At 44.2% G+C, this 131,086-nt stretch overlaps 1 protein-coding gene across 1 annotated transcript; it reads right to left on the bottom strand.

Annotated features, from left to right (window-relative positions):
* Positions 1-14,469: 14,469 nt before the first annotated feature.
* MRPL20 (mitochondrial ribosomal protein L20) lies at positions 14,470-92,195 on the bottom strand. The gene is made up of 4 exons (XM_069241057.1): positions 91,985-92,195; positions 30,205-30,315; positions 26,997-27,074; positions 14,470-15,359 (listed from the first exon to the last, which is right to left on the bottom strand). The coding sequence occupies exons 1-4, from the start codon at positions 92,069-92,071 to the stop codon at positions 15,186-15,188; spliced, it is 450 nt and encodes a 149-aa protein (XP_069097158.1). The 5' UTR covers positions 92,072-92,195; the 3' UTR covers positions 14,470-15,185.
* Positions 92,196-131,086: the final 38,891 nt, after the last annotated feature.

Genomic DNA, 131,086 nt, shown 5'->3' with positions numbered 1-131,086 from the left:
GCCCCTAAATCAAGGATTTAAGGGCCTCCCTGAACCCAGCTCAATAGATTCCTGGTGACCTACAAGAAGATGGACTGCTACGCTGAAAACCGCAGCAGATAAGGAAGACAACAACTGCTTTTGCCCCAGCACTTCCGACCCGTCTCCCGCTTCAAAGAACCTGCAGAAAGACCAGTGACGTATCCAGCGGGCCCAGCGACCTCTGCCAACTCCAGAGGACTGCCCTGGCCCAAAAGTATCAAGAACTCAAGAGGACAGCGGTTCTGCCTAAAAGAAACTTATAGCTAAGGACTCCCACCTCACTCCAGATCCGTGAGTCCTGACCCCTGTGCACCCAACGCCCACGGGCCATGTCCAGGGGGTCCACCAAGCAAGAAAGGGTCCCAGGCGATTGAGAGCAAGAGCCCACCCGGGCTTGACCCCACCAAACCTCCACAGCTACACCTGCAGAGGGAATCCAGAGGACCTGCCTGACTGCGAGATCCGGCCGAAGAAATCCAATACCTAAAGGACATACACTGCACCCACAGCCCCCAGGCCTTGGAGAACCTGACCCCCAGTGCAGCATCGACCAGCAGGCGGCCCTCTTTCCTGCCCAGCTGGTAGTTTGCCCGAGAAGCCCCCGTGGACCTCGTCTGCAGCCTCAGAGTGACCCCCCCGGGTCCCCTCATAGAGTTGCAGTGAAAACCTGATGTCTTGGTTGCACTCTTCACCCAGTTGCCTTGGTGCCGCTGAGGGTGTGTTTTTGGAACCCCCTCGTCTGCTCTCCGAGTTGTGGGTGCTAACCTGCTGGCTGACTGGATTCCAAGTACCCCCCCACCCCCCTTCCCCATTCCTCCCCTGTCTCCATAGGAACTCACGTTTATTTGCTGCCTCTTTGGCCTCTGCACCCAACCGGCCCTGTGTTGCTGGTGGTGGGTGTTTGGGGTTAACTTGAACCCCCCCCAATAACAGACCTAAAACCCGGAGATAAGAACTGTAAGTTGAATACTTACCTGTACTATCTTTTTCTTCCCCAGGAACTATTGGAAATTGCACTGTGTCCACTTTTAAAATAGCTTTTTGACATTTTAAAGACAACTGTATATATTGCTGATTCCATTCAAAGTCCTGATTATATCTATGCAAAGTACCTTTCATGTTATGTACTTACCTGCAAACTGAATCTTGTGGTTCTAGAAACAAATCAACAAAACATATTTTTCTGTATAAAATCCTATAGGTATGGAGTTAAGTCAGTGAGTGAGTGTGTCTTCTATTTGCTTGTGTGTGTACAACAAATGCTTAACAATACCCTCCGATAAGCCTAAATGCTCAACCACAAATAGAGCATTCGTATTATCTATTTTTGCCTCTGTCAAGCCTCTGGGGAATCCCTGGACTCAGTGCACACTAGATCTCATTTTGATATAGTATATACAGAGACAGCTTCCTACATCTACTTTGACAAGAGTCCCATTTATAACTGGACACATTATCATGTACACTTTTACATAGTATAATGGACATAGTCACCTTTAACAAAATGTCACGCAAGCATTCTCCAATAAGACTGCATTTATTGGATTTCAAAATAAAAGGCATGTCCTAGCATCAGTTATATGATATGATACAATTGTGGGCATCGTCCTTACATGTATAATTAACTTTATTGCCTTTGCTTTTTATGGTTTGTGCTTAAATTCACACTTTCACATCTAAGCACTTTAAATAACAGTTGCTATTGTCCACTTTTGATGGTACTCAAAGTTACCAGCTTTTCATCTTGAGCCTAATAAATGCTTTCATCTTAAACCTGCCCCAAAATCAAGGATTTACCTCAATGAAAGCACTGTGGGGGACAAAGGGGAAGGGGCTTCTTTCCAGCCTGGCAATGATCTTATAAATCGTGAAAAAATATGAAAAGCGGCTAAAATAATATTTAATTCAACAGAACAAATCTCCTACTCGAAATTTGTGTAATGACAAGCAGTATCTGAGTTTATGTGTCCTTCCAATGCTGTCATGTATAAGGTATCGATGATTAAAGCATCCTCCATTTCACTTGTCGGTACTGCCTGGTGGATATTTATTCCACAGAGGGGGATCAGTCATTTCTAAGTATTCGTCTTCCTTCTGGTCGTCCGTTAGTTAAGCACCATCAAATGTAAATAGAAGTTATGACATCTGTTTTATTGTATTTATATATTAAGGATTATAAAACCTTTTTTTGAGTGATTTAACCATGCAACATGACTAAATGACACTCCCTTCCGCGACAAGTCTGCAGCGCAGTGAAAGGCTGTGGAGTGGGTGGAGCTGCAACGAGGAAGGATCCTCTCCATCGGCCAGTAGAAGTACAAAGGTCTAGAAACCACCAGAGTGAAATAACAGCAATGCGTGTGACATGTGCAGTCTGTGCCACTGTCATGCAATCTAGCCTGGGTCACTCTGGTGCCGTCATACAAACATATCACAGAACTGTGGTCAGGTAAACAGATTTTATTCTGGTCAGTGGAACATGGGAAAGAAAATGAAGACAAGGATACACTGGGCTATACAGATGGGGGGGGGGGTTAAGGGTAAGTTATACATCACAACAAAAGCAGTATCCTGCTGAGTTAATATGAATTCATCACCTGCCCAAGTGGGTCAATCAATCAATCATAGCATTTGTAAAGCACACTACTCACCTGTGAGGGTCTCGAGAGCGGGAGGGGATGCTGCTACTGCTCGAACAGCCATGTCTTGAGGTGTTTCCTGAAGGTTAGCAGGTCCTGTGTCTATCGCAGGTGGATAGGAATAGTGTTCCACGTCTTAGCGGCGAGGTGGGAGAACGATCTGCCACCACCGGCGGTCGTTCTGTGCATGTGTGGAACGGTGGCGAGGGCAACGTCAGCGAAGCAAAGCTGTCGGGGTGTAGGACAGCCGTCTGTTGAGGTATTCGGGTCCTGTGTTGTGCAGTGCTTTGTGAGCGTGGATGAGGAGCTTTAACATGATACTCTTGTTGATGGGGAGCCAGTGCAGGTCTCTCAGGTGGGCTGTGCTGTGGTGGGGGATGTCCAGGATGAGTGCGGAGGCATTTTGTATGCACTGCAGTGTTTTCTGGAACTTAGCTGTGGTTCCTGCGTAGAAGGCGTTGCCGGAGTCCAGTCTGCTGCTTACGAGGGCTTGGTGACCGTCCTTCTGGTTCTGGAGGGAATCCATTTGTAGATCTTCCTTAGCACGCGAAGGATGAAGGATGCAGGAAGAAGAGACGGCGTTGACTTGCCGGGTCATTGATAGTGATGAGTCCAGGATGAACGCCAGGTTGCGTGCGTGGTCAGTGGGTGTCTGTGTGGTCCCCAGTGTGGCAGGCGTCAAGGAGTCATCCCAGTCAGAGAGGGTGGAGCCAAGGATGAGGACCTCAGTTTTGTCAGAATTCAGTTTCTTGCACCTGTTCTTCATTCATTCGGCAATGGCCTTCATTCCTTCGTGGAGGTTGGTTTTGGTGGTGGCGGGATCCTTGGTGAGGGAGAGGATCAGCTGGGTGTCATCTGTGTATAAAACTATGTTGAGGTTGTTGGATCAGACAATGTTTGCGAGCAGAGCCATGTAAACGTTAACTAAGGTTGGGCTGAGGGACGACCCCTGGGTTACGCTGCAGATGATCTTGGTGGCTTCAGAGGGGAATGGAGGGAGGCAGACTCTCTGGGTCCTGCCAGTGAGGAAGGAGGTGATCCAGCCCAGGGCTCTGTTGCGGATCCCTGCTTCATTGAGGCGTGTGGTGGCAAACAGCGTTGAAGGCAGCCAAGTGGTCCAGAAGGCTGAGGGCCGCGGTTTTGCCGTTGTCAAATAGGGTCCTGATGTTGTCAGTGGCGGCGATGAGAGCGGTTTCGGTGCTGTGGTCCTGCGGAATCTGGATTGGGACGAGTCCAAAGTGTTGTTCTCCTCGAGGAAGCGGATCAGTTGTTTGTTGACAATTTTCTGTATGACTTTTGCCGGGAAGGGGAGCAGGGACATGGGCCGGAAGTTCTTGAGGTCCTTTGGGTCTGCCTTGGGTATCTTGAGGAGGGCATTGATCTTGGTGTGTTTCCAGCTCTACAAGAAGGTGGCGGTCTCGAAAGAGTTGTTGATAACCTTCTGGAGTTGGGATGCGATGATGGAGCTCGCTTTGTTGAAGATGTGGTGAGGGCAGGGGGTCGGATGGTGAGCCGGAGTGAATGGTGTTCATGATTTTTATGGTGTTGTTGACGTGGGTCAAGGAGAGCAGGAGGTTGGTGTGGCTGGGGGATGGTGAGTCTGTGGTTGACAGGGGGGTCTAGGTATTGAAGCGGTCATGGATGTCTGCGATCTTGCGGTAGAAGAAGGTGGCTAGGGAGTCACCGAGGTCTTGCGATGGCAGGATGTCGTTGATGTTGGTACCAGGGTTGGAGAGTTCCTTCACTATGTTGAAGAGCTCCTTATAGCTGTGTGCGTTGTTGTCTATGCGTTCTTTGAAGGCGGCTCTTTTCGCGGTTCGGATGAGTTTTTGGTGTCTGCAGAAGGCGTTCTTTGAGGCTGTGTTGTTGTCCGGTGTCTGTTCTTGGAGCCACTTTTTCTCGAGTCTTCGGCATGTTTGCTTGGATTCTGGAAGGTCGGTGGTGAACCAGAAGGCCTTTCTGTCTGTGCGTCTGTTTTGAAGGTTTCTTGATCGGGGCAAGAGTGTTGGCACAGTTGTCAATCCGTTGCCTGAGGTTGCGGGTGGCTGTTTCGGTGGTGTCGATTGGTGGGTTCGGGGAGAAAGTGGTGATCAGCTGGTCTTCAGTGAACTTGTTCCATCTGCGGTGGGGAATCCACTGTGGGTGGTGATGCGTTGTGGGTTTCTCGAAGGTGAAGTGGATGCAGCGAAGGTTGGTCCTGTGGAGTTCGGTGGTGTGGCTGAAGGAGACATGGTTCCTGGCGGAGAAGATGGGGTCGAGTGTGTGTCCTGTGGAGTGGGTGGGTGTCCTGACGAGTTGCTTGAGGCAGAGGTTGTCCAGCAGGGTGGTGGAATTGTTGTCTATGTTCTCAAGGTGGAAGTTCAGGTCCCCGAGGAGTATGTAGTCTGTGGATGCGAGGGCGTGCATGCTGATGATGTCAGAGATGGAGTTGCTGAACTGCTGTCATGGAGGGGGGTGGCGAAGGGGGGTGTTTGGATCAGTGTGGATCTGGAAGTGCAGGTGTTAGGGTGTCTTCGGTGCTGGATGCGATTCTGAGGGTATTATTGTGGACAATGGTGATGCCTCTTTCTGGTCTGTTGGTGCGGTCCCTATGGGTGATCTTGTAGCCGTCGTGGATGGCTATGGCGATGTCGGGCGCTGAGGTGGGGTTCATCCCTGTCTCGGTCAGGAAGGCTACGTCTGGGGAGGCTGAGTCGAGTAGGTTCCAGAGTTCAATGGCATGTTTGTGGATGGAGCGGGTGTTGAGTAGGATGCATCTGAGAGGGTTGCGTCCTGTCTTGGAGGGTGGGTTGCTGGCGTGGAGGCTGGTGAAGGTGCAGTTCCGGCAGCATAAGGGTCCGCGGGTGAGCTGTGGGGTGGCCTGATGCAGGTGGATGAGCAGCCGGTGTTGAGCACGTGGAGGGTGATGGCGTCGTAGCAGAGTTGTGTGTCACAGCAGTGTGGGGGGGGGGGGGGGGCGAAAAAACAGGAGTTTAGGCGCAGATGGGCACAGATGGGCTTGCCTTAGGTGCGCCCACCATTAAGTGAGAGGGTGGGGGGAGGGGACAGCAGCACAAAAAAATGGGTTGGGCAGCAGTGGCAGGAATGCAGCGTGAGAGAAGAAAGAAACGAGGAAAGAGTGAAACGCAGAAGTGAAAGGCAAAAGGACCACAAAAGGGAAAGAACACGGAAGAAAAAGCACACAGAGCAAAGCAGGAAAAATGAGAAGAGAGGCAGAGGGCAGCCCCGTAGAAGAGCAGAGCTCTCCCACTAGACACACGGGATGAGGCGCAGGCAGAAGACTGAGTGGAGGAGGGCCTCGACCTCCTGACAGAGGTCAAGAGTTCAGAGGAACAAGGGCTCTACTTGCCGGTGGAGCTACGGGAGGCACAGCAGTTCACTGACTAGGTCAGTGATATTGCTCCTGCATTGATCAAACTAAATGTAATCAAAACCATTCAACAATAAATATTAGGTAGAAAATGGCAGAAGGGTGGCGTGGAGGATGTGTTGATATACCTCTTTTTCCCACTGTGGCAAGAGTATATAAAAACAAGCCAGTACGAATCGCCTTGGGGGACCTAATGGCTTTGCCAACGGTTGTAGCCATCATGTACAGTATCTTCAACTCTGTGCAGCATGGCCTTAGAAAGTGGATTCCCCACCGCAGATGGAACAAGGTCCACTCACCAAGCATGTACATGCCTCCAAGATTACGCCAGCTTTTTTTTCCTTTTTATCAATCTGATTTGGACAGTAAACGATAAAAAGCACAAGTGCTTCAACAACAAGAAAAAAGCAAGTAGAGGAAGTACGCAAGTTAGGCTTCCATACTTCTGGAGCGGGACAAACACAAAACAAATAAGAAGTAATCACATAAGAGTCCCAATAAAGCCAACCAACGGTAAGCAATACGTAGGTGTTAAGCCCACTGTAAGCCGACAGTACGTCTCACAACAGACAGTGCATGCTTTGTCTAGTGGACAACCCCTACGGTCCAACAAGTGGACACAAATGAGTAGGGATTCTGACAGTTTATAGTTTGGCCAGGCAATTTGCTTGTGGGGATATACCTGTTTGAGTGCAATACGGTCCCCTAAGTCTCCCTTGAGTCAGTAACTAAAATATATTGTCCAAGGAGTTTGGAATACAAATTAACTCCAACCTTGAATCACCGGAAAAGCAGTCTCTTTACTTGCAGATACAGCCGGTGGAATTACTGCAATCGCTAGCATTTTAGTAGCTGCAGCTGATTTAAAGTTAGGGCGGCTGAATAATTTGGTGCAATAGGCAAGAGGAGAGACCAATACAACAAATAACTGTTCTTGTTCTGCCATTCTGCACTACTGGCATTGCTCCCCAAGCTTGGTTAAAGACATAAAACGGGGTTGGTGCTTATTCAGTTCAACTCCACGCTAAATATCCACCAGAGACTAACTTTGCTTTCGGCTGGAAAAAAAACACAGCAGCAAAAGGTGCTAATTAAAGTAAAGAGTGATAAGGAAACAGCATCTTTTCTCAAAATAAGGGATGCCCAAGATATTAGCATGACACTTGGCATTATTCAGTTCCTGTAACAATTGATCTGCAATTTCACTCTGGTAACTTGTCACTTAATATAGAATTACAAGACGCTCCCACCATATCTGAGAATCCGTCAAAAAAGAACAGGAAAATGCTAAATAAATATAATTAACTCCTTCGCTGCCAGGCCTTTTCCCCCTCCTGTGCCAGGCCTTTCTTTGCCTATTTGGAATAGATCTCGCTTAGGCCCTCATAACTTTTTGTCCACATAAGCTACCCATGCCAAATTTGCTTCCTTTTTACCCCAACATCCTAGGGATTCTAGAGGTACCCACACTTTGTGGGTTCGCCTGAAGGAGGCCAATAAATTAGCCAAAATACAGTGAAAATTTCGTTTTTAAAAAATACATGGGAAAAAAGGGCTGCAGAAGAAGGCTTGTGGTTTTTCCCCTGAAAATGGCATCAACAAAGGGTTTGCGGTGCTAAAATCACCAGCTTCCCAGTTTCAGGAACAGGCAGACTTGAATCAGAAAACACAATTTTCCAACACAATTTTGGCATTTTACTGGGACATACCCCATTTTTATGATTTTTTGTGCTTTCAGCCTCCTTCCAGTCAGTGACAGAAATGGGTGTGAAACCAATGCTGGATCCCAGAAACCTAAACATTTCTGAAAAGTAGACAAAATTCTGAATTCAGCAATGGGTAATTTGTGTAGATCCTACAAGGGTTTCCTGCAGAAAATAACTGAAATAAAAAAAAAATGAAATTGAGGGAACAAAACAGCAATTTTTCTCTATGTTTTACTCTAACTTTTTCCTGCAATGTCAGATTTTTGAAAGCAATATACTGTTAAGTCCGCTGGACTCTTCTGGTTGCGGGGCTATATAGGGCTTGTAGGTTCATCAAGAACCCTAGGCACCCAGAGAAAATAAATGAGCTGCACCTTGCAGTGGGTTTTCATTCTATACCAGGTATACAGCAATTCATTTGCTGAAATATAAAGACTCAAAAATAGTTATCAAGAAAACCTTTGTGTTTCCAAAATGGGCACAAGATAAGGTGTTGAGGAGCAGTGGTTATTTGCACATCTCTGAATTCTGGGGTGCCCATACTAGCATGTGAATTACAGGGCATTTCTCAAATAGACGTCTTTTTTACACACTGTCTTATATTTGGAAGGAAACAATGTAGAGAAAGACAAGGGGCAATAACACTTGTTTTGCTATTTTATGTTCCCCCAAGTCTCCCGATAAAAATGGTACCTCACTTGTGTGGGTAGGCCTAGTGCCCGCGAAAGGAAATGCCCCAAAACACAATGTGGACACATCACATTTTTCCACAGAAAAGAGGTGTTTTTTGTAAAGTGCCTACCTGTGGATTTTGGCCTCTAGCCCAGCCGGCACCTAGGGAAGCCTACCAAACCTGTGCATTTTTGAAAACTAGAGACCTGGGGGAATCCAGGACGGGGTGACTTGTGGGGCTCACACCAGTTTCTGTTACCCAGAATCCTTTGCAAACCTCAAAATATGGCCCAAAAAAAAAAAGAAAATTCCTCACATTTCGTGACAGAGTTCTGGAATCTGAGAGGAGCCACAAATTTCCTTCCACCCAGCCTTCCCCCAAGTCTCCCGATAAAAATGGTACCTCACTTGTGTGGATAGGCCTTGTGCTCGCAACAGGAAGTGCCCCAAAACACTATGTGGACACATCGAAATTAGCAAATAGAAAACTACCTGTTTTTGCAGGGGCACCTGCGTTTTTGGTCCAGGGCTTAGCAGCCATCTAGGGAAACCTACCAAACCCAGACATTTCTGAAAACTAGACACCTGAGGGAGTCAAGGGAGGTGTGACTTGCGTGGATCCCCCAATATTTTCTTACCCAGAATCCTCAGCAAACTGCAAATCTAGCTTAAAAGAAATCGGATTTTTCCCACATTTCTGTCTGGGATCACTGCACAGAGAAATTTCCTACCACCCAACATTCCCCTCAGTCTCCCGGTAAAAACGATACCTCACTTGTGTAGGTGGGCCAAGTGTTTGTGACAGGGAAGAGCCAAAAACACTTTGAAATTGAGGGGGAGCAAAAGTGGGACCAAAAGGGCAGTTTGAAAAAAATCATTTTTAGGCTGACAAGTGCAGCAGAAATTTTATCGGTAAAGATGAGACAATGCTGGGTGGTAGGAATTTTGTGGATTACTGCAGATTCCGGAAGGTTCCATCACAAAAATGTGGAAAAAATGTGTGCTTTCCAGCAAAGTTGCAGGTTTGCAGGGCATTGTGGGTAAGGAAATGGTGCAGGTGCATGTGAAGCACACCACCCTGAAATCAACTAGATGTTTAGTTAACAGATGTGTCTAGGTATTGTGGATTTTTGTACATGGCAGCGTCCCATAGTAAAAAAAAATGGCCTAATAATAATTTGACCCCCCCTTAATCCCTGGGGAACTGGCGCCTTGGAAAAGATCACCTTGTCCGGGGCACACAAGGGGTTAAAAGATAGAACAGATCAGATCATTTGGCAGAGTAATAATCATTCCTCGGTATCAAAGGTTTTCCACTGTTACCCTACAGATGACTCATTGGAACTCACCTAAATTCAACTTGTACATGAATTTATTAATCCTCTAACCTAGCGCTGCAGTGTCTGACACCGATGGCAGGGTCATGAATTGGTTATAACAGGGCCAATGAGAGGGGTTGACATTTTTTGTCTTTATCAGAACTAGATAGATCACTGGCTAACAAATCATATTTAAATGTTACGTCAGAGCCTCCCTAATGCTCATGTAGTGAGTGGGCCTTCAAAGGTTTTTAAGGAAATGGGAAGGTAGACTCAAAACAGATGTTACCCTTGGTATCTTCAGTGAGCCCCCAAACCACACCAAATTACATGGTCCTATTTGTAGGACAGCTACAGGTTTCACAACATTACAAGATGCCACCGTGCAGGGAAAAGGAGACATTAAGCAGAAATCCGACCTGCTCAAATAAATACTCAGGAACAGCAGGATATGATTGACTAATAATAAGTGCAACCGCAGAAACAAGGAAGTGAAAAAAAACAGATGCAGAATCTGCAAAAAGGATAGTCAGAAAGCGTATTGTAAACGTATTTTGATATCCTGGTTATATCTCAACGTCCTTTAGATCTGTTTTACGGAGGAATATTTTAAAACTGGTTAAGTCCTGTTGTACACTGTACTTAGACATCCAACATAAAGCTTCTATTGCGTTTTAATCACCGAATGGGGAAGATGTAAGAAAAAAATCAGGCAACTGCCACACTAATATTTGAGAACAAATCTAGTTGGTATATTGAGTGTCTAAAAAGCAAACAGAGCATTATCCATATAACACCCGAGTTGGAGCTCTAGTCTGAGACTCAAGGGTTGAGCTAGGGCAGGGCAAACCCTATCCTGCAATCAGAACACGCACGCGAGTATTGTTTCACTACATTTTATGTGTACAAGCCACGTGCATTAGAATGACAATGTAATTTGCTGAGCTGCAATTATGCATATTAGGGAAAAGGTTAAATGTGCCCCATCCCTTTCTATGTCTTACCCAAATCAGTTATAAGCAGTCTTTTCATGGCAGGGTTGGGTGGAGTTTTTGTCCTCTATTAACGTGCGAACTAGACCACTCTGAACGAAGAGTGTTTGCACCAGTATAGTAGATAGTGAGATAGGCAGTGTTGTTATGAACCCCTGACATGGAGTTTGGGATATTTGTATAGAAATAACGTTACCGAAATTTGAGAGTATTATGTATTCAGTAACTGTACGGTAATTATGTTTCTGATCCATGTTAAAGAGGAAAACTTAAAAAGATTTTTTTTAGGGAAAACAAATCTATCACTATGCCAAGAGAGGCAGTACCTCACTTCATACCTTATGGAACCTGCAGATTAAAAATTGGAGCTCCATAATCTAGCACCGCATACAGCAGTCCATATGTATCTCTGCCCACATACCAATATTTTATACATCTTTTCTAGGAATGGTATTCAATGGAGCGAGGGGGGTTTTGCTCATCCTCGGCTCCTTAATCATTATGAACCATAGTCAGCTATTGTTTTTTTTAGCTCAAGTGTATGCGGAAGCTAAGTCGGCAGGCAACCAGGCTTATATTGCATTCAGCAGTAAAACAACATAAAAGTCTTGAAACACACGTCACAGGCGTCTTGAGCGAGGATCACCACAGTTGATAATAAAAGGCATCCGTCCTGCATGTTCATATTACTAGTGAAACAATTGATATTATTGCCTTTAAAAAACGTAACACAAAGCCTAATATTCCCTTGCCATAGCTTTTATATGCAAGACCAATCTGGTTGTGTCTGATGCATGTAAAATAGATTCTAAGGTCTCAATAAATGCCCATGGATATGCTATTTGTAATGGCTGTGTGACCTCTATTGCACTACACGCTACTTGTAAAGGATTGAAGATTGAAGATTTATGTTTGCAACTCACAGCAAGCCTATAGGGTACCATTTTCTCAAAGATCTCAAGGTTTATGCAAACCTAACCAAATATGAATTCACTCTTCATCATAACACATTCTTCTTTATTCCCTGTTTTGCGGACACCATCACTGGTTATTTAAAATGGTTGTGGTGCATTCACCATGCAGTATAATTTGCTTACATATAAGAGAAGTTCCTAACAAGTTAACACAGTCTGTTATACTTAGGAATAAAGGTTGCTTTTCCAATAAGCAATGCATTGATTGTCAAAAATAATATGCAAGAACATTACCCCAATTCACTGAAATACCCCATGTCTTTCTTAATCAGACAACCCTTAAAACTGAATTTATCTGTACTGTAATGAACCCATGCATTTAGCATGCAATGTCTGGGTTTTCATAGGGGTGAAAGGAGATATCTCAAACTCTTATAATGAAACCAAACTGCAAGAGGATACCTCAATATTTTTCGTTGACCATTAATACCATAAGGTTCAGATGTTATGGGGTCATCAATAATATTCCATGGCACTCTAAGATTTCTGCACTAACACAGAAGATTGCAAAGCAAATGAGCTTTTTTATGTGTTTCTGTTCAAGTTTCCAACGTTATCTATCACAATCAAGAGCAGATTACATCAATTCTATAACTAATTAAAAGCTTTCAGCTTTCTAAGCTCTTCACATTTGATATTAAGTGTGCCTCTGATGTTCTGAGCATCTATCTCCCTAATTCTTCTAGCTGCTTCTTCTGCAGAACTGGATGGCTTTTGTTATGTACTATATTGTCTTTGTTCTTTAGCTGGCGCACACAAAAAAACAACTTACATTCACTGAATAAATTATTTGAGGTATTCTATTATTACAGCTATGGTATACTTGTCGGACTACAATTAACTAAGTTTACTAAAGACTACAGATGCTGACATAGTCCCACATCTCCTTTAGTAAAGATCTAATAAAATTAATTTAAGTGCAGGTTCCAAATATGTTCTCTCACACCGATGTATTACTTTCTTAGTACCATTACCAGTCAATAAATTCACGTCACCATTGTTTCAAGCTCCTCTCCATTCGGTCTAGGAACTAAAGGGATTAATAATTCCCTAGTGTCTGCAAAACAGTGTTTTGTTAAACAGCAAAAAGTAAAAAAATATAAAATTACTAGAACAGAAACATGCAAGGAAGAGTATCTGTTCCCTGAATTTGCCATCCTTCAGATCCCCACACTCCCTTTGGAGGAACGGTTTATTTCCAAAGTACAATCCCCTGTTCAGCTTAATGGCTCGAAATTGTTGGGGAGAAAATCATTGTGTGTCTAGAAAGAAACCGGTTTACGTTGGTTTGTAGAAATCAGTGTAATGGAGCCAAACTGATATTTTGATGGTGGTTTGAAATAATTAAATTTTGTGGAAAAATTCAGGTTTACAATCCCACATGGGTAAGTTTGCAGGTCAACAAATACGTTCTTTAGTGTTCCTATCCAATCACTGGCAATGATCATTTCTAATAATACCTCATCTAGGTTTAAACAAAACGTGTGTGGCACTTGTACAGGCTCTGTTGGCTCTAGGATCTGTTATCCCAGGTCCTTGCAAGAAACACCATCTTGCAGCGGGTTAGCTATTATCTTGACTGTAGACTCATTTAATGCACTCCTAGTGCCTGTGTACATTAGGTTGTAGATCATCCTAATTTATTAGGGTCACACAACATGCCATCCTAATTTATTGGGATCACATCAGATATATGCTCTAACCCTCAAGGCAATTACGGCCTTTTTGGAGAAAAGCATTGAGAGGTGTCTCACTGTCATTATCGAGTTTAATTTGGTTGAAAAGAGCCTTTAGAGTCAGACAAACTGGTCACGGAATCTCTACTTCAGAATATTTATAGAGCTCGGTCTCGTACAACTGAAATCAGTATGCATGCACAATAGTTGGTATTTCACTAGGGGACCTAATTATATACTATTTGTCTACAAATATGCTTCAGAATATTTGTAAATTTTATAAATAGCTCAGTGATAGGTATGCATATTAAGGCAAAGGTCAAATGCACCTAAATCATATTCCATCTCTCATTCCTATTGTATTAGTGTTGCCTAAATCGGTTGTACTCAACCTAACAACATTGCTAACTACGTTTTTATCAGTTATGAAGACGCCAGCTCATGCAATGCCTTCCCCCAACTCGATCATGCATGCTCCAAACACTGTCTTCTGTTTTTTTTTTTTTTTTTCCCTTAAATTTTCCTCTGGAGTGGGCGCACTTTGCAGACTGTGGTTTATTAATAAACATCTGATTGTTAGATTGCTTAAATTAACAAAAGCTATTGGTAATTACTCTGAGTCAGAATCCAATCCATTATTTTATGTCCACCATGCCACTTTAGAGATGAGCCAACCCTATAATTGTTCTTGGTGCTGAACAGTCCAGCTCAAACTGCCACCGCTTTATCCCCTCAGAGCGATAACACAAGCAACCCCAGATTATTTTAATCTTGTTTTGGCCTCCTCACTTGGGTGCAGCTAATGTGCCATGCCACACTGAGTATGGTATCCACATCTGGGCACACCTGCTGCACTAAAGGAAAGAAACAAAGTGATGGGTGTTTTGCCTGAAATACCCTAATACTAATAATTACTCTGGCCTGCAATCAAGGACATCATTTTGTTTGCCTACCACTCCATTTGAGATCTACTAAAGCAAACAAGAGGTTGCCAACAAAGGTCACGTTCTTTTACTCCCAAGTGAGTATGCATTAACTAAATGTTCACTTACTTCAAGTAAAGGAAAGATGCAATACATGAAGAAAACACACAAAAATGATAAATTGCCTGCTTTTTTTATTATATAAATCTGAGGAATTACACGAATATCTTTCAATAAATAAAATTGTCATTTTATGCCTGAACTGATCTCACTTTAGGTCTCAGGGTTCGATTTAGTTGACTCTCAAAAGACGATTTTTTTTTTTTTTTTTAAATAATCAATTGGACACAGACTGCTCTTTCACAGACAACGCTAAAGTAAAACTCTCCTGTTGAGGTTAATATTGAGATTGCCAGCGTGTTCAGTTACTTTCAAAACTTCATAAAGGTGGCTTCCGTGACACATGTTCCTGGTATGGTGTGAGGAGATGAAATATAGGAATGCTTATATGCCTCAGGGATGTCACGAAATTTCAGGACCGACCACTATAAACTTAAAATTTCATTTAGGTAACAAAGATGCTGGAAAATAATATTTTATTTTGCTCTAGGTTCTTCTCATACTAATCCAACCACTTAGTAAACAAAATGCTTCTGTGCAAGATTACACAAATGAGACTGTCTACTTAAAGAAAATTGCATTATTACAGCATAATAATGAATTAGTCCCTCACATTTTCGCCAACTAACATGTCCTTCAAAGGTCTCTGGTCACAAAAGGCAGAGCCCATTTTTTGAATTCCATAGTTCTTTTAAAGCTCCCAGTACAGGAAATATTCCCACACACAAGTATCTGAACCTGTAACACTGGTCGTTCAGGGTATCATAAGCTTCCTAGTGATGGCTCACAATCCGAGAAAATATTCCTTCTGGCTCCTTTCCATCTCCAAGAGCAGCCAGGAATCCTTCTTCTCGCCTCCTCTGTGCAAGGGCTGCCAGGGACTTGAATGTCTTTGGTTCGTAGATTGCAAAATCGGATATCACCTTTCGGTTCAAGGCTACTTGACACTGACAAAAAAAGTAAGAGGTGAAGAATAAAGAATGAGTAAATAATACACATTCCATTGTAAACATAATAATTAGTCGTTGTAATTTAATGAGATTTCTTCTCTAAAGAAAGATAAAACAAAACCTGAATCCCAAAATATTTTCCAGGTGTAAGATACAACTAAAGAGATAAAAAGTTGGATTTAGAGTCGGAAATCACAATTATCAGTATCAAGATTTCAGGCGTTGTCCCAATTTAATCCCACATCACCATAAAGACAAAGCCAATACTACAGTAGATTATCCAATGATGTAATCAGTACTGCGGTTGGGCTATAGGTGTCAGAAGAGAGGTGGGGGTGGTGTTAGACATAGGAATGCGGTAATATTCACAAATATATTTACAAATATTCCCAATTACCTTTTTAGTAGCCCGTTTGCACATTATGCTGGAGCCATGTAAAAATGTACATACCTGACAGCATATGACTACAACGGTGTAGAAATGACTGATGTTTACGATATAAATGCCACTAATTTAACTTTAATGCTAAATAAATGGTGGCATAAATTTAAAATGTAAATGCCAGAGACAGCGAACAAATCCTAGCCATAAAACACATTTTTAGGGGTGATAGATAAAACATGTCTCCACAAAGAAAATTACATTTTAGTTTGTGAAAAAAGGGTGAGCATTTAATCCTGTAGGTTAGGTGCATGATGAAGGCACGTGGATAATAATCTAAGCCTTGCACAGATGTGTTATGTGCGCACAAAGGAGTTTGGTTAAGTGTAACAAATGAGGGAATCAAGGCAAATCGTAAGAGTAAACCTACAATGCACAAATGTTTTAATTTTGTGTATTAATTGTACCCAGTGAAACTGACTTGGAGCACCACGTGGTGCTACAAAAATACATTCATTAAAAAATATCTGTTTCTGATAGATTTATAACCTCAGATTCCTCCCATTTTGAATATTCCCCAGGACTCAGACTAAATCCAGAAACTTGAGCATTACCTCTGCACACCTCTAGTTGGCACCGTGTGGGTCCGCACTGACTTCATTCTGCTCTAGAAACTGTGTGTGGGCCGTATATAGACACCTGTCCTGTGCGTTTACATTAGTTTTTCTCTTTCCGCACCACCAGATGTGGATCCTGAGCTACCTCTTGACTCTGAGGCAACTTTTCATCCAAAATACTTACAGTGTGCAAAGGAAATGTCGCCTCCCAGAATGAAACTTTAAACCCTGTACGGACTGTTGCAAACAAATGTCTGTGAGAGATCCTTTTCAGATTTGCCTGTGGTCACGCCCAGTTTCTAAGGTCTGCAGTCACTGGGCGTCAAAATATAACGAAAGCTACACAAGACCTTTTGGCGAAACTCACTGCCACCAATACCGAAAGACTTTGCAATGGGACCGGTCCAATTCGAAGGGTCAGCACCCGGTCCAGAAGTTGCAGGAGTCATTCTCAAGGTCGGTCGTCATTGGGCTACAAGCCTTCAGGTAAGCTGAAGAAGGAGAAAACAAATATATAGATATATATAAGCAAGATGTGGCCCCTTCCTGACACTCGCATACTCCTGAGAAGACGCAAGGGTCTGACCATGATGCTCGATCTCACTCTCGAAGTCAGTCAACGTTAAAAGCTATACCCCAACTTGTCCGAGCACACCTGGAGTTTTTGGGGCCATCTGTGATACAGAGGCAGATCAAAGAGTTCCGTGAGACTATGGCTTGGACTCTTCAGATCTTTACAACTTCCTCTGGTGTGCCTTTGGGACCCAAGGAGCTGAAAGCCCCCACCCCCTTGTAGGATACCAGAGGGGTGGGGGAGCGGCCAGGGGGTAGCCACCACTGGGTTTCCGCCAGCTCCCATTTTGACACAGCCACCACGCCAGATCCGAGAGCCTCGATGCTTTAGGAGGTGCCTATTTTGCTCTCCAACTCAAAGGCAGCACCACTACGACCGCGACAGATGCCACAATTGGCTTCCAATGAAGCCCCATTTAACTTGCCACCCCACAAGGAAGGACATATAAGTTGCTTTCCTTATTTAGCATGGACGAAGGTGCTCCATCAGGCAGAAACATCTAGTGAACCCCTTTTGCCTTTCAATGAGGCCTTACAGATACTCTTTTGGGGGCTTGGGACAAACGTTGCAAATGCCCCTGGTCAATCTCCAGATTTGCGGGATACAACCACCCTGCACTGGGAGACACTGCATTTTTGTCTCAGTATCCTTCCCCGAAAGCTTTATGTTGCGCGAGGAATACCTTTCTCACTACCATCCCCCAAAAGGGAGATCAAACAAGCGGAAGCCTTGGACAGAGGGCATTTTGTAGTGTGGTTAGTTTTACGTATCCTTTGCGCATTAGCTTCAGGCTTTAGGCCTTTGTGCACTTTGCCCTGGATGTATTTTATTCATTTGCTTGCAGCTTAGAGCCTCTGTGCACTTTGCTCTAAATGCTTTTTATTAGGCTTCGTACTGTTATTTTTCAAATAGCCAGTTCTACGGTCTTGTTTTATATTCATATCACACTGTTTAGCCTACTTCAGCACTGGAGTTCTCCATAACACATTCTTGTTCACTCTGTGCTTCAGTCAAGGATACAGTCTGGTACATTGCCGATAGACGTGGTAGGAGTTTAGTCTTTGGCATTCCTGCGTAGGGACATTTTGTGATCACGCTGACATGTTAGTTATAAAAACACTTCCTTGTCCCAATACACGCAAGAGGGAGATTCCGACCAGGGAACCACAACTAGACGCTGACTGCCTCGTTGCAGATGCTGAACCAAGCTCACAGGCCTTTGCTCAGCTATGAGGGCTGATGTCTCCCCAGTGATTCAGTAAGGCAAGTTAGAAGCTTAACATGCTGTGCTCGAAATAGAACAAGCAGAGGGAGAGTAGAAACTATTAGACACGATGATAGCTTTGTTCTTATGTTTTACTCTCCTAGTGACTATTTCAATCCTACTGTGTTGTTTGGTTCTGGTTATTGCGGCTCACGCCTTATTATCTAACATGCAGTCGTTTTATTAAAACATTATATAAAACTTATACTGCCTTTGTCATTTGTAGAGAGTTGGTTTGGATCTGAGTGACCACGACTTCCCTGAGAAGTTCCAAAGATGTCATGTGCTCGGCTGCCCAATCATCTCTTCCCCGTGGGAGAAATGAGGCACTGCTAGTTAGCCGGGCCAAAAACCGGATTTAGGGTGACAGAGTTCCTTACACGTGGGTTAGACTCAGTCCCCCACACCGTTATCGATCCTGCTGCCTAGAAATCCAGTAGTCTCATTTAGGATAATGAGAGCCCACGCGACAATTTTATTCCATCTTCTTAACCCTCAAATATGTGAATTCTAGTAGCCTCCTGTGACACTAGTTCCAGGATCTTTGGAATTCGGGTGCCAAGTCCTCTCAGATGTCATAGAAGACCTTCAACCTTTCATAACAAGCCTTAAAGGATGGTCATAATGCAGCCGCATTCATAATGGAGTGTGGCTTGCACACCATCAATTGCATTGGGCAAGCCCTTGGTGCCAGCATTGTCAGATGCCGCCACACCTGGCTGTGGTCACCTGTTTTTTCAGACAATGACTTATCGTCCCTTATGACATGCCCTTTGCTGGGATTTGCCTGTTTGGGGGAAAAACACCAGTTTCTCCTCTGGAGCGGTTCAAGGAGAGCAGGGCCACCGCATGCTATTGGTCCTTAGCTGCCTCATCAGCCCTGAGTTTTTGCAGCTTTGCAGACTTAAGCCATACTGTGAGCCAGTTTAGCCCACCAAGATGCACAGCCGTTTTGCAGCCACTGCCCCACTGTCAGGTTCAGCGAGCCACTGAGACTACTGCTCCCCCCACCCCACTCCAAAGCCCAACCAGCCTTTAGCATGCCCTTAGTGAAGCACAGTCACCTGGTTGGAGGAAAGATCAAAACGATTCTTACCGGGTTGGCAGACCGTAACATCAGACAGGTAGGTCTTGCAGATAGTCCAGAAGGGATACACCTTACTTTTATTGCCTTTCCGCTGCACCTTCCACCGTCTGCAAAGCGACTTATGGAGGACCATCTGTCCATCTTATGGCAGGACCTTTTGGACAAAAGTGGCTATTAAGAGGGTGCCTGTGCCAGGTCACAGTGGTTTTTCCCTCTATTTTCTGGTGCAAAAGAAGGAATGAGGACCTGCACTCTCTTAACACCTTCTCTGGAAGGGACAAAGCAAGATGCTCACAATGACCCAGGTTTTGGTTGCCCTTGATAATGGACACTGGATAGTAGCGTCAAACCCGCAGGGCGGGTTCTTCCATATGCCTGTCCTGCAGGCCCATCTGCGGTACCTGCACTTCCTAGTGGGACTGGAGCATTTTCAGTTCACTTCGGTCTCACCAGCTCACCTCGGGTGTTCACAAAAAAGTGATGGCAGTGGTAGCGGTGCACCTTCAGAAGTTCTAGTTTCCCCCTACCTGGACAACTGACTGCTGAAAGCAAGCCCACCCCAGGAAGTCATCAACCACCTCCAGACTACAACGGATCGCCTGTCATCTTTGGCATTCACTATCAGTGTGCTGAAGTCACACCTGACTCCTTCTCAGACACTCCCCTTCACTAGAACTATTCTGGACAGTTTGGTTTGTGACTTACCCTCAGAAGGGTTAATACAGGACATTCCAGTAATGATCCTGGTCTATTAGCCTCCATCCTGGACTCTGAAACTGCTGGGACTGATGACCTCCTGCATCCTGCTAGTCAAGCACACTGGGTGGTATATGCTCTCTCTGCAGTGGAATCTGAAGTCTCAGTGGACCCAATAGCAAGGGGACCTCAGACTACATCCAAATCTAGGAGGTGGTTTAAAAGATCGGCAGTGGTGGCTACTGAGCCGCGACTGGGCCACTGGCAGACCCTGCACCCTATCCCAGTGAGAATGGATAGTGGTGACCAATGCAGTCATAACAGAGAGGCAGAGTTCAGTGCTACTGGTCTCCGGCGAAGGCCTGGATCATTTTCAAGCTGCTGAAGTTGAGAGTCATCTGTATGGCGCTGAAACTCTTCCCTCTATGAAAGGGAAACTGGTGCAGGTGCTTACAGACAACACCACTGCCAAGTGGTATTGCAACAAGGAGGGCGGTGTGAGATTCTGGACCATGTGTCTGGAGGTAGTATTCGTCTGGAAATGGCTGGACCATCAAGGGATCTTCCTGGTGATATACCACCTGTTATGATCTTTGAATGCGGGACAGACAAGCTCAGCCAGTGACACATGGAGGATCACGAGTAGCCGTTACACCCAGAGATGGCACCATGTCTCATCTGCAAATGGGGAGAACCTTGGCTCGATATATTTGCCACCGCAGAGATCGAGCAATGTCAGCAGTTCGGTCACAACTGCAGGGCAGGGTTCTGCATGGGCCTTTGCAATCTCCATCTCCATCTTCATGCATGGAGATGGAGAGGCGCCGGCGAACACATTTGACCTTCCTTGGGAGGAGGTTGAAATCATCTTGGCAGCCAAGCATCCCTAAAAAAAAAAAATGTAAATGCCTGTCATTGGGACAAAATGGTGTGGCACACACCAGATTGACCCCTCCAGGCCAAGTTATCTAAAGTTGTGCTTTTTTTCACCTGGCATAGCTTTACTTTGCTTTAGACATAGTTAATGAGTACCTTTAGGCTTTTTTATTTTACGGTTGCTGGCCTCACCTCCTAATTACTCTGGTATCTATCAAAAGGTGAGGAATCTGTAGTTAGAAGTCTCTACCAGAAGAACTAGTTACTTATTATAGTAGAAACTACATTTAACCACAGATGCCTCACAACCCTTCCTTCCTCCCTGTTCTGTGAATTTGGCTCCATCCATTAATAAGATCCCAAGTCTAGGAATCTGTACACTGGTCAAAGCAATTTGCTCTTGGTTTTCTGCGCATGCGGACAGCCTAAAAAACAACTGACATCAGCATGTGGGAGTGGCGCCTATATAGGCGCAAATGTCACTACGAGTGAAGAACAGCATCAGTACATAGCTGCACGGCACCACCTAACAGTGCACAGCTGTACTCCTCAAAAGTTTCCAGAATCTGCAGTTAGATAAGAGTATTTACCAGAAAGAGCGTTACTGAAGGTAAGTAACTTGTTCCATAATTCTAATGAAGCAACCGCGAGTCAAACCAAGGAAGAAGCGATTCTAACTTGCATAAGCAAATTAAAAAATAATAATCCTAATAATACAATTTCAAATTCAGCAAGCTATTTGCACACCTAAGTGGCACTTGCCTTTATAAGAGCTTTCAAAAGGGCAAGCGCCAGTTTCTGATCAACAGAATCAAGAATGATAGCAATTTGTGCTCGTAAATGTAATTCGGCCACACGGGCATTCTTCTACATGACAAACACACATAGTTCAGTATGTGGGCGTTCCAAATGTGGATTCATCTGCTGATGGTGAAAACCCACAAATTTACAAGTTATGTCTATTCCTTAACTTTCTGCAGATATTTACCCCCATCAATCATTTTGGAGTTCACTCCTATACAGGGCAAGAGTAAATCTGTTTTCACATTGAGACCGAGGAGAGACAGTCCCACAAATTGAAGGGGATGTAGGATGTCTGTGGAATAATTTTCCTGTGAACTAAAAGTTACATGTTAAAATACCCTTTAGTTTAGTGTTCAGAAATGACAGACTATCTTTTTCAAGGAGTGTAAATGAATATGCATTTGAGTATTCTTGGGAGTCTATGACAGTTGCAGATTTCCAAGAGTATTTAGGACAATCTTTGTGAACTCCTTGAAAGTTGGAAATCTACACAACACTAAGGTGTTAGCCTAGTTTCTAAAAAGTCAGAGTCCAATAGAGAGTTAAAAAAAAGTATCCTCACAATAATGAATGACAGTTTAGCATATTTATTAATACCAAGTCATTTTATTAAAAACAAAAGAGTATTATTGAGAAAAGAAATCTAGTTGTTAGCCTACTGGGATTTGTGAATCAGGCCAAACAATTTAAGGGAAGCCGCTGTCAAACTGTTCATATAATCCACCATTCCCTGCTACTCCAAATTACTAAAAGAATACAGTCATTTCCCCTACTCTCTTCTCCTGCATAGAGGTCTGCTGCATAGGAATTGTGAAGATATAAAACAGAACCTTAACTCCATCTTCTTAAGAGACTACATTTTGTGTCATTCAACCAGTGAGCTTGAAAACAAACTCTATGTGTTAAGCCCCGAGTTTCAGTACATAGTTAGTCACACGGCATAGGCAGAGAAAGAACATAAACAGTTCCAAGAAACAGAATGGGTTATCTTATGTAGAAGAAGTAGAACACCCCCTTCCCACCGAGTGTAGGGTGTCACTCACAAAAAAGATAAGAGGCTGAGAAAGAACTCACTTGACTGATGTGCTTGCCAGATTGAGTCTAATATGTATACACTTAAACAGGATTGAATACAATTGTTGAAGCATACGTTACAGTCAGGTGATCTTTGATACCATCCCTTGTACGTGACTTTGCATGAAGCACTACAGTGCCACACACCAGACATGTTGCTGGCCACATGGGGAGAGTGCATTTGTCACTCTGTGGCTAGTAACAAAGCCTGTACTGGGTGGAGGTCCTTATCACCTCCCCCTGCAGGAACTGTAACACCTGGCGATGAGCCTCAAAGGCTCACCCCCTTTGTTACAGCGCCCCAGGGCACTCCAGCTAGGGGAGATGCCCGCCCCCTCCGGCCACGGCCCCACTTTTGGCGGCAAGGCCGGTGGAGATAATGAGAAAAACAAGGAGGAGTCACTGGCCAGTCAGTAAAGCCCCTAAGGTGTGCTGAGCTGAGGTGACTCTGACTTTTAGAAATCCTCCATCTTGCAGATGGAGGATTCCCGCAATAGGATTAGGGATGTGCCCCCCTCCCCTCAGGGAGGAGGCACAAAGAGGGTGTAGCCACCCTCAGGGCTAGTAGCCATTGGCTACTAACCCCCCAGACCTAAACACACCCCTAAATTGAGTATTTAGGGGCTTCCAGAACCTAGCAAGATAGATTTCTGCAACCTAAGACGAAGAAGGACTGCTGACCTGAAAGCCCTGCAGAGAAGATGGAGACACCAACTGCTTTGGCCCCAGCTCTACTGACCTGTCTCCCCACTTCAAGAAAAACTGCAACAGCGATGCGTTCCACAGGGTCCAGCGACCTCTGAAGCCTCAGAGGACTACCCTGCATCTAAAAGGACCAAGAACTCCCGAGGACAGCGGCTCTGCACCAAAGAAGAAACATCTTTGCAACAAAGAAGCAACTTTGAAAGACCACACGTTTCCCGCCGGAAGCGTGAGACTTTGCACTCTGCACCCGACGCCCCCGGCTCGACCTGCGGAGAAACAACACAACAGGGAGGACTCCCCGGCGACTGCAAGCCCGTGAGTAGCCAGAGTTGACCCCCCCCTGAGCCCCCCCCCCCCCCAGTGACGCCTGCAGAGGGAATCCAGAGGCTCCCCCCTGACGGCAACTGCCTGCTTCCAAGAACCCGACGCCTGGTAAAGACACTGCATCCGCAGCCTCCAGGACCTGAAGGATCCGACCTCCAGTGCAGAAGCGACCCCCAGGTGGCCCTCTCCCTTGCCCAGGTGGTGGCTACCCCGAGGAGCCCCCCGCTTGCCTGCCTGCTTCGCTGAAGAGACCCCTGGGTCTCCCATTGAGCTCCATTGCAAACCTAACACCTGTTTGCACTCTGCTCCCGGCCGCCCCCGTGCCACTGAGGGTGTACTTTTTGTGCTGACTTGTGTCTCCCCCAGTGCCCTACAAAACCCCCCTGGTCTGCCCTCCGAAGACGCGGGTACTTACCTGCTGGCAGACTGGAACCGGGGCACCCCCTTCTCCATTGAAGCCTACGCATTTTGGGCACCACTTTGACCTCTGCACCTGACCGGCCCTGAGCTGCTGGTGTGGTAACTTTGGGGTTGCTCTGAACCCCCAACGGTGGGCTACCTTGGACCCAACTTTGAACCCTGTAGGTGGTTTACTTACCGGCAAAACTAAGAAACACTTACCTCCCCCAGGAACTGTTGAAAATTGCACTGTCTAGTTTTAAAATAGCTTATTGCCATTTTTGTGAAAACTGTACATGCTATTTTGCTAATTCAAAGTTCCTAAAGTACCTAAGTGAAATACCTTTAATTTGAAGTATTACTTGTAAATCTTGAACCTGTGGTTCTTAAACTAAGAAAATATATTTTTCTATACAAAAACCTATTGGCCTGGAATTGTCTTTGAGTGTGTGTTCCTCATTTATTGCCTGCGAGTACAACAAATGCTTAACACTACCCTCTGATAAGCCTACTGCTCGACCACACTACCACAAAATAGAGCATTAGAATTATCTCTTCTTGCCACTATCTTACCTCTAAGGGGAACCCTTGGACTCTGCATGCTATTTCTTACTTTGAAATAGTACATCCAGAGCCAACTTCCTACAACCTGCATTTGTAAAGCACCAACCACCATTTCCAATATTAAACTTAATTCATATTACTAAAAGACAGAGGCCAGTCGGAGGTGAAAACCATTCATATAGCTGAAGTGCCTTTTTAATGATTGTCGAGTACATATTTTGCCATTAAGTGGAGAATAGCCTTGGCTGCTGATCAAGTAACTGTGGTGAGAAAAGGAAAGCTCTACGAGAGGCAGAGTTGTAATATGCTGCAGCCTGTCCACTGCTGGCGTTAAAAAAACCATATACATTTAATGTCTGTCACACACTGAAAAAGTATACTTAGGCAAGTTATCACCAACATTAGAAAATACCAATAAAGCAGCATTCACCAGCCTCCCATTTGAAAGTATCTTTTTTTTCATTTCTGCTCATTAACTTAGTCTATGTAAATAAGGGCCAGATGTAGGAAGGAAGCAATTTGCGAGTTGCAAATTGCGAGTCCTTCCGACTCGCAATTTGCAACTCGCAAATTGCTATGCAGTACGGTGTCTCAGACACCGACTGCAACTCGCTATGGGGTCGCAATGACCCACCTCATGAATATTCATGAGGTGGGTCGCAAATTGCGGCCCCATAGCGAGTATAGGCACTCGCTAACGTGGAGGCCTGCTGTAGTCAGCAGGCCTCCATGTTAGCGACCTGCTTTTCAATAAAGCATTTTTTTTTTTTTTTTTTTAAATGTAGCCCGTTTTCCCTAAGGGAAAACGAGCTGCATTTCAAAAAATCCGAAACCTTTTGTTTCGGTTTTTTCAGGGCAGGGAGTGGTCCCTTGGACCACTCCCTGCCCTGAAAAAATATTTTGGGGTCCATTCACAAAGGGGAAGGGGTCCCATGGGGACCCCTTCCCGTTTGCGAATGGGTTACCATCCACTTCAAGTGGATGGTAACTGCGACTCCATTTGCGACCGCATAAGCGGTCACAAATGGAATTGCATACCATTGCGAATCGCAAATAGGAAGGGAACACCCCTTCCTATTTGCGATTCGGAAATGCATTTTGCGAGTCGGTAACGACTCGCAAAATGCATTTCTGCATAGGAAACACGCATTTGCGAGTCGCAAACGGCAAATTTTGCCGTTTGCGACTCGCAAAGTGCTTCCTACATCTGGCCCTAAGTCTCTGTGAAAAAAGATTTATTTTTTAGTTATGGGATTTGAGAGAAGTTAAGCTGTCTCACTAGACTATTAATCTGGTTCAAAGTGTATTTTAGGTTATATTCGATTTAAATACCAGCTGGTGTGCATGCACCTTGGGTGCACAGTTACCTGATGATTTATTTTCTGTCTCCTTTTTAAAGTTGCTGTTACATTGTGTTTTGTCACACTAAAATATTGCAGATGACTACAGTGTGAGTGCTTGGTTTTATTCTAGTGTCCGTCACAAATAATATAAAGCATTGCATCACTGGAAACCTTTTAGTTAAATAAAAAAACTGGCTTAGCCACATCAGTAAATGTTTTTTTTTTTTATTTAAAAAAAAATGTCATTACAAGCAGACAGCAACTAGTGATTTCTAACAGTATATCACAGGCTCTGTGCTTCCAGTTATTTGTAAAAATGGAGGGAGTGTGAGCTGCATAATAAACAAACAAGGAACTCTATGCACTGTAAATACTAGGGAAATTATTAAATTGTATTTTTTATATAAATAAGTAACCCCCCCCCCCTCTCTTTTTACTATGAAATCTTTTTTTTTTTTTTTTTAAAGCTAGTTAGTGCTTTGATAACTGGAAGGGTATTTTTCTACCCAGACAGATAAAACCACATGCATCATAGTGTCATTGATCCCTTCCTTTAGCAAAAATGATGCACACCATTATCTGCTTCTTTTGGCACATCTTACAATGTTTCTATCAATTTAATTGCCCGCCAGACTATGCTTGTGTAGCTCCTAAACATTATGAGATTTGCAAGAAAGTACCGCACACATTAATTCCCCCTGCCCCACAAAAAATAAAATATTTTTTTAAAAGCATAACTGCCTCCTGTTTTTAACTAACATAGTAATCCATAGCCAGTTTGAAAATAATCCTCTCGTAGAGTTAGTAGGAGGGGTATCTCAAACCTTGAAATACTAAAATGTGTCTTAAGTGAAGCACACAATGGACATTTAATGGATTTTCAGGAGCACGTTTTAAAAAATAAAAAACTCAACTGCTTACTCACCTTAACCAAATTGCAAAAGAGAATAGGATATTTGAGTCCATGTTCTCGGACAGCTCCTGCAATTCGAGAGATCCAAAGCTAAAGAATAAACACATGATTAGAATTCGTAGCAAAAACAAAAGTAGTAAAATTTCACTTTGTTTTGCGAGTACACAGTGAACATCAGTACGATTTTAGGACGTTTGCTGTTACATCAAACACACCGACTGCATCTTAAATACTCGTTCGATTACAGCAGCACATAATTTCTAAAACTTCCATTATTCTTTTCACTCTCACAATGTTCGAGAGTTGGGCCACATAGAGATGCTTTCCTGTATACCACACTCTCAATTGGCTGGGCGAGGTGAATTGGTGGCTTGGTGGTTCTATCTGTTAAGAACTACAATGGCAAAGCAGAAATAAGCAGCAGTTTACAAACAACCCGGGGTACCTCTCTTAGAGGAATAATGGTCTCCTTACCAAACGTACTTTTAAAGTTTTATTAACACACAATCTTCGGCCATAAACCTTTGATGCATGAGAAAGTATACCTAAAAGTAAATCACTAAAATCACTGCAATATTAAAAGGGACCAAAGGCGGAAACCATGGCTTGGTATGTTAAAACCAAGCTCAAAGAAAAGTATTCTCAGCAGAAAATATTCAGTGTTCCTAGTAAAGGTTTTTGTCAGAGACATCAAAGAACTGTTTAATTGTGTAACATTTTGCTACGTCCAAGGATACACCAAAAGGATATGGAAGTAGAACGTCTAGCAGAAATTACAAAAATAATAGATGTAGCCTTCTGAAGGCATGGTTCTGGTCTCATTACTAATCAGACATTGCTCTGAGATGCACGTTTTTCCTTTACAGCCCTTTACTTGCACTTGGGTGCCTGGCACACTTCACATCATGTGAGACAACAATAATTTGGCACGCCCATCCCTGCAACATTACCAGTCTGGGCCACCTTATCGGGTAACCAGCTAGCATTTTATTTTACAGTACTTCACAGCCACGGCCCGTCCTTTAGGGTGGAGGGGCCACCTCCCCCACCTTTTGCCTCTCATGAAGAGTGCCTGTCAGGCTGAGCAAAGGTCAGCCTGACAGACTCTCTTCATGTTCAGATCAGGCAGCCAGGAGAGAGACATGCGCAATTGGCGCAGACTCCTGGCTGCCTGAGCTGAATTTTGCTGGCCTGAAGGGGTCACAGCTCCTATGGGCGTGACCTCCTCGGCTCAGCAAAGGTGCCTCGAGGCCCTGGGAAGCGTCACCGACTGACTTCGACCTGGGCGCCTCAGGTTTAAGCAGTCTCATTTACCCCTTCCCACTCTGTGACGAAGTTGGGACTGCAGCCTTTCCTCATTGGCTAACCTAAGGTCAACCAGTGAGGGAAGGCAGGATCCCAACCCTCCTGGGACCTCCAAGCTGAAGGTGAGAGAAAGAGAATTTTTTTTTTTTTAAATTAATGTTTGGTGTGTGCGTGTGTGTTTGAATATTTGATGAGTGTTGTGAATGGATGGATGTGTGTGCTTGTGTGAATGAATGAGTGGGAGTGTGCTTCCCCCTGCCCCCCCCCCCCCCCCCCCCCTTCCCTCCCTCCTAAAATGACCTGCCACCACTGGTACTTCCAAAAATGTGGGCCTCTTGAGTTCAAGGTTACTTGCGCATATAAAATATCAGCTATCCATTATAAGACACCTAGTTTACACTTCTTTAACAGTTTACGTTTGGTTAGGGATAATCATAAGCCTTTCTAGATAAGACTTTGAAGTCCAAAGATGACAACAAGGGGAAAAAGTGGGCAACTCTGGTTACTTTCCTGAGGATCAGTGGGGAGTTCTCTACAAGCCACTCTAGAGTGCTGATTGTGTCAGTCAAGGAGAGTTTACGGGCAAGCCCTGGTGGACATTTTAATTACAGGATGGGGCTGGGATTGGACCTGAATTTATGCCTCGATTTTCATGCTGGCCACCACAATTAAAATCAGAAACACTTGTGGCTGTTGATTGTCATCATCACAATAAGCACCTGTTTGCGCACATGTTTTGTTTTCCAAGTTGGAAATTAATAACCCAAGAACAACAACTTATTCGTCTCTTTCTGCAGTTCAAGGAAGCACAATTAAGGGAGAGGGCAAAAGGTGGGGGGTTGTTTAACACTCATTGGGATCATCTTCCCTTGAAATAATTGAAACAGGAGTATTACTAATCTAGAAGACAGCATCTGTAGCTATCTGTCATTCTGAAAGCAGCATGCTAGTTCACAGTCCCCCTTCCTTTATCAGTTTATGTGTGAGCATCTTAGCAGATCTAATTCCTCCACTAGTAATTCAATATAAAAAAAACACATTATTGGCATGGGTGGTGTGAAGGAAGAGACTAATCAGCCTTTTAATAATCTTCTCTTTAGTGGGGGTAGAAACAAAACCATTTGATTTACAACCAGCTTGCACATAACAAAAAACTATCACTGAAGTCTCTTATACAAAAACTCGCCTACATAAAGTTTCAACCATACTTGTGATCAAACAGTTTCTTTACTTGCTCATCAAATGTGTACTTTTCTCTTAGATGGGCTGTTAGTCTCTGTATGACTTTACAGTTACTAATGTAACCCCACGTTTAACTATGTTCATCCATTGCTGATCAGTGTCCTTTGAAAATTCTTTTGAAATCCCCCATGACATGAGGCAGCAGAATCACAAAAGCACAGATAAATAGTACTTCTCTTTCACATACTCTTCAATGTCTTGTGTGATCAACACTAAACCTTCCAATTCTCAATTAGTAAAAGCGGCACAATCTTTTGTATTTGTACTAACTGGTTAAAATGATTCCCCCGTATATTCCCATTTTAGAGGTTTTGGGGCCAATTCGAAAAGGCAATGAAAGGTATGTAAAGAAGCACTAAGTTAGGAACTGGAAAATCGCCTTGTTTTCAACCAGACAGTTTCCGGTACCATTTTCCGAGCACCAAGAACATAGTTTCTGTTTAATACAGTGTTTAATCAAATGAGCATAACCAAACACTGACCCTACCCTTCCCTGCAAATTAAAAGTAAAGGTGGTCTTTCTGACCCTTCAGCCACACACCCCCTGTGGGCAGGAATTTAGCGCCCCCTTCGTCTCATCTACCCACAATGTAACATTATTGCGCCCCCTGGACCGAGAAATTCTTGTTCAATACTAAATCATAAACATTGCACAGATGTTTAAAAATGTTACCGCTCTCATTCTTCGACCCTTAGCTTTGCGGGCCTGGGTTGATTTCACAAAAGCTCTTCGAACTGCTCGCACAGCCAGACTGTAGCACCGATTCTTCCTCCCACGAAAGTGCTAAATTGGAATATACAGGAGTATTCGCGTTAATATCAAAGTGACAATCAAATATGTACTTTCTTAATAGCACGTCACAGGAATACTAAACACATTCACCTGAGAAAATAAATAGTTAACCCATCCCGTAGTTGTCCTGCATTTGGTAGGATTCTTTATTCCCATATTTTCCTCTGTATATTTGTATGTCTAAAGATCAACAGAAGCTTGAAACGGGTAGTACATGGTTACATTTCAATTATTACTGGATCTGCCTAGTATGTAGCAGTCTGAAAGTTTAAACAGATATTTATTCTATTTTTGTAAAATCAATTTAAATACTAACAACATTAAATACATGCTTATAAAAATGCCTGCCTCCAGAGGGCACAATACTGCTACCATATTGTTTACCAAAGAAACGTGTGCCCTTTGATAGCAAAATGTGTATTTTCGCATGCAAATATCAGCATTCCAATGCGGCTGAGCAAACACTTAACATACACAAAATATAAATTGCAGGTAACTCACAGAGATGGTTTAAAAAAAAAAAGGGGCGGGCGGTCGAAGGCTGTGTTTTTTTCCAGTAACCATTTATTATATGTAAATAAATGGAATAACTGGACGAGAGCACAGTATGCCCCTCCCCCCCCACAAAGTTATGGTAACCCAATAATTAGAAGCATGCAAGCAGATGTCCAGTTTCAATGAACAACTGTGGATACCCCTGGTAGGTGTGACAAAAAGTGAACGTTTTTTCTCACAGCAAAATATAACATTTTAACAAATGTACAGGATTTTAGCAACATTGCGATCAAGAAATGAAACAGATGAAAATTCCAAAACGAGCTATGTAAAATCACAATAGATGTGGCCTTTGAAAGCAGTTACAATGGGTCCTCCCTAGACTTAGCACACCGATCAAAGCATGAAAACAAGGAAGCGAAGCGGCACCATTTAAGATTATTATTATTTTTGCTTGAGAGCACACAAATCTGAATAAAGTGAAAACATTTGACTTAATCAATAATGGGTTTTAACAAAATATAAGAAGATGCAGAGGGAACTTGGGGAGAAAGAAAAAAAAACAACAAACGGAAACCAGTATAACTTTTGACACCAGAACAAGGGCCGGCCCCAAAGTATGGGAATCTGAGAAAAAAAAAAAGTTTCCAGCTGCAGTTTCTCTTTCTATTACAAAGTAGGAAGAAGTCTGCAATCAACTGCGATCATACACCAGGACTGGAGGTTGGGATTATGCTATACCTTCTTCCTCTAGTTTAACTCCAGCAGACTTCAGCATTGTTCATATAAAACTACCTTTACCGGCAACCCTCGGGAAAGGGGCTACAAGAACTTTAAACCAATCAACAGCCCATTATCGGAGATCTTCTGTCAGTTTTGCCTTCCGATCGGAGCCTACGCTTTGTTCTATTCCCCACCCCGCAGGAGCCTTGAAGCTAGAATGGCCCGTGGGGTCAGTATCGTGTGGCAAGTGAAGAGCGGCACGACATCCTATTGTAATCTGGTACGTACTTTCTCCCCGACTACGGTCCTGTTATTGTAAACGCGTGAACCATATTTACAGCCCCAAATGGTGCTACCTAAAAATAAGAGCATTTGATAAATTCAGGCAAGAATAGAGGGCAAATATTTGGAAGGAGTCGTCAGTCTCGGTACTCCCTCTTGATGATGATGATTTTTGTGAGGCTGTCGATGCCTCAATTTATCACAAAGTAGCAGCAGCGATTGCGCCGGTAGAGAGACCTAATTCAAATAGCCTTTTCCTGTCCAGTTCCCATGATTATATCGCTAAATACACCTCGTCCCAGGGATTCTCTCATGGAGTCTACCCAGCCTGTGCAGCGGCCCCCCAAATGAAAGGCGCACGTGGGAGTTGATCTGAGCAACTCAAGAAGGCATTCCTCTCCAGGCCTCTCCCTACTGGTCTTGGTGAAAACCCAGGGGCCCGATCGCGCCCGTGCCGGACGACATGCCCTTTGCCTCTTCTTTCCCAGATGGAGATGAAGATACCTCCCAGGGGGATTCAAATAATGAGGCGAGCCCTTCAAGATTTTGGCGCCCATCTCCTAAAGGTATCTCCAGTGCCTCTCTAGTTGAACTTCAAGTTCCGTCCGATATGTTAGATCCTGATGATCTTGTGCACCCCCGCTCCACAGAGTGGTCCCATCCACCAAAGTAGCCAAATATGTGGCGGACCCCCTCCACAAACACCTTGAGAAGGAGATGCAAGCCCGTCTCTGGGCAGAATGTCCGTCCCCGTTCCTGGCAGATATAGACACCAGTATGGCCAGATATAGACACCAGTATGGCCACATTTTAGAGAAATATATTTGCGACCCCAAGAAGGGCATAGACAGGTCTTGGGAGATTCTGCCTAAGACAAGCTCCTGGGTGCCACTGGGGCCCCAGACAAAATTCTGGACATGGAGGGAAAATCAGGGAATCCGGTTTCACTGGAGGTCCTGCAAGGATGTGCACAACACGCAGTAATATTTCTAGGCAATGCAAATTGCACTTTGTCCACTGAAAGACAGAGCTCTCTCCTGAATAAAGTCAATCCCAAGCTGGGAGGACTTGGCTTCCATAGAAGCGGGGACATTAGTCCAAGGGGGATTATTTGGGGAACCTTTTATAAAAAAGGAGTCAGAAAAGTTTGTATCCACATTCTGTCCCAGGACAAAGTACAGGCACCCATAAAGAAAAAATTTCACCCCAAAATTTTTGCCGAGCTGGCAGTAGCATGAGGCACTAGGCCGGCCAATGCTCCTCACAAGACCCTCCTCGAGGCCAAGGCTATCATAGGAACCAATGGCAGGAGCAGTCCCATTCTGGGGAATTCTTCTTTTCTAGGGGAGGCCAGAGAGGGCGAGACACACAGGGCCCTTCCAGAGTACTATTCCACAGAGCCCAGTCAGATGAGTGTTCACCCTTCTTCCTGACAAAAAGTGGGAGGTCGGCTGGAAATGTTCTCACACAATTGAGAAAGGTTAACCTCAGACTCCTGTGTCCTACAGACTGTCCAAGGGTTTCACTTCCAGTTTGACAGCTCCCCCAGTGCAACTCTGCTGTCCATGTCTGCTAGTTTTTCCCAAGGACCAAACTATCCTGATAGACCAGGAAGTGATGGATTTGTTGCGCAAATATGCTATGGCTCTGTTCTCTCTCCAACCACAGGGGTTTGTAAGCAACATCTTTTCAGTGGAGAAGAGGGATGGTGGTCAGCAACCCATGATAAATCCCAGAGAAATCAATGGGTGGCTAGTTTCAAGATGGAAGGTATCATCTACTGGGAGATCTGTTACCGCCAAGATCTGTTATTACCACAAGATTGGATGGTCCGCTGGGATCTCAAAGACACATATCTGACTGTTCCCATCTTTTCAACCTAACACAGGTTCAGGGCAGGGGCAAGTATATGGAGTTCAAGAATTTGCCTTTCAGGCTATCTTCAGCACCGTGGTGTTTCACCAAAGTTCTCAAACTGGCAATGGAGTTCCTCCGTGCCCAGGGTGTCCATATCAGAGTTTTTCTGGATAATGATCTTCTGATGGATCCATGTCCAGCCAGATTGAAGGAACGGCTGCACACAACCATTCACCTGTTGGAATGCTTGGGTTCGGTCATAAAAAAAAAAAAAAAAAAATTCTCCTGATCCCTTCCAAGCAGATGACATTCCTTGGTTTCATCACAGACTCAACAGAAAAGACCTTTAGACTACCCTCTCTGAAGATCATTAAGATTCAGATGGAGTTGAGATATAATTTGTTCAAACGGATGACCTTGCTGTGTCAAGTAGCTTGGGTGGTAGGACTCCTCTTGTCATCAATCCATGCTATCTTCCGGGGCCCTCTACACTGCATGGCCCTCCAGAGGCTCAAGACCTTTCACCTCTGCAGGAGTCTCCAATATTCGGAGCAGATTCTTCTAACAGAGAGGTTCAAGGAAGAGATGCATCGTGGCTGGCCAACATGGAGTCACACAGCCACCTTGGATCCAACCCTGATGATATAAATAGAGTTCAACGCCAGTAAGTCTGGCTGGACGGGGGCATGATTTGGGGACTACTTCACAGGAGGAAAAAAGGTCCGTAGCAGAACAACAACTACACATCAATTGCCTGGAAATAATGCCAGGATCTTTTGCCATTCAATGTTGGACCAAGGAGAGAGCTAGTTACTGTGTCCTCCTCAAAATGGACAGCTTGGTGGTGGTTCGCTACAAATCACCTGGGAGGCCCAAGGTCAAAAGTCCGACCAGACTTAGTGAAAGAATATGGATGTTTTGCCTCTCCGGCAGTATATTGGTCACTGCAGAGTATCTCCCAGGTGTCTCCAACGAAGTGGCAGACTGGTGTAAGAGAATGTCCGGAAATGAGCCAGTGGAAACTGGCCCAAGTATTTTAAAGAAGATCGACAATCGGTGGGGTCCGTTCACTGTGGATCTCGTCGCATCACACCAGGATCACCAAATAGACTGATATTACAGTTGGAAGTCGGACCCTCAGGCGATGGACGTATTCCTGCAGGTCAGAGGAACAGGGGTGTGCATTTCCCCTTTTGCAATGATAATGCGGTTGTCAGCTCAAAGCAGCACCAGCAAGCGAGGGTAGTCCTCATCACACCCTTTTAGAGGTTGCAAGTGTATTTTACAGTTCTTCTGGAACTTCCTTGGGATTTTCAAATTCTCCTAACCCAGGCTCAAGACCTCCTTCGGGATACTCTAGGGAATCCTTACCTGTTAATCCTTCAAGGACGGTTGCCTCTCATGGCATAGAGGATTACAGGGAAAGATGAAGATTCCCAGGACTTTTACTGGAGGCTAAAAGGATGCTGCCACAGCATAGGTCCACAGTACCACCAAACGATCTAAGTCAGCATGGTCGAGATGGGTTAGTTGGTGTGTACAAAAAGATGAAAATCCCTTGGGGTCAAATGTTGTCCAGGTTATGAATTTCTTGGCTTCTTTGGCATTGCATGGCCTGGCCTATATGACAGTGAATATATTTCGGTCGGCCATTTTGGCAGGGCACGTCCCAAGAAAAGGTTATCAGGTAGGTGAACATCCGCTGGTATGCAAGTTGATGAGGAGTATTAGTCTTACGTTACCCCCAGAGCCCAGATACTCATTATTATGGGATGTCCGCAAACTCCTCAACCTCAAATCTTGGCAAAGAAACACATTTTTATCTTGTAAGGAGCTCTCTGGAAAACTAGTCCTGCTACTATGTTTGTTCTCTTGTTGCAGAGTCTCAGATGTTCTGGCTCTTGATGTTACAGCAGAGTTTTTACCCCGAAGGAGTGACTTTCCACATTTCCCGTAGAACAAAATCCAATACACAGATGGTACCTGCGATAAATCCCCAAAACTGTATGGAACGTTGCCTGAAGGCACACAAGCGTATGATGGAGGAGTTTCAGCCACCAGGAGACAGGTAATTGGTGATATCTTTCAAAAAAAGATCTCAAAGCGGTCTCTTCTCCAGTCTCTACTAAAAGGGTTTGTTGGAAGCCAGCATTGATGTGTCGCAGTTTGTCACTCACTTGATGAGGGGGGACCATGGCCCCAAAGGCTTTTACTTTGGGTCCTAAATTGGAGGATATTCTTAAAGCAGCAAATTGGTCTTTGGACTTGATGTTTAAGATGTTTTACTTCAAACCTGTCTTGGATATGGCATCTCTGGTGGTGGAGAAGCTTTGAACAGGCATAATCCTTGCCTCCGATCATGGCGTGGAATTACACATTTCCTAGCATTCATAACTGAAAGTTTAAATTCTATTACAGACACAAGGATTATTCCCACCCAAGGTTTCGGAGTACTTCTTCCTGCCCTTTCTTTTGGGAAGAATGTGATTCAAGAGTGTCTGACTAATAAGTGACTTTGTCGTAAGATGTAAGTATAAAAGTGATTGTTGTCTGTTGAAATGAAAGAATTGTTTTAGATTATATCAGTCCTTCCAATAAAGTAAGGTACTGTTTTTCCTCTGTGATATATTATAATTTTTCCTATTAACTGGAAGTCACACGTTTCAAATGCAAATCTCAGTATGTTTCTTTATAGTCCATGTTCTGACAGGACTAAAGGACACAAAAGAAAAAGTTTGGACTACTTCCTGTTGCGTGCAAGAAAGAGAAAGTCAGACATGGGGACTCCGTTATGAGGAATAAGAGAGACTATTGATTAGTTTAAATTTATTGTAGTTCCTTTCCTGTGGGAAAAAATAGTTTCATATGAACAATTTTGATGCCTGCTGGAGTAAACTCAAACACAGCCATTTGGCAGCACGAATGGTTCAGTTCAGCCAAAAATATGCAATACTCAACTGCAAGATGAGCTGTTGATTGCTAACACACAAGAAGGATCCTCAGAGCTGCTGCCTGCTACTATGACCAAACAAGCATTTGCAATGCAATAGGTCTTGCATTTGTCAAAGTTAGAGCTATTGCCGTTGTAAATGACAGGGTCTTTTACCTATGTTTTGGTTTGGAGTGTAGTGGATGTATGCCAGGTGCCACAGCAACCCTCCTAGGCCTGTTGCTGCAGGAGAGGACACACAACAAAGCTGCCATCTTGGGAGACAAAGAGAACAACGGAAGAGGCAGCTTAGTTGAACAGGAGGCTTCAAACGTGTGCAGATTGGTGAAACAAAGCTTCAGTGGTACATGGGTCGACAGGACAGGTTTCAGATATGCGACATTTGTGACCGTGGGTCAGTGTTTAAAATGGAAATACAGAAGGGCTGGTACTCTGTATAATAATTTAAAGCACTGTCTGGGGTTAATAGTCTCATGACAACCCTTGGCACAGGACTGGACTCTGTAGAACAGATATGTATATCTAAATGTCCTGGACCTTAACAGTGCCTTTTCGGTGCATACATTTGTGCACTGGCTGATGGTTTTGAAGTGAGAATTATCTCTGTTGGGGTGGCTACTCAAAATTTGAAGTCTTGTCCTTGCCATCAGGACCACTCAGAGTAGAGTTGGAAGCCTGGTTTTGGACGATACGAGTGTTTTTCCACCTAGAACAGTGTTTCCCAGTGAGACTCCTACAGAGCTGCTTCATTGGCATTTTTTGCGGGCTTTGAAAAGGATTCAAATGTATGTTTAGGTAGGTCCACAACCATGTCAGAGTTTCTTGATGCCCAAATAAGATAAATTATATCAAAAAACATATTTACACAGTGGTTACCCTGCAAGCCTGGCATGGATCCTGCTTTCCCAGTCCCTCAATGGACCTGTCTGTTATAATGACATGCAATAAAGTGTTCTAATAACCTCAACGTAGAACCCTAAGATGTATATAGCTCATAAGAATCTCAACATAAAAATGGAATAACAAGCATTTGCAATGTAATGGGTCTCGCTTTTTGTCGCGTTAGAGCTATTAGAGTTGTAAACTCATAACCGGACTTTTTCTTGCCACATTAAAATGAGAGAAAAAAGAAAAAAAAAAAAAAAAAAAAAGTTGCATATTCACACTGCGAAATAAAGAGAAAATGTAGTCCTGAAACCATACGGATAACACGGAGCCTTGTATGTTTCCAGTAGTTGGTCGGTGCACTAGAGGAGGGCTAAACACCAGAAAAGGCATGACTTATGCTTACCTTTCACTAACGAAAGCAAGTGGATTTGAAAAGGTAAGCCCACGAGCCAATGTAAGGGACTGACGTGACATGGGCGTGGTTAGAAGCCAAAACAGAGATTACATCAGGGGACAAAGCGCTTTGCGCTCGCCCCTAAAAGAATCTGCTTCCTGTGTTAACTTGTGTTCTATAAATAGGCCACTCACTCTATCAGCTTGTGAAGTCACCGACGTCTCTCCTTTCTGAGCGACGACAGAGGCCCAAAGCAAGCATTTCCAAAAAATAGAAAAATCCCTTGTTCAAAATATTTGAAAAGAAAGAAAGCACTTTAGGCCCATACGAATTATGAAGTGAAAAGTTACCCAGCCTGAAGATGCTATGGAGCACCCATGGCTTTGCAGCTCGAGCCACAGATGACTGTTTCAGAATGCAAGGACATGCAACTAGCAAATTAGGCCAAACTTCTGTGTACAGAAAAAAATAAAAACTCTGATCACAAATCACCGTCCCCATTTTAAATGGCAAGTTAGAATTACAGAAGTGAAACAGTAACATAAATATTCAGAGGAAGGAGGGGGCAGTGGACTGCCACCTGGCCTGGCTTCATGGCTCTTCCAGTTATGTTCTATGCTTGATATCCAAAATTGACAACAGAAAAACCTACTGAGAGGCCGCACCTTCCTATAGTATAGAATATTGTCACAGTGCTCAAAACATTCAAAACATGCCTGTTGTCAAACAGGTGTTCTGGGGCCAGAAAACTTGTACCAACATACTATGACTGGAAAGAGAACCGAGCACACTACTAGATAGTTTCCCAATATCAATAGATTGTATGCATGGATCCTTAAATTGTGTTAGAGAATAGTAGAGGTAAACCAGATTATTCAATTGTGATATCAATGGTGTTGGAAGGTTTCCAGATTGTAGTAATAGATTTTCAAAAAAGTTTTAATGCTAATGATGCTTTTTGGTAACAATACTTCTATTATGACGCTGCGCAAATAAACAAAGATGGCGGACGCTTCACATCTAGGATTGTGGAACGGCTTGCAAGGAAGTAAGGAATCAATAAAACATGCAGTGATGGTGTGATATATCATTCAAAGGCTTAGGTGGTATCACCCTGGACGATGAGAGGCCAAGCTAGCCCACCTGGGAATCAAACATTTAATCCCTGCTGCCACACAGATCTTTGCTGAGGCCACATTAGGCACGTAGGCAACCTTAGCCCATATTCAGGCTACCGTCACATAAATGACAGGACCTCAAATTTCAAATATTTGTAATCTGAACAAAATGTATGATGCAATTATGTAAAAACCCACTTGATGTACACTATTTCAATTGTCTAGGGTATTTCTACTGTGGCCCTGTGCAAGCCATATTATTATAATAACCTTTCAATGTTGTGCCAGAGACAAATCTGGACTCACCATACTGTCTATTCGTTGTCTTATTTTTTATTTATTTTTTACAAAAAAATGACTTCAGTCACAACAACACATTTAGGTAGCATAAGTACAAACAGTGGCTGGTCCAGGTGGCCACAGCTTGTGAAACAAAACAAAAGTTCACCTGTTTAAAACATCTCTTGCCCATGGAGTCTTTACTGTTATTGTCCTTGAGGACTTTAAGATGTAGTCCTTGGGGTGTGTACCCATATAAACAAACACACGTATATTTCTATAGCCACTGGGAGGCGTGGTGAAGCACTGAGAGGAACACCAATAGAAGGAGTGAGAAAAGGGCCACTTGATAGGGTTAGAAAGATTTTTCTTGACATTGCTGTGGTTACCAAGTTCATGGAAAATCAATCAGAAATAATGCATAGAATTTACAACAAATGATGCATGGGAACGTAGTGGAGAGGTTACATGAAGCCTGTGGTTGGAAGAGAGGAGAACTGGTTAAACATTACTGGACTGTGACAGATGGTGTCCAGAGGGTGATGGGGAAGCGCTTGTGTGGCGTATTAGAGGTTGGGCCTCGTCAAACAGGAAGCAGTGCTATTTGAGTGCTGTTTCAGACAGCGCATATTCATTCTAAGAATTATTTGGCCATTGAATTCATACCCCTTTTGCAGGTTTGGAGAAAGAATCAATGAAAACAACCTGGGCATCACAAGAGGATACATTTTTGACATGGGAACATAAAAATACATTCAAGATGGGGAAAAAGCCCTCCTCCAAGGAGGCAGTCTCAAGGCTACAAAAATAAAATATTGCAAATGAATTAAAGGAAAATACTTCGAAAAATAAATAAACAACAAAATAAACAACAAAATAAATAAAAAAGGGCTGGGCTGGATTATAGCAAAGAAAGCATGGGAAAATCTCTATATGCTTTCTAACTGAAAGAAGAAGAATATGCAAAACATTTTCAACAAGGCAAAAAAAATAATAATAAATACACATAATGGTGGATTGGTGAGGCTAGCAGGCTCATTTACACAGTTCAAATGAAGACCAACAATACACAAGCTTAATAAATCAACAGAGCAAACTGTAAAGAATGATTTTGAAGTTATATCATTAACGTCCACATTACCACCATGGAATATACCTGAGATCTAAAAACTAGCTAAAAATAAAGCAACAAAGCGTTTATTCAAACATTTAAGATAGTAGGTCTACAAGAGACATGGTCAAAAGATCAAGTTACAATCTTGCCATACAATGTACGGTTTAAGCCTCCTATAAAACTAGTCCTACAACCTTCAGGAGGTTTAGCCATTTTACCACAATTGAACTTTCAATATAACCAGCACATACTATCTGTTCATCCTGATTATATCATGTGACTTGAAATACATACTTTGACCACAAGGATTATCAGGAAGGTTTTATCATACAAGCTTTACATTCCTCTAGACAAAGTATGCAAAGCGCCAACTCCAGCAAATTTAACGAAAGACATAAAAGAAAAACTTGCTAGCTAAGTCAATCTGCTAGTGACAGGTTTTGTACCCAAGTAAGAGCTCACCAGCTCTTTGAAGTCCGTTGAACGTACTGGGATATTCCAGAAAGAAACTCAATGTGCACAGCTAAAACAAAAGAAAATGGTCTACTCTGTCCCTAATTATTCTCATTCCCATTCCAGGGGTGTGGAATACCTTAAACCCAACTCCCAGGACATATTGTTTTTCGAGCAGTAGCACCCCCCCCCCATCCCATCCCCCCACGCCTTGAGACCGTACCAGGTGAATAGCACGCTCAACAAATTTATTGATTGTTTGGGGTCAAGGACAAAATGTTTTCAACCCGCTGCAGCACAAACCTTTTGTTGTTTTGGCTGCCAGTTTACAGTACCACATTATGGAGCAGGGAACAGCATTGCCTGCAGTTAAGACAATTTGTGTGTCCAAGATTAATGCTGCTCGGACTTGTATTTATGGTTAGGGCAAGCGCTGTAAGAAAATGTTCTAAGCTTGGACTGCAGTGCATGCATACAGTAGTCCCAGTATAAAAATATGTACATAGGTTTGCAAAGTTTAACAATATAAGGCTATGTATCATGTTCTCAGAATGCCCTGATCAGATGCAAATATTTCCCCTGCTCACCCTCTTGTTAGCTTGGCATGGGCAGTCAGGTTTATCTCCGAGGCAATGTGTAAAACATTTGCGCACCTCCCCCCCCCCCACACACACAGTGACAACACTACAAAAGGACTCCACGCCAGTTAAGAAAAATAGCCAATCTTTATCTGAATAAAACAGGACCAAAATAACAGAAATCCAACATACGCAAGCTGAACGACTGCTCAATGTCATCACCCACAAATCTTTTACCACATCTTTGGGTATATGCACCTTTACCTCAGACCGCACTGGAGAACCATCATCTGTGGTTGCCTTGCCTTTCAAGTTCAGCTCCTTTAAGCTCGCTCGTGAGCCAAAATCATTTTTCTTTCCTCTATGGCCAGTTTCTTTGCCTTCATTTCCGACCGGAGCGTTTCAATCCTACAAAAGAGTGCTTCCTAGCCTCCCATCTGCCCTCCAGCTCCTCTGGGGTCAGAACCTTGGAAGTAACACTGCTTCCTGCTCTGAAGAATGCCGCCACCCCCCACCACTCATGCAGAACCTGTTCTGTCATAGAAATGGGGTCTCTAGTTTGCGCCCTGTCCTAGTAGGGACCCTCCGTGTAGTCAGGGTAAGGGAGGCCAGCAGCTAAGATAACCCCTGCTCACCTCCTTGGTTGCTTGGCAGAAGTCAGAGTCAGGCTTATCTCAGAGGCAATGTGTAAAGTATTTACACACAAACACACGCGCACCCATCCACCCACTACAAAAGGACTCCATACCAGTTTAGCCAATATTTATCTGAATAAAACTATACCAAAATGACAAACATCTAATATACACAAGCAAAGATATTACTTTTAAAGAGTTGTAAAGAGTCTTAATCCAGAGAAATCAATTGTTGTCTCTTTTTTAACACATAGTACCTAGGATGTGTCACAAACAAAGACGATGCGGCCGCAGAAGAGGTGAGGTGCTGGAAAACAAAGCAGTGCGTTGGTTCCTTACTGCACAGCGGAGGTGATGTGTCGGTTTCTTACTGACAGGGGAGGTGATGCGTCAGTTCTCTCCTCGCAGGAGAGGTGATGCGTTGGTTCCTTTCCGGTAGGGGAGGTGATGCCTCAATTCCTTACTGGCAGGGGAGGTGATGTGTTGGTATTCTTTCTCTCTCTTTCTCTCTCTTCCCTCCCTCATTCCCCCCCCCCCGTGCGCAGGAAAGGGGACACTTCAGGTTCTGGTCACGTAGCCTCAGTTCCTTGCTGTGGTGCGGGGTTCGATGCGAAAATGAGGCCCTGGGATAATGGGTGGGAAAATCCAGGAACACTGTGTTGATAGAGCAGCTGTGCATCAATGGTGATGATACCTATTTTCTAATGCGAGCTGGGATTACACTAACAGATACTTACACCACCATTTATATCACTCCGGTGGTGGCATCTATCCTTAATAAATACATTTGTGACTATAATAATAGATATATATGCAATTACAGCCCTGATGAAGTCATTGGGATAAACCCAGACGAAACACGTGTTGGCTGGCTGTGAATTTGAAAGTTAAATCAACATCAACAACGAAGATCATAACTCAATTTGGACTGAAGGACTTGGGACTCTGAATATGGACCATACTACAAGTTTGGAGCATCAATTCATATCATTTGTTTACATTGGATATGAACATTGTTACTTTATTGAAGGACGCTGATATATATGACATATACTATCTTATTTCCTTATTGTTAATAATACACAATATATGAACATAAAGAATACTTATTCATGAGTACTTTTTTATTCAAATGTATAATAATCACACAGCGCTATATTAGATTTGTGGTTATTACGCATGAATGAGTGCCTCTTGAAGTTAACGATATTCACGTGTGCTTAGCACATATTAAGACCCAGGGGTGGGGTCTTTCAAGGGTGCACCTTCAGACGATTCAAATAATTAATATACGATTTTTCCCTATTACCCAGAGAGCCTAACACTCTCCTGGTTAAGTACACCCACACTCACCCACATTCAGGTGCTGTGTCAATCCTTCCACTGCAAGGCTGGCGCTGCGTTGATTCCCCAGCCACAAGGCAGGTGCTGCATCAATTCTTTTGCTGCAAGCCCGGTGATGCATACATTTTCAGCCACGGCGAAAACTGATGCATGGATTTTCTTCCTCAGGACACCAGTTTCCAATTCCAAGGGCCCAGAGACTGGATTTGGCACCACTTGGCAAGTCAGGACTCTCATTAGAAGAGTCTAGGCACTAGCAGGTGTTTTGCTTTCACTAATGACCGAGCTGAAAACAATCTCTGGAATGCACTTCTTAGTTTAAAGAAGACATTTATTATTACTTCACCATGAGGTTCCCGAGAGAGGAGATTTGTAGGTTGGAGGCACACGTTGAAAAATAGTCACAGCAATGAAAGGAAAATATATCAAAGTGATTCTCAATTGCAATGTACACAGCAAATATATGTGATTATATTATAGAATAACGGCAAAGCAAAGAATAAAAGTCAAAATTCATCACCGCAGGGCCTATCACTACTCGTCATCTTTCTCAAGCCTGCAAGTTGATGACTCCTGTTCAACTGCGAGAAAGAGATTTTCCACCCGTACGGGACAGGTCAGGCAGCTGACATCTGCTCCTGACTGAAGTCTCAGAAAATTCTCTTGCTGCTGCCTAGGGACACCTTTTATAGATTAAAAGGCCCTTCCCTCTAATAGTCAAAACATGATGGCTACTGTAGGTCAGAGTTGGAAGAAAACAAGCGTTGAAGGTTGGCCAAGTCTTCAAGGCTTGCTTTTCCCAAGTCTGCACTAGAGAAAAACACAAAATATGCGCTTCCTTATCATGATTAGTGTTCAGTGAGAGAATCTACGAAAAACACAGCTTGGTTTACCATGTGGAAAAATACTGCTCATCTGCAATGTCTAACGCCACGATAAAGCCAATAGGCAGCTAAACTGAATAAAAAATGTAATGTGCTACTGGTGAACATTGAACAACTAATATGCACAGTGGTGAAACACAAAGTCAGTGGTCAAACATACTTAATGTCATTACAGCAGGTTAAGTCTTTGTTGTCCCTGAGACTTCTCAACAGGAGGCAAGCTCACTTCAAACCCTTGGAGAACTTTGGAAAGCAGTATGTAGAAAGAAAAGTCCAGTCCTTTCCCTCCTAGGACAGAAACAGCAAGCAGCAGGCCAGCACAACAAAGCAACAGGCAGAGTGGAAGTTATTCCAACAGTATCAAGCTCTTCTTCCTGGCAGAATGCCCTCAGTCCAGAAGTGTTCTGAAGTTGTGGTCTCAGAGACCCAATACTTATACTAATTTCTGCCTTTGCAGTAGGCAAACTTCCATAAGTCTTTGTAGTGCACAAGACCATGCCTTTCCTGCCCTGGCCCCAGACACACCCCAGGGGGTTGGAGACTGCTTTGAGTAAGGACATGCACAGCCCTATTCAGGTGCAAATGTCTGTTCCTCCCCCCACTCTAGCCTAGGAAGACCCATCAGGATATGCAGGGCACACCTCAGCTCCCATTGTGTGACTGTGAAGAGTTAATCTACAAACAGCTCAATTGTCATCCTGACCCACGTGTATTCCACAGCCAGGCAGGGGTACAGAATGGTTAAGCAAAAAAATGCCCACTTTCTAAGAGTGGCATTTTTTAAACTTACAATTTAAAAACCAGCTTCACCAAAAGATGTATTGTTAAATTGTGAGTTCAGAGACCTCAAACTCCAGATCTCTATCTGCTCCCAATGGGAAATTACACTTGAAAGCTAGGTCAAGGAAATCTCCATGTTAACTTATGGTAGAGATAGGCCTTGGAATAGTGAACACCTAATTTAGCAGTATTTTACTATCAGGACATGTAAAACACACCAATTACACAACCTTCCTTTTAAATACACTGCACCCTGTCCATGGGGCTGACTTGGACCTACTTTAGGGGGGACTTACTTGTAGTAAAAGGGAAGGTTTGGGGGTCAAACTGGCAGTTAAAACCGCACACACAGACACTGCAGTGGCAGGTTTAAGACATGTGAGTGGCACAAGCAGTGGCTACAGGCCCACTAATAGCATTTGATGTACAGGTCCTGTGCACAAATAGTGCACTTTCCCAGGGACTTACTGTCCATGATTGACTTATGTCAATCATGGACAAACCAATTACCAATACAATTTAGACAGAAAGCACTTGCACTTCAGTGCTGGACAACAGTGGTAAAGTGCCCAGAGTCCGAATGCCAGCAAAAACTAAACTCAGCACAGGATAAAAAATAAAAAGGTCAGAGGCAAAAGGTCAGAGGAAACCCTTAGGAAAGGGCAATTTACAACACAAATACTTCCCAAAAATATTTATAATGGAAAAATCAGTACAACCAGGTTCAACAAGATGACAAACATGAAAATAAACAATCATTGGTAAAACCAACAGGTCTAACATTGGTGGTCATGCTTTTGGTTTTGCCAATGCGTGTCTAGTTTTGACATGTTTTTGTAAAACTATTGCTGTGGGAGCTGCCAGGCCCTCACCATTAGAACAAACATTTACAAAAAGCAATAATATTTTTGGACCTCAAAATACACACATTACCACAGTAGTCTCTGGCACTGAACAAAACTACTTTGTATGCTGATAAGCCCCTTTATAGAGAGTGGAATGCTGTTGCTCACAGTGAAGCCAGCCTATAGATAGGCAGGCAGAGTTTTAATTAAAAAATGTTTTAGGTAACTCAAGAGCTAATGTGATGTACAGTGCTTAGATAAAGTCACAAAACTGCACCCAGGACATATACCCTTGCATTAGTGCAGATTTACAGCTTTCATAAATTCATAATAATTTACAGAAGTAGGCCAGGAAATTATAGTCCTAGAACATTTTTGTGAGCTGCATTTTAGCACTAGCAAATATGCATGTGTAGATTTGCTCATGCAAAAATAAATCTGTTGAATGTTTACCAGTTCACTTGCCCTCCAACTACTTTCTTTCCCAACCCTGGAAGACGTTTTATTTCTGACCCCTGTCAGGAGTACATTTCCAGCCTTTCTCAGCATGGGAAATGATTGCAGAAGAGCGTGTGAGAACCCTTAAAATATGCGAGTTAGCATGTTTGAAACAGACACTGGAACTGTTGCATAACATTACCTCCAGTCCCAGTATTTAGATCTATGGAAAGGTGGCAAAAGCAGAGAGGCTATTATCGAAGCTGTTATATAATGAGATTGCAGCCATTATTTATCGCTGCACTATGAAGTACCAAAGGGACAAGTGGATTTTGTTTTTTATAGGACAAGTAGATTTATGAAGCTACCTGTCCCATGGATAAGTAGATATTTTATTAAATTTCACACCCTTGCCATTCATACATTTAAATTGCTAGATAGCCCCAGATATCCCAGCAAAAGCAATACATTAAGTAGGGTGTAAAAGAAACATTTTGGATTTCTCTCAGGTGACACTGTCTTTTTTACAGCAAATCATTTCCAGATCATTAAGATAACTGAGCGGGACCATCATCTTCAGTGGGCAAGTGTAATGTGAAATAACTCCACTGTAACTAAATAAAACAATCATGAAGTAGAGGAATCAATAACTATGAGGAGTTTCAAATCTTCAAAAGCTGCTGGTGGATATTATGAAAGATAGTAAGCAAACCTAGGTGTTTCGCTTATTGACCTTCTACTGACAGCTGAAACGGGGATAGAAAAAAATTGCAAATTTGGGAAGCATATTAGCATAACTATAATATGGAACTCCATCTTAAGGTCAGAACCTTAAATCAATTAACAAAGAGAAGGAGAAGGAGGAAAACAACTAATTAAAAAGGAGATCAAAAGTAAATGGAAATGTAAAAACAGAATGCTGGAAGGCAAAAAGCAACTTTGAAATAAAAAGATGTGATGACATAAGGTGGTGGTTGAAAATGTATGATTCAAAGAATTTTCAGCAATTAGGCGCAAAACTGTGCAACGCCGAAAGCCTCCTTTCAATTAATGCAATTCTGGTTAAGACCTGGACGGTGGATTTAATGGATCTGTCCTACAATTAATCAGTAATTACTGCAAAATTCACTATTTAAAAGAGGGGGCCTATTTATCATTGAAAATATGCATCTCAGAAAGTAAACTAATCACAAACAACGTGACCCCAGGCCTGAATGGAGTTATTAACGTGCTAATAAATGTCAACCCAAACCTTTAGATAAGGCATCTTTTTTCACTATGTGTCTTGAATTAAAAATGATACTGGACTCCTAGAGAAGACCACTCCTGCATCCGATTTACTAGAAAGAGAAATATGTGAAAAAATGTGAGATGAAAAAACATATATCTAGAATCATAGCTCTACTGGATTGTGTGACTAAACTATTCACAAAGATTCTCCTAGAGGAATGGGTACATAAAGTGTACTGCCAAATTTTCAGACAAGCTTTAGAAGAGGATCTGAGGTTACCGATAACTGCATAATACATACTTTGGCGCAGAAAGCGGTTGAAAATTGTACTGCAATCTAAGCTTGCTATTTGGATTTCAGTATAGCATTTGACTGAGTTAAAAGAGAACCTCTATGTTCAAAACTTAAAGAGGAGAATTTCCCCTTCACCCAAAGGCCACTCAGCTCCTATATACTAAAATCCGGACAGGATTAAAATGGTAATGGAACACGAGTCAGCAAAAAGATTCCTATCAATAGAGGCATCAAACAACGAAGTGTTTTGGACTGTCTCCTTTTTAACCTGCATACATCGGACATTAAGACAAGTATAACAAGCAACTGCAATGCAATGGGTCTCGCATGTGCCCAAGTTAGAGCTGTTAGCGTTGTAAACTAATAACCAGACTTTTCGTGCCACATACATTAAAAATTAAAAATAAAACCATCCTCTTTAAATATGCTGATGAGAGTCCTACTGGACAACATTCCTATAGGCCTCCATACTCCCTTGAGGTCCTTCAAAAGTACAATATTGAAAACTTGGTCTTGAATATGTCAAAACAACAATACTGACTTTTGTTAAAATAAACAGAAATTATAATTGGAGTATTGTGGGGAAAAAACTGGGGCAAGCCACTGTGTATCAATATCTGTGAGTGTGCCAAAATATTACAGCTAAAGGGCTGTCATCTCAATCCACTCAAACACAAGGCCAGCTATCTAAATTACCATCTTAGGAGGCAATTCTATCTAGAATTGTTCACTTCGACTTAATTATTCAATTTCTTTTACAAGTTAATTCAAGCTGTGCGTACAGGGCAATTACCTTTGGGCATAAACTAAGCTAGGGTATAGAAAAACTTATGAGCTCTGTAATAAGACTAATTTTGGGGCCACCATTCTCCACTGCAGTGAGGCAATTAAGATCTATGTACTTGACCAGCAATATTTAAATTTAGATTGTGATGTACCAAACAGGACTCTTAAATCGGTCATCTAGAATTAAATTTAATCTGTTTATTTTTATTAACGTCAACAGAATTTTAAATAAATCAGAAATGACAAAACATTGGGATCGCAATGTAGAATATTAACCCCTTGAGTGCGCGCGTCGGCCACTGGCTCACACTACCTCCCTGGTGCGGATCACAACCAGTGGGCAACACCAGGGAGGGAGTTAAAAATGTGGTTGTGAATCGCCCAATGCCATATCTTTTGTGCTAAGAGACACAACTGTGTCAAGTGTGTCCCCCCCTGTTTGTTCAGATAATACATTGTTGTCATGTTGTCTGTTATGACAAGAATGTGTTTGTGGGTTATTATAGGTTGAAATGCTTTCAACGCTAGAAATACTGCTAGTAGTTCTAAGTGATTTATATGAAGCTGTCTCTGCTGAGCGTCCCATTGTCCTTGGATGCCGTGTTAGTTGAGGTGTGCTCCCCACCCTATCATGGAAGCATCCGTTGTGATCACGTATTGAGGCACTGGGTCTTGAAAAGGCCGCCCTGTGTTTAAGTTTATAGTGTTCCACCATTGAAGCGAGGTGTATGTTTGGCAGTCTATCAACACTAGATCTTGAAGTTGACCCTGTGCTTGTGACCATTGTGATGCTAGGCACTGTTGTAAGGGCCGCATGTGTAATCTTGCATTTGGGACAATGGCTATGCATGAGGACATCATGCCTAGTAGCTTCATCACTAATTTTACCTTGAACTTTTGTTTTGGGTGCATGGTCTGTATTACGTATGCCTGTACCCTTTGTGGACTTGGAGTGGCAATCCCTTTTGTTGTGTTGATTGTTGCTCCTAAGTACTGTTGTATTTGACACGGCTGTAGGTGTGATTTGTTGTAGTTGAGTGAGAAACCTAGCTTGTGAAGGGTTTCTATGACATACTTTGTGTGTTGTGAACACCGTTCTTGTGTACTGGTTTTGATTAACCAATCGTCTAGGTACGGGTACACATGTATTTGCTGCCTTCTGATATGGGCTGCCACTACGGCCAGGCATTTTGTAAAAACGGCGCTGTTGTTATTCCGAATGGCAACACTTTGAACTGGTAATGTACCCCTTGGATTACAAACCTTAAGTACTTTCTGTGGGAAGGATGTATAGGTATATGGAAATACGCATCCTTGAGGTCTAGTGTTGTCATGTAGTCTTGTTTGAGCAATGGGATCATGTCTTGCAGGGTCACCATGTGAAAGTGATCTGATTTGATGTAAATGTTTAATGTTCTGAGATCTAGTATAGGTCTTAGAGTTTTGTCTTTTTTGGGTATGAGAAAGTACAGGGAGTAAACTCCTGTTCCTTTCTGATGAATTGGTACTAGTTCTATTGCATCTTTTTGCAACAACGCTTGGACCTCCAGTTGTAATAGATCCATGTGTTGTTTGGACATGTGTGTTTTCGGTGGTACATTTGGAGGGAATTGTAGAAATTCTATGCAATAACCATGTTGGATAATGGCTAGGACCCACGTGTCTGTTGTTATTTCCTCCCAGTTTTTGTAAAAATTGGTTAGTCTCCCCCCCCACTGGTGTTGTGTTGGGGATTTGTGACGCTGAAGTCACTGTTTATTTTGCGGTGTTTTGGGACTCTAGAACCTTCCTCTGGTTTTAGGGAATTGTCCCCCTCTGTATTGTCCCCGAAAACTTCCCCTCTGATACTGACTCTGGTAAGTGGGTCTTGTTTGTGAGGTTGAGGGTTCTGTGCTCTGTCCACAACCCCTCTCTAAACTGTGATTTACGAAATGTGCCTCTGCTCTGTGGGGAGTAGAGTGCGCCCATGGCTTTGGCCGTATTTGTGTCCTTTTTAAGTTTTTCGATAGCAGTGTCCACCTCCGGCCCAAACAACTGCTGTCCGTTAAAAGGCATATTCAGCACCGCTTGTTGAATTTCCGGCTTGAATCCTGAGGTGCGTAGCCATGCGTGTCTCCGTATGGTGACCGCTGTATTTACAGTCCTAGCAGCTGTGTCAGCTGCATCCATTGCTGACCGTATCTGATTGTTCGAGATACTCTGGCCTTCTTCCACCACTTGTTGTGCCCTCTTTTGGAACTCTTTGGGTAGGTGTTCTATGAAATGTTGCATTTCGTCCCAATGAGCCCTATCATATCTAGCCAGCAAGGCCTGTGAATTGGCAATGCGCCATTGGTTGGCTGCCTGTGCCGCGACCCTTTTCCCCGCTGCATCGAACTTGCGACTTTCCTTGTCTGGTGGTGGTGCATCTCCCGACGTGTGTGAGTTCGCCCTTTTGCGAGCTGCCCCTACTACCACAGAGTCCGGTGTTAATTGCTGGGTGATGTACACAGGGTCTGTTGGTGGCGGTTTGTACTTTTTCTCCACCCTTGGAGTAATTGCTCTGTCTTTCACAGGCTCCTGAAACCCTTGCTTTGAGTGTTTCAGCATTCCCGGTAACATAGGGAGACTCTGGTACTGGCTATGTGTGTGGACGACAGTGTATTAAACAGAAAGTCATCTTCTATTGGTTCTGCGTGCAGGGTGACATTGTGAAACGCGGCTGCTCTTGACACCACCTGTGTGTAGGCAGTACTGTCCTCAGGTGGGGACGGTCTCGATGGATAACAATCGGGACTGTTATCTGATACAGGCGCATCATAAAGATCCCATGCGTCAGGATCATCCTGACTCATTCCTGTATGAGTTGGAGACTGCATCATTGGTGGAGTGGCTACCGGTGATGTTTGTGGTGAGCATTGTGGTGATGGAGTTATTTGTTTTGCCACCTTTGCTTGTGGTTGCCTGTCTTTTTCTTGGAAGGCAAGTTTCCTTTTAATTCGGATTGGAGGGAGAGTACTGATTTTCCCTGTGTCCTTCTGAATGTGGAGCCTCCTTTCAGTGTAATCTGGCTCCCCTGCCTCTAGCTCCTGTCCAAATCTGTGTCCTTGCATCTGTGAGGACAGGCCCTGTTCCTCTGTGTAGGAACTTGGTTTCGGCTCCGAGGCCAGATGTTTCGCTATCGAAACCTTTTCAACTGTCTTTTTCGGCTCTGAAGACACTTTTTTGCCTTTCGGTGTTCCGATCTCTCGGTGCCGACTCATTTCGGTGCCGCCCTCTCGGTGTCGAGATTGCTCTGACCCGGTGTCTCGGGTTCAAGTCTGCTCTGTGCCGGTATCTCTACCGGAGTCGGATAACTTCGACACATGCATGCCCTTTTTCGGTGCCGATGACCGGTCACCTAATTTTTGGGTTAAGCCATGGCCTGTTGGCAGTGGCGTCCCCTGGGCTTTAGTGAATTTTCCATGAGTTTTGGGCAGTGACGTCTTACTCACGGTTCTCGGCGTCTGTTCGGGATCGACCTCGTCCGAATCCGCGATGGAGAAGGTTTCTTCTTCTTCCAAGTTTTGTTGTCCTGCCGGCGCCGACGCCATTTGTAGTCTTATTGCTCTTCGGTCTCTTAGCGTTTTCCTCGACCGAAACGCTCGACAGGCCTCGCAGGTATCCTCTTTGTGTTCGGGAGACAAACACAAAATACAGACCAGATGCTGATCTGTGTAAGGATACTTGTTGTCACATTCGGGGCAGAAGCGGAATGGGGTCCGTTCCATTAGCCTTGAAGACGCACGAGGTCGGGCCAACCAGGCCCTGCCGGGGAATCGAAAACCCCAAAGGGCCACCGGAGCTCTTCAAAATTCGGTGTCAATCTGTTGTAACTAACCCGATACCGAACGCAAACAATACCGTTGAGTTTTCCGAGATTTTAACTAACTTTCCGAACCGAAACACGGAGAGAAGAGGAACACGTCCGAACCCGATGGCGGAAAGAAAACAATTTAAGATGGAGTCGACGCCCATGCGCAATGGAGCCGAAAGGGGAGGAGTCCCTCGATCTCGTGACTCGAAAAGACTTCTTCGAAGAAAAACAACCTGTAACACTCCGAGCCCAACACTAGATGGCGGGATGTGCACAGCATGTGTATCTGCAGCTACAAATGCCATCGAATATATATATATATATATATATATATTGAAAATGCCACTTACCCAGTGAATATCTGTTCGTGGCATGTTCCGCTGCAGATTCACATGCTATGCATAGGTCCTGCCATCTGGTGTTGGGCTCGGAGTGTTACAAGTTGTTTTTCTTCGAAGAAGTCTTTTCGAGTTACAGGATCGAGTGACTCCTCCTTTTCGCTCCATTGTGCATGGGCATCGACACCATCGTAGATTGTTTTCCCCGCAGAGGGTAGGGTAGGAGTGATAGAGTATAAAGAAAAGAGATGTCCATGCTAATGGAATAGAAATATATATATATATATATATATATACACACACATACATACATACACACACACACATGCTTGTTTGAACTTAAACGGCTACAGGCTCCCGGAGAGGCGGGAGGGCGCATGGGAATCTGCAGCGGAACATGCCACGAACAGATGTACACTGGGTAATTTTCCATTCGATGGCATGTGTAGCTGCAGATACACATGCTATGCATAGACTACAAAGCCGGTTTCCTCCCATAAGCGGTGGTCAGCCTGTAGGAGTTGAAGTTGTTTGAAATAGTGTTCTTAGTACAGCCTGTCGTACTGTTGCTCGTTGTGTTGCTAACACATCTACACAGTAATGCTTGGTAAATGTATGGGGTGTTGACCAAGTGGCTGCTTTACAGATTTCTGTCATTGGTAGATTTTCTAAAAAAGCTATTGTTGCTCCTTTTTTCTGGTGGAATGTGCTTTTGGTGTTACCAATAGCTGCCTTTTGGCCTTTAGGTAACACGTTTGGATGCATTATTCTATCCATCTAGCTAGTCCTTGTTCTGAGATTGGATTCCCAGTATGTGGCTTTTGGAACGCCACAAATAACTGTTTAGTTTTTCTAAATGATTTAGTTCTATCAATGTAATACATTATAGCTCTTTTAATGTCTAATGAATGCAGCAATCTTTCTGCTACTGAGTCTGGCTGTGGGAAGAAGACTGGAAGTTCCACTGTTTGATTGATATGAAACAGTGAAATCACCTTAGATAGGAATTTTGGGTTTGTCCGAATTACTACTTTATGTTTGTGTACTTGTATGAAGGGTTCCTCAATAGTGAAACCTTGTATTTCACTAACTCTCCTTAATGAAGTGATTGCAATGAGGAATGCTACTTTCCATGTTAGGTATTGAATCTGACACGAATGCATAGGTTCAAATGGTAGACCCTTGAGTCATGTGAGTACAATATTTAGATTCCATGAAGGCACTAGGGGTGTTCTTGGTGGTACGATACGTTTAGTCCTTCCATGAAGGCTTTGATAACAGGGACTCTAAATAGAGAGGCGTGTTGTATATTTTGCAAATATGCTGAAAAAGCAGTGAGATGTATTTTGATGGATGAAAAGGCTAAATTTGCCTTTTGCAGATGAAGCAAGTAACCTACAATGTCTTATAGTGATGCTGAAAGAGGGGCAATCTGTTTGGATTGACAGTAAAACACAAACCTTTTCCATTTATTTGCATAACACTGCCTGGTAGTGGGTTTTCTAGCTTGTTTAATTATTCCATACTTTCTGTTGAAAGATGTAGATATCCAAACTAATCACTAGTTTGAGTATTGCTGGATTTGGATGCCTGGTCAGTTGTCTGTTTTGTGTTTACAGATCTGGTATGTTGGGCAGTTTGATGTGTGGTACTACTGACCGGTCTAACAATGTTGTGTACCATGGTTGACGTGCCCACATTGGTGCTATAAGTATGAGTTTGAGTCTGTTTTGATGCAGTTTGTTGACTAGAAATGGAATGAGTGGGAGAGGGGGGGAAAAGCGTAAGCAAATATCCCTGACCAGTTGATCTAAAGAGCATTGCCTTTAAATAGAGGATGTGGGTACCTGGATGCAAAGTTTTGGCATTTTGCGTTTTCGCTGGTGGTGAATAGGTCTATGTCTGGCATTCCCCAGTGATGAAAGTATGTTTGAAGTACTTGGGGATGAATTTCCCACTCTTGTGTTTGTTGATGATCTCAGCTCAGAACATCTGCTAATTGGTTGTGTATCCCTGGAATGTATTGTGCTACAGGGTGAATTTTGTTGTGTATTGCCCAATGCCAAATCTTTGTACTAGAAGGGACAGTTGCGATGAGTGGGTCCCTCCTTGTTTGTTTAGGTAATACATTGTAGTCATATTGTCTGTCTTGATCAGAATGTGTTTGTGAATGAGAAGAGGTTGAAAAGCTTTGAGTGCTAGGAATACGGCCGCAATTCTAGGTGATTTATGTGAAGTTGTTTGTGTTTGTTGTCCCATTGTCCTTGAATGTTGTGATTGTTGAGGTGTGCCCCCAATCCAATCATTGATGCATCTGTTGTAAGTGTGGCTTGAGGCACAGGGTCTTGAAATGGCTGGCCGTTGTTTAAATTTGTGGAATTCCGCCACTGAAGCGATATGTGTGTTTGGCGGTTTATCAACACTAGATCATGAAGTTGACCATGTGCTTGTGACCATTGTTTTGCAAAGCACTGTTGTAAGGGCCGCATGTTTAGTCTTGCATTCGAGACAATGGCGATGCATGATGCCATCATGCCCAACAGTTTCATGACAAATTTGACTGTGTACTGTTGGTTTGACTGAATTTGTGCCAATACATTGTGGAATGATTGTATCCTTTGCAAGTGCTGTTTGTGTATTTAGTGTGGCTCCTAAATACTGTTGAATTTGCACTGGTTGCAAGTGGGATTTTTGGTAGTTTATGGAGAACCCTAGAGTGTGTAGGGTTTGTGTTGCATAATGTGTATGGTTTCGACACTGTGTCTGGCTGTTGGATTTTATTAGCCAGTCGTCGAGATATGGAAAGACATGGATGTGTTGCCTTCTTAGGTAGGCTGCCACTACGGCAAGGCATTTTGTAAATACTCTGGGAGCTGTTGTTATCCCGAAAGGTAACACTTTGTACTGGTAATGTTTTCCTTGTATTATAAACCGGAGATATTTTCTGTGCGCTGGATGGAAGGGTATGTGAAAATACGCATCCTTGAGGTCTAATGTTTCCATAAAATCTTGTTGTAACAGTGGGACTACATCCTGTAGTGTTACCATGTGAAGGTTTTCTGATAAGATCTAAAGATAGAGAGTTCTGAGATCTTGTATTGGTCTCAAGGTTGCATCTTTTTTGGGAATAAGAAAGTACAAGGAGTAAACCCCTGTTCCTATTTGATGTTGTGGTACAAGCTCTATGGCTTGTTTGAGTAATAGTGACTGTACTCCTGTTTGAAACATGGAGATGTGTTGGGAGGAGAGTTTGTGTGGTTTTGGAGGTATATCTGGAGGAATGTGTGTGAATTCTATGCAGTAACCATTGTGGATAATACCCAATTGTCTGTTGTAATGGGTAACCAATTTTTGTGGAGCGTTTGCAGTCTTCCTCCCACAGGAGAAGTGTGATGAGGGAAGATGTGGAGGGAGTCACTGTTTTGTGTGTGAGGTTTGTTTTGTTGGCTGATATTTTCCCCTACTTCTGGGGAATTGGCCTTTGTAAATTCCTCTAAACCACCTCATTGGTACTGAGGCTGGTAAGATGGTTTTGATTGTGAGGTGGATGCCTCAGATGTTTGGGCTCTAAACCCACCCCTGTATTGAGGCTTTCGAAATAAACCTCTGTACTGTGAAGTATACAGAACACCCATGGCTTTAGCAGTGTCTGAGTCCTTTTTCATTTTTTCGATGGCGGTATCAACCTCAGGGCCAAAAAGCGTTTTCTCATTAAATGGCATATTAAGAACAGCCTGCTGGATTTCTGGTTTAAACCCTGGCGACTAAAGCCATGCGTGTCTCCGAATGGTGACAGCAGTATTGATTGTCCTAGCTTCTGTATCTGCCGAGTCTAGAGCTGACCTAATCTGGTTATTAGTAATAGCCTGCCCTTCCTCGACTATCTGCTGTGCCCTCTTTTGTTGGTCTTTTGGAAGATGCTGGATGATATCTTTCATCTCGACCCAGTGTGCCCTATCATACCTAACCAGTAGTACTTGGGAGTTGGCTATTCTCCATTGATTAGCTGCTTGCGATACCACTCTTACCAGCAATATCAAATTTCTTGCTTTCCTTGTCAGGTGGTGGTGCATCACCAGATGACTGGGAGTTGGCCCCCTTCCTTGCCGCACTGACAACTACGGAATCAGGAGGTGGCTGTTGGGTAATGAATGCCGGATCAGAGGGAGGCGGCTTATATTTCTTCTCCACTCTGGGAGTGATGACCCTGGCTTTAGCTGGCTCTTGAAAAATTTGATGTGCGTGTTTCAACATGTCTGGAAGTGTGGGATGGGACCGGTAAGTAGTGTGAGTGGAGGATAATGTATTAAAGAGAAAATCATCCTCAAGAGGCTCGGTGTGCATGGCTACGTTGTGGTACGACGCTGCCCTAGCCAAAACCTGGGTGTATGAAGTGCTGTCTGCTGGTGGCGATGGTTTTGAAGGATAGCAGTCTGGGCTGTTATCAGAAATGTGATTATCGTAGAGATCCCATAGATCCACATTGTCTTGTTGTGAATCTGCAGAGTGTACTGGAGACTGTGCAGGTGTAGGGGTAGTAGGTGGAGAGACAGTCAGGTGAGGAGAATGAGGAGGAGACTGATGAGGTGAGAATTAAGGACGCTGAGTTTTTTGTTTGGGCCTTGGCACTTTAGCTGGTGGCTGATCAGTGTCCAATTGTCCTTGAAAGGCTAGCTTCCTCTTAGTTTTCAGAAGAGGTGCAGTTAGGATCTTGCCAGTGTCTTTATGAATATGAATTCTGGCCTGCCTTTCATCAAATTCCTCCATTTGTGTGAGTTCCTCCGAAAATCTATGGCTCTCGTTAAGTTGTTTTTAAAGTCCATGCTCCTCTGTGTATATGGGTCTTTTTGGCTACGAAGCCGGTTTTCTCGGGATCGAAAGGACTGGAGTGGATGTTGGCCTCGGCTCAGTCAGGGATTTTCGAGGCTTCGACTCGATGGGTGGTGTTTGCCTGTTTCGGAGCCTGTGCTTCGGTTCGAGTCCATAGGCTTCAGTGACGAGGCCTTTCTCGGTGCCAAAGTTGTTGTTTGGTCACCGGAAGTCTTTTTGCAGGTGGAGCCATGGCCTTCCAGCAGTGGCGTTCCCGAGGCCTTGTGTTTGGGCTTGGGTTGGACAGGGGCAGGCGTACTCACGTGCTGTCCTGCAGTGACCGATCTATCCTCCTCGGACTCTGAGTCGGACCCTCGAACGGAGACTGCGGTGTGCATAATCTCTTCTTCCTCCACGTCGAGACGTTTGGTGCTTCTCAACGCCATTTCCAACCTTTGCGATCTTCTGTCTCGTAGAGGCTTCTTTGAGCGGAAGGATCTGCAGGCCTTGCAAGTATCCTCTCGATGGTCTGGAGACAGACAAAGATTACAGACGAGATTTTGTTCTGTATATGGGAACTTGGCATGGCACAGAGGGCAGAAGCGAAATGGGGTCCGGTCCATGAGGATCCACCGGTCGATGATAGATTATACGCGATCGAAACAATACCGACGAATTAGAGAGTTTTCAGGACTTTTCCGACTCGAACTACCGGAGCAAAAAGAAACAAGTCCGAACCCGATGGTGGAAAGAAAACAATCTAAGATGGAGTCGATGCCCATGCACAATAGAGCCGAAAAGGAGGAGTCCCTCGATCCTGTGACTCGAAAAGACTTCTTTGAAGAAAAACAACTTGTAACACTCCGAGCCCAACACTAGATGGCAGGACCTATGCAATGCATGTGTATCTGCAGCTACACATGCCATCGAACACATTATATATGTATAGATAGATCACTTATGTCAATGCATGTATGGTTTCACTGGGGGTTGCGATCGGACCCACATATAAAAGTGGTTATATTATATATATATATATATATGAAACACAATACCTTAAAACATCATTAAGGCAACCAGCACTCCACGATTGTTAAACCAAAGGTTTATTTACACAAAAACAGGAACGCGTTTCGGCGTGACCGCCTTCATCAACCTATATATTTTCCACCAGTTGTCTTGCAGTTGCAGCTTGCATCTTGAAAGCAGTGCACATACTTCAACTGACGCGTTTCAACTGTAGCTTTGAGGCAGCAATAAAAAAAGTCAATTAAGACTTGTGATTATGTTTCTGCTACAAAAGTATCAGACTTTTGTCTCTTGACTGTTATGATGTCATAAAGTAGTGCAGAAGGTTTATATGCCTACTGCAAAGAGCAAATATGTATTTTATGTAAACAGCTGAGTACATTAGTAAAGTCAGCCAGTACCCGTGCTATAATACAAATGAAATGTATTGTTGGGGGGTGGGGGGGGCGGCTATGGAGCGATGAAGGGCACTTTTGCTGGGTGGTGGTGAGGGAATCCGAGGAGGTGGTCATGGGAGTGGGAGCACCAATAATTATTGTTGGACTGGGCGCTAGAGATGCTAAAGACTGTGATGATTGGTATGTGACAAGGTGTTTTTTGAGTGTCTTGAAAGACCATGCTGATTGAGGGAAAAAGCGAAAATAAGGTGACCTCTACTGTTGCACCTAAGACACACTCACCCCCCCCCCCCCCAGCAATTTTGTGACTATCTACGTAGACTAGTGTTTTAGAGCAACATTTTAGCCAGTAGCAGAGATGGCATCTTGGTGGATGACTGCTGCTCAAACCCTCACTCAGGTTATAGAGGACAGCTCTGACATAGGATCAGAGACTGAGACAGCAGATACTGAGACAGCATCTGAGGGATAGGACAATGGCGCAGACTCTGGGAGTGATATTTCAGTCGGAGGAGTCCCATTCGATAACTCCTCTTCCAGTAATTATGAGGGAGGTGATGAGGACAGTCCTGCTGTCCCTCTGCAATGGTACAATAGCGGGTTAGCCCAACCAAGAGAGCAGGTGCCAGCGGCGGTCAAGCACAGAGAGCGAGTGCTCTCTTGGGAGATCCCCAATTTAGTTCAGCCCCAAATTCCACCACCCAAATCGTACTGTGGAGATATCAAAATTATCTATCACAAAAACTGGTTTTGTAAGGCAGGCACCTGTGTTTTTGGTCCTGGGCTTGGGTGCCATATAGGAAGACATACTAAACCCAGACATTTCTGGAAACTAGACATCCAGGAGAGTCCACAGAGGTGTGACTTGTGTGGATTCCCCAAAGTTTTCTTACCCAGAATACCCTGCAAAGCTGAAATGTTGAATAAAAATGATTTTTTCTTGCAGTTCTGTCACACAAACTACAGGAATATGCTGGGATCCATAGAATTCCTACCACCCAGTGTTTCCCCACCTATCCTGATAAAAACTCTATCCCACTTGAGTGCCTGTACCTAGTGTCTGCGTCAGGAATGGATCACCACAGGGTCAACAGTTGCCCTCATGTAAGGACCAACATTGACCGTTGTGTGATCTATTCCTGTCGCGGGCGCTAGGCCTACCCACACAAGTGAGGTACCATTTTTATCGGGAGACTTGGGGGAACGCTGAGTGGAAGGAAATTTGTGGCTCCTCTCAGATTCCAGAACTTTCGGTCACCGAAATGTGAGGAAAGTGTTTTTTGGCCAAATGTTGAGGTTTGCAAAGGTTTCTGGGTAACAGAACCTGGTGCAAGCCCCACAAGTCACCCCATCTTGGATTCCCCTAGGTGTCTAGTTTTAAAAAATGCGTAGGTTCGGTAGGTTTCCCTAGGTGTCGGCTGAGCAAGAGGCCAAAATCTACAGCTAGGCACTTTGCAAAAAACACGTCAGATTTCAATGTAAAAATGTGATGTGTCCATGTTGCGTTTCCTGTTGCGAGTATTAGGCCTACCCACGCAAGTGAGGTACCATTTTTATTGGGAGACTTGGGGGGGGGGAGAAGGGGGAAACACAGAATAGCAAGTTATTGCCCCTTCTCTTTCTCTACATTTTTTCCTTCCAAATGTAAGACCGTGTGTAAAAAAGATTTCTATTTGAGAAATGGCCTGGAATTCACATGCTAGTATGGGCACCCCGGAATTCAGAGATGTGCAAATAACCACTGCTTCTCAACACCTTATCTTATGCCTATTTTGGAAATACAAATGTTTTCTTGATACCTATTTTTCACTCTTTATATTTCAGCAAATGAATTGCTGTACACCTGGTATAGAATGAAAACCCATTACAAGGTGCAGCACATTTATTGGCTCTGGGTATCTAGGGATCTTGATGAACCTACAAGCCCTATATATCCCCGCAACCAGAAGAGTCCAGCAGACGTAACAGAATATTGCTTTAAAACAACTGACATGGCAGGAAAAAGTTAGAGTAAAACGTGGAGAAAAATGGCTGTTTGTTTTTCAGCTCAATTTCAATTTGTTTTTATTTCAGCTGTTATTTTCTGTAGGAAAACCTTGTAGGATCTACCAAATGACCACTTGCTGAATTCAGAATTTAGTCTACTTTTCAGAAATGTTTAGCTTTCCGGGATCCAGCATTGGTTTTACACCTATTCCTGTCACTACCTGGAAGGAGGCTGAAAGCACAAAAAACAAACAGTAAAAATGGGATATGTCCCAGTAAAATGCCAAAATTGTGTTGAAAAATGTGGTTTTCTGATTCAAGTCCGGTTACTGAAAGCTGGGAAGATGGTGATTTTAGCACCGCAATCACCTTGTTGATGCCATTTTCAAGGGGGGGGGGGACACAAGTCTTCTTCGGCAGCCCTTTTTTCCTCCATTTGTTTAAAAAAAAAAAATGTTCGCTGTATTTTGGCTAATTTCTTGGTCTCCTCCAGGGGAACTCACAAACTCTGGGTACCTAGAGAATCCCTAGGAAAAAAGGACTCCGCACGGGGGGCAGCTTAGCCCAGCAGCTAAGAGGTTAACAATTCAAATGGCTGGCAAGAGAAAAATGCAGACTGTTATCTTGTAGAGACAATATATATATACACATACATACATACATACATACACACATATATGAATTTTCTGAAATTACTTCGATATTCCACTTTTTTTTAAAAATGTATTTCATTTCACTTATATTCTTGGACAAAAAAAAAGCACAGCACCTTTTTTAGGAAGTGACAAAAGTGATAAGCGAGTGTTATAATTGCAATAATGGAGCTTATACTGCATTGTGCCAGGATCTTTTTTTGTTTCTGTTTACAATAGTGACTCTAAGGAATGCAAAAACTACAGGCATGTTGCACGGTTATAACTGCTCTGGAAGCAGAGGCTGTGCAAGAATGATAGAAAAGGATCTTACGTGGAAAGTGGTGAAAAGGAAGTGGAGTAAAATTGTTGGAATTCTGAGAAATCGTATTGAAAAGCACAGAGATAGCTGTCCTCAGGAAAATATCTGTAATTAGGAATCAGGTCCTGTACTGCCGATGAGTGACTGAGGGGCTCTCAGGATGGTGTTAAATTTGGAAGCAGTAGGAATGGACCTGGAAGATACAGTAATGAACTGGGTGAAGAGGAAAACGTAGCCATCACTGTGATATGGAGCATGAGACCAAAGGCTCAACTGCCTCCAACAGGGGTTAATGTATGTTTGAGGGCAATGACCCAGTAGCTATGATAATAAAAGGTGCAGTTTCAAAAGAATATTGATTATACATAAATGGTCTTTCACCTGATGAATGATTCCAATTGCAAGCAGAGCATAACTATTTTGGTAATATTAACAATGTGACACGTAGAAGTTTTTTGTCTTACTGAAATCTATGACAGATATTATGAGCATGTGGCACTACACACAAATTGTCAACTTGAATGACTGCAATGTTGTGGAGGGCCTCCAGCTCCATCAAATGACATCACTTCACTTGTACACGGTGAAGTCAAGAATTAAGTTCAATGTTGTGTGCACCTTCACAAGGCTTACTAATGCAAAGGTGTTGGCTAACTACAGAAATTGCCACCCTATGACAATCACAACAGTATCATTTGTTAAGCTGCTTCTGATGCTATAAAATCAAGAAATTTCAATAGCCTGAGGCAGAGGTAGATTTCTTGTTGTACAGAGGCCAAGAGTCAGTAATAGCCTCCCCCCTAACCTTAGGGTTGAACCAATCTATCTGCAATTTAAAACCCTCATGTAAACCAAATTGTTGGATTGCACAAGCAACCAAGTCATAATTCCTGTGGACAGTAACCAAAGTATGCCGGAGGAGAGAGTTATAGCCCTGGCGGTACCTTGATATACATCCGTAAAAAAATTGTTGTCCAGAGATTTTCATTTTTGATTTGTTTTTTTTGTATCATTAGAGAATTAATTTAGCTTGGGTAGACAGTGCTAATCATCGCTGACTTTTTCTGGATGACATTTTTATAAATGGAGGATGTGTTGCAGTGATGATGTAATATTTCAGGAACCATGAGACCTATATACTTTATTTTAGTGTCAAAACATAGGTTTTCTCTTATAGGCTACTCTTATAGCGACAGACAATAATTCCTCAGAAAAACCCTTGCCATTTTCCAAAAAGACAGCTCTATGATCATTATTTCAGGTTTTCCGTTGATTCAAATTCGGAAACAAGAGCAAAGTATGTGGTAGCACAGGATCGTTACCGCCTGACTGAATTGCTAACTACAGAATCTGAGGACTCCTTCAAAAAAATAAAAAATAAATAAATTATATATATATATATATATATATATATATATATATATATATATATATATATATATATATATATTAGAATAAAAAAAAAGCATGGAAAAATATGGTAAAAAAATGGCACCAATCAGTGAATCACAACAAGAATCTGAGTCTTCTGAGAAAGTGACAACCAAACTCAATGCCATTCCATTTAGAAGACTGATGGCTACCCCTCATCAACCTCCAACAACTGATCAGAAAGCAGAGGATCTTCAATGTGTTATCTGGCATGTGACAAAAGAACAAAGTAAGGAATATGCGAGTCTCAAAGGCCAAACGCTAGTTTCTTCCAAGATGAAGGTTTCAGCAGTGTAGATTATCTAAGCAGCGAGGTGAATGTATTTGCACTGGATTTGTATGACCAAACGACCTGCATATGTGCATACATTAGAAAATATTAATGCTCAGTGAGCTCAGAGAAGCAACGTAACAGCCAGTCTGCAGTTAGTTTGCACTCTTTGAAAAAGCAAAATAAGTTTTAAAACCCCATGAGTGCTGGCTACAAGAAAGTCTACTAGAAAGTTTCAAAGTGGCCGAGGACATGGATCTTCTACCTCATGCTGATGTCCGTGGAGCTGATTTAACTGAATTTATCATATTGCTTATTCGATGCGGACTGAAGGACAAAGAAAAGCCAGTTCCTCCGTGATCTCCCAGAATACTGTCCCACTGAAGAAAGTTGGGTTTTTACTTGTTATACCATCTACAGTCACAAACTACGCAACAGTATACACAGCTTTAAACAATTTCCAAATAAGCATGCTCAGCTTGAAGACCAGCCTATCCTGCCAATTTTCTGCAATGAATGTATTTTTCATATTGTAGCTGACATTTTATGAACAATCCAGTAGAATTTGATGATCTTTATCCAATGATGGGAGTTTTCCACATGTCAAACGTTGTATTGCGGTGAGCAGGAAAGTTATCTCAGTGGATGTGGCACACAAGATGCACTTATTGAGGCTGAAATTTTAGGAAGCAAAACTGGCCAGTCAATATTGAGCAGAACCCATTATGTTAGTTCAATACAAATTAAGGTCATCATATCTGAGGCTATAGAAACAATGCTTTGGAATGCTTTCTGGAACAAGAATGACAAACTAGGTTTTGCATATTTTACCTCAGAAAATAAGGCACAGGTTGCACTTCATTCAAACACATAATGCAAAGCCAGGCAATGTTCAATACACTAAGTTCAAAATTAGAAAACCAAGTTTGTGGAGTTTTGTCAAGGAATAATAAGAAAAATTAGAACTTTGCAAGTACTGGGGAATATTTTACATACAATAGCCCTAGTGAAAAACTTGGTACATGCTGTTCGGGAAGGTGATTGGGAGCTGCATGAGAAGATTGTGGAGTCACTGATTACTGTGTTTTGCAAATTTGATTGCATAAACTACCTGTGATATGGGTCCTGGTATTTGGATAGAGTGAAGAAGTGAGAGGTGGCGAAACCATACCTTTAAAGAAAAATCATCCAAAGACATTTTGTGATGAAAGCAAGGAGGGAAGGTTCAATGCTGAGGTTCCAGATATGAAATTGGAACAGACAATCCAGAGATCATAGAAAAGCTTTAAGGGAATTGTTAGTTAGACATGTAAGAGTGAATATGTTGCCCAATGGCAGCTAGTTTACCATGACGTCCTTTCTATTTGCCATGTTTTCAGAGAGACGACAAATTATAAATTAATGGACCATTGTGAAACAGTTCCTCACCACAAACTTGTGGGAAAGAGAGGGGAATGTTTTAATAGACATGTTGACAGCCTTCTTTTCATGCAGCAGCAAGGAAACCCCTTTGAAATGACTGAGCCTGTGCGACTACACAACTTTGTGACCAAACAATATTTGAATAACAATATAAAGACACATCTACTAGCTGTCCTGGAGCATGGATCAAAACTATGTGGAGGACTGAAGCAGGATAGATTTGTTTAGAAAGAGAAAAAAGCTGTTTGACAATTACTAAAGCTAAACTTCCACACTTTATTTGCTATAGTAAGAGTTTCTTGTAACCAGCCACTACAAAAGTCACCAAAAATATAGATATTTGCAAGCACATAGAGGGATGGACATAGCAAAATAAAGGGGTGAATTTATCAAGGACATTCTATTGCATGATAATCTTCCAACAAACGCATTATTTGATGAACTGCACATTGTCTTTGCCAGTTATTTTGAACTATCTGTCAAAGAATGTGAGAGAATCAGACTAATGTCTACAAGTGGAACAATTGACCTTGCCTGCCTCAAAAATTAAACACCTATACCTGTGTAACTTGATAAATTCGGTCATCAACATTGAACAAGATGAACTTGGAGATGTTCGCCGAAACTGTGAAACAGTGAACACTGAAATTCCAATTACTGCAAGTGGGATGATTGTCGATGAGGAGTTGGTGCCTGCAGAGATAATTTCAAAAAGTACGGGCCATATCGTTCAAGAACTGAACAGCACATTGGAGGAAGCTGACCTTTGTGTTGTGCCACATGTTGAGTAGGCTATTCAAAATTGTTCCTATAGAGTCACTGTACTGTCAAATGACAGATATTATTGTGCTACTTAGATTAGTTGCAATGTTCATAGGTCAAGGATTGTTATAGTTATGGATACATTATGAAACAGACGAGAAAAGACGCTTAATCCCACTTCATATTCTGTACAAAAAAAATGTGATCCAGAGATGCCTAGTGTTCTTATCAAGGCACATATAATTACAGGTGATGACACAATGAGTAGAATTGGAACAAAGCTTGAAGCTTTAACTGCTGAACCTGTGAAGTTTCTAAAAGGATTTGCTGAGACAGAAGAAGAATGCGACTAATAGAGGCATAGAAAAATACCTTGCGCTGCGTGGAAAAGGAGCTCTGACTCACACATTTGACGATCTTTGGTAAAGTGAGTTCAAGAGATCAGTCCCGCTAAGTGACCTTCAACTGACATCATATTCTGTGAGTGGACACATTAAAATAGCGTTCTACTTGATCACAAGATGTGTAAATGTTTTAGATCATGCATATGTAGAGAAAGATCAATGTGAATTCGGTGGGAACATATTGATGGGGTCCTAAAACCTACAAAATTGCTAAAGCCTCTACCGACAGAACTTACAAATACATGCAAATCCTGTGCTACAAAAAAGATGTCCCTGTCGATATGCTCTTCTCAAATGTTCAACATTCTGCAAATGTACCACAAGCATTTGCCAAAAAAAATAAAGTGAACTATAAAAATGAGTCTAAAACAGGTGTGAAATATTTTTTTCCATATTCAGATCATAAACATTGTTTGGTGTATACATAAAAGGATTAAAAACCATTATTGTTCCAAAAACACACACACATATATAAGAGAGAGAGAGAGAGAGAGAGAGCGCTCTTCTTCATCATAGCCACCATTTTGGAAAATGGCGGAAGGGTTGCTCAGAGGAGTTATTTGCCGTCTCTATAAAGATTACTTTACCCTCAAAACCTATGTTTTGGCAGCAAAATGAAGTATCTAGGCCTTATGGTTCCTGAAATATTACATCATCACTGCTACACGTCGGACATTTTTTTAAAATGTCACCCAGAAAAAAAAAAAAATAATCTGCCCAGTTCAGCAATGTCTACCCACAGCATTACTTCTCTAATGATCCAAAAACACAAATCTAAAATGAAAATAACTTTTTTTTTTTTTTTTTTTTAATTAGGGGTAATCATCCACTGTTCCTGATAGCCGCCGTTGCAACTCTGAAGTGACCAGACAGTGATGTGGGTAGCACCAAATAATAAAGTGTAATAAGTACATACAATCAGGTACACTTAAATTCAGAGGTTATAACAGTGGCAGTGACTTTTGTATAAACAAGAAGAGTCTCTTGGTCGTAATGCATTGAGTGACAGATCAACACAGCCCTGTCCGTGGGAAAAAAAGGCAACAGTGCACTCAATAAAAGTGTAATTGCCACTGAGGTCAAATCGTGTCCTGACTTAAGACTAACAATGCACATATTTCAGTGCTTCCCCAATTCACCTCTGCTCTTAGAGCAGGGGTCTTCAAACTTGGTCGTGGGCCCCACAGAGGGGGTGGTGGGGGTGGAGGGTGGGGGCGGGGGAGAGCTAGGCTGTGGCCGAGAGGAGCATTATGGTGATAATTGACATATTTGGAGGGGGCCCGATGATTTTTCTTCTTCCCTAAGGGGGAGGCACAACACTGAAAACTTTGAAAACCACTGTCTTAGAAACTACCATTATGTTGAATGTTTGGAAAAGAAAACAAGTATGCCAGAATAAACAAATGTAACCAATTACTGCCACGGAAAGCAATGGAGACGGAGGGTAAGAGCATCTTTTCAGCACTTGAATCTCAGAGATTCAAGGTCAAGAGTCACCAAGCAAGGCATTTAAAAGGTTATCAAACACCTTTCTTGTTTTAACTGAAATATCAATCTCAAAGAGAAGAACTGTAGGTGTCCGCATCCAGCACTGTATGGAATAGTCATGATAACTCTATATACATGTTTATAAATAAGCATTGCAACATTTATATAACGGTTACTACCGCCTTGCAGGGTAGCTAACGTGCTTATCTACATAGGTAGCATGCTACACCATGTAGTTTGTGTGACTGGACTGGAAGTGTATTTTCTTAGTTCTGATCCTAAGTGGGAAGTGGTTCCATGTCGTGCAAGATGGATACTAAGGTACAGTTATCATGTTGGGGCAGTGGTTCCCAAACTTTTTTTTTTACCTGCAGCTCCCTTAACCTACTGGCAGTGGCCACAGCTCCCTGTTTTGTTACTTTTTTTGGTAGGTGGGTCGGGAGTACTTACATTTACTTCCCTGAGAATAACTGGGATGCAAGTATTACAATCATAGATGTAATCCTATCCTATCCACTGGAGAGCCCCTTGCAGTGTCAATGACTGATTGGAAAGACATGGGGTTCTCGGAGAAGTGAATTGTTACTGCATTGCAATGCAATGCTCTTTAAAGAGGTGTGACTAAGTTCCTGAGCAGAGTTGTGAGGCCCTGATAGATACAGGAATGTTGTTTCAGAACCTATGTGCACTGATAGAGACGGACTGGCACTTAGTTTTTTCTTTTTTGCAATTTATTGCCTCCAGTTTGATGGTAACATATTTGGCTTCAAAACTAGGTAGCAGAGCACTGTACTAAGTCAGTATAAACATTTCCAATAAAAGTACACAGTTTCATGTTGCAAGCAAATTCCTTCCTTAGGCAGGCCAATTCAAATTCCTAAAGAAGGCGGGTTCACTACAAAATAGTTTGGACCATTTAGGGGGATAGAGGTGGGCTCACTTCTGGGTTCTCCTTAACAGAGACAGGAAAACATCAAACTCCTTAGTTTCTCTACACACTACCATTCATTCCCCCTTCCCACGCCAAGTTACTGAACAATAAAAAAATGTTTACACTAGCACGTCAGGTGACACTGTATATAGTTCTGCGTTTTCAGTTTCTGGGCTGGCATAGCTGTGACTGGCATTGCTTTGTCATTTATGGAGGTTATGCAGCCTTATAAAGCAAGGAAAGCTGAACCCTAAATCGACAATAAGACAAGGACTAATCCTGCCTTGCTTTCATATTGTCTTAATTCAAATAGTAACAAAAATGAAAATTTGTTCGAGAGAATCGCTCTCACAATCAATCACTCATGAGTTATACAAAACGTTTTATGAGGTTATGAATGGGGAAATAGAAATGGGTACATTTAACATCTTTTACAATACATTTCTTTGGTATTTATCTTTTGCAGTTTGTCGTGCTCAAAATAAGCCCTGCGCCCAGCTTCCAGCCCCACGTTCTCACACATCCAAAGCTATAACAGTTGAGGCTTCTATTTCTCTCTTTAATGAAATGCAGGTCAGAGAAGGAACCTCTGCTGCAGGCTGGAGGGACTAGTAACATTCACTTTTGCACTCTTTATAAATAATGCACTGCTGCTATCTAGTGGAAAACTTTTAGGGGTTTTATGCTTTTATTGAAAACCTAAAATTTCTGTCTAGATACTAACCAGCGATTATTTCTTAAAATCGAAATTAGAAACCCTTGTTGCATGGCACCCCTGGCTGCTTGTGACGGCGCACTGGGGTGCCATGGCGCACAGATTGGAAACCACTGTGTTAGGGGATGCAGCGCTTAGCAGTGTCATGGATGAAGATGCGTGAGAGAGGCATGCAGTTTATAGTTTTCAGTAAACTGACAGCTCTAATCAGCTCTGCGTGTCCACAGTCCACTTAACTGGTCACTGTACTAGGTTGCCCATTCAAATGTATTTGGTTTAGAATTAATGGTCCTGAGTAGGCAGAGGTTGGAGGAAGACATGGTGGAGAGATCTGCGGGGATCCAACTGTTCTGGTCTGATGTCAAGAACAGGTTCAAGTAGGTACCTTATTAGGACCTGTAGTGGTGGACTAGACTAGAGTCTGTAGTTAAGAGTACACCAAGTAGAAGTAAATGTTACTTTATTTGGAGCACAATGTAACAAATGTATCTAAGTTAAAGGTAACAATAAACTTTCTACCCCCAATCCACATTCCCGAATGCACACTTTTCTCCACAGGGACAAGCAATATGAGGAAGGTAAGCCAACATAAGACATTTACGTAAAATAATACAGATCTCTGAAAAGCTTTAAACAAACACAAATGTGATAAGCCTGGTTATTACGAATGACCTGAAGATCCATATAATACAGGAAATATAAAACAGAAGGCTTTATCTCATGATATAATCCTTAAACATTCCAGGTGATACAACTTCTCTTTCCAGTCTTGTGGTGCAATTCAAATGCTCATGAATAACCCCATTAACCAATTTCTCTCCTTCACGCAGATTTCGTCAGTTCACATCAATCACCAACATTCTCCCAAACTTCACCCCAAAGAAAAGTCCCACCAGGATGACCATTCACTTAGATGGGAAATCTCTCTTCTCACCACAAAGGGTTTTTGTTACACTTAGTAAAACTTGGCATTTCAGTAAGCTTGCTATCACTTAAATGGGCAGAATTAGAAAATGTCTGTGTCACTTGCAAATGTTTACTAAGCGGACTGTGCCCTTTATTAGGGTCGAGCGCAAAGTGCTCTGTCCCTAGTGTAATCTCTCTGTGGGCTTTTAACCACACCCATGTCTAGCCCATCAGTTTGGTTTGTGGGCTTGCCTTTTAAAATCCACTTGAATTTATTAGTGAAAGGCATGCATAAATCTTGTCTTTTCCGGTGTTCAGCCCGCCTCAAGAACACCGGGCAACTACCGAAAACATACGAGGATACATGTTTTCGGTGTGGTTTCTGGACTACTTTTTCTCTTTATTTCGTAGGCAGCGCGATCTTACTGGACAATAGTCAAGTGCTTTGCATGAAATCAACATCGACCCTGTTACATGGATATTTGCACTTTTGCCGGTTAAATGGATAGTTGCACTTTTGCAAATATGTTTCACTGCAAGATAACTTCTGTTTCCTTTAGTGTGTCTGCTTTGCGCTCATGGTGGCTGTCGGCTCACTTATGCGAAACTGTTTTACTTTTCATTTTCACTTTATGTGGTAAGAAAAGTCCAGTAATGTGAAACTGTTTTACTTTTCATTTTGAGTTTATGTGGCAAAAAATGTTTGGTTAGAAGTTTACAACGCTGATAGCTTTAACTCGAGCAAACACAAGACCCATTACACTGCAAATGCTTGTTGAATTTGGTAAGCATTTTGACAAGCACTAATTCACCCACTTCCAGCGTCACGTTTTTAACGCCTCTTTCCGATTGTGGTATTTATTGCAAACCTCTTGAGCTTGTTTCATGTTTGCAATGACAGCTAAAGGAGACCACTCCTGGTAAACTCCAGACAGCCAAGCGACATTATCCTTAGTAAAGGGCTCTCTGCTTCAACAACACGCTGAAGGGACTATAAACCCTTTAATATAGGTGTAATCCAGTATGCCCTTAACAATCTATTAAGTTCTTTCTCCCAACAGATGCCACTGCAAATGGCTAATTGCATACTACACATTTTCACTCTGTTGAAGCGCTCAACAGTATCTTTGCTAGAAGAATTATAAAGTTAGGTACACTTATGTTTGATACTATTCCTGGTCAAAAATCCCATAAATAACTCAAGGGCTCTTTATGAGGCTGATGGTCACAAGACCACCAACCTTGCAGTGGCAGTCAGACTGTGGCTGCCGAACTGCCACATTACGAGTTTGGAAGTCAGACCGCCAATCAGCCGCCGCCTCAGTCAGGACTGGGTTGTAATCAACCAGGGCGGCGCTAAACTCTGCGCCGCCCTGATGATTACAACCTTGTTCTCCGGCACCCTTTTCATGGCAGTTTCTCCACCATGAAAAGGCCAGCGGAGAACAAGTGATGGGCACCCCCCCCCCCCAGGACCCTCAGAATGTGCACTGTCTACAACATTCAGAGGGTGCTGGGCGGCCCCCTCTGCTACAAGATAGCACTCTGCTCCTTTAAGGGAGCCAAGTGCTATTTTGTAGCACTGTTCCCACTGGTCAGACCAGCAGGAATGCTCTATTTTAAGGTTTCCACTCATCAGCAAGGTCAGGCCGGTGGAAACCTTGTAATAGTATTGGGGGGGGGGGGGAGAAACGCCACTGCCATGTTGGGCTGTTCTCCCCACGAGTTTGCAGGTCCTGCGTTGGGACCCGAAAACTCATAATGTGCCCCTTAGATACACGAGTTTGCAGGTCCCGTGTTGGGACTGCTAAACTCATAATGTGCCCCTCAGATACAAATAGTTGGCCATTGCCACTCAATAGTGATTTCAAAGCACCTTCTCTAAGGAAGATAATTTTAAGGAAGATAACATTATATCTAGTGAAAAGTCTATGGCCACTTTCAGAAGAAATCCATCCAAATCACCATACACTATTCCTATCTAACATTGGTCCCAAAATATCTACAGCAGATGCTTCCCCAAGGACCCTAGAGTGTTTCCACTGCACCAAGCGGCTATCTAAAAACAACCTGAGACTGGTCAGCTTAGGCACAAAACTGACAATTCCTAACATACCTTTCAACCTCAATACCCAGCCACCAATAGGATCCTTTCATTCTCACTTTGGATTTGATGATTCCCAGGTGAACCTCATGCATAATGCCCATAACCCAAGGTAATATTATTCTAGTACTTCTAAGTAGAAAACCTTGGACATTAACAAAACATTTATCCTTCAACTCTCAGAACCCCTTACAATCCTTATCAAGGGTATTCTTCTTAGGCCAACCTCCCAAGGTATACTCCTTGAATTGGTTCAGAACCCCATCATTTTAATATAGTGTTCCTCAATTCTCTTCAGAAATTGTACATATCTCATCCATATCTTGTCAAAGCCTCACAATACTTTGCATACTTGGAAGATATTCCACTTCATAGTTCTAATATAGCAATATCAGAGACATTCCCACAATGCGAAGAGTGGACTTAAACACACCCTCTCTAGTCAAAACCTTTGTCAAAATATGTGATCAGTATGTAATTTGAATTTGGAACCCCAAATATATTGCCTAAACTTTTCCAGTGCCCAGACACATGCCAGCATTATCCTCTCCACCACAGAGTACCTCTCCTCCGAGTAAGAAAGTGAATGAGAAACACCGAGAGTATGCGCAAAACCGATGCCTACTTGTGAAAAAAAAAGTCCCAAGGCCTTTCCCACTTGCATTGTTTACAGTATGATTAAACACTTGAAGGGGAATTACTTAACAAATGTCATTTTTAATAGAAGAAAACTCAGAGGATCAGCACTCCATACAAACTCCTTACCATCTTTTAACAATTGCCTCAAAACACAGGTTTTACTTGCAAAATTCTTCACAAATTTAACATAAAACTCAGACTAACCCAGAAATGATCAGTCTTCATTTCTTGAGGGGTGTGAAGGCGCATCTCTGATGGAATCCTAAATCTTTTTTATAGGTGTAATCCCTGTGTCACCATAGGAAAGTAGCCTCTTTCTAGCTTGGTTACCCCCACTTTTGGCCTATTTGTCAGTGTGTATGACTGTGTTCTGTAGGCCTGCCATTGCAGCCTGCGTGAAATGGGTGCATGCACCCGTTTTCACTACAGGTCACTGCACCAGGTCCTGTAAGTCACCCCTATGGTAGGCCCTCTCAGTCCAGAGGGCAGGGTGCAGGTACCGGTGTGTGAGGGCACCCCTGCACTAGCCCCCACGAACTCCAAATCCATTTAACTGGAGTTTGTGAGTGCTGAGACACCATTTTATAAATGCACTGGACATGTGTCACTACCTATGTCCAGGTACATAATGGTAACTCTGAACCTGGGCAAGTTTGGTATCAAATATGTCAGAATCATACCCCAATACTATTGTAAATCTTGGATGTATGATTCCGTGCACTCTGGGGGCTCCTTAGAGGACTCCCAGCATTGCTACCACTAGTCTTACAGGGTTTTCTGGGCAGCCCAGCTGCTGCCACACCTCAGACAGGTTTCTGCCCTCCTGCTGCTTGATTTGATCAAGCTCAGGAAGGCAGAACAAAGGATCTCCTTTGGATGCGGGAAGTTAATACCCTCTCCCCTTTGGAAATAGGTGTGACTGGCTTGGGAGGGGTAGCCTTCCCAAGCCACTGGTTTGCTTTGAAGGGCACATTTGGTGCATAAACCAGTCCACACTGGTTCAGAGACCCCAAGTCCCTGCTATGGCGTGAAACTGGACAATGGAAAGGGGAGTGACCTCTCCCCTGTCCATCACCACCCCAGGGGTGGTGACCAGAGCTCCTCCAGAGGGTCCCTGCGTTCTGCCATCTTGGCTCTAAGGTTGGCAGGAACTCTGGGAGCATTTGACTCGCCAGGCCAGGCAGGTGACATCAGAGCCCTCGCCGGATTGGTCACCTAACCAGGTAAACACCTATCACCCTTTCAAGGCTATTTCAGGTCTCTCTCTTGGGTGGGTCCTCAAATTTGGCTTGCAAGACTCCAGCAGGACGCCTCTGCAACCCTTACTTGGACTTTTGGACTTCGGAACTGCCACTGGAACCTCCAGGACCCGACAAGCTGCTTCCAAGAAGAAAGGTCTCTTCAGCAACATTGTTTCCAGGGCTCCTGCCAGCTTTGCAACAATTTCCTTGCCGTGCATTCTCAGAAGACTGCAACTTTTCAGCCTGCACAAGAAGAAGAAGGAATCTCCCTTGGAGTGAAGAAGTCACTTCTCTGCAACCGCAGGCACCTACACCAAGCGACGACCAGCTGCATGGATCCCCTCTCCTGCTGAGCTGCGTGGATCCTGCATGATGGGTGGTGGTCCAGAGTAGTCCTCTTGAGCCTATCTGCAACTGGCCAACTTTGGTGGAGGTAAGCCTTTGCCTTCCCACGCAGGACAGTAACCCCGTGCACCGCGTCTCTTGCAGCTTCCAAGGCTTGTTTGCATCTCCTCCAAGGGATCTTCAGGCGACATGTAGCTCAAGCCCCCAGCCCTCCATCCTGCAAAGCAGTCTCCTGCGGCGGGGATCCACTTCTGTAGTGCTGCGTGGGCTCCTTCTGCGATTCCTGTGGGTGCTGCCTCTGCTCCTGTGGACTTTCTGCGACACTGAAGGTCCCCTTTGACTCCCCCTTCTGGGTTGAGTCCTCCAGGGCCTTGCTGGTCCTCAGCAGCACCTCTTTTCCATTAACCACAAGTTTGCCTTTGCCAGGGCTTGTTGGTGGAAATCCTACACAGACACCCATCTGCAATCTTCTTTCTGGCGAGGGACACCTTGTGCATCCATCTGGAACTCTTCTCCATGTCCTAGTCTGCAGTGCTGACCTGTTCTTCAGAACCATCGACCAACTCCTGCATCCACAGCTGGGTGGGTAGTACCTCCTGCTCCTCCTGAACTCCACAGTGGCTCTTGGACTTGGTCCCCTTGCTCCATAGGCCTTGAAAAATCATAAAAATATTACTAGACCTGCAGGTCGAGCAGCTTGAATAAACTACTCGACCTAACTGCATTGTACCTGACCTAGAAACAGGTCTCAAATTGTTTGATCCTATGCAAATATTGTATTTTACAGTCACTTTTTTTCGCTCTCAATTATGAGTGCACCTTCAAATATGCGAGTTCAGCATTTCTGCTGTAAAAAAAATATATATATACTAATTTGTTTGATTAAATACACTAAACGTTTGCTCCATGTATAAAAAAATATAGCCCACATATAGGGTACACATGATCCATGCGTGACTTGCCTCTTAGTTTACTAATCGCTTTGACATCACAGCAGGAGTGTTTCTCAGTTTATGTTTGAACACTCACTTTTACTAAATATATTACTAAAGCATGATGTGGTAGCACACTGTCATTTACAGACAGTAAATTTCCAAGAATAGTGCAAAAACCTTCCCACTAACTTGCAGCTTTACTGATAAAACTATATAGTGTATTAACAGTAATCTGTGAAAATTGGGTTTCAGAAAACATTTATCATTTGCACATTGCCAAGTAAAGTGTACTGACTTTTTTTTTTTCATTGTGTTAAAATGTTTTTTCATCACACAGAAGTAGGAAAAAAAATGGTCTTTCACAGCTACTGAAATATATTTTGAAATGTTTGTAAATGTAACAGTTTTATAAATGTTGTGTGATAGGAAATATCTGATACCAAAAGCCTTTCATTTCACATAGGTCAGACCACCTTACAAAATCCTGGAACCCTGCTGTCAGTTTCTGACTGAACAGAACACCTGTTCTTTGCCCACTGGAGTGGAATCAAAAAATAGCTTGAACTCATAAAATAAAACTTGCCATCTTGCAGTCTTCTCTGGGTGTCTTATTTTTCTCCTTTTGGGTGGTGTGGGGGAAAATCCAGTGTTTTACTTCTGCATTCCTGGTCGAACCTTCGTGGTTCTCTAGTACTCCCAGCTCCCCTCTACACATTTTACTTACCTAGGTGGGGGTACCTTGTTCGCATTCCATTTTTTTTTGTATATGGTTTCTGCTCCCCCAGAGTCACTATTGGTCATTACTGTTTGCACTGTTTTCTAACCTTTTCTATGCCTATTTCGGATTGCTAGTGTATATATTTAGTGTATTACTTACATCCTAAGAGTGGGCCACCTGTATAGTAATTAGTGGTGATTTGTTCCAAAAATAAAGTACCTTTATTTTTGTACAACTGATTGTTTTCTTTCATGTGTATAGGTGCTGTGTGACTACAATGGTATTGCATGAGCTTTGCAAGTGTCCGGGATAAGCCTTGGCTGCTCATCCACAGATACCTCTTAAGAGCCTGGCTACTAGACACTGCCGCCACTTCACTAAGAGGGGATACCTGGACCTGGTATAAGGTGCAAGTACCACAGGTACCCACCAAACACCAGGCCAGCTTCCTACAGTCACTCATGGCGTGACAAAGGCACATTACTGACTTGCATTTCTGAACTTAGCAGTTAACCCATTGCTTCTAAGAATGTTAAACACTTTCCTCAACTTTAAGTCATATGCAGCCGTATCTCTCCCCATCACCAATATGTCATCCTGGAAACAGACAACCCCATTTGATGCCTTTTAATAACCTGCGTGTCAACCTCTGGAAAACTGCGGCGGTTGATGCACAACAAAATGGTATCATCACAAATCTATTCCAACTGATGGGGGTGATTAAAGCACTGCAATCCAAGCTACCTTAATGTAGCAGAACCTGGTGGTAGGAAGAGGCAAAGTCTATGCAGGAAAACCATTTGACACCCTTGGTTTGCACCAGTAATTCATTAATCTTCGGCAAAGGAAACTTATCTAATATTAAAAAAAAAAAAAAAAATTAAGATCACATAGGTCAATGCAAAACCTAATTTGGCCATTAGCCCTGCGAGCTACCATCAATAGGTTAATTTATTCCACTGGTGACTAATCTATTTAGCTTTCTGAAACTTCGTCTCAGATACTGAAAGGTATATTACTCACCTTGTGACAAACTGGTTTGGAATCCCCATTAAAAACAATCCTTTGAGTGAAATCCTTAAGTTCTCCAACATTACTTGAACATACTTCCGGAAACTCCTTTTACATTATAGAGTACTGATTCGCCTTTCTTCATCTTCAACCAACAATACTTGATCTTCGCAACTGGGATTCAAGGTACTACCCAAAGCCCTAGAATCTATCCACCCAGGGACCAAAGGCCCCTTCTCAGCTACAGTTTCCCAAAAGCCTTTCTGTTCTTAAACTCATACGACAAAGACTTGTAATCAAGTCATAGTATGGGTTCTCCTGTAAAACTTGTAAGAAAAACATTGCCAGGAAGAAGACTTTTTCCAAGCCTATTAAAAATGTATTCTCTCAAACCAATTTATCAACAAAGGTGTATGGAGATCCAGAATGAACAACAATTGTACACCCACTTCACCAATTCTAATTTGACACAGAGGTTTCTTCCTGGAATTCGTAACCAAATTGACATTACAATAATCAATGCTCAAAACCCCTTCATCAGAATTCTCTCTACTAGAAGATTCTGTACAGAACACCTTTTTAACAGTATTTTTTATCTACACACTTTGGCAAAATGTCTTTATACCACAGTAAGAACATTTCACATTCCTTACTGGATACGTTTTACACGCAGCTAGATATCCTTTGCAGGGCATGGTGTAGTTTGAAAATAACAATCCAAGTAATCTAAAGCATGTTTGAATACATCAGTATCTTCTTGATCTCTAACATTCTTATCTATTTGTCTGGATACGCCTAACTTTTATGGACCAGGCTGCGGAGTACATTTTTCTTTTTCCTTTTAGGAGGAAACTTTTCCAATAGGTTAATCTCAACAGCAGATATATAATTGAGGAAATATTCCTTCCAATCGCACAATGTTGCAGGACGTTCTCCAGGATGAGTTCGAAACTGGTAGTGGTGGTGTCAAGCTAAAGGTATGGACAGCAGAAGACATATTTACAGATACTGAGGTACAATAAGGCAACAACTGGAAAAAGAATCAACAGTCACCTCAATATCCACACAGTCTTTAACTGTCTTGGCAGTCTCCATGTTCACAACAAGTTATTTATAACTCCCTGCAACAATCACAGTGTTGCAGTCAGCACAAGTGAATAATGGCTCCCAAACGTTCGTGGCATTGTACTGGTGAATTATGCAAGTACATTCCAAATCTTGTTGAGGTCGCCTCGTGTACCTTATGTGCAATGCGCTGATGTAGAGTCTCACTCAAGTACACTGACACTGCACTGTGAGGGGCCGGCCGTTGGAAAAGGCTTTGCTAAGCAGCTTGATCCTGCTGACATTTGTGACATGGCAACAGTCGAGAGTGGCATGTGCACAAGTTGCTGTTGCGGAAATGTTAAACAATGTACTCCCCCCAAACAATGGCGTGGATTATAACCAGCCCCAGTAATCACCATTTCTGTAAGCATTTTGAAGTTGCAACTTGATAATGGCTCCATTGTTCCACCACCCCTGATTTTCAATAACAAGGCTGTGCGAAACACTCTCACAACTTGAACAGGTGATGAAAAATTTGAGTCCCCTTGCTGAATTTTGGATTTTTTTTGTTGTAATCAAATCCCCAACTCCAATTTCAAAGTTTTATATCTTACCCATAGTTGACTCAACAAAGTAAGTTATACCTACTGTTGACATCCTTTCTTACACTCTCATAAACACTGGAGTTGTTTTTCATTACATTATCAATGCAGAGTTCATCACTATCTTTGTCATACTGTACCTGTGTGAGACACGTTTTGCTTCTCACCCTTTGAGTAGAAAAAATGGTGAGAAGCCAGTTAAAGAATGCGGCGTGTTCAAGTAATTCCAAATTTTCTCTCAAATTTTTTAACATCTTTTAGACATTATTGCAGTCTATATTTCTGCTTTGAAGAATCTATTTGATCTCTCCACCAAACCATTTGCAGCTGTAAAATAGAGTGCAGTTATTTCATGCTTGAAACCATGTTTGGTTAAAAAAAAAAAATGAGCACCACTGTCTGAAACTAGAACGTTTGGGACTCTTTAGAAAATACATCCTCTTAGAAATTAATGACAGCATTGGTAGTGGATAGGGGTAGAAAAATCTTTGCAAAACCATTTAGAGTAATAATCAGTAAGCATAATGAGAAACACCAGGACTCTTGGAAAAGCATTAAAAGATCCAGTAAAATCAATAGCCAATTTGACCCACTTGTGCACCAGCAAAAAATTTCAGATTTTGCTTGTCTTTACTACCTTTCCAGTGTTTATCTGATAGTAGGCATTTTGGGCATTATTAAACAACTTATTCAGCATTATCATCGATATTGGGCCACCAATAACACTTTCTAAGGAGTTTTCTTGTCCCTGACATACTTGGGCGCCCTTTGTGCGTAACAGTCGATCAACTTGTTTCTCAATGCTTCAGTGGAATAAACAAACCTGGTCTTGTTAACATGCCATTTTCAACAAAAAACATTCAGTAGAAACCTGTTGAAAACAAGCAATACTTCGAGATAGATTCCTCAATGGCGGTCAGCCTCCAGCCACAAACATGCACACAAAACAGCACCCTGTGCACACGTTTCTACCCACTCATTTTTCACTGACATATCCTATGGAAAATGCAGAAACATCTAAGATGGACAAAACACATTCATCCTCATGTGTTACACCAAGTTCTGAATTACTTCTGACGGGCATCCATGACAAACAGTCCACACAAAAGTTATTTCCACTGAGAATGTGCTAGATATTGAAATTGTATTCCTGCAGTTGTGATAACAAATGTACCAGACATGTGAAACACAAGAAGTTTGTAGTCCATGAGGAGGTCAAAATTATTTTCCCCATAAATATGTCTTGACCCTCTCAACAGCCCAAGTACAAGCAAACGCCACCCACTCAATTGTACTATAATATTTCTCTGAATCTTTGAGGTTGCATGAAATAAGGGCAATAGTGTGTCCTATACCCCTGTATACCTGTGTCAAAACAGAACCCATTCCATTTGTGTTGGCCTTCACAACTACTGAACTTTTATCAGTAACACAAAAAGGTTGTAAGTAAGGAGCAAACCTAATCATGTCCTTTATGGCACGAAAAAGCTTCATCCTGTTCTTTAGTCCATAAAAAAATGTCACGCTTTTAAATACAAGACCCCTTAAAGGTCCCCGGTTATGGCATAACCATGCACAAACCTGATGTAATATTCACTCAGGCCCAAAACGTAATGAATATCTATCAGTAGGAGGTGGTGCACCGATGATGACATCAATAAGAACATCCTTGGGCCTGATACCCTCAGCAGAAATAGTGTGACCAAGATATTCAAATTCTTTAACTAGGATTTAAATAAGAATGCCGACTTCTTCTTCGAATCAGCCATGCCTCTTTTACAAAGAATACTAAGAACCTGTTCCACGTTAAGATTAAATTCTTCAATATCATTAGTAAAGGTCAAGATATCATTTTGAAATGCCTGAACCACTTTGACACCTTTAAACAAAGAATCCAAAATGGTTTGAATAACACTGGCAGTGGACAACAACGCCAACCAAATGGTAATCTCAAGTATTTGAAGCCACCAAAGGCTATCATGAAGGTTGTCAAATCCTGTGAAAAACTGCACAATAGAACTTGGTAGAGGCTGGCATGAGATCAGTGATGTAAAGCAAGTAGAACCACCAACATCCATTAACATCTTTTGCATCTTAGGCAGAGGATGACAATATACTGCAATGTTCTTAGGTCACAACACAAACACAACTTTCCAGACTTCAAAGCTAAGACTACCGCTGCAACCCATTCAGAGGAATCTATAGATTGAATTATACCATCTTTTCATATGTCATCCAACAATTGCTTCAATGTATCTCTAACACTGAGTGGTACAATCCTGGGGTTATGTTTAACAAAAAAGGCACCAGATTTTAATGTAATGTCATGTTTGACTCCTCCGACACACCCAACATTAGGCTTGACAATTTCAGAATATTTGTCCACAATGAATGTATTATCTTTCCCAGTGCTATCACATTCCATTTCAATAACTAAAATAGGCATGTTACCCAAAAACAATGTTTCAAAATTATACAAAATCTATTACGATCACGCCAGCCTACTATATCTCTACTTTGGGAGCTACATACAATTTTAGTGAAAATTGTGTGCCCCTTGAAATGTAAGGTCAGGGGTGTGGAATTTATTAAAATATCTACTTGTCCAGTGGACAGGTTGCTTCTCAAATCTACTTGTCCTGTAAAAAGATCTACTTGTCCCTTTGGTGCCATGTAGTGTGGCGACAAATTATGGCAGCAATCTCATTATGTAAGTGCTCTGATAATAGCCTCTCTGATTATGTCAGGGCTACTACCATAGTAGGGCTTAAATACTTGCAGTTTCAATCCCTACTGTAACAATTTCCTTATTTTGCCACCTTTCTGCAGATCTGCATACTGGGGCTGGAGGAAGCAGTAAGCAATAGTTCTAGGGCTGGAATGCCTTTGAGTCTGCAAACCTACTAACCTGCATGTTTTAAAGATTTTTACCAGCTTCTCTCTAATATTTTCCCATAATAAGAAAGGTTGGACATTTACTCCTGACAATGGCAGAATTAGAACTTGTTCCAGGGTTGGGAAGAAAGTGGCTGGAGGGAAAATGAACTTGCAAATGCTCAATAGATTTTTACATGAGCAAATCTACACATCGTATTTACCCATGCTAAAATACAGTTCACAAATATTTTATAGGGTACAACATATACCATGGGTGCACTTTTGTGACTTTCTTTAAGAATTTGGGGCCACATGTAGGTAGGTTCAGATTTGCGACCTACAAATTGCGAGTCGCAAATCCGAATGTAGGATGGTGTCCCTGACACCATCTGTGATTCGCAAGGGCTTCGCAAATGCCCACCTCATGAATAATCATGAGGTGGGTCGCAATTTGCGACCCCCTCGCGAATGGCGGCCCTCACAGGGATGGTGGCCTGCTGGAGACAGCAGACCACCATGTCTGTGACTGCTTTTCAATAAAGCAGTTATTTTTTTTGTAATGCAGCCCGTTTTCCTTAAAGGAAAATGAGATGCATAACAAAAATGAAACGTTTTCGTTTCATTTTTTCAGAGCAGGCAGTGGTCCACAGGACCACTGCCTGCTCTGAAAAAATGTTTACAGTGACATTCACAATGGGGAAGGGGTCCCATGGGGATCCCTTCCCTTTTGCGAAAGTGTTAGCACCCATTTGAAATGGGTGCAAACTGCGATTGGTTTGCGCCCGCGTTCGCGGTCACAAAACAATCCTACATTGCACTGCGAGTCGCAATTAGGAAGGGAACACCCCTTACTAATTGCGAGTCGCAAACCCGTTTTGCGATTCGGTAACCAGGTTACTGAATCGCAAAACTGGGTTTGTGCATCGCAGTGTGCTTTTTGCATGTCGCAAACAGCGAAAGTCGCTGTTTGCGACATGCAAAAAGCTACCTACATGTGGGTCTTGGTCCCTAATTAGGTCTGGTGTTAACAAAGACATTTTGTTTTTATTAAACTTCTATTTCTCTCTCTTTCGGCCGGCTTTACTGTGAGCGATCGCATTCTGCTCTTCCACAAGGAGCATATTGGCACACAAAGTAGTTTTGTTCAGTGTCAGGAGCTACAGTGGCAATCAGTGACGTAACGAAACTGGAGGGTGCCCCTTTGTAAAGAACATGGAGGAGCCCCCTCTCCAGACTCACTCAGGGCAGGTGCTGTGCTGAAGGGGCCCCCTGGAGGGCGGCTGCGGGGCCTTTGTTATGCCACTGGTGTGCTTTTAGAGAGTTCAAAAACTTTTTTGGGGGGGTTTGCCAGTGTTTGTTACAATGTTGAGGGCCTGGTAGCTCCCACAACAATAAAGTGTTACAAAAGCCATGTCAAAACAAGACACGCATTGATGAAACTAAAAGACTTATAAAAATATGTCAGATCAGTTGCCTTTGTCAGTGTTTGTTTATTTTCATGCTTCCCATAATCGTGTTGAAAATGGTTACACTGATTTTCCATTAGAAATATTTTTGGGAAATACTAGCATGCATCAACACATTTTACTAAATGACACTTCATTTACATATAATCAGAGAGCATTCTGGGAGCATTAAACTTAGCCTCATAGCCTAAACTTTTCAAACATGTGTATACACGTTTTTTTTTTTTTGTACTGGAACCAACGTCAGTAGTGAAGTGTGACCTTAAAACATTTATTTACAGCACTCACCCTAATAATGAAGACTTTCAAATAATGAACCATAAATACAAGTTCGAACAGCATTAACTTTTGGAAACACATTAACTCAACTGCAGAGAGTTCCACTCTCTGTAATCAGGCAGCCAAAGGGTTTGTGCTGCAGGGGGTTGGGCCTACTTGTCCCAAGGACAAAGTAAACATAAAAACTTGTAGCCCTTGACCCCAAACAAGATGTCCCGGGCGTCGGGCGATAGGAATTCCACATCCCTGAAGGTGTCCTGAAAATATCCCAAAATTTCAATATCTTGGCCACCACAGGCCTTTGGATGAACATTGGACCTCATCATCTCCTTGTTAAATTTATTCTTATATAAAAAGGTAGCTTCAGACAGAATTGCTTTTGTCAACCAGAGTCCACCATGATTTCCAATCCAATCTCACCAATAAGAACCATATCTAATGGTGCACTAAATTATACATTTTCATTAACACGACATTCACTAGCAACTGTAAGTACCAAGCTATCAACAGAATAATCTTCAAAATCCTCCACTGCATCTTGACCTTAAAATAGAAGTGTTCCTGTTACACTGCAAACTCCCTAAAAATGGCCAATGTTTTTGCATTTGTTGCATTGTTTCCGACAGGGGGACCTATAGGTTTATTCCCAAGTGGTATTCTGACCACATCCAAAATACACAGGTTTCCTTTGTTGCATAAGAACTTTTCTTCCTTTGTCAAACACAGAATTGTTCACTTTAGCAGAAATAATATGAACTGTCTTTTTGCCTGGTGTACCATCAGCTATGGCATTTGTGGACCTAGAAGAATGTTCAATGCTTTTCTCAACGTCTAACATGTCTGTCAATGTAGTATCCTGCAAGCCAAAGGCTGTTCTTGGATTATTATTTTTTAACAAAAACATTTGAAAACAAATTGGTCTCTGAGGTGTCAATGTTTTCACCAAATTCACATTTTGACACTAAATGTGTAAAATGCAAATATACTCATCTATGCTGTGATTTGCAAATTGTTTCCTTTTAAAAATCAGCTATGTAGCTCCAACATAATGCTTGGTTGCTCAGTAAAACATTCTCCAAGCGTTTAATAGCCTCAGTATAAGCATCCCACTGAATAAACTTCCAAGCTGGTGGCTCAGTCAAACGCCTCTTGACCTGCATCTCCTGGCATGCTGGTTGAATGATTTTTTTCTTTCAGGGGCAAGATCTTTCCCATCAATAGCGACAATGTACTTCTCAACCATTCTAAACCATTGTTGCCATTTTACACTAGGTTTTACTGGGATTTGCAGGGAAAAAAAAAAAAAAAAAAACTTGGTTGAAGTTGAAATACCTGATTAGATGCCATAAAGAAAGCCACCTGCTAAGAGGCCACAAAATAAAATGACCCTACTCCCAATGAAAAGAGCACAAACCACTTGTCTGCAGCCTGAAAACTAAATAGCCACTTTGCTGCAAAGAGCTCCCAAAATAACGCAGGGTGCTTTTCCAACTTTTCAAATGTGCACCGTAATATTCTCACCTCAACAAGCACTGTGGGATGTGACATAAAGACACAGACACACCCACCCCCAACAGAGATGTCCCAGAATATACTTCAGTTATGAGGCACTCAAGCAGCAGCACATGCGACTGTAGAGCGTGCACAGGAAAAAGTTGTAGAAACTCTTCACATCAATAGAGTTGTAAATCACGCTTATTGTATACACATACAATATAACCTGGTACAATACTCGTAAACCACTCTCTAAAGCTTCACAATGTCTCTCATAATGGTTTCCCAAACCTTTATTTCTCAATATTCTATCTAGGCTTCACAAATGCATGATGTCATGTTTCTACATAGCTAAGTGAGATAACCATACTTATCTAAACCCAACACATTCCCCCGATAAACTGATCAAATTAAACATATAATAACACAAAATGGATAATATAAATATGCTAATAAGTGGAACCCGATAAGGATCGATCTCCACATAGCTATTCACAAATATAGTCATTCAACTGTTTTGGTAAATTCACCTTCCTACCAAATCTCCCAAACTTTCTTTTTGACTTGACTTTATCACCATCATCTGTTGATTGATTGTCCTTGTTTCAGTGTCTGAGAAAGTAGAAGTAGAGGGAAAGAGAGACATGTGTGAAGATACATCTGTATTACTTAGAGAAGGTGCACTTTCGATCCCTTGTAGAAGTCCTTTCCTCTGCACTATGCTTTTCCTGTAATAACTAGCTATAATTGGATTTAGAATTAACATGTGATCTTGTTACACACAAGAAGCGAATTAGAAAACACTTTTTCTACTCTCAGTGGACATGAAAACTTCTCCTCTCTAGCCAATACACCTGGTTTTCGTACTCTCGCCAAATCGCTTACTACCACATTAACGTCTTTGCAGTGATTCTTACCATCATAATATTGTTTATACGCGTCCTCTGTCTTAATCAATCTGTTTCTCACTGCATTTGGTGACCAATCTACCTTTCTTGAGTCTGCTAACCCATCCTAAGTTGTCTTTGGAAATAGCTAACCTTCCCCTTATAAGGTGAAAAGGGCTGTATCCTGTAGTGTTGCAAGGAGTAATCCTATATGCCCACACCACGTGTATAACCTTCTTCTCCCAATCTATCCCAGCATTTGCAGCTAATTGTATGGTTCCTTTTATTATCTTGGAGCAGTTGAAAGATTCAACTGCTCCATTTCCTTCTGGGTGATATAATGACATTGTATGTGCAATACCATTTCTTTTAACAAACAATTTTTTGGCAGACCTTCCCTTATTAGAACTTTGTCAATGAAATTTACTATTCTTTCTGAATCTATCCTAAACACAATTTCTGTCTCTGGCCACTTTGAAAAATTATCTATTATGACTACAATAAACTTCTGTGTATCTTCTTTTTAATGGGACACTTTATGTCCATGCCTATTTTCTCCCCCAAGGCATATTTGGTGCACTTACAGGACATAAAGGAGGTTTAAAGAGGTCTTTGATTTTGTCTGCCTCGTTGCTTACATACATTCCCTCATTGCAAGCTCTATGTCTTTGTCCATGCCAGGCCATCAATATGTATGTTTCATCCTCATTTTAGTCTTTACAATTCTTAAATGGCCCTCATGGCACAACTTAAGTAACCTTCTCCTCAAATTGTTAGGTAGTATTAACTCACCATTCCTTAATAACTTTCCCGATAATAAAAAGAGTGTTCATGCCTTAGCTCACTAAATTTATATACATCCTTGTTCAGGACTCTTTTTTTGACCACCCTTCTACAATCCACCCCTCCAATTTTTCTCAAGAGGATTGTTATTCTGTGCATTCGTCCATTCCTCTGGTGTAATACCCTCAATCTCCTCATGTGCATCGGCAATGCAGTCTTCCTCTTGTTCACTCCTTGATATTTCTTTCAGAGGTATCGACTTAGGAAATCTGCTGTTCTGTTTTTTACTCTGGGCACATATTGTACTGTGTAATTATAGCCCAGCAGCCTCACAGAAAATCATGCTAACCTTGGAGATGCACTGGCCATAACTTTCGTGGTTAGTACCTTTGTGAGGGGTCTATGATCACTACGCAATGTTACACATGATCCCCACACATAGTGTCTAAAATGCTCAAGGCCCCACGTGCATGCAAGGGCCTCCCTTTCTATGACAGAGTATTTCTCCTCTTTGGAGATAATGCCCTGGGTGCAAACACTATTACTACCTCTTTACCATCAAGGACACTGTGTCAAAACTGCACCTAACCCCTGTCCAGTATCGTCAGTTGTAACTATGCTTTGGAGATTTGCACCAAATCCTTGTAAGGTTGGAGCTTTGCAGATCTCCTCTTAAGTCTCTGAATGATACTTTGCATTCCTCCGAACACTCAAACTTAATTGCACAATTTAAAAGTTGCTTGATAGAGTACGTTTTGCTGGAAAAGTCTCTCACAAATTTCAGGTAATATTTAGCAAGGCCTATAAATGCCCTCACTTCATCTGTACTTTTGGGAGATGGAGAATTCCTGATGGTTTCTACCAATTCTGGTTTGGATTTTATGCATTCCCTGCTCACCTCATGACCCAGGTACATGACTCTTTCCTTTGCTATTTTGCATTTGCTCATTTCTGCAGTAAGACCTCTCACTTCCAGTATCTGTAATACTTAAGGTTTTTTTTCCATGTTCTTTCCTAGTTTTGCCCATGACTAGCTTATCGTCTTGAAATAACATAACCCTCTTTAACCCCGTAGAAGTGGTATACATCAATCTTTGAAACATTGCTGTTGCTAACCCAAAGGGTGCAATCAAAAATAGGAAACATCCAGAGGGTGTAACAAAAGCAGTCAACCTTCTTCTATCTGGGTATAATTCAACCTGATAAAAGGCCTTTGTTAGATCAATAAGGCTGAACCACTTGACTCATTTGGTCATGGATAACATTTCATTGGTCTTTGGTAAAGGAAACTGTTTAACAAGAATATTTTTATTCAGATCTCTAAGATCTACACATAATCTTTATTTTCCATTGTTTTTTTTTTTTTAGCTATTACCAATGGCGCCATCAAACTGGACAATTCAATTAGCTCAGTTATACCCACAGCTTGTAGTTTGTCTAACTTTTTTGCCACTTCCTCTCTTATCGTAATAGGAATATTCCTTGCTTTGTGGATACAAGGTCAGCTTCATCCTTTATTATTATTTTGTGCTGAAACACATTAAGTTTCCCAACTACACCTGAAGATACTTTTGGAAAAATGGCCACAATCATTGACTCAACCTCACAATCTGACTGCACAATTAGGACTCACTGTCTGGTCGAATATCATTCCCAGATTGCCACTATCTATCCACCCGAAAACAGATGTTCCTTCCTTAGACATGTACAATTTTCCTTCCACTCTTCTATCTTTTGAATCCAAATATTGATTTCCTAAACTCTACCATGTTTATATTTACCCGTAAAACTTTTTGGTGAGATGTTAGATGGTTCTATGTTTTCTTTCAAAAAAGGTACAAATTTCTCGACCCATACATTCCTATTTACAGTTGTAAAAGGGGATCCCGAATCTTCTATTTTTAGTTTGACCCCCCCCCCCAAAAAAATCAATTTCACAGAGGTTTCTTTCTTTTACTTCCCATAGTCTCGTCTTGATGATTTATTATCATCTAGTCTTTGTTAACTTGGTTGTTTTTGAGAATTCATATCATCTGAGGGTTGTCCCTCCGAACTTTCTTCTCCACTAATGTTCAACACACACATTAGTGTCATACTCATCTGAATCTTCGGAATCAGGTTCTAAATCCTCTAAGACTTGGCCACTTTGTCTTTTCTTCTCCTGCATACTTTGTAGAAGTGACTTACAATGCTGCTCCCCGAGCATTTTTTATTATGTGCCAGACACTTCTCGTCATTCGCAAAATGACCTCTGTTGCCACACCTATAACATTTTCCTTGTTTATTAATAGTTTCCTCAGGATTTTTCTTGTCATCTCTATGTATTACCAATTTCTTATTGTAAACTTTCACTTTTGCCACAGTTTCTATCTCTTTTCCAGTTTTTTCTCTTTGTTCTAATATTACTGCTTTCGCACATTTCCTCTTTAGTTCAGCTCCTTTGACAACATCAATCACTTTCTGCAAAGGAGCTTCACATTTGCCCACAGATTTTCCTGTATATTAGGAGTTGCCGCCTGAATAACAATTTGGTCACAAATTAGTTCATCATGAAGGTCACCAAACTTACACTTCAGTGATAATTTTTTTAGTGATTCTACAAAATCTTCAATGGATTCTTCTTTACCCTGCTTCCTATGGAAAAACTTGAGTCTGTCTACTTCTGTGAATACTCTGTGTTTAAAGTATATATCCAAATCTTCTAGTGCTTTAGTAAATACATCGCCTTGACCTTGTACATTGGGTCTCTTGTTAATCCTGTTATAAAAACTTTCAATCTACATGGAGCGAAACAATGGAGCAATATTTTTTCCAGAGTGATATCATCATCATCAAACGTGGAGATGCAATTGCAAAAATATTCACGCCATTCTTCCTATTTTATTGAAGGTTTGCCTGTTGTCTTAAATGTTTGCGGTGGAGTACTGTTCCATGTATTTGAAGATACCATAAAGAAAGTTTTATAGTATATACAAAAAAAAAATCTTTAATGCAATAATACTTTAACTAAAGTGTGTTTCAGATTATTTTCTTTGTTTTTCTGTGTGCAGTACTTCCAGTAATTATGGTACCAAAGTATAGTAGATACACTTCTAATAGTTGTGATGTTAGTTCACTTTATATATATACACATTTATGTTAAATGTGAGTCTCAATACTTTTACTAATATGTAAAGATGGCCGCCAGTATTATTCACTTTTTTGTGGGTGATAGATTTGATCTTCAGTTTCAATATATTTCCCCAGAGTGTACAGATGGCCAACAGTATTTTCCAGTTTTCGATGGACTTTTTTTTTTTTTTTTTTTTTTTAAGCCTTATTTCCTTATCCCAAAGTGTAAAGATGGCTGCCTGTAATTTCACTTGTCTATGGGCGATGGACTTGTTTTTTATGCATGTGATCGTGCCACCCTCTAAATGTATTGTGCAGAAGGTAATTAGTCACACTTCTGTATACTGCTCATTCACATGAACAAGTTGCTGCTTACATTACCAATAGCTACGTGGTGGTATTGTTTTCCAACCACAAAGTTGTATAATGTGATTTATGTCACCACTCATCTTCAGAGTCTTGCGATGAGTCCATTCACATTAACGTGAATTCTTCACCTCACTGACAATAGTTTAAATGGCTCTTTCCATAATCGGCTGCTGTTCCTCTTCCAAGTGTAGCGATAAGCCTTTTCATGAATACGGGAGGGAGCTAATGGCATCTTGCTTGCGCATAGGTCCGTGTGCCAACCTAGCTCGTCGCCAATTCTTTGTGTATAAACTCTTTGCATCAATAAAGTTGTAAATCACATTTATTGTATGCACGTACATTATAACCTGGCACAATACCCGTAAGCCACTCTCCACAGCTTCACGATGTCTCTAATAACCGTTTTACTGAACCTTTATTTCCCATTATTCTACCAAGACAGCACAAAGGCACGACATCATGTTTCTACATAGCTAACATAACCATGCTTATCTAAACAAAACAAAAGTGAAGCGCGCACACTTCAAAGTCAGCTCCAAGTAACTGTAACTTTTCCAAAAGATGATATTTAAAAGACCGAAACTTTAATGAAATGGCATATACCAGAAAAGCTGATGAGAAGAGAGGCACTGCCAAACAAAACACAGGCAGAAATGTAGAAAATATGAAATGGAAATCGCTTTGGTGGGTTTAACAGACGTCTGTAATCCTCACTGTAGTCCTTTTAATCAGTCACTAATAAAATGTGGTAATTCAATGACAGAAGTATGAAGAGGTGGATAAGCACAGGTTTATTTGGTATTCCAGCATTCAAAGAGAATAAGCCCACAAAGCAACCAATACACAGAACTCCGGGGTAAACTGCTGTTCAGCAAATCCTTCAAATCCAGAATGACTCACTGAGCAACAGTAGGACCCTAACTAAAGCAGAATAGAATGCAATCAAGGAGTGACAAGTAACACCCAATACTTAAAGAAACTCACAAATACAACATACTTATACATCTGAAAATCCAACAGTGCTGTCAGTTAGATGCTTACCTAATCTTCACTGCCCTTCACTGTGCACGCACTATGCCACCATTTGTACACATTTAATTGTTAATTACAAAACAGAAGAATGGTGGTGAAGTGTAGTGCTCTCTTACAAAAGTGATATGTATTTTGCACTGTGGATATATTTCATCAGAACAGCAATACGTAGTAGAAAATGGGCTACACATTTACTGTTGCATTAGTTTCACAACATCTCGATTGTTCAAGATGTGTGAAAAAGCAGTGTTTCAAAATTGAATTATAGAAGTATCGGTAGTCACATCGTAAAGTACATATTTGGTACTGAGACCTATCAGTACCTTCCCATTAAATATATTGCAGCAGTGCTGAGAAATGCAGGTAGTCTAAGTTTCAAAATAAAGAACTGCAAGTACTCAGCACCAGACAGTACCTGTCCATTGATGGCACTGTTACGAAATACATCAGGATCAGCTCAACATCCACTGATACTGGGCAAATCAAGTTAATCTCCCCATGCCTAAAAAAAAAAATATATATGCCCTTGTATAATGCAATCAGTGCTCATATAAAGCGCTCATATGCCCTTGGGCCGAGTTTGCGCAATATAAAACTGTAAATGAAGGGCGAGCAGTGCACCGCCCACGAAATCAGAGGTCAAGAACAGTCTCTCAATGCGTTTCTAGCTCACCCGAGCATGCTTCAGCACTTCCTGCACCCGCCAATACCGGTCCGGGCCTCTGCTCCGTATCCAACGTGACAAACTAAGGAACACCATGCTTCGGTCAGCAGTGACCACCTGTCAACAACTTCTCAAGATTGTACGGTATTCCCAAACAAACATGTGCTATCCTTTATTTCATTTTTAACAGACGGCAATCGCCCAATGACTAAAGCGGACACAGCCGGAGATTGGGACGCGCACAGCCAATCGATCAAAAAGAACCATTGCCTCTAGTTTGTAGGAGTATTGCGATCTTGCATTGGTTAAAAGAGCTACGTATTCTGTGATTGGCTAGGTTAGCTCTCTTGGCTTTTTATTGACTCTTAGAACCGTCGGAGATTTGCCTTGGCTGGTGATTGGTTAAAAAGCAGTTTCACATTTCTTATTGGCTTTGATGCCCCATAGAAGTGTCTGCGACTCTGAGATACGCGTTCGTTTCCGTGCGTTTCTTCTTTTCGCCTCCGTAAGTGGGCGGTTACTGTGAAAGTACAAATATATCTGTTTTTGTGAGACGGTCATGGGTATTGCAGTGCCAGGTAGGGTTCGGTGTCTCAAGAGATAAGTTTTGAGTCTAGTAAGGAGCCTTTTCCAATCCGTTATTAAATAAGACTAGACTAAGTTTTCAATCTGCAAGAGCCCGCGCCTCCCGGTGCTGGGAAACAACCGATGTAGACTGCTTCATACATGGATCACAGCCATTCCCTTCCTTTTCTACACCACCCTAACTGGTTCTTATTTCGACCGCTGAGGAAGGCAGACGGGTCAAACCACTGCTCGGCAAGACTGGACCCATTGTGCACCATGACTTTCTGAGCACGCCTTTCTTCTCTTTTCTGGACTTTCGCAAGAAGATGAAGACTTGGTCTGGCTTCAAACGCCTGCTATGGAGCGCATACATATCCTAACAGGTGTTTAAAGCGCTATGAAAACACATGCAACATATAAAAACAACCATAACATATATGCAGAAAATAACCTATAAGCAGAAGACTGTGGTATACCCGGCTATGATCAGGGCCACTGGAATTACGTAGCAGGGAAGGGCCAAATTATGCAGCAGTGTTGCATAAATTATGTGGCAAAATAAACCAGATTGGGCGGCATAATTTGCCCCATTTTGTGGTAGTATTCATGATTTCATTTTTAAACTTGGCAACAAAGAAAGGTGACCAGACCAACTTTGCAAAGGCCCCCCCACTGCTCTGCAACCGGTGTTGTTGCATTTTTAGTAACCTTTGAACTGCTGGATTTAAAAACAGTTTTATTTTGCAGATTATGTGGCAGATGATGAATTATGTGGCTAATGCATCAAATCTGTAATTAAGTATAAATCGCAGCAGCTGCACAATCACATATTTCCAGTGGCCCTGGCTATGATGCACCACAGCTATTACAGGGAAATGCGAGTGCCAGCTAACAACTCCAGCTTGTTCATTTGCTGTTGTGTACATGTGCAAGGGGGTCTTTGTTTTGTTGCTTAGAGCTTTCAATTTTCCCAGGTTTCGTCCGGTTCTAGTTTTGTTGGTTGCACTTTGAGACTTGCAGTCTTGTGTATAGCTATAAAAAGCTACAGTCGTATGGACCCAGGGACTCTTATAGTAATTAACTGTATGGTAGCATAGGCCAAGATGGCAACCAAAGCGAATGCTTGAAACGCAGCTCCACTCCAGGCCATAGGCACATCCTGTATTTACCACCCCACCCGGACTTGTAATTTCACTGAAATGGAAGCCCCTACTGCCAGTGATCAGCCATGCGTTCTTGATGCAGGTAGGCCGTAGCTAACCTGCATCAAGGGCGAGTGAACGCTGCTGCGGCCTGCCCTGTGCGCGCCGCCGCAGCATTGAGCTGGGAGCCAGGCTGAGTGCTCCCGCAGCCTAGCCTCTGGTGATAGGCCTAGGAGTGGGTGGCCTCTGCCCCGACCAATGCGCTCACCTAGGCGCCACACACCATTAAGGGCGTCGCACTCACGGAGAACGCAGGGTGATCAGCCTTTGCGAACAGTGTCGCCGCTGCGCGTTTCTGGCTGGCTGGGGCCTGGAAGGAGGAGCACCATTGAGACCACGAGGTACGTGGAGGAGACAGCAGAGGGAGATTTCAGAGGTCCTGCCCACGAGGGAGGCACTGGAGCGCGCTTAACCACCCTTGCGCCTTCCTGTGGGACCTGCTTGTTCCACCAAGGCCTCACTGAACAGGACGAATCATGAGAACTGCAGCAGGGAGCTGGCGAGCTAACCTCTAAGGCTGTAGTGTTGGTTCTAGTACTGAGATGGGCTGCACAAAACAGGATAGACAGATGGTGAGTGAACCTGTGACGCACGGCAATGGCGCGACTGGTGAACATTCCCATCCACAGCCTGAACCCCTGGCAGTGACTCTGGCGGCTCAATCACAAAGGTTTGAAGAGACTGTAACTGCTGTGCTAGACATTAAAACAAAATTGGAGCCCAAGATTGATGCTCTATGGATAGCCATGGGCCACGTGCGAGAAGACCACAAGAAATTAAAAGAGAGTTGATACTACACAATCTACAGTGGAAGCTCTAAGACCAACGGTCTCGGACGCCACCTCGCACATCAGGGTCCTGCAGAGAGAAGTGGTGCCACTATGTCAGCGAGCAGAGGACCAAGAAGGCAGATCCCGTTGCAACAGCATACATATAATGGGTCTCCCAGAACGAGTGGAGGGAATGGACCTATACATTGAGGAATGGCTTTCAGAAACAGTACTGCAGGGGAAACACTCATCTTTCCTCTCAGTTGAGTGTGCTCATAGGGTGCCACGCAGAACCCCCCCTCTCCCCCCCAGGGGTCCCTGTGGTAGTCCTCCTATTCGATTATCAAGGCAGAGATCATATACTTCAGGTTTCCCACACAAAGAGCCCTTGGATGGTGCAGGGCTCCCAGGTACACATCTATCTGAATTAAACCTTAGAAGTACAACTCAAACAGTCCTCCTTTTTGTCAGTGAAGCGCAGCCTCAGAGACAATAATATTAAATATGCTTTGCAATTTCCTGCAGTGCTTCGAATCGTGTTCAATGACGCCACCATATTCTGCAACACACTGGAGGAGGCCTGGATGTGGATGGAAAAAAGAGGCATAACTAACACCACAGTGGTGGCAACAGCACTAACAATGAGCGGCTTGAGGCGGAGGAGTTGGGGCCAACGCCGGAATTAGTCACAGGCGGGACCATCCAAAGAGTAGGCAGCTGAGGAGAGAGCTCAGGTGGTTGCGAAGGTGGAGCAGCTGGGGCTGTCACCGTCCCCACCTTTGTCCTTCCAGGAACATACAATGGATGACATGCTAGGGGCCAATGGGGCCTTAGCGGACATGCTACTGGGCGGCTCCCTCTAGTTACCCCAAAAACAGTGGACGAGATGATATAATCACTACCTGAAGCTGGAACAATAGTACGCACCACAGAGTGCTTGTACTACATATGCATAAGATATGTGGCAGGGGTTATAACTACAATGTAAGGGCTAGGCATTGCACTACTCACTTTAGAGAACAACCACATAGCCTCCAGACCACGTTTTCCCCCCCTCACACACTATGGGTATATCCAAAGTTGTTTAGCTCTCAGTTGAGTTCCCTATGTGCATCACAGTGCTTTTGACTGGTAGCTCGTTAGCAATACAGCCTTGGAAGGGGAGTTTGCTGCTATACCCAGACTACAGCAAGTGGATTGCTTTAGTTGTTGAAGGTAGTTATAGTTGCAAGAACATATATGGATGTGTGACAAATAGAGAACAGACGGGTGGGGGACAGGAGAATAGGGGGGAGAGTTTCTGCACAACACTAGTCCCAAACCCTGGAATAACCACGGACCTGACGATAAAATAAGTATATGTCTCAATAGTGTTTTTTGGCATGGAACATCAGAGAGTTGGGAGGATCTGTTAAGAAATATTGTATGCATCAGTTTTTACACAGAAATAAAATACATGTGGCGCTACTACAAGAGACCCATCTTACTGCCCCAGATCTGGAGAAGTTCCGCAGGCGCTGGCGGGGCACACTAGCGGGGACCACGTACTCAAGATACACTAGGGTGGCTCTTATTTGGGTGGCCCATGGGGTACCACTTGAAGTACTACACACCCGGACTGACCCTGCAGGAAAATATGCAATACTAGAAGGAAACCTAGACGGTGCACCAATCTCCATAGTCTCCTTCTATGCCCCCAACCCCAACCAGGCCACGTTTCTGCAAACGCTCACTTCAGCGTTCTTGCGTAATATATTGGCACCATGCTACAGGGGAGGTGATTATAACTGTGTCCCAGATATAAAATTACATCGAGAACACAGTTAACTGGGGCCCAATCCATGACTCTTACATAACAATTGCGACGTTGGGCACAACACACCCAGCTCTCAGATGCATGGGGGGCTCTATACCCTCCCACCTGTGAATATTCCTATTACTCAGGGCTACATGATTTACATACTATAATAGATCAAAGATTGGCAACGTGGAATATCTCGCCCGCACACTATCGACCACTCCCCCCTGCAGCTATGGCTCTCGTGGAACTGACGCCCCTGTGTATACCTACGTGGAGACTCCCTGTGACAGCTATGCAAGATAGTTAGGGAACTCCATTAAAGACCATATTATAACCTATTCTGAGACATGCAGGATCAGCAACTGACACGGGGCTTGAGTGGGATGCATTCAAGGTAGCGCTCAGGGGTCATGCGATTAAGACGATTTATGGCAATAGGTTAACATTACGCAGAGAACTTCAAGGGTTGGAATTTGAAATGAGACGGTGCGAACAGCCCTTACCGACAGACAGATCAGCTACCGCCCCATTAGCAAAAACTTGTATTGCTTATAAGGAGGCTCTTGACAGTTGACAGGCTCAGTAACTTAGACTACAAGGAATACCAAGCGAGGAAACACTTGGAGGGTGATAAAGCTGGCAAATTGCTAGCTCAGCTCCTGAGAGCTGATCACGTCCCAGTCACTCCTTTAGGTGACTGGAATGGACAGCTACTTAACACACAGGAATCTATAAACTCCGCCTTCCGCTTGTACTACTCTAAACTATATTCTGCCCCGGAAAACACTGAGGGCGATCATATCGGGCCCTTCCTGAATAGCATTAACATTCCATGTCTACCACCAGCCGCTTGAGAGGCCTTGGAAGCACCTTTGCAGGCCTAAGAAATAGGAGAGGCACTTAAACACATGGCGCATAGTAAAACATCTGGAACTGATGGGAGGCCGATCAAACTCTATGCCACATACCAGACACTAGGATACTACCCATGTCAATGCGCAAGGCAATGCTGGTTGGGATACCTAAACCAGGTAGGGACCCCTTACGGATGGGATCCTACGGCCCTCTCTCACTGCTTAATGCAGATTACAAAATTCTTGGTTGTTTACTAGCAAATAGATTGGCACCCATAATTAAGGGAATGATCCACTCTGACCAAAACTGATTTATTCCGGGTAGGATCACGATTATGAATCTTCAGCGCCTGTTCCTGCTGATGAGCTGGGTGAAAACGAAGGTAGATAACACTTGGGTCGCATCACTCAATATAGAGGAAGTGTTCGACACCCTGGGCTGGGAATACCTGATGTTGGTATTGTTGGTATTGCAGAAAATGGGCATTGGCCCCTGCTTCCTTAAGTGGATTGCCCTCCTTCATAGCAATCCATTGGCAGGAGTAAAGACAGGCTCCCTGATATCAGACCTGTTCCATATGGAACGCAGAACCCGTTAGGGATGCCCCTTGTCACTGCTGTTTTTTGCATTGGCGATGGAACCCCTGACAAACGCCCTCCGGGGGTGTGCCTCTGATTGGGACCTACGAGTTGTAAACAGCTGGCATATCATATCTCTATATGCCAACGACACCCTCATATATCTTGGCAATGAGATTAGGATATTGAATTAATTGATGGCTCTCCTACACCACCTTGGTAGGGCATCCGGGCTGTGGGTAAACTGAGAGAAGTCCTGTTTGCTCCCACTAACACCTCTGACAGGGGTACAATGGGAGCAGCTGCCGGCTACTCCGCTGATGCGGGCATTTGATACCATTAAGTACTTAGGGGTTAAAATTTACCACTCACAAAGAGACCTTATAGATGCAAATATCAGTAGAACCCTAACAGACATGAGGTCTTCACTGCAGTTCTGGATGTCACTTCCCCTCTCCACAATGGGTAAAATCGCCATCTCTAAAATGTTAGTGCTACCTAGACTATTGTATTTTTTCTCATCCATTCCGGTCTTACTTCTCTGTAAAATGTTTGCCGAAATGCGCTCTATGCTAATAGCGCAGATATGGGGTAAGGGCAGGAGACGGGTGGCACTAGACAAATTATACGCACCACTGAAAAGGGGAGGATTAGGGATACCAAATTATGAGCACTACTATGCAGCTTCCCAACTCCAATGGCCTATGCAGTGGCTGACATCACATAATCAACGAATTGGGAGCTAACATTAGAAGCTGCTCCCCCAATCAGATACTGAGGCGGATACTGAAACCTGACCCAGATTCATCAAAGGAGGAAGTTAATATTTTAATGAGAGGTTCCTAGAAATGCTGGAATACATATAATGCACCAAATACTCTAGTTTCCCATACGCACCGGGGCTACCTCTGTGGGTACTGCCAGGGTGTGCAGACATGCACTCTTGTCCGGACGAAGCCATGTGGAAAAGAGATGGCATAACAGAATAGGGAGACCTTTTTTCAGAATAGGTACTGACCACATTTGATAGCCTAGAGGACGACTATGGCATACCCCTAGGCACTTTCCTAACGTATGCCGCATTTATGCATTATTTAAAACAATATTGGGATAGAAAACACCGGGAACCGGCATCCTCTGAATTACTCCAGGTACTGTTTACCCTGGGTGGAGTAACAGTGAGCTGTTACTAACATATACAATGCCATACGCACAGACAAGGAACAACCTTTCAGGCGCTTAAAGCGTATTGGCAATCCGCCTTTAATATAATGATATGATAAACAATGGTCACAATGCCTTTCAGTACCAAAGATCATATCCACTAATGCCAGACTTAAATATATGCAAATCAACTACCTGCACCATACTTACCTCACACCCAATAAACTGGCGATTATGTATCCAGGAACGGTAGATATATGCCCAAGATGCCAGTCAATGGACGCTGATTTCATACACAAGGTATGGACATGCACACATGTGGTATCATACTGGGAGTCATTACTGGGATCTTAAACGCAATAGTAGGAGACCAACTCCACATACAGGGACCACATTATATAATAGGGATCACATCTCGCAAGACAGACCGCAAACCTTTTAATAGATTTATAGACCTGGTGTTTATCCTGGCAAAACGCTGCCTAGCTATGTGTTGGAAGTCAAACACAACTCTACCTATAACATTATCGCTTTCTGACTTGCGTACAGGGATACCAGCAGAAGAACAGGGGCTGCATACAGCTAGCACACGTGGCAACCCCACGAAAAAGCTACCAGACTGGCAAAGACTCCTTGAGGAGGTCGAAAGACGTGCAACCACGCAGCTCACCTAAATGGACACGACACGCCGGGCACTCAAAATAATAAGATACAGCACCCTCTTACACCGTCCCCCCACCGCAGCATAATCCACGCAATACTATTCACCTGCTAACCCTGAATCACACATTCAAATCAAATCCTAAATATTTATAAGGCGCGCTATTCACCCGTGTGGGTCTCAAGGCGCTAGGGGGAAGGGGTTACTGCTGCTCGAAGAGCCAGGTCTTGAGTAGTCTCCGGAAAGCGGAGTGGTCCTGGGTGGTCCTGAGGATGGTTGGGAGGGAGTTCCATGTCTTGGCTGCCAGGTAGGAGAAGGACCTCCCACCCACCGTGGTGTGGCGGATGCGAGGGACGGCGGCGAGAGCGAGGTTGGCGGAGCGAAGAGGACGGGTGGGTGTGTAGAAGCTGAGGCGGAGGTTGAGGTATTCGGGTCCCTTGTTGTGGAGGGCTTGGTGTGCGTGGGTGAGGAGTCGGAAGGTGATCCTTTTGTTGACGGGAAGCCAGTGCAGGTGTCTCAGGTGGGCGGAGATGTGGCTGTTGCGGGGTATGTTGAGGATGAGGCGGGCGGAGGCGTTTTGAATTCGTTGCAGACGTTTCTGGAGTTTAGCAGTGGTTCCTGCGTATAGGGTGTTGCCGTAGTCCAGGCGGCTCGTGACGAGGGCGTGGGTCACGGTCTTTCTGGTGTCGCGGGGATCCAACGGAAGATCTTTCGGAGCATGCGGAGGGTGGGGAAGCAGGAGGATGATACAGCGTTGACTTGTTTGGTCATGGTGAGAAGTGGGTCCAAGATGAAACCGAGGTTGCGTGCGTGGTCTGAGGGGGTCGGTGCGGTGCCAAGGGCCATGGGCCACCAGGAGTCGTCCCAGGCGGTCGGGGTGTTTCCGAGGATGAGGACTTCCGTTTTGTCTGAGTTCAGTTTCAGGCGGCTGAGTTTCATCCAATCTGCGACGTCTTTCATTCCATCTTGCAGGTTGGTCTTGGCACTGGTGGGGTCCTTGGTGAGGGAAAGTATCGGTTGAGTGTCGTCGGCGTAGGAGGTGATGATGATGCTGTGTTTGCGTACGATGTCGGCGAAGGGGCTCATGTAGACATTGAAGAGAGTCGGGCTGAGCGAGGAGCCTTGTGGGACGCCGCAGATGATCTCGGTGGGGTCAGAGCGAAAAGGTGGGAGGTAGACTCTTTGGGAACGGTTGGAGAGGAAGGAGGTGATCCAGTCCAGGGCCTGTCCTTGGATCCCGGTGGAGCGGAGGCAGGTTATTAGGGTGCGGTGACAGACGGTGTCGAAGGCAGCCGAGAGGTCGAGGAGGATGAGGGCGACTGTTTCTCCGTTGTCCATCAGGGTTCTGATGTCGTCTGTGACTGAGATGAGGGCCGTTTCTGTGCTGTGATTGGCTCGGAATCTGGACTGAGAGGGGTCGAGTAGGCTGTTGTCTTCAAGGAAGTTGGTAAGTTGCTTGTTGACGGTCTTCTCTATGACTTTGGCAGGGAATGGGAGGAGCGAGATGGGGCGGAAGTTCTTCAGGTCGCTTGGGTCCGCCGTAGGTTTTTTCAGTAGGGCGTTGACTTCAGCGTGTTTCCAGCTCTCAGGGAAGGTAACAGACGAAAACGAGCTGTTGATGATGGTCTGGAGGTGCGGGGCGATGATGTCGTCGGCTTTGTTGAAGATGAAGTGTGGGCAGGGGTCCGAGGGGGCACCGGAGTGGATGGAGTTCATGGTGGCTTTGGTCTCTTCCGTGTTGATGTGAGTGCAGGCGTTGAGGGTGATGGCTCGGGTTGTAGGTTCTGTGGTGGTTGGCTGGGTCTGGTGTCCAAAGCTGTTGTGTAGGTCGGTGATCTTACGATGGAAGAATGTGGCAAGGGAGTTGCAGAGGTCTTGTGAGGGCGTGATGGCGTTGGCGTTAGGGTTGGAGAGCTCTTTTACGATGTTGAAGAGTTCTCTGCTGTTGTGGCTGTTTTTGTCCAGTCTGTCTGTGAAGAAATTTCTTTTGGCGGCGCGGATCAGTTGATGGTGTTCGCGGGTAGCGTTCTTGAGGGCAGTCATGTTATCTGCGGTGTGGTCCTTGCGCCAGGCTTTCTCGAGGGTGCAGCAGGTTTTCTTTGATTCCTTAAGGGTGTTGGTGAACCAGAGAGGTTTTTTGGTGTTGGTCTGTCTTGGGAGGCGTCTGAGGGGAGCAAGGTTGTCTGCACAGTTGGTGATCCAATTCGTGAGGCTGAGGGCTGCGTCGTTGGGGTCGGAGGAGAAGGTGGGTTGGTTGTCGTTGAGAGTGGAGAGAAGCTGTTCCTCGGGGATTTTGTTCCACTGTCGACGTGGGATGGGTTGTGTGCGGAGGTGGCGAGTCTCGCGTCGGAAGGTGAAGTGGACACATCTGTGGTCAGTCCAGTGTAAAGCGGAAGAGTGGCTGAAGGATACGTGGTTGCTGGCGGAGAAGATGGGGTCTAGCGTGTGTCCGGCGATGTGGGTGGGGGTGCTCACCAGTTGCTTGAGGTTGGCGAGGTTGTCGAGCAGGGTGGTGGTGTTGGGGTCGTTGTTCTGTTCCAGGTGGAAGTTGAGGTCACCAAGGAGGATGTAGTCTGGCGAGGCAAGGGCGTGCGGGGAGATGAAGTCAGTGATGGAGTCGCTGAAGAGGGCGCGTGGTCCAGGGGGTCGGTAGATGAGAGTTCCTCTGAGTGTGGTCCTGGGGTCGGTGTGGATCTGGAAGTGCAGGTGTTCGGCGGCAGGAGGGGGGGTGTCTTCGGTGGAGGTGGTGCTGTTGATGGAGTCCTTGAAGACGATGGCGATTCCCCCACCTACTTGGTTGGTGCGGTCTCTCCTGGAGATCTTGTAGCCGTCGGGGATGGCTATGGCGATGTCGGGGGCCGAAGAGGCGTTCATCCAGGTCTCAGACAGGAAGGCGACGTCCGGTGCGGTGGAGTCCAGGAGGTCCCATAGTTCAACGGCGTGCTTGTGGACGGATCGTGTGTTGATCAGGATGCATTTGAGGTGGTTGATGGCGCGTGGGCTGGCGGACGTAGTGGTTTAGCGGTGGAAGGTGAGTTTGCAGGTGTGACATGCGAAGGGTCCGTGGGTACGTTTCGGGTTGGCTTGGAAGCAGGTGCTGGAGCGCCCCGGGTTGAGGGCGTGGAGGGTGATGGGGTCGTAGCGGTGCAGTGGAGTTTGGGAGTGCTGGGGGCCAGGGGTCGTGGCGCTGGGCGCGGTCCAGGTGCTGACGGGCGCAGACGGGCTTGCCTTTGGCGCGCCTTTAGTGCACCAGCGGCGCGGCCGCACAGCGTCCGCCATAAGAGGGAGGAGGGGGGGAGGAGGGGTCAGCTGGGGGCGGGGGGCGGCAGTGGGGCGACGAATGGGAAAAGGGGGGTCGGGGCGAGCAGGAGGTGGCGGCGGGAAAGCGGAGGGTGGAGGGGTCAGGTAGAGGGGAGAAAAGATAGGGGGGGTTAAAGGTGGCGGGGAGTTAGGAAGAAAAGATAGGAAGATCGGGGAGGGGGGGTTACAGAGGTGGAGGGGAGTGAAGAAGGTCAGAGAGAAGAGTCAGGAGCAGAAGAGCAGAAGAAAGAAGAGGAAAGAGCCAAGAAGAAGGTAAAGAAGAAGAGGAGCAGAAGAACAGAAGAGAGAAGAGCCCAGAAGAAGGTAAAGAAGAAGAAGAGCGAGGAGCAGAAGAGAGAAGAGCCAAGGAGAAGGTGAAGAAGAAGAGGAGCGAGGAGTCCAGAACAGAAGAACAGGGGAGAGAGGAGCCAAGAGGAAGGGTAAAGAAGAGGAGGAGAGAAGAGTCAAGGAAGAGGAGAGCCCTGAGAAGCAGAGGATACGAAGTACACAGAAGAAGAACACAGATGAAGTACACAGAAGAAGAATACAGATGAAGAACACAGAAGAAGGACAAAGAAGAAGAAAGCACGCGCAGGTCGCGGTGCAGAAGAGAAGGAAGAAACACAGATGAAGTACAAAGAATAAGAATACAGATGAAGACAGAAGACGGCACACGCAGGTCGCGGTGCAGAAGAGAGGGAAGAAACACAGATGAAATACACAGAAGAAGAGCACAGAAGAAGAACACAGATGAAGAATACAGATGAAGAACACAGAAGAAGGACAAAGGAGAAGAGAGAACACGCAGGACGGGGTGCAGGAAGAAAGAAGAGCACAGAAGAAGAACACAGATGAAGACAGAAGAAAGAACACGCAGGACGGGGTGAAGGGAAGAAAGAAGAGCACAGAAGAAGAACACAGATGAAGACAGAAGAAAGAACACGCAGGACGGGGTGCAGGGAAGAAAGAAGAACACAGATGAAGAATACAGATGGAGAGCGCAGAGGAAGATCAAAGATGAAGAAAGAAGCAGGAGAAGAGGTGAGTAGCGTGGGGCAGGGCGAGGGGCTGGGCGGGGGTAGTACTTACTGTAGTTTCACAGGACTTGCTTGGAGGTTTCAGGAGCCTGGGCTGGTGGAGCTGCAGCGGCAGGGGGAGCGACCTACCCTTGGGTCAAGGGTCGCTAACTCTGTCGCGCAGCGTCCGCCATAAGAGGGAGGGGGGGGAGGAGGGGTCAGCTGGAGTGGGGCGACGAATGGGAGCAGGGGGGGCAGGGGCGAGCAGGAGGTGGCGGCGGGAAAGCGGAGGGTGGGGGGTCAGGTAGAGGGGAGAAAAGATAAGGGGAGGGGGGTTAAAGGTGGCGGGGAGTTAGGAAGAAAAGATAGGAAGATAGGGGAGGGGGGGTTACAGAGGTGGAGGGGAGTGAGGAAGGTCAGAGAGAAGAGTCTGGAGCAGAAGAGAGAGGAGAAAAGAGCCAGGAAGAAGGTAAAGAAGAAGAGGAGCGAGGAGCAGAAGAACAGAAGAGGGAAGAGCCAAGAAGAAGGTAAAGAAGAAGAGGAGCAGAAGAACAGAAGAGCCCAGAAGAAGGTAAAGAAGAAGAAGAGCGAGGAGCAGAAGAGAGAAGAGCCAAGGAGAAGGTGAAGAAGAAGAGGAGCGAGGAGTCCAGAACAGAAGAACAGGGGAGAGAGGAGCCAAGAGGAAGGGTAAAGAAGAGGTGGAGAGAAGAGTCAAGGAAGAGGAGAGCCCTGAGAAGCAGAGGATACGAAGTACACAGAAGAAGAACACAGATGAAGTACACAGAAGAAGAACACAGATGAAGTACACAGAAGAAGAATACAGATGAAGAACACAGAAGAAGGACAAAGAAGAAGATAGCACACGCAGGTCGCAGTGCAGAAGAGAAGGAAGAAACACAGATGAAGTACAAAGAAGAAGAATACAGATGAAGACAGAAGAGAGCACACGCAGGTCGCGATGCAGAAGAGAGGGAAGAAACACAGATGAAATACACAGAAGAGCACAGAAGAAGAACACAGATGAAGAATACAGATGAAGAACACAGAAGAAGGACAAAGGAGAAGAGAGAACACGCAGGACGGGGTGCAGGGAAGAAAGAAGAGCACAGAAGAAGAACACAGATGAAGACAGAAGAAAGAACACGCAGGACGGGGTGCAGGGAAGAAAGAAGAGCACAGAAGAAGTACACAGATGAAGACAGAAGAAAGAACACGCAGGACGGGGTGCAGGGAAGAAAGAAGAACACAGATGAAGAATACAGATGGAGAGCGCAGAGGAAGATCAAAGATGAAGAAAGAAGCAGGAGAAGAGGTGAGTAGCGCGGGGCAGGGTGAGGGGCTGGGCGGGGGGAGTACTTACTGTAGTTTCGCAGGACTTGCTTGGAGGTTTCAGGAGCCTGGACTGGTGGAGCTGCAGCGGCAGGGGGAGCGACCTACCCTTGGGTCAAGGGTCGCTAACTCTGTCGCGCAGCGTCCGCCATAAGAGGGAGGAGGGGGGGAGGAGGGGTCAGCTGGGGGCGAGGGGTGGGGCGACGAATGGGAGCAGGGGGGGCGGGGGCGAGCAGGAGGTGGCGGCGGGAAAGCGGAGGGTGGGGGGTCAGGTAGAGGGGAGAAAAGATAGAAGCAGAAGAACAGAAGAGGGAAGAGCCAAAAAGAAGGTAAAGATGAAGAGGACCAGAAGAACAGAAGAGAGAAGAGCCCAGAAGAAGGTAAAGAAGAAGAAGAGCGAGGAGCAGAAGAGAGAAGAGAGAAGAGCCAAGGAGAAGGTGAAGAAGAAAAGGAGCGAGGAGTCCAGAACAGAAGAACAGGGGAGAGAGGAGCCAAGAGGAAGGGTAAAGAAGAGGAGGAGAGAAGAGTCAAGAAAGAGGAGAGCCCTGAGAAGCAGAGGATACGAAGTACACAGAAGAAGAACACAGATTAAGTACACAGAAGAAGAATACAGATGAAGAACACAGAAGAAGGACAAAGAAGAAGAAAGCACATGCAGGTCACGGTGCAGAAGAGAAGGAAGAAACACAGATGAAGTACAAAGAAGAAGAATACAGATGAAGACAGAAGAGAGCACACGCAGGTCGTGGTGCAGAAGAGAGGGAAGAAACACAGATGAAATACACAGAAGAAGAGCACAGAAGAAGAACACAGATGAAGAATACAGATGAAGAACACAGAAGAAGGACAAAGGAGAAGAGAGAACATGCAGGACGGGGTGCAGGGAAGAAAGAAGAGCACAGAAAAAGAGCAGAGATGAAGACAGAAGAAAGAACATGCAGGACGGGGTGCAGGGAAGAAAGAAGAGCACAGAAGAAAGAACACGCAGGACGGGGTGCAGGGAAGAAAGAAGAACACAGATGAAGAATACAGATGGAGAGCGCAGAGGAAGATCAAAGATGAAGAAAGAAGCAGGAGAAGAGGTGAGTAGCGCGGGGCAGGGCGAGGGGCTGGGCGGGGCGAGTACTTACTGTAGTTTCGCAGGACTTGCTTGGAGGTTTCAGGAGCCTGGGCTGGTGGAGCTGCAGCGGCAGGGGGAGCGACCTACCCTTGGGTCAAGGGTCGCTAACTCTGTCGCGCAGCGTCCGCCATAAGAGGGAGGGGGGGGGGGAGGAGGGGTCAGCTGGGGGCGAGGGGTGGGGCGACGAATGGGAGCAGGGGGGGCGGGGGCGAGCAGGAGGTGGCGGCGGGAAAGCGGAGGGTGGGGGGTCAGGTAGAGGGGAGAAAAGATAGGGGGGGTTAAAGGTGGCGGGGAGTTAGGAAGAAACGATAGGAAGATAGGGGAGGGGGGGTTACAGAGGTGGTGGAGAGTGAGGAAGGTCAGAGAGAAGAGTCAGGAGCAGAAGAGCAGAAGAGAGAGGAGAGAAGAGCCAGGAAGAAGGTAAAGAAGAAGAGGAGCGAGGAGCAGAAGAACAGAAGAGGGAAGAGCCAAGAAGAAGGTAAAGAAGAAGAGGAGCAGAAGAACAGAAGAGAGAAGAGCCCAGAAGAAGGTAAAGAAGAAGAAGAGCGAGGAGCAGAAGAGAGAAGAGCCAAGGAGAAGGTGAAGAAGAAGAGGAGCGAGGAGTCCAGAACAGAAGAACAGGGGAGAGAGGAGCCAAGAGGAAGGGTAAAGAAGAGGAGGAGAGAAGAGTCAAGAAAGAGGAGAGCCCTGAGAAGCAGAGGATAGGAAGTACACAGAAGAACACAGATGAAGTACACAGAAGAAGAATACAGATGAAGAAACACAGAAGAAGGACAAAGAAGAAGAATACAGATGAAGACAGAAGAGAGCACACGCAGGTCGCGGTGCAGAAGAGAGGGAAGAAACACAGATGAAATACACAGAAGAAGAGCACAGAAGAAGAACACAGATGAAGAATGCAGATGAAGAACACAGAAGAAGGACAAAGGAGAAGAGAGAACACGCAGGACGGGGTGCAGGGAAGAAAGAAGAGCACAGAAGAAGAACACAGATGAAGACAGAAGAAAGAACACGAAGGACGGGGGGCAGGGAAGAAAGAAGAGCACAGAAGAAGAACACAGATGAAGACAGAAGAGAGAACACGCAGAACGGGGTGCAGGGAAGAAAGAAGAGCACAGAAGAAGACAGAAGAAAGAACACGCAGGACGGGGTGCAGGGAAGAAAGAAGAGCACAGAAGAAGAACACAGATGAAGACAGAAGAAAGAACACGCAGGACGGGGTGCAGGGAAGAAAGAAGAACACAGATGAAGAATACAGATGGAGAGCGCAGAGGAAGATCAAAGATGAAGAAAGAAACACGAGAAGAGGTGAGTAGCGCGGGGCAGGGCGAGGGGCTGGGCGGGGCGGGGCGAGTACTTACTGTAGTTTTGCAGGACTTGCTTGGAGGTTTCAGGAGCCTGGGCTGGTGGAGCTGCAGCGGCAGGGGGAGCGACCTACCCTTGGGTCAGGGGTCGCTAACTCTGTCGTGCAGCGTCCGCCATAAGAGGGAGGAGGGGGGGAGGAGGGGTCAGCGGGGGCGGGAGTGGGCCGACGAATGGGAGCAGGGGTGGCGGGGGCGAGCAGGAGGTGGCGGCGGGAAAGCGGAGGGTGGGGGGGTCAGGTAGAGGGGAGAAAAGATAGGGGAGGGGGGTTAAAGGTGGCGGGGAGTTAGGAAGAAAAGATAGGAAGATAGGGGAGGGGGGTTACAGAGGTGGAGGGGAGTGAGGAAGGTCAGAGAGAAGAGTCAGGAGCAGAAGAGAGAGGAGAGAAGAGCCAGGAAGAAGGTAAAGAAGAAGAGGAGCCAGGAGCAGAAGAACAGAAGAGGGAAGAGCCAAGAAGAAGGTAAAGAAGAAGTGGAGCAGAAGAACAGAAGAGAGAAGAGCCCAGAAGAAGGTAAAGAAGAAGAAGAGCGAGGAGCAGAAGAGAGAAGAGCCAAGGAGAAGGTGAAGAAGAAGAGGAGCGAGGAGTCCAGAACAGAAGAACAGGGGAGAGAGGAGCCAAGAGGAAGGATAAAGAAGAGGAGGAGAGAAGAGTCAAGGAAGAGGAGAGCCCTGAGAAGCAGAGGATACGAAGTACACAGAAGAAGAACACAGATGAAGTACACAGAAGAAGAATACAGATGAAGAACACAGAAGAAGGACAAAGAAGAAGAAAGCACACGCAGGTCGCGGTGCGGAAGAGAAGGGAGAAACACAGATGAAGTACAAAGAAGAAGAAGACAGATGAAGACAGAAGAGAGCACACGCAGGTCGCGATGCAGAAGAGAGGGAAGAAACACAGATGAAATACACAGAAGAAGAGCACAGAAGAAGAACACAGATGAAGAATACAGATGAAGAACACAGAAGAAGGACAAAGGAGAAGAGAGAACACGCAGGACGGGGTGCAGGGAAGAAAGAAGAGCACAGAAGAAGACAGAAGAAAGAACACGCAGGACAGGGTGCAGGGAAGAAAGAAGAGCACAGATGAAGAATACAGATGGAGAGCGCAGAGGAAGATTAAAGATGAAGAAAGAAGCAGGAGAAGAGGTGAGTAGCACGGGGCAGGGCGAGGGGCTGGGCGGGGGGAGTACTTACTGTAGTTTCGCAGGACTTGCTTGGAGGTTTCAGGAGCCTGGGCTTGTGGAACTGCAGCGGCAGGGGGAGCGACCTACCCTTAAGGTTGTCATTGTATAGTGTACAGGTTGTTTAGGGTCACACATCCATATTTGCAAGATTACAGACCATAGTATTGTCGCAAATATAACTATGCAGGGAATATATGATGTATGTATCACAGAAGTGTTGTGTATTATCTTCCTACCGATAAACAGTAACAAGATTGTAAGCTTAACCCGAAATGTTCGCATTCATGTTGACGGCAACAGATATTGCCTATTGTATTGTGTACCCTTTATGTTTCTTACCACAATAAAGATATATTTTAAAAACTGTTTAGTAGCATGCATAGTGGGCACCAGACTTGGTGCAATGGTGTGAACTTGTGGAATATACTTTTGGTTGTAGGCAAAGGAGTTTGAGGATAAGATTGCTAGCAGCAAGTACGAAAGACCCAGGGTCTGATTTAGAACTCGGCGGATGGATTACACTGTCACAATGGTGACGGCTATCCTGTCCATCAAAATCTAAATCCCATCTTCTAAATTGGATTTAGATTTCAGCAGACAGGATATCTGTCACCGTTGTTTCAAAGTAACCCGTCCGCCTGGTTATAAATCAGGTCCTCAGTATTGTACTAGATTCAGTTGTGTTCAGTATTTGAACAGTTGGTGAAAGCTAAGTACTAAAATCTTGGAGGATAGGCATCATGTACAATCTAGTTTTGGGTTATCGAACAAATGTTGAAGTCTCTTTGGATGCAGAGGTTTTTTGTTCATTGACTTGTCTGTTGTAGTGTACAAAAGCATTTCTGTAAAAGATCTATGGGCCAGACGTATCAAGCAATTTTGCATAGGCAAACGGTGCGAATCGCAAAATTCGGCCGTTTGCGAATGCAAAAATGCCTTTCAAGATGTATGAAAGGCATTCGCTGTGCAATTTTAAGGAATCGCTAATATAGCGATTCCTTAAAATTGCGACCCCCATATAGAGAATCGCAAATTGCAAATCTCTAAATAGCAAATTGCAAATGGGGAATTCCTATTTGTGATTTCCAAAGCACATGTATCAAGCATTTCCGAAATGTGAATTGGGCATTTAGGAAATGCAATTACCACCAAATCCAATTTGGTGGTAAGCATGTGCAATTTTTAAAAATGCATTATAAATGCATTTTTAAAAATGACATGTAGCACTCACATGCCCGCAAATATTTTTTTGGGGTACATCAGAGGGGGCCTTAGGTCCCCAGCACCCTGGAGTTTGCATTACCTAATTTGCAAATTCCTAACTGGAATTTGCAAATTGGGAAATGCAAAACCATTCGCACCTATGGGCCAACAGGCCCATAGGGATGAATGGAGTCCCAGTCTCTAATTGCAATTCTGTAGTAGCGATTGCGAATTTTAAGAAATCCTATTACCGAATCGCAAATTTCATACATCCCAGTTTGCATTTCTTAAATAGCGATTTCTTAAAATCCGCTATTTAAGAAATGCAAAATGGGTCTTTGATACATCTGGCCCTATATGAGGTGCAGGTGGAATGGATGCAGGAGGTCGAGAAAGTTGAGATGAGATCAGCAAATGCTTCACTTTCAGCAATGTTTTAATCTTTCTTTAAAAAAGGTAGGTGACATATTCTTGTGGACCACTGCAATTCCTCCTTTGGTTTTTCTGTCAGGTCAATTTCTGAAGACAAATGACCATGAAATGGTTGATGCATCGAGGATAGATGCTGTGTTGTACTCTGACCGTGTTTCTGTGGTGAAAAGGAGGTCTGGTTTAAGGTCTACTAAGTGATCATGTATGAAGTTTCTGTTTTTGCTTAGTGATCTAACAAACATGCATCACATATGGTTGTCTTGCCTGGAAAGAGTTTCTAGGTCTGTTTTGATTGTGTACTTTTGTTCTTGTTCATTATTTTGTAATTATCCGGATTTAGGACATCTGTGGTGATTTGTTGAAGGACCTGTAATTTTGCTTTGGACTTCAGGTACCTCACCCCACTGGACTGGATAGTGGGAGACAATCAATGCCTGTTTCTTGGAGTACTGAGGGGAAGAAGTTTCAGGAGTGATTAAGGGTCAGTCTTAAGTTTCTGTGGTGAGTGTTGCTGGGGTGTGCTATTCCGTGGAGTGGAAGCAATGTGTTGCTTTTCTTTTCATTATTGAATGAAGCGTTTGGTAGTTCTAGAATTTGGCTGCTGGTTTGCTCAGATTGCAGCTCAGACTTTTATGGCCACGGAAGTGGTGAACAAGGTTTAGTGGGGTGTTTGCCATGTTGCTTTGATATGCTGCAAAAACATTTCACTGACTTTGGATGGTGCACAAAGTTATTGGAATGGGCATGCTATTTGAGGATAGGTTAGGTTTGTAATTTGAAGACAATGTAGAAGTTCACTCTTAGTAAGAGTGGGTTTGAGAAGGAAAACAATGAGGGAAGATAGAGTTAGGGTAGGTGTCTGACAGAGCATTTGCTGGTCTCCATTGTCCTGGGAAAATATATACATCTTATGACATATGTTGTGGTTAGGCACACCTGCAGGAGATGAAAGGGATGGTTAAACAGGACTGTAATGTTATAGGACAAGGTGAAGTGTTGAATGGTTATAGTAGGTGGAGAAGAAGGAGCGGTGTCAAAGGTTTGCCTATAGAACTGCAGGAGAGAGTGGATTGAGGAGGTGTAAATGATGGGAGGATAAATTTGGTAAAGGGACCAAGATTGGGGTTTGACTTGAGGGAGACTAGTTGTAAAATGAAGAGACTTGGGGAGGGTCGAGGGAGACGCACCATTCCTTTCCAGGATAGGGCGGTTCATCTGAGAGTATTTCTGTTTGTAACCTTTACAGTTCTTGTTTTTTTGCTAATTCTTTTTATTGTTTTCACAACAAAGTGGCAGCATTACACTCAGCATTTGCGAAGACCATATAGCACCATTTGCTTCACATGTACAGAATATCAATACAGTTACACCTGCCTCACTCCTATCAAGACATTTTAGGACAAATGGGTTGTGCGTTACAGAGAGCACAATGTCTGGCAGCTCAAGAAATGTAGTAGTCATCCTTCCAGGAGTCCCTTATTTTAATGTATTTATGCAGACACCCCCTGGATCTGTAAACCGCATCTACTGCTATTAAGCAGTATTCTATACCCTGCAGCCAATCACGAACAGGAGAGATGTCTTCAACTGCCAGTGCCTTGCTCTGTTCCGCTTGGCCATCACACAACCGGTACAAATTTAGAATGCAGTGTCTCCAGGGCCCATCTGGAACCAGTAATACTCCTAAAAGAGCCATTTTGGGATCCAGCTGAAGAGTGACCCTTTCACCTCCTCCAGCATTGAAAGGATTCACTTCCTGTAGGTGGAAATAACTGGGCACTCCAAAACGTGTGAATCTAGTTGCCTCCTACGCTCCTGCATTGGAGGCACTCCACCCCCTAGGCCCTCCTCATCCTCCAATGCCTATTAGGTTTGTAGTATATTCTATGAAGGTAGTTGAATTGTATCAGTCACAATCTAGCAGGTTTACCAAATGTCTGGCTGCCATTTTCACCTTGGCCCAGTCCTCCTCATCCAGTTCTCCTATGTCGGCTTCTCAGAGTTCCTGCATGATAATCATATGGTCTGGTATATTAATGACTTGAGTCCTATACAACCGTGAGATGCCCTTTCCACTTATCTCTCCCATGATAATCTTGGGTTACAGCTGGATTTCATCAGGAATCGGGCAGTGCCCCCTCCCCAGGTTTTCAAAGGCATGTTGTAACTGTAAATAAAGGAAAAACTGAGACCTGTGTAGCTCGTACTCCTTGGTCAATTGTGTGACGGACAGCAGAGTTTTCTGTGTTCTGACATCCCCCAATTTGGATATGCAGAGCTTGTCCTACTTCTGCAACCGTTTCAGCGCACAGATGACTTTAGTCAAGTTCCCAACCAAAGGGGTGTTTCCTTGGTGGGCTTGTGTTCCCCCTTACGAACTTCAGTGCCTTATGCCAGCATTCAAGTGGGATAGCAGTGACCTGGGGTAATTGTGGGAGGGTCTTCATATCATAGAGCCAGGACCATGGGGCCAATGTCGGAAAGCCTGCCAGTTCCAGATGAAAGGCCAGATCGTCCATTGCACAGAAAATCCAGCCGTTGATTGACAACATTTGCACAGCCCAGTAATAACTGAACATCCACTGCCCCTAGGACCCCGTTAAAGGGTGCCTAAATAAATTTCTAGGTCTCGGCTAGACAATGCAAGCCATGCGCTGTCTCAAAAAGACATGTTGGGTTCAATCTGTGGGCTTCAGGCCGCCCATAGGCTTACTATTTGTTTGCATCATCATCAGTCTCATATCGCTTGTCTACATTTGTCTATGGCATGTATGTATCAGGCCTCCTCTTCTGTTTCGCCTTCCCCCAGAGAATGGACCAAGTACTTGTGTCTATCCACTGCTCTGATTTTAGGAGCTACTTTTTTCTTTGTGTTTGAGAACTCCACCCAACCACTCGTGTTTTTACAAGCTCAGTCTCCTCCCACCTGGGTTTTATTTTGAACTACTCAATTTTCTTTTCTTTGTGTTCTTTATTAAATACATCCAGATTTCACTATATCCAACACAAATAAAAGAACCATCACTATTTTAACAATATTGGTCTGTGTTTGGTAAAAAAAAAACACAAATGCAATATGTTCATGAAGTGGCATTACACATTTCAATTCAAGCTTTTTTTTTTTTTTTTTTTACAGTGTAGTGATCCCCCCAGTGTCTGAAAACGGACTATTCCACACAATATCCCATCACATTCTATTTGTGTTATACAGCCCAGGCTGGGTCATAGTGCTTTTTTACATGATTTTCAGCCATGCTGAACAGCAGTTGTGCTGCTATTTAGCATTGCTAAAAGATATCGACATTGACAATGTCAATAGCTCTCAAACTGCAGAGTCCTGTTGGCGTTGACAATGCTTGTTTTTATGTACCATCCTGTGGGGGTCTAGCCCCATACATAATTTTGGACGGTAGCTTGTAACTGTGCAATCCATTTCTGGTTTATTTTATAGGTGTAATTTTAAAGACTATATAGCAATTGCAGGAGCGTGATCATTTTAAAGAGGCAGAATGCCTCAGGATCATCAGTGGGAGAGAACCCCAACGCACCATGTGGTCCCTAACTATGAGGTCCCAATGGATGGCATTCTGTCAGGGGTCTAACAGGGAGCTAGCGGGGTGATCGGTCAGAGTACTAGCTGGGTCAGACTGGGACAAGACTGGATACTGGTTTTGTGTGTGGTCTCTTAAGGGAATACAGACAATTGAGTACCAGAAGGCTGGAAGGGAAGCAGGACAGAGGCAGGTTGGAACAGGTAGTGTATCTGGAAATTTTAAGTCTGCAGGGAAAACACAAGTACAAACAACAGGAAGGTAAAGCAGGGAAACAATAGATAATCTATCTTAAATTATAGTTTGTCTGCTCTTCGGAAATGATCTCACTGCGAGGTGAAAGGATCTTATATGAAAGCAAGGACCAGATTTAATTCACAGAGTTCTATGAGACACCCAGCAGTTCCTATGTAGAAGTAGTGCTGCGTGGTTCTCGTTGCCAAAGGCACAAGACTTGTAATCTAACTGGAACTCTTAGAAGCAATGGAAGTTGGGATAATACTACAAGACAGAGCAACAGGGATTAGAACAAGGGACACAAAAGCAGAAACTAGACTCAGGGAAAATCAGGACTGGAATCAGGGTCAGGAACAGAGCTGAAATTTGGAGAAGATGGCTAGGAAACATCTGCACTCAAATAAAGCAGAACAGAAATATTCAAACAAATGAGAACACAGAATATGAGGCAAGGTGTCTTCACATAACAGGGCAGATCAAGAAGAGTGCAGACAGGAGACTATGGTCAATGGCTAACACAGGAACTGAGATACAAGAAAACACAGGACAGGATAAGATACTACAAATAACCAAAAACAGGAAAATGGGTGCAGGGAAAAAGGGAAGCAAAAAAGAAGAAGCCTGTAATAAAAGCAGCAGGAACACAACAGAGGATAAGGAGACTCGACAAGTCAATTGCAAGCCACTGCAGTGTGCTCTCACAGGGCTGAAAAAGGTGGTGGCTCCGGGAAGGAGCGCAGTTGCAGGGGGAAAGCCAGGTGCAAGGACTTAACCTGCCACAGTTAATCAGTGAACTACCAATGAAGAGAAGGCTGAGGTAAGGCTTGTAAGAGAAAACCAAGGAAGCATGGAGACACAAGACAGGGAATTGGAAAGCCTGGAATGGAGTGTAGATAGGAGCCAAGAAAGAGAAAAGTTCTAATGCAGATAAAAAAGTGTTAGAATAGCTGAAGGGTCTAGGAGCCAAGCTAGTGAACAGGGAACCACCTCCAGGACATGAACTAGGAAGGGTCTAAAGACAGAGGGAAGTACCAGAATCATAATGCATCCGGGACGTGGGACAAACATCTGGACTAAATGGTAAAGCAAAACTAAGTACAGGAAATATTGATGTGAATATTGCCCTATAGTGATGTAAAGGGCCCTCATGAGTGACATCTAATGGCAGGATGGCAGAATCCTGATACATTCAGCCTCCAGAAGATCTCAGGGTCCACTGACACCAGAATACCCAAGTAGAGGAAGATGCTGTCATGTATTTCAGGTCTTGGAGGATCTGAGGTGGTTGGGGGAAGGTAAGACCCCAGTAACGGGATCAGGGAGGAATTGTCCAAATTAAAGTCGAGGCCTAAGGCAACACATAAACATACAATATTTGAGTTGGCACCCTTGCCCATGGGGTGTTTAACAGCAGCCAGACACACCTCCGAAATAGGATGGGCAAAATGCATGCGCTGTAGGACAGAGTTGAGAAAAGGCCATTTGACTAAATTACAGGGCTTCTTGAAGCTCACTTGAGCCAAGTATTAAGCTCAAAGATCTTTAGTGCTCATGGCAACACATTGCGCAGCCTCCTAATACTGTGCCGGGTCCCACTAAATGGCATAAAACTGTTCTAATCCCCAGATATCAAGCACCGATTTACTGTCATCTGCTGGGTGGCCATCACCTCAATACTGAGCAAGGAAATTGTTGAGTTACTCTTTTAGTTTGGAAAGGACCACTGCTGTGTCTATAGAGAGCAACCCAGTATAGAGGGCCCCCCTGAACGTGGCCAGCATCAGGTGGACTGTGGTACCACTACATTTCTTTAAAAAAAACTGTGCTGGGTACTCATTGGGAACGGGCCCTCCGCAATGACATTGTAATTCCTTTTCCTCGATTGGTGAGTTTGATCCTTGGGGGTAAGTCTGGCCATGATCAGATCCTCCACAATTGGGTGGCAGGTCTCCTGTTGAGGAGGTTCAAATGTTCTGTACAGCGCCTCTTAGTAGTCTGCAAAGGCATCTGTAATTCCCTGGGCATCATATACCATTCTTCCACCAGCATCTCTAAGCATTGACACCCATCTCGGTTGGTGAGCCTGTATGTGAGCTTCCCGGATTTGTCTCCAAATTCATAAATCTTGTGTTGTGTTGCAGATAGCTCTGCTTTTGCACCCTGTAGCAACTGGTGCCTGAGGGCCTGCATAACGGCCTCCAGCTGGTGCTGACCGTAGTCACTGAGGATTGGCCCACTCTCGCACCTGGGCTGTCAGTTGCTGATGCAGACATCTAGTTTCTCCTTCTATCTCCCTCATGCTCCCCACCGTGCATATTATTTGCCCACTGAGCACCACTTTCAGAGCCTCCCAGAGGATAGTGTGTGATGTCCAGTGGGCGGTATTGTGCCAGACAAAGTCTTTAATTTCTTCCCCCACATGATCACAGAATTCTAAATTCTGCAGACACCCTGAGTGAAGCCATCAGTATCTGCCAAATCGTCCCCAGGTCCCTTCGCTGCTTTTTCGACCTGAGAGAGGTCTGACAGCACTCTAGGGTGAATCGTCACCCCTTTCATGCTCTGGAGGTGTGCAGCTGGGACAAATATATAGTCTAATCTTAAGTGGTATTTGTGCAGGTATGAGAAATATGTGTATCCTTTCACATTAGGGTGGAAAGGCCTCCAGACGTCAACAAGACTAAGGGAGTCCGCCCATGAATTCAACATCACTGCCATGAGTGTGAGAGGGATATTGCTAACATCTTCAGATAAATACATAACGTTATTGAAGTTGCCACCCACAATAAGACTCCCCTCAGGGGCTGCAGCCAGAACCTTTGTAAGTTCTTCCAAGTTATGGTCCCTTTGGCTGGTGGGACGTATACACAAGCCATTGTCGTTGTTCGTCCTTCAGTGGTGCATGTAATCTGAGGAATACTCCTTAGGGCATCAGCTCTCGTATCAACAACCTCAAGTAGCAATGTTTGTGCACAAAATGGTTACCCCTCTAGATCCTCTTGTGAAGCATGCATGATAAACTCTATTAAAGACAAAGCGACCTAAAAAATTACAGTTGTTACCCAACAAGTGTGTTTCCTGAAAGAGTAGTACCATTAGAGCCAGTGCCCTGCCCCATGCAACACCACACATCTCTTAACTCTATCATTTAAACCATTAACATTCCATTTGATAATCTTATAGGGTAAAAACTTGGAAGCATGTGTCATGGTGTATCAAGTGAAACCCAATCAGTGCTCCTTGTCGGTAGTAGCTGCCTATGTTGTGTCGTAGTAGCTGCCTATGTTTTGTCATAGAAACCTGCAGCCTCAACCCCCCACACACTTCCAAACATAAAGCATCCCCCTAATCAGCTAATATAGAAACAAGAACAAAAGAATGACAAGCATTAGGAAAGCCAATAGGTCTTACCTATGTGAGATCTATTTGTTTTGTTGGAGTGTGTAGCGTGGCATTTTATGAAGTGAGTAGCAATGTGAGGAGTCGAGTGACGTGTGGTGAGCAGTGGAGTGGCATTGTGTGGAGTGGAGGAGAGTGGCATTGTGTGGCATGGAGTGGCCTTGAGTGGAGCTGGGTGGCATTGTGTGGAGTGCCACTGTGTGGCGTGGAGTGGCATTGTATGGAGTAGAGTGGCCTGGAGTGGCATTGAATGCACTCATGACCAGCAGGTACAATGCCCTCAGTCCTGAGGCATGTAACAGAATCAGCAATTTACCCCATGGCACAGAGTAGTGGAGCACGTGTCCTGTACCAGCCAATCTGTCGGGCGCACCATATAGGCTGCATTCCGGTGGTGCAGTCCCTTTAAGGTGTAGTGCCTAGCCTTTAAGGTTGTGCTCTGTACCCTGACAGCTGCTCGTCGTCCGTATTCCCTCCCACCATATTCACCTGCTTGCAGCCCACCTGTGGACTTCCGTGCTGGCATCGTCTCGTGTTTTCATCGGCGTCCTGCTACCTTCTTTCTTGCCCTAGGCCCAAGTGCTTGGTTTCCTCTGTTTCTTCTGGATCAGTGCTTGATTTGTGCTTGTTGTTTCCGGTGCTGAGCATCGGCACTTATTTTTGAGGGCCGGGGCTTATTCTTCTGCTTCAAACATTTGCTGCGAGCAAAAGAGAGATATGGGACAGGCGGAGAAAGGGAAAAACGAAAAAGCGTCACAAAGGGAGAAAGGAGAAAGCTGCTAGAGTGAGGTGAAGTGGCAGGGAGTGGCTTTATATGGATTAAAGAGGCCCGAGATGGGTTTTAGATTACGCTGACTCAGTATTCCGTGTTCACACATTTAATTGCAGCAGCCGCGTGTTTAAGAGGAGGGCTTTGGGCACCAGCACCTTTTTATTGACAAATTAAGCACTGTTCTGGATTGTGGTGGGTACGTTCTCCTGCGTCGGGTTTGCAGAGTTTTCTTCTCTCCTTGTGATGCGCCTTTGATCCTCCAGGAAATCTGTGAAATTAACAAGAAAAACAGTTATTTAAAGCAGCAATCTCTACAAACTAGTAAAATCGATATAAGATATATTCGAGCATACAACATATACTTATCTACTGGATGTTTTTTGAAGGAATTGGTGAATCTAATCGCTGTTTCTTTTCTACAAGGAAAAAAGAGACAATTTATTATTTCATTAAGGCTTGATGAATTTATAAACATTATGAATACAATGAGTTGGTGATGTCAACCTTTGTTTATTTTGTTACACAAAATAAGAGACATAAACATTCCAAGGTTTGATGAACTTTGTATACAAGGATTTTAGTATATTATGGTGTACAAATTAATGAACTACTAAACACTACTAATTAAGAGATGAACTCTGATTTAGGTTTACAAACTGCATTACGGACATTATGGTGCATATTTCCTTAAGACTGTTGCTAAGTCCGTAAGCTACTGCATAGGAATTCAAGACTTTAGCCTCCAGGTGGGTAATAGAAGATTACGACTCGTACTTATATATTTATGTATCGGTTGTATATGCATCTAGAAGGTCTCATGGAGTAACACTCTCAGTTTTGTTTCTCAGATTTATGAATAGTAACTTCTATCCAAAAGAAAACCTGCAAATCACTAGAAGGAAGGGACATTAGGTAAGACAGGAGTGGGTCACATCATCTTCAAAAAGAACTATGGGCCAGATGTAGCAAAGGGTTTTTCCCATTCTGTGTCAATGGGAAAATGTGTTCGTATATATGGCCCTATATTTTAAGTGTTCTAAATTCTAAAGGCTTACTATTTTGACTTATTATAGAAGCCCAGAAGACACTCCTTACATCCTGAAGTGGGAGGCTGGTGTCCACCTCAAAACTGGCTTCATCCTGGTGGGTCAGGCTTGATCATAGTTGTGGTCTGCTTGATTCACAGGGAAGTAGGTAATTACTTTGCGTCCCTTTCAATCTTGCGAAAAGGTAATTGCTCAAAGGCGTGAAACAATCAACAGCTGACACACACTGTCAGTACTGAGACACACACTACTCAAAACTAGACCGTGTGGCTTCACTGCTGGTACACATGCACAGAACAGCCATTCACACCTAGGCCAAATACAAGCAGTGATTCATTCACTCCCATCCAGACATGAAGCAAGGCAGTCACTCACATCAAGGGTAAAAAATCAGTGTATGTGGCATGGGTGCTGACACTCACACTCACCACAAGAACCCATGCCATCAGTACTGATACCCAGGCACTGAACTTGCCACTGACCCTTTGGCTCCACATCTTCATTACTAATGCGCATACATGAAGACAGCCACACACCACCAGAAACCACAATTGAATTGCTCACTTGAGGTCACACACTACTCACTAGGATGCACACTTTGGCATGAATACATCAAACCCAAGACCTACTGATTTAAATACTTACTCAAAAATGTCATACTCGTTACCAAGCTTGGCAGACTTAGTCTTACACCTAATAATTTCTCTCACATCAATAGACTCTGAATACTTACCTGCACAAATTAATTTCACATGTGCACTACCAGGCATTGCCCCTGTATTTACTTGCTATCAATCCACTCTCTCAGCATTGCCGTACACAATTAACTACACACACTGAAACCAGACACTCAGCAACACCAGATATTGCACACCTACCTGCCCACATTTCAGTTCAAAATTTATCGACATACTCTGCACAACTAGATAAACATACTATGCTCACACACTCACTACTAGGCCGTTAACCTCCACATACTTGCATGCGTATCACACCTCCTCATATAGCACTCTAAGTTAAGGCCCTGTTTAGCAGGGTTCTTGGAGTAGCATTAGCATGTTATGTTTTTTTAATGTTGTTCTCTGTCATGTGATAATGCTGTTGTGTTTTATGCCTTTTTGTATAGTGGGGCAGGGTGGATTCATGGTTGGCAAGGATACTTTGGGTCCCCGTGGCATCTCACAGGGAATAAGGCACAGAGAACACCATTTTCACATGGACCTCAAAGAGGGCACGTGCAGTAGTCTTTAAAGAATCTTCTTTTTATGTGGGGTTGTGTCTGTTGCTTATGTGGCTCTTATGTGCATTACACACATATGCTATTGTTCAATGGTATGGTGGCCCTTCGGGATGAATGCGGATACGATCAGCACCAAGTGGCCAAGTTATGGCCTGGTTGCCCAGATTATCTCTCTGGTAGGTGATGGGGATACTTCAGGTGGTTGTGGATGAGGGGTCTCTAGCACTAGTAAGGCGAGAAGGGATTTGCAAAAGAATGGATTTCTTTTTGTGTTCTGTGTTGGAGCGCTAAGAGGGTCCGGAAGGTCTAAGGTGCCAGGAGACCAGGTGGGAGGGTAAACCATGAGGTCACAAAATGTTTGATGCACAGGGAGGTACTGGGTTTTAGGTAACTCGAAGTCTAGCAGACCATGGATGCGGGAAAATGATTTTGTGCTACAAACAGTCTTGTAAGTAACAGTGCTGTGTTGTGTTATAAGGTTTGCTGGGTATGCGTATGTAACTAAGTAGGCCCTGAGATGTGAATCTGTAACCAAAACATCTGAACTGTGTCTCAGGCTGTCAGGGAAAGGGGGTATTGATACCTGAAGAGGAGGCAAGAGAAGTTAGGTGCTAAAAATCTGATGTCATATATTTGCACCCTCGATGTGAGATCCCGTACTCAGTACCTTACCTTGTAAACTTAGCTGCATGTACTGTGTTGTACACAGTACTCTGCCCTGCACATTGGCTACATAAAGATCATACAGCAACTATAGACTGCACAGTCTCTGTACATCTCCACAGGTTGCATTTTTTAAATTCTTTATTGGAGATTGAAGTATGGTACAGAATAATACAGTATACATTAAAGGGGGTCGCCCATATGTTACTGACAATTGACAGTGGCTAGTTTCTCGGTTAGCGAACATATAAGTTTAACCACAAGATAACATAAACGTTATGAACACTGAGGTGTGTAGTCAAGAAAAACAAACAGGGAAGAGAAAAAATAGAAGGGAGATGTGGAGGGGGGAGGGATGGGGGTTGGGTGGGGTAGGGAAAGGAGGAGGGAAGAGTAGGGAGAAGAATGAGAGGAGGGGGAGGGAGGGGGGAGGGGTTGAGTCAGCGTACCAGGGTAGCTCGTAGTGTATATTGAATATTGATGATTTTATATTTTTATTGCGCATATCGTCATGTAGGATTTTGTATAGGTATGTATGTATATATTTATGATGTGAGGTATGATGTCCAGGGTGATGAGAAGGGCAGAGAGGGAGGGCGGGGTTGTTGGCTAAGGTTTAGGGCTTTGTGGAGTTGGAAGGTTCCGTCTGGGATAGATAGTCTAGGAGACGGGGTGAGAGGGAGAGGTAAAAGTTGGCATGACAAATAGGAATAGAGATGATTTGGGTTAAAGTTGGAAAGCGAGATATGTGATATAAGATGTTGGGAGAAGGGAAGTGAAGGGAGAGATGGAGGAAAGGAGAAGGAGAATCTAGTTGGCATCTGTCGACTGTCCACCAGCTGGTATGAGGCGGGAGGGGGGGAGGGAAGGGGATATTGTGGGTGGTAAGGGTGCTAAGTGTGGGGTATACGAGGGGAGGTTTTGCCATCTACGGTCCTGTCAGGCAGGGGCTCCAGACTTCTGTAAATAGATCCGCCTGATCTTGTAAGTTGTAGATTACTCGTTCATGGGCGGTAGTTTGTATCATAGCGGTCATCCATTCTGTCGGTGTAGGGGCGATGCTGGATCTCCAATGCCGGAGTATGCAAATTTTGGCTGTGGCGATTGCCGTATGTAGCAATCTCTGCTGAGATCGTGTCGGAGGGGGTACGGGCACATGTCATGGAGAAGGATGAGTGATGTCAGAATCGGGTGCAGCAATTGAAGAGAGTCCGCCTGTGTGTGACGCACAGCATCCCATAAAGGTTGTACCGATGGGCAGCGGCAAAGGATGTGTAGTAGGTCGCAGTGAGGGTCTGTGCATCGCCAGCAGTTCGCATGTGGTATTAGACCCGCTTTGCGAAGCCTCGTTGGGGTCCAATACCAGTCTTGGAGGACTTTGAATAAGCAGAACTTCAGTCGGGCTTCGCCGACACCTCTATCTAGTGCCTCCAGAATGTCCGACCAGTCTTCCTCAGTATATGTTGTCCCAAGCCGGTCTTGCCACTTAAGGCGTAGGTTTTCAAGAAGAGGTTGCGAGTAGAGGTGATTAACTAGCACTCCGTATAAGCCAGCCATCACTCCTTTGTGGCACCCCCATGTCTGTAGATAGGTGATGATTGGCGAGGCCTTGAGTTCCCACGAGATGGTTCCAAGTACATTATGCAGACAATTCTTAAGCTGTAGGTATCGCCATTCTTGGCTGTTATGTATGCCAAACTCTTCCTTTAAGTTGGTGAAGGATCGGAGCCGGTCACCCTCTATAATTTGGGCTATGCTGCTGATGCCGGCATTATTCCATTGGGGCCATTTTAGGGTGCTGCCCCCTATTCTGATGTTTTGTTACCCTCTATCGGGGCTTGGGAATGTAGGAAGGGGTGCACTCCTAAGAGGCGGTGGGCCCTGCGCCACGCTGTGTTTGTTGCCGCGAGGATAGGATTGGGCACTTGGGGGCAGCAAGTGTCTATCCCTCCCAGTCCTTCACGCTGGTCCCGTAGGAGTTTTTCTGTGGTTACCCATTGTGGGGGGTCTGGGTTTTCAGGGAGTAGATATGCCAATTGCGATAGCTGTAGAGCAAGCGAGTATTGTTCCACTGAGGGGAGGCCTAAACCGCCGTAGGATCGGTGTGCCATTATTTTTGCTGACGTCATTCTTGGGCGCGTAGAGCCCCAAACAAAAGTCCTTATTGAGGCGTCTATCGACCAGAGCAGGGTGAGGGGTACAGGTAGGGGGAGCATGCCTAGTATATATGTGAAGCGTGGGAGGGTGACCATCCTGACTGCCTGCGTCCTGCCCCACATGGAGAGGCCCAATAGTGACCATTTAGCAAAGTCCTGTTTCATCCGGTATACAAGGGGGTCTAGGTTGTCCCTAACCATATGCTCCAGGCTCCGGTTGACGAGTGTTCCCAGGTATTTGAGGCGTGTCGGAGTCCATTTGAATGGGAGACCGTGGATTGCAGCCCTCGTTGTTATTCGTGAGATGGGTAGTGATTCGCTCTTGTCCCAGTTCACCCGATATCCAGATAGGGATGCAAAGTCCTCTATGATTGAGAGCAGCGATGGCAAAGACTGTTCTAGATCAGACAGGGTGTGTAAAAGGTCATCAGCGTAAATGTAGATTTTGGAGGAGCCGTCTGTTAGGGGGATGCCTTGTATCTGCTGGGAGTTTCGTATGGTGGCTGCCAGGGGTTCCATTGCTATTAGGAATAGAAGAGGTGACAAGGGGCAGCCCTGTCTTGTGCCTCTTCCAATGGGGAACAGGTCCGATAGGAAGCCCCAGCAGTTCACCTGTGCCATAGGGTGGTCATATAGTAAGCAAACTTTGGAGATAAATTGTTCTCTGAGACCGAAGTGTTTCATAGTAGCGAATAGGTAGGGCCACTCGATATGGTCGAACGCCTTCTCCGCGTCGAGGGACAGAGCCAGGGCTTCCTCTGGCATGTTGAGGGATTCGTATAAGGTATGGCAGAGGATGCGCACATGGTTTCTAGAGGTGCGGCCTCGTACGAACCCCACTTGAGTATTGTGAATCAAGGACGGTATGACTTTACGAAAGCGTGCCGCCAAGGCGCTGACCAGGAGTTTGACATCTCCATTCAGGAGGGAGATAGGGTGGTAGCTGCTGCAGAGTAGGTGATCTCTACCTGGTTTGGGTAGGACAACGATCGTGGCCTTGTTGGACAATGTGCCTAAGTAGCCCTCTTGGCATGCCTCTGCGAGTGCCCCATGCACAGCAGTAACTGCCTCTTCCCCTGCCCATCTATAGAATTCAGCGGGGAGGCCATCCTCAGCTGGAGACTTATGGTAGGGGAGGTTTTTAATGGCTTGTACTATTTCTTCCCTGCTTATGTCGCCTTCTAGGAGAGCTTGACCCACCTGCGACAGGCAGGGCAGATTGGCCGTGGTGAGAAAGGCCTCAGTTTGTGCATTAGTGGCCGCTGTTTCAGAGGTGTAAAGATGACCGTAAAACGCTGCAAATTCATGTACGATGTCTTGTGGGCGGGTTAGTACTGCTCCTAGGGGGGATGTTATGGCCGGGATGGCAGAGGCAGCTTCTCTCTGATGGAGCTGTGCCGCTAAAAGTTGTCCCGCTCTCTCTCCTTGTTCATAGTGACGGCCTTGTAGTCTTTGCAGTGCATATTCCATTTGTGAAGTATAAAGCTCGTTGTGTACCATTCGGGCTTGTTCGAGAGAGCGGAACAGTGCCAGGGACGGTTGGGTGGTATATTGTCTGGTGAGGCTCCGGATGTCGCCTTCTAGGGTTTGTTGACGAGTCTTCCTTTCTTTGTTAGCCAGTTCTGCGTCATGCATCATGTTACCTCTCAGGTTTGCCTTCGCCGCCTCCAAGAGCATTCGTTTAGAGGGCACGGTCCCAGTATTGTCGGCCATGTAAGTGGATACGTGGGTCCTCAGTTGTTCTTTCCCTTGGGGGGAAATGGTATCTGTGCACTGCGAAGCGCCATGATTTGCAAACGGGGAAGGTGAGGCCCGCTTGGATTTGGAGCAAGATGGGGGAGTGGTCTGAGAGTCCACTTTCAAGAACACTAGTGTCTTGGAGTTGGGGAACTATAGTGTGCGACAATAAGAAATAGTCCAAGCGGGACTGGGTGCCATGGGTGGGTGACAGGAATGTATATTCCTTGTCCTTTGGGTGCGTCAATCTCCAACAATCAGCCAAGCCTGCGTCGGTTATTATGTCCGTTAGTAGTGCCCTGTCGTGGTTATTGCCTGTATTGATAGGACCTGTTCTGTCTAAGACGGCCTCCCGGGCGAGGTTCCAGTCTCCTCCTATGATGTAACGGGTGGTCCCTATTTCAGTCAGGAGGTGATTTAATTGTAGGAAGAAGGATAGTTTAGTACCGGTTGGTGCGTAGACTGAGCCCACGCAAAGTGAAGTGTCTCCCACCTTCAGTTTTGCAAATACGTATCTCTTCTCCAGGTCGTTCCCTGTTTTGATGATTGTAACCGGGAGGGTTTTGTGTAGTAATATCGCTACTCCGCATTTGTAGGGGGTACCTCCTCAGGGTCCCTGGTCTGCCGGGCAGCAACTAAAAGAGACCCTTCCTATCCAGTCCAGACGGAGCTTGCTTGTCTCCGTGCTGTCCAAGTGGGTCTCCTGAATCAGGGCTGTGTCCGCTCTTTTAGATTGGAGATACGACAATACTTTTTTCCGTTTGATATAATTCGGCATGCAATGAACGTTCCAGGAGATGATTCGTAGTGGGTGTGTCATGTGAGAGACAGTTCTCAGCATATTGGACGATTCAGGGGATTGTGTAAAGGGCGGCCTCTATCTTTGATACAGGGGTGTCTGGCAGCGCAGTAATTAGGGGGTAGGATTAGCTGATGGACGTCGGATGATCTTTCGAAGGGGGAGAGAGGGAAGGGTAGATAAGGTTGAGAGGGAGGAAAGGATAGGGGGTGGGAAAGAAGGTGAGGAGAAGAAGGGGGTGATTAGAGTAAGGATGTAGAATAGAAGGTGAGGAGGAGTGATGCAGTCAGGGAGAGAGGAGGAAAGGGGGAGAAGGGATAGGAAAGATAGGGATAGAAGAACTAGGTTGGGTAAGCTAGGGGAACAATATCCCCAGGAGGAGATAGATCTGTAGACTGCCGGCCTTTTCCCTGTAGGAGCTCTTGGAGCCGGCCGCCGGGACCCTGTTGGGGGGGGGGCAGGGGAGTAGGAAAAAGAAAAAGAAGCGACCGCCGTCGCTTTCTGTGCAGAGGCTTTCTGTCTATCTCCAGAAGGAGGAGGAGTGTCATAGGTTTATCATGGGGGGCTTGGGGGGAGGGAGTGGCAGTTGAAAGGTTGTTTGTTCTGTGTGTGGGGGAGGGAAGGGGGGGTGGAGTGACACGTATCAGTGGTTGTTGATGGCGTGAGATCTTGTTGTGTAGGCGATGGGGATAGTAGGGGGAGGGGGGTGGTCGTGCATAGGTATAGAGGGGAGGCAGTTCTGTTGGTGAATGATAGCTGATATCAGTTATGTGTTACTAGTGTTGGAGTGGGGAATCTCTGTGTCTAGTCGTCGTTGCTGTAGTGCCAAATCCTGTGTCAAAAGAGCGAAAGGACGATTTGAAGGTGGGGGGAGTAGGGGTGGAGGAGGAAGGAGGGAGGGAGGAGGGGCAGGGAGGGCAGGTCGGTGGCTGATCGGGGGAGGCTGTAAGGTTTACATACCTATGCATGTGCATGCATTCTATCCTTCATAGATGTTATCTCTGTGGTTCAATGTTGCCATATTGCATGTATGACAGTGGGTTCAAAGGCATATTCATGGTTAATATGTAAACATATAGACAGTGGGGATGAGCGAAATCTTATCCGTAATACAGGCAATATAAATTTGCCGATGGATCAGAGGTAGTTTCTGTTGCATTATCTCATCATACTACTCTATGTTGAAAGAATAGGGACAAGTGAACAACGCATTCGCCGCATCAGCATGGGGCATAGGCCGTAAATCTGTCCCATGTGTGAACATTGGATACAGGCAGGGTCTGGTCTGAATGCAGGCGATGTATGCACAGAGTTAGATTATATATATGTGCAGACGTCTCATCCTACATGGATAACATCTCTGTGGTTTGGTATCATGATGTTGTTAACTGCAGGATATGGGGTTCGAGCACATATCCGTGCTTTATGAGTAAACAGTAGGGGTGAACGAGGTCTTAATCTTAGTATAGGTAATGTGAATTCGGTGGTAGGTCAGAGGTAACTTCTATTGCATTGTCGCATCATTCTGTTTTGCATTAAAAGAGTAGGAACCAATGACCAGTGAACTCGCAACATCGGCATGGGACACAAACTTGTCCCATGCGTAAACAGTGGCTCTCAGCAGGGTCTGGCCTAGTGACAGGTGGTGTGTGCCCGGAGATGGGCTAGGGATGCATAAACTCGGCAACGGGTCAAAGGTAGCGCCTATTGCAAGATCGCCGCATAATGCTTGGCGTTAAAAAAGTAGGAACTAATAAACAACAAAGTCGCAACATCGGCATGGGGCATAGGCCTGTCCTATGTGTAAACGGTGGGTGCCGACTAAGTCTAGTCTAGCTGCAGGTAACGTGTACACGAAAAGTCGGGCTAGAAGTAACTTGCATTGTGTCATTACATTGTGTAACCTTGTGTAGTAGAGGTCAAGGCACTTCAACTATTCAGTAATGACATTATCAGTGCCTAAGAAGAAGATATAGATACAGAAATGCAAAATCCGGATGGGTACTCATCTGTTCGGTGAGTTGAGGATGGCCGTACTCCGAGACTCTCGTCGTTGTCTCATGTAGTTCCGTTTAGTCCCTGTGGCAGTTCATTGTCTCAGGGGGGTATGGAAGTCGGTTTCAGGGGTGAACAGGATTTGTCCCTTTCTGAGAGCTGAGTGTGGAGTGCAACCACGTGTAGGACCTGACCCCTGTCATCATATGCCTTGGTTAGTCTCACTCCAAATCCCTGCCTCTAGGGCAGTTGTCGGGGTCATACCGTTCCGCGCCTCCCCTCTCTGGTCCTACAGAAGGGATATAGCTATTGTCTCCCAGAGTGTCCTGTGGGCGGGTCGGGGTGGAGGAATCCTTGGGTTGATGTTGGAATGAGTCCCAAAAAAGTCTCAGGTCCTCGGGGTTGTAGAAGTTCCTGGATTCCCTGTTTTTGGTGACCCACATTCTCGCTGGGTCGAAGAGGCCATATTTAATCTCTAGCTGACGGAGTCAGGGTCTTAAGGCCAAGAAGGCCTTCCTGCGTTCGTTGGTGTCTTTGGAGTAGTCAGCCGTTTTGCGGATTTCTTATTTGACCATCTGAAAGGGTCCGTGGTTACGTGCTACTTGGAGAAGTTGATGGGTCTGGATATGGCGTAGTAGGCATGCAATGATCGGATGAGGTCTTGTGGCCCTGTCGGGTGTTTCGGGCCCACTCTGTGTGCTCGCTGGAATTCCAGTGGAGGGTCAAAGGTCAATGAGGTCAACTTGGGTAGGGCAGAGCTAAGGAAGGCCTGTACATCTGATCCCTCTTCGTTTTCCGGGATTCCGAAGAGGCGAACGTTATCTCTTCGACTTCTATCTTCCAAGTCTGTTATTTTGCTCCAGAGATAGAGAAGGTCCTGGTTTCTGCCCTGGGTTGTGGCCATTTGGGTTTCTAGGGTCCCCACGCGGTGTTCCAGTCCCGTCACCTGGGATTGGAAGCTTGCAATGTCTGATCGTATGGATTTGGGGCCAGATGTATGAAATATTTTTGCACTCGCAAACGGTGTGAATCAGTAAATTCGGCCGTTTGCTAGTGCAAAAACGTGGTCTGCGACGCATGAAAGGCAATCGCAGACCAAAAATAAATCGAAAATGTTGTGAATTTTTGCATTGCGACCTTGTTTTGCGAGTCGCATTTTGCGATTCTGTATTTCCAGTAGGAAATTGTGAGGTGCAAAATGCGAATCGCAAAATCCCAATCGCAAATAGATGCATCAAAAAATCGCAATTAGCGATTATTCGCAGAATGGCATTTTGCACATGCAAAATACCACTAAGTGAAAGCAGGTGGTAACCAGGTGGTAATCAGGTGCAACCTATATTAAGAGGCCCAGAATGCCTCACACTCTGTTCCACAATGACTGCACTCTACGTCATGGCTGAGGATCCTGGCAGGTTTGAGGAGAGGGAGCAGGAGACAGGAGCGCATTTTCAGAGTGCGCATTACACTTTTTGACCTGACAGAGGAGGAAATATATGAGAGGTATAGGTTGAACTCAGCCATGATTCTTGATCTGATAGCTGAGCTACAACCCATACTGCAGCGCAGAACACTAAGGACACATAGTATCCCCACCCATGTGCAGGTATTATGCTCCCTACACCTACTCGCCTCAGGGAGCTATCAAGGGGTCATAGCAGCGGCTGAGGGGAGTGTCACAGAGCACCCTCTCCAGAGTTTTCAATGCATTTATCAACGCCATGCTAAGCAAACTCCAACAGTATATCTGATTCACCCACACCCCACAGGACATACAGCAGACAAAAATTGAGTTTTATCAGATAGCACAGTTCCCCCACGTCCTAGGTGCCATAGATGGCACACATGTGGCAATATGTCCACCATCTGTCACAGAGTATGTGTACCTCAACCGTAAACACCAACATTCCATGAATATACAGGTGATATGCAATGCCTCCTATATCGTAACTGATCTCGTGGCCAGGTACCCAGGGAGCACACATGATTCATAAATCTTTCGTCACAGCGGGATTCACACAAGACTGCTAGCTGGGGAGTTTGGTGAAGGATATCTACTAGGTAATGTCACTCTTTACACTGGCGCATAGATAACAAACCCATGTCAGATGGCTGAGGTACTCGTCACACCTTCTGTCCCGTCCCGGAGACAGTGCCTACGCAGTGCGCACCTACATGATGACGCCCTACCTCAATCCCACAACACCAGCAGAACGGAGATACAATGCAGCACACAGGGCAACCCGCAACGTGGTGGAGCGCACATTTGGCCTCCTGAAGAGTCGCTTCCGTTGCCTCCACAAGAGTGGAGGGGCACTACAGTACAGTCCAGAAACCACATGTAGAATAGTGGCTACTTGTGCAATCTTGCACAATATAGCTACAACCAGGGGCATACCTATAGAAATCAGTGACACTGAATCAGATGAGGATGACGATCCCATACCACCTCTACAGCCAGCAGACAGGACCAGTGCAGCAGAGGGAAGGCAAAGGCGTGATGACATCACACACAACCATTTCAGACGTGAGTATGAATGACAAAACTCCACTGACAACTGTTCCTGTAGTGATAGAAATGTATTACCTTACGTCAGGTAATGAATGGTGAAAATTGAAGTAAACAGGTGAATTCAAATACTAAAAATAACAGAAGTACTGAGTCCCACACTATTACATCATAGTGGGAACACCAGTGTCACTGCGGCAAGAGTCACTTCCTCCTCCCACGCACACCACTGGGGTGCCCAGTTGACTCACTGGCACCCTGAATGTCACCCTCAGTGGCAGTGCTGCGCCGTCTGGTGTCTGATGCAGGTACTGCCACACTACTAAGGCTCGAACTGTCCTCAGTGTCCCCCAAGGCTTCCTCACTGGGAGTGGAAGATCTCTGTCCCATGACTAGTTCAATCACATTAGTGATTTGTACAAGGCCCTGGACCACATCCCTGCTGGTGTGTGCAGCCTCCACT

Source organism: Pleurodeles waltl, chromosome 6 (assembly GCF_031143425.1).
Source record: "Pleurodeles waltl isolate 20211129_DDA chromosome 6, aPleWal1.hap1.20221129, whole genome shotgun sequence".
In the NCBI taxonomy this organism is placed as follows: Eukaryota; Metazoa; Chordata; class Amphibia; order Caudata; family Salamandridae; genus Pleurodeles; species Pleurodeles waltl.
The sequence above is the reverse complement of the archived record's forward strand: the minus strand, read 5'-3'. Positions and strand labels throughout refer to the sequence as shown.

Bases quoted from the DNA above. Each gene is read 5' to 3' on its own strand.
- MRPL20 (XM_069241057.1), bottom strand. From the start codon at position 92,071: ATGGTGTTCCTTAGTTTGTCACGTTGGATACGGAGCAGAGGCCCGGAC. The intron at 30,316-91,984 runs GTGAGCTAGAAA...ATTCCAATTTAG, and splicing joins AAGTGCTGAAGCATGCTCGG to CACTTTCGTGGGAGGAAGAA. The intron at 15,360-26,996 runs GTGAGTAAGCAG...TTTTTTTGTCAG, and splicing joins TCTTTTGCAATTTGGTTAAG to TGTCAAGTAGCCTTGAACCG.